At 41.5% G+C, this 144,179-nt stretch overlaps 1 protein-coding gene across 6 annotated transcripts; it reads right to left on the reverse strand.

Moving 5' to 3' along the window:
- Window positions 1-2,150: 2,150 nt before the first annotated feature.
- Window positions 2,151-98,504, reverse strand: Armc3 (armadillo repeat containing 3). Of its 6 annotated transcripts, none has more exons than XM_085835146.1 (20): window positions 98,400-98,504; window positions 95,884-95,932; window positions 78,834-78,951; window positions 75,421-75,546; window positions 68,983-69,051; window positions 68,270-68,445; window positions 64,214-64,408; window positions 58,823-59,006; window positions 43,791-43,943; window positions 40,214-40,319; window positions 24,579-24,828; window positions 22,195-22,331; window positions 19,859-20,027; window positions 17,199-17,296; window positions 16,264-16,365; window positions 15,772-15,867; window positions 14,729-14,776; window positions 11,990-12,187; window positions 8,501-8,663; window positions 2,151-2,456 (listed from the first exon to the last, which is right to left on the reverse strand). In XM_085835146.1, exons 1-20 carry the CDS (start codon window positions 98,468-98,470, stop codon window positions 2,247-2,249), a joined length of 2,718 nt encoding a protein of 905 aa, XP_085691272.1. In that variant the 5' UTR covers window positions 98,471-98,504; the 3' UTR covers window positions 2,151-2,246. The 6 variants fall into 6 exon arrangements, with proteins under 6 accessions (XP_085691272.1, XP_021012102.2, XP_021012103.1 ...); XM_021156443.3 differs by having other exon boundaries at window positions 15,772-15,879; XM_021156444.2 differs by having other exon boundaries at window positions 15,772-15,879; window positions 98,358-98,434.
- Between the last annotated feature and the right edge of the window lie 45,675 nt (window positions 98,505-144,179).

Genomic DNA, 144,179 nt, shown 5'->3' on the forward strand with positions numbered 1-144,179 from the left:
GCTCCCCCTGAACTGCCATCACGTTCTTCTCATGCTAGATCTACTGATGGCTGGCCATGGGCCCAGGAAATTATTATTTCACAATATAATGCACTGGTCTCTTCCTGTTATGTTTGATTATTTCAGTGAAGCTCCAGAAGGAGAAATCCCCATCTCTGTCCCTTCTAAGAAGGTCCTCTGTGCTGTTAGCTGGGGGACTTGGTCTAATCACTTAGCAGACAGCATTGTCTCTTCAGCCGCTGTCTGGAGTGGAGTCATTTATGGTCTTCATGGACACATTTTGCATGCTCAGCTCATTCCTGGCTGTGAGCTCTCTCTCTCTCTCTCTCTCTCTCTCTCTCTCTCTCTCATCTTCTGTGCTCCTGTTTGTCATTCATTTTCATCTTGTTACACTTTATAAATCTTTGTAATCCATCATGAGTGTTTGCCGGGTCAAAAAAGGCTTGAAAAATGCTGAGATGGGCTTGTGCCCTATAATCCACACTCTGATTCATTAAACCGCATGATAAATATAATTTACCATGCCACTGGAAAAATAAAGAAGCTTATTCTGAAAGAAAAAATTATATGCTCTATAATTACAGATCTGTGTCTTTGTGTGAATGTGTGTGCTCAGATGTATGCTGTGTTGTATGTCCACAAGTGTGTAGGGGCAATCTATGCCCACTTGTGTCCATCCAGAGGACAGAACGGGATGCTTGGTGTCTCCTTAGTGCTATGAAACGGGGCTTCTCACTGAACCAGAGGCTAGCAGCTGTCCTGGGCATGCTGCCCACCAGCGGAGTTGGCATTTACACAGCTCCAGGCTCCCTGCCTCTTATCTGAGTGTTAAAAGATTCAAACTCACCTTCTCACTCTTGCAAAGCTCGTATTTCATGAACCATGTTTTCATTCCCACAGGCTGTGGTTTTTGGAAAACAATTTTAGCCATAGTTCTTTAAAAAAATCAATCTCAAAAAAAAAACAATGAATTAATGAAAAAATTTTAAAATCAGTCTTATTATAAAATACTCTAGGATAATGATTATATAGATAAACTTCAGACTTTAGTGTTCATCTGTGTTACCATTTGAAATGGCTATTTATCTCTCCCCTTTGGTAAGAAACGAGTTCTCATCAAGGATCTGTCCTGTTTGCTTCTATGTAACTGTTTCTTGCTTGGAATCACATAATTTTCAAATTATATTAATGAGAAATAATTTTTGGGTGACCCAGTATTAAATTAAACATGCTGGGGTTTGTGTGTGTGTGTGTGTGTCTGTGTACACATAGGTGTAGAGGTCAGACATTAATCACGACGTCGTGCTTAGCAGCAGTGTGGATAGCTTTTTAGGTGTGTACCAGAGATGTGAGCTCTGGTCTTCATGTTTGTGGCAAGTGGTTTCCACAGTGAGCCACTGTCTTAATCAGTGTCTTATTGCTGTGAAGAGACATGAGGACCATGGCAAATTCTATAAAGGAAAACATTTAACTGGGCCTGACTTTCAGCTCAACAACCGTCTTTTATCATCAGGGTGAGAGGCATGGCAGCGTGCAGGTAGACATAGTTCGTGATGGAGAAGGAGCTGAGAGTTCTACATCAGCACGCAGAGGCAGCAAGAAGAGAAAGACAAGCGCCTAGCTTGAGCTTTTGAAACTCCAAAGCCCACACCCAGTACGTACTTCCTCTAACAAGGCCACACCTCGTAATCCTTGTCAAGTAGCCTGACTCCCTAATGGCCAACCTGCCAAGTATATGAGCCCGTGGGGGCCATTCTTACTCAAACCACCACAGTTATCTCCTCAGTCAATAATCAGTGTTAAAAATAAACAAATAAACATGAACAATTAAGTTAGAAAGTACTTTGAGATTCCAGAGTCTCTTAAATCCTAAATCCAGAGGAGGTGACTGAGACTCAATTGGACTGAGTTTATTTAAACTAAGTGTTCTGAATACCAAAGCGGAACAGGGATAAGCCTGTCCCATCATAGGAAGCAGTTGCTGCGCACCTTCATAAAAGATGTTAAGCTCCAAGAGGGCTGAGTTGGTCTTACCCATGATAACCTTGAGTGGGGATGGAGACCCCGACAGACCCGGAACGCTACAGCCTGAACCTGGAGCACCGCATAGCCACATCCACATCCACAGTTTATTTCTACACAGAGCCATTTCTAATACTTTTATTTGAAATTATCCAATCGGCTAAAGCCCCTCTTAGAAAACATGTAAAGACAATTTCTGGCTTGGGTGCTCTTGTCTCTGGCGACTACAGAAAGCGGTAGAGGTCAGCCTCTTTGCTGCGCAGCTTCAGCAGGTTCCCCGGGTGGAACATGAGATCCACGATGTATTCTTCGGGTGGGGGCAGGTTCCCGATCATGCCTTTCCGAGCCTCATTCACCAGCTTCACTTCGTTCCACCCTCGGCTGTACTCACCACGCACCAGGCTGCAGCCTACCCCGATTTTATCAGCCAGTGCCTGCAGGAGGAATAAGACACCAGGGGCTCAGGGTCATTTGCTAGCTGATGGAGAGAGAGCCTTAGGGGGAGAGTTAAACACGGGCATGCAACTATGTTTGACCTTAAGCAAGAAAATGGAGAGTAGAGAGGTAGGAGCCATATATGGGCTGTCCCTGAGGGCAGAATAGACTCAGTGTGTGCCGGAGTGCCCTGGGAAAGAACAGTTTTCAGGAGGTTAATGTAATGGAATACAAGTTGGACAGGGTGATTGGAGGGGTGCTACCCCAGGGCTCCAGCCCATGTATCCATCTGCCTTTCCACAGCCCAGGGTGCTCTTTGGCCATGGTAGGCAGTGAGGTTGAAGCAAGTTCTATTTCCAGCCAGTCTGCTTTGTGGTGTAGAGAGAACCATGGGGCAGGAGACAGCAAACTGCAGCTAGCTCTCTAGCGTCAGACTGCTACCCCACTGCACTTGGTTCCTCCCTCTGATTTCCTCTGATTTAGAGGGGGTTGTTGTTGCTTTGTTTGTTTAAATGAAAGAGAAAGTGGTACAACTTAGAAGCCCCAAGACCAAGTTCTCAACACAAAGGAGATTTATTTGACCCAGACGGACAGGGGGCAAGACATAAGAGACAAAGGCTGGAGAGGGAGGACAAGGGAGAAAGGGGAGAGAACAGAGTGAAGAAGAAGGGGTATTTGTCCCTGGGACAAAGGACTGTCTCCGGATAGAAAGGAGACAGGCATGGTCCATAGAAAATGGCTGTTTATAAAGGTCAAAGGAGAAAACCCATGTTAGGATGAGGTATTTAATTTTAACTGGACATGTTCATTAGGTGAGCCTAAGGGAGCTTTTGCTTGCTGGACTTCAGTACTTCATAGCTGGACCTTGATAGTCAGCTTCTAAAGGAGGAAGTAGGCAAACAAGGGAGCTAACCGTGGGGACAGTTTTGGGAATGTGTTCTTACAGTGTTTAGCAAGTCAGAGGGAGAGGGGGAGAAGGGTAGGGACCGCCAGAGCTATGTTTGCCACGCTTGAGGTAGCTAAAGTCCATTCCTTAAGAATCCTTAAAATAATTTAAGGATTATTTTAATTTTCTGCCATGCCATAATGAATAAAAGCGCTTGTTTAAACTGCCCGGGTTCAAATTTCAACTGGGCCCTGATGCTTACCAACTAGTGTGACCATAAGCCAAGGGCGGGCTTTGCAAGGCCAGGCTTCCATTTCTTCCTCTGTGAGCTGGGAAGAAGCATGGGACCTGGATGCTTGTGTGAGGAAGTAATGAGTGCCAAGCCCCATCCAACAAGGCTAAGTGTTAGAAGCACCGGGGGAAGAGAAGTCCTGTTTTAACAGAGTGTATTTGTTACTATGTGTGACTTTTCCAAACTGCATAGTTCAGGATAGGCCAAAATGATAAAGACTTGGTGGTCATTCTCAGGACTCTTAGGTTTTGATTTTGATACTGTTTGTCCTATAGCTGAAGACAGCCTAGAAAGCAGTGACCTGACTGCAGAGCACAAAGTATCAAAATCTGTCTCCCTCAACGATACAAAGACTTTGTGTGTATGTGTATGTGTGTGCATGAGAGAGAGAGAGAGAGAGAGAGAGAGAGAGAGAGAGAGAGAGAGAAAGATTCTCCAAAGAAACATTTACTGGTGTGTCTCTTATTTCCTACTGAAGAACTACAATAGATAACCATCCCCTATTTGCTAGAGCGTGCCCTATTTGTAAGGTACTTTAAGGTTGTGACCTGGCTTCACATCTGCCTCCAGTGTGCAGCCTAAGGCAATCTTCTGAGTTGCTGAGTAAGTGAACTAGCTTGTGTCTAAAAAGCTATTTTCCTTGTAATGTGGAACACCCAAAAGTCCCCTGCTCAGAGGGAAGGGGAGCAGGGGTGGGGCTTAGATCCTGGAAAGCATTAAGAAAATGCAAGTGATAGGCTGGAAATGGATTGACATACACCTCCACCTAAACATGGACAGCCCTGTCACCTTCTGCAGCCTGTGCATCCGAGTGGACAGGACTGACAACTGGTCCCAGTTGGTTGGCAAGCTATGAAAGATGGAGGAGAGAAGAGGAAGGGAAACGAGGGAGTTTGTGCAGGGATAATCTCTTGTGGAAGCATCACCTGTCAATAAAAAGCTGATGGGCTATTAGCAAAAGGCAAGAAGTAGAAGGTGGGAGATCCAATACAGAGATTGGAACTCTGGGAGATAATCAGAGGCTCAAGATTCTCCACGTGAACTCTGAGGAAAGCTAACCAGCCGTGTGGCAGACATAGAATAGGTTCAATGGGTTAAATAAGGTACATGCTATTTGGGAAACAAGCCTAGCAGAAGACCATAAGCATCGTTAGTAGATAATAACCCTCTGAGCCATTACTCTGGAACTACCGTGCCGGTGGAAGAGCTGAGGTTACCAGTGAGTGACTTGTTGGTTGCGGACTGGCAGGGAGTAAAGCCAAACTAGGGCCATCGGTCTGGAAGAAAATGATCTAAAGAGGATGTTTGGAGAGGATAAAGAGTAAGAGATTCAGAGAGCACCTTGCTTAGCATTCAGTGGTGGAATGCTAAGTAATTGCATGACCCAGGTAGCCTATAAGCGGGATCAGAGTTAGGTATTGAAGATCCGTGCACCCTTTCAAATCTATATCCTGACACCGTAACTCTAATAATGTATTTGGAGGTGAGACTTTTGGGAGGTGGCTAGGCTTAGCAGAGATCATGAGGGTGAGACCTCCCTCTCTAGGAATTAGAAAAACAGGAAGATCTGCCTGGCCTGTAATGGCACACACCTTTAATCCCAGCAATCCTGGAAGCAAATAGATCTCTGTGAGTTTAAGGCCAGTCTGGTCTACAGATTGAGTTCTAGGACAGACAGGGCTATGCAGAGACCCTGTCTCAAACAAACAAACAGGAAGAAATAAGATCTTCTACCCTGTGAAGATGCCTCAGTAATGCAGCTAACTGCAAACCAGGAAGAAGTCCCTACCCAGATACAAATCCTTCGGTTTACCTTGGATTTCACTGCCTCTAGAACTGTGAGAAATATTTGCTGCTTAGACCCCTTGCCACACCAGCCTGTGGTGCTTTGTAATATTAAAAGGTACTTTGATGATGAGTAGGATTAAGGTAAAACTAGAGTGAGATGCAAACTGGAGTGTGATGGGATTAGGATGGTCATGCCAGCTACATTTATGCCAACTTGACAGAAGGTATAGAGTCCTCAGAGAGGAGGAAGCTTCAGTGGAGAAAATGCCTCCCATAAGCTCAGGCTGTAGGCAGGCCTGTAGGGCATTTGTTAAATAGTGATTGACAGGGGGAGGGCCCAGTCCATTGTGGGTGAGGCCATCAATAGGCCCTGAGGCCCTGGGCATATGAAAGCAGTCTGAGTCAGCCTTAGGGAGCAAACTGGTAAGCAGCACTTGTCCATGATCTCTGCATCAGCTCCTGCCTTCCGGTTCCTGAGCTGCTTTGAGTTCCTGACCTTACTTCCTTCAGTGATGGATAAACCCTTTCACAGCTAGTAGTCATGCCTCAGGGTATCTGTAAGAACTGGAGAAGGAGGAGAGAAGAGCCACTCTGAATGTGGCCAGCAGCATCCCATGGGCTAAGGGTGGGGATTGGGGATTGCATAAAGGGGAGAAAAAAGAAAAAAAGTGTCATACCTCTGTCTCTTCCCCTGCTTCCTCACTGTGTGTGCAGTGTTATCAGCTGCAGCTGCCATACCTCCCCATGTCCTTGGTATTGAACAAACCCCCTTTTTCCCTTAAATTGCTTCTTGCTAGGTGGTTGGTCACAGAAAGGAGAAAAGTCAGTGATACAGAAGTTTCTAGCTCTTGGTAGATAGAAGAAATGTAATTTTTCAGTCTGTATGTTCAGGAAATGTTTCCTAAGTTCTTACACAGTGGATAAAAAAGAAACATGCTCTCTTAAGCTTCACTATGCTCCGTCTTCCTGTGCCCAGGCTTGGTGAGTGGTGCTGTCTTCTCTGCTTGCCTTGCCCAGGGCCTGGGGATCATTCTTCTCTTCCCAGGCATTCTCCCAATGACATACAGGCAGCTACCAAGTCCTCTTGGTGCTTATATCTGAGTCTTCTCAGCCTTATCCTCCTTCCACCTTATAATTTGTCACCTGTACTTGTCTGCCCACAATCTAGTGGGTTGTCCTGTCTCTAGGTGTGTGTCTGTTCTAATTCATTCCTCTGTCTCCAACGTGAATGGCCTTTCAAAATCACACACACACACACACACACACACACACACACACACACACACACATTCCTGACCAAAAAACATTTGAGCGTTGACTCAAATTTTAGGGTGAAGGGCAGATTCATCTGATGCTTCATCTCAGGCCTTCAAATACGCCCACTCTCTCTTTCCATCCTCCTGCTTTCTATCCACATGATAGCCTCTGCAGGAGGAATTAAATGGACAACTGCTTCTCATACCAATGTTATTTTAAGTGTAGCTGTTTATATGGTTTAGAAAGTTTTTTTTTCTACCTAGTGATATTTTTTTTTCTGTGTGTGTGTGTATCTTTGTCTTTCTCTCTCTCCTCTCTCTCCTTCTCCCTCTCACCTACCTCTTTCTCTGTGTGTGTGTGTGTGTGTGTATTTCTCTCTGTGTGTTTCTTTCTCTGTATGTGTTTGTGTGTTTATCTCTCTGTGTGCTTGTGTTTGTCTCTCTGGGTGTTTGTGTGTTTACCTCTCTGGTGTTTATATATTTATCTCTCTGCGTGTATTTGTGTGTTTATATCTATATGTTTGTGTGTTTATCTCTCTGTGTGTTTGTATGTTTATCTGTGTGTTTATATGTTTATCTCTCTGTGTGTTTATCTCCCTGTATGAGTTTGTATGTTTATCTCTCTGTGTCTGTGTTTATCTCCCTGTGTGTGTTTGTGTGTTTATCTCTCTGTGTGTTTATCTCCCTGTATGAATTTGTATGTTTATCTCTCTGTGTCTGTGTTTATCTCCCTGTGTGTGTGTTTATCTCTGTGTGTGTGTTTATCTCCCTGTGTATATTTGTATGTTTATCTCTCTGTGTGTTTGTGTGTTTATCTGTGTGTGTGTTTATCTCCCTATGTGTGTTTGTATGTTTATCTCTCAGTGTGTTTATCTCTATGTGTGTGTGTTTATCTTCCTGTGTGTGTTTGTATGTTTATCTCTCTGTGTGTTTATCTTTGTGTGTGTGTTTATCTCCCTGTATGTGTGTTTATCTGTGTGTGTGTTTATCTCCCTGTGTGTGTTTGTGTGTGTTTGCATGTGCACATTCACCTTCTTTGTGGATCCTGAGGAAGAATCTTAGGTCATCTGCTTTGATTAAGAAGTGTCCTTACCTGCTGAGCCACCTTCCTGGCTCAGAGACTTGTTTTTTTCTGTTTTGTTTTGTTTTTAGAATTATTTTATTTATATGAGTACACTGTAGCTGTCTTCAGACACACCAGAAGAGGGCATCAGATCCCAATACAGATGGTTGTGAGCCACAATATGGTTGCTACGTGTTGAACTCAGGACCTTTGGAAGAGCAGTCCATGCTCTTAACCCCTGAGCCATCTCTCCAGCACCAAGACTTGTTTTTAAACGGCAGATTCTTGCTGTGCAGCCTATGGTGGCCTCAAACTAGAAAATCTTCCCTCCTCAGCCTCCCAGGAACCAGGATTGCCGGTGTGTGAGCTCCAGCACACCTGACAGCTGATAGAACCTATGTAGCCTCTAACAGATTGGCCGTGTGTCACTTCTCTCTCTGAGCCCTTCTCTGGCATCACCTCAGAGACTTAGGCACCTCTTAATGGCAGACTCTATCACAGTCCTATCTCTCACCTCCAAACCCTGCAGGAATCCCAAAAGGACAGAGGTAGATGATAAATTTGAATGACAGTACTTCTAGTAGTCTGATGAAATGTATGTGCAGGTGCACATGTGTGTGTGTGTGTGTATGCCTCTGTGTGTGTATAGTCACATGTATTTCAAATTACATAAGTATAAATGCAAAGATTAATATCCTGATAAGATAAAGAAAACACTTTTAACCTAATAAGACAAGAGACAGAAATATCTTAAATACCTTGAAAAGCAACGCTCGATGATAAAAGATTCCCTTCTTGATGTATCCAATTGGTACGACATTGGATTTCAGTTGAAATTTCAACTCACTTATATGAAGTTCCCAGCTGAAATCAGCTAGCTTCTCTTTTGGAATCTTACCGCCCATTTTATCTGCCACATACCTGTGCTCATTACATTGAGATGAAAAACAGTTTTAATCACTTACTTTAGATGATTACATATATAATTGCACATGTAAAAACTACACTTCCTCTGTTTTTTTATTTGTTTTACTTAAAAAAATAAATATACCTGCAGGAAAAAAAATCAGCATGCTTATTGTACTGAGGCAATCACAGACACATATACACACTGGAATCCTGTGATTTGATTCAACACAAAAAAAGAAAATGAATGCTAAGATACCAGTGGACATAACATAGGCCAAATGACTATCACACTGAATATAAATGTAGTTTTAAATTTTTATCTTACTCTTGAACAGTGGGGGGAGTATTTTAGTCTGAAAGTTGAGGCATTTACTAACTGGTGAGCTTTTTCTTTCTATTCTTGTGAGAGAAGGTCTCAGCACGTTGCCAAGGCTGGCTAGCCCTTGTGAGGCTTCTTCAGCCTGACCAGTGTACAGTGCATTGGAGTAGCCCACTATAAATTTCATGACGTTTTTCTTTTAGAATTTATCTTTTGAATTAAGAATGGTATGGCATTATATAACACTGACATCAAAGGAGAGTAGAAGAGGAGGAGGAAGAAAAATGTATTTCAAGGTGTACTGGCTAGTTTTGTGTCAACTTGACATAGCTGGAGTTATCACAGAGAAAGGAGCTTCAGTAGAAGAAATGCCTGCATGAGATACAACTGTAAGGCATTTTCTCAATTAGTGATCAAGGGGAAAGGCCCCTTGTGGGTGGGACCATCTCTGGGCTGGTAGTCTTGGTTCTATAAGAGAGCAGGCTGAGCAAGCCAGGGGAGGCAAGCCAGTAAAGAACATCCCTCCATGGACTCTGTATCAGCTCCTGCTTTCTGACCTGCTTGAGTTCCAGTCCTGACTTCCTTGGTGATGAACAGCAGTATGGAAGTGTAAGTCAAATAAACCCTTTCCTCCCCAACTTGTTTCTTGGTCATGATGTTTGTGCAGGAATAGAAACCCTGACTAAGACACAAGAGTAGCAGGTGTGTGGGAGAGAGAAATTGTGATACTTTGTTTTGTATCCCCACCCCCAAAATACTATCTTCTATGATAATGTCAACAAACATCTCTAAAATTTCTCTATAACTAAGAACATATGGTGGGGAGAAAAATTGAAAAGTTAAAGGAAAGATTGGTTTTTGGCTACACTGTGAAGAATAATGCCTTAAAAACCCAAAACAGAGGATTGGGGGGTGGTGGTACTCAGATGTAGGGAGAACAGGAAGAGAGAAGGAAGATGGCTGGTGGGAGTGGGAGGGACAGGCAATCTCTCTCACCTGCCAGAGAGATCTAGGATAGGAAGAGGCCCCACAGGGTCTATGGGAGTGAGTTTAGCTGAGATTCCTAGCAGTGGGGGATATGGATCCTGAAGTGATCACTTCCTGTAGCCAGGCAGGACTCTCAGTGGAGAGATTAGGACAGCAACTCACCCACAAAACCTTTGACTCAAAATGTGTCCTGCCTACAAGATGTGCAGGGACAAAGATAGAGCAGAGACTGAGGGAATGGCCAACCAATGACTGCTCCAAATTGAAACCCATTCCATGGGCAGGAATCAATCCTTGACACTACTAAGGATATTCTGTTATGCTGGCCAACAGGAACCTAGCATATCTGTCCTCTGAGAGGCTCCACCCAGCAGTCAATGGAAAGAGATGCAGAGACTCACACTGGAACCTTAGACGGAGCTTGGGAGATCTTACTAAGAGTTGAGAGAAGAATTAAGGGACCCAAGAAGACAGGGACTCCATAGAAAGACCAACAGAGTCAACTAACCTGGACCTTTGGGGACTCCCAGAGACTTTATCACCAACCAAAGAGCAAGTCTGGGCTGGACCTAGGTTCCCTGCACTTGTGTAGCAGATGAGCAGCTTGGTCTTCATTCGAGTCCCCTAACTAGAGCAGGGGCTGTCCCTGAACCTGTTGCTGGCCTGCCCGCCTGCCCTGTGGATACCTGGCCCCTAAAAGGACCTTCTTGCCTGGCCTCAGTGGGAGAGGATGCACCTAGTCCTACTCCTGCCCAACTTGATGTGGGGGGTGGGATGTGACACCCAGAGGGGGCTCCTACTTCTCAAAAGTAAAGTGGAATGGGGGAGGATTGTGTGAGAGAGTACTGGGAGGAGAGGAAGGGCTGTTATTGGGTTGTAAAGTGAATAAATAAAAATTAAAAAACACACAAGAAGAAAACAAAACAGTGCAACTAAACCAAAACAAAGGACAATGAGGAAGGGAGGTGGAGGCGAGCAGTCACCCCACCTGTAGTGACAGCCCATCCCGCAGCTGGACAGACCTCTGCCATTGTCTTGCTCCTTATCATTGTTTGAAAGTAAGCTGATTCAAAAGTGACGAGTGGACACAGTGTTGAGAAGTACTGCACAAGTGTTTACAAGACTCTCCAGTCAGAGCCATTAAGCCTCAAGGACACAGGAAATCCTTCTAGAGCCAACCGCACTGAGTCTCCCCCAGTCCTGTCTGACAGAAGTCGGGGATCTGTCAGCTGAGAGGCTTACAGTTGTCACTTCCAGGTTTGAGGACAGCTACTTGGCTCCCACCTGCAGTTGACTGAGCCCCCACTGCAGCTGGTGCTGAAGCCAGCAGCTCACGTGCTGGGTTGTGCCAATCATGGAGCCCGTCCCCATTTTCTGTCCTGCTCCCTTAGAGACCTGCTCAGGGCCTCAGCCTCTGTTTATGGAAGGAGCCCAGTGAAGAAGGGCAACTTCTGAGGCTTACACAGGGCTTGTTCTGCCCAGCAGCAAGCTCTCAGAGTGCCCACAGCCCACTCCAGAGAAATAGCAAATGAATCAGCAGACATCCATCAGAAAAGGAAATGTGTATTAAAACAAAACAAAACAGAAACAAACAAACAGCAGGGGGGTTAGAGAGAACTCACAATAGGATGCCTTTAAATGCTGAGTACCTCATACACCTAAGGAAACACTTGGTTTTTAAACATAGATTCACTCACTACCTCTCTAAGATCATGCCAAAGATGTGTCTTAACAGCTTAGTTAAAAAAAAAAAAAAAAAAAAAAAAAAAAAAAGCAAAAGCAAAAACCAGGTGTTTGTCTCTAAGCGATTTCAACTCTGATTCACACAAAAATGAAGAGCACCCGTGTGTGATTCATCGTGCTTCTGCGGGGAGGCAGAGCACGGGCGCTGTAAACCATTGCAGCTTCTTTTGTTGGTTTTATTTTAAAGTAACTTTAAAGAAAAGCAAACCACTGTAAGTTTTAAAAAAAAAAATCTGAAATTAAAATAGATATACAGAGAGAGAAGGAGAGGGAGAGGGGAGAGACTCACTTGGCAAGGACCTCAATCTGTTCCTTAAGGTTGACAATGGGCAGTATCGACTTGGTCACCTCCAGCACATACACACAGAACTCAGGGTCAGGAGGAGGGTACCACTCTTTCTCAGGGCTGCCTTCCGTGAACTTGGGCACTGCCAGGATCTCTTCTTCCTCTTTCATTTTCTCTTCTTCTTTTTTCCCTTTCCCTTTCCTTTGAAAGTAAGCAATAATAAAACCCCATATCCTGTCGAAATGACCAAATACTAACTATGCTCTGAGTCAATCTGAGAAGCCTCAGGGAAATAAGGAAAGGGTAATCGGGGAGGGAAATTAGTTAGAACAAAATACAATGTGTGTATGTATGTATGTATGTATGCAAATGCTATGACAACTCTCATTATTTTGCATCTATATTAAAAGTTAATTTAAATTAAAAATATAGAGACAATTCAAATGTCCTTTGATAAGAGATAGGTATATAGTGTTAAGACCATACAATAAAATACTGGTTAAGAATAAAAAGGGATAGGCTACTAACGCACAGAACAATTTGGAAGCATCTCAAAGGCATTATGCTGGCTGGAAAACATCAGTATCAGATGTAACACACGAATGATCCCATCAAAGTCATTCTTGGCTGGACCTGGTAGTCCATGCTTTTAATGCCAGCACTCAGGAGGCAAAGATAGGCAGATTACTGTGGATTCAAGGTCAGCCTGGTCTACAAGTGAGTTCGAGGCTAACTAGGGCTACACAGTAAGACCTTGGAAAGGCAAAAACGACAGGAAAACCACCACAAGGTCCCGACATCCAGAGAAAAGAAGGAGTTGCAGTATCAGGGCAGGACTCTGGGATGGCTGAGCTCCTTTCTATTCTGACTGTGGTGTCAATGGTCACACAAATTCCCTCTTTAAAATTCTGTAGCATTTTAAACAGAAAGAGATTTTGTGGCATGTTAATTTAAAACTTTGTTGCTTGTATAGTTTTCTTTTTCTTTTTTTCTTTTTTTCAAATTTTCCTCTGTGTAGCCCAGGCCATCCTGGAACTCACTATTTACTCCAAGCAAGCCATGAACTCAGAAATCTGCCTGCCCCTGCCCCTGCCTCTGCCTCCTAAATGCTGGGATTAAAGGTGTGCACCACCACTGCCCGGCTAATTAAAGACTTTAATTGCTCTGGGCACTCTGCTTACATTTGCGTGAGTTATTATTCACGTTTACACCAATTATCCCTAGCATGGGAGGTGGAAAAGCTTGCTCTTCATACCCTTCCATTGACTAACACTAGGCACTAGCTGCTGAATTCCTTGAATCCATTTTCTGTTGGGCACCCTTCCTGCAAATAGCTTCTCCTAAACCTTTGACCCACCTCCAACCCCATATGTTATAATTACTTTCAGTATCTCCTGCTAATAGATAATGTCTTCTCTGTCACTGGTACTCCTTGGGATTACTTTACCAGCCTTTTTTTCCAGGGATGGCACTAGCTGAAAGGATGGAAGGACTGACAGAAGAGCAAGTGACTCTGCCTTAGGTAGTGCTGACCCAACAGAACTTTGGCTGGGGAGGAAAGGGTTTCAGCTTACATCTCTCAGGTGACACTACATCACAGAGGGAAGAAGTCAGGGCTGGAACTTCAGGCAGGAACTGAAGTGTAAGCCATGTAGGTATAAGGCCTACTGGCTTGCTCCTCATGGCTCTCTCATACACCCCAGGACTCCAGGGATGGTACTACTTACTGTGGGCAGAGTCCTTCAACACCAATCACTAATAAAAAAACATATTCTTCAGACTTGCTTACAGGCTCATCTGCTTGAGGTCATTTTCTCACTTAAGGTTCTGCCTTCCCTGAAGACTCAAGCTGACAGAAAACCAACTAACATATCCTCTAGATTGTCACTACAGCCCCTTTGCAAGGAATTAAAAAAAAAAAAACAAAAACAAAAAACGTAAAGGATGCAAGAGTCTCTGGTGATGCTCAGCCTTCCCACTTCACAGCTGACCCATACTCTAATGGCCCCTCCAATGGTATTTTCAGCTTTAGAAATGTTTCCTCTTAATAATTGTCAAGGGGCAACTGCAGTAAATGAGACTCTTATGGCATACTCGTGTGGGGTAACATCAAGAGGTTTGTTGAAATATGCTTGGGTGGCGTTGGAACAGAGTATTTCAGAGTTAATAAAAAGACCGAGTCTCAGGGATCCAGGTAGGTCAGAACAGGACAGTGTGGGCTATGTAGTGTTCCTCAGCTCAACCCCAGACCTGCTCCCCAGCTTCTAACCCCATAGTGACAAGTCTCAGGACGAGCTGCAGCTTCGGGGGTGTCCTAAGTGCTTCTGTCTCTCCTTCCCTCTTTCTGACTGACCTCAGTTCTACACTTCAAGATTTCTAGATGACTTTGTCACCTCGTCACTAGTGGCATGTAAATAAGAACATTAGTCTTAAGGTGAAGGGACTGTCACTTTAGCTGAACTTGCCACACCCTTCCTTGTATGTACAGATGCCGCTCCTTTGTCCTGTGTTCAGGAGACTAGACTCTCACAATGTTACGATTAAGCAGTAGATCTTCTGAAACAATTAATTGCCTAATGGACAGGAACTTAATTTGTTCCAGATTCAAATAAGCCAAGAATATGGGGCTAGCCTGGGACCAGGCAGGAGCAGCACCTACTTTAAGCAATTCTCAAGTTTGGGGCTTATGTTTCAATGAAGCAAACTGGGGGTGGGAATTATTTATCTTTACCCATTACTTACCACAGAAGGTAAGAGGAACAAATCAACTGAAGTCTACTTTTCTTTTTACTATTTTGAAAAAAAAATCAAAGATTCCTTCAATTGCTATTAGTAAGTACAAATCATTTTTAGTCCCCACCACCACCCTCAACTTTTTTCACACAGGTAGTCCAGGCTGGCCTCCAACTCTCTATGATGCCTAGGGTAAGTTTGAACATCTGATCCCCCTGCTTTCACCTCCTGAGTGCCGGGATAGCAAGTGTGAACTACCAGGCTGTCCTACTGCGGATTAAAGCCAGGTATGTGTGCAGACGAGGCAAGTACTTTGTCAATAGAGCCATCTCCCCAGAGCCAAATAGGATTTTAGAATAGATAAAACCATAGAAGCACAAAGCACACCGCAATTGTTCCAACCATAAGAGCTAGATCTCTTTCTCCCACTTTGTGTTGCTTCTGTCTTGAGGGTAGGGGACACAGCCAGAAAAAGGATGGAGAGAGTACCAACAGGAAAGGACACAGGTTCATGGTCTGCTGCAAGAAGCTAAGCCCCCTCCCTCCCAACCCCCATCACAGGTCGGGTGCAGGGACACCAGTAGCTGAGGACAACTACTGCCTCTATTGTCCTTTTGGAATGAAAGCCACTGTAGTACTTGATGGTAGTAGTTAACAGGGTAACCTGATTTATCCAGAGACAGGAGAAATTCTGGGTAAATTTTTCAAAGACAGCACAGAATAAAAACAAATGCTTAAGTTACGACTTAATGCCTCATTCAATACATATGATTTAAAAGTCAAAGCAGTGTTGGGGCTCAAACCCAGGTAATGAGGCTTGCTGGGCAAACTTTATGACACCAAGCTATGTAATGCCCAAAGGGTGGCAACTAACTAGGAAATTTTAGGTGCTAGGTTGTGGCTCAATGTGAGCCCTTGCCCACTATGGAGACCCCAGGGTCCCATGCCCAGCACAGAAGAAACAAAAGCAATCTCTCCCTTCCTGTGCCCTTGCTGCATAATCACAAGTTGTCGAGATTATAACTAGGAGAAGAAAACAATGAGTTTCCTACCTTACTCCCTTCTCTTTGGTGACAGCTCTGCTAAGGACAGTGTTCCGTCCCGATGCTGGCTCTGATTTTTCTTCTGTAGGAGATCCAAATCCAGCACTAAAACGAAAACTATTTTTCTTTTTTGTCATTTGAAAAGAACATGGCTTATTCTAGTCACACTAACAGTGCTGACAGGTGACATTTTAAAGATAACTCTCATTAGAAGGTCCTTTCTCTTCCAGCATGATTGGATTCAGTCACCACTGCAGTCAGGGCCTATCCCATCCACAGTTTAGGGAAACTCAACCTCTACCGCTGCTCCTCCATGTCTCATTTCCCCCAGACAACTTTGCCACACCAGCTTACAAAACAGTTATGCAGCTAAATCATCATCATAAGAAGAATTGATTTACCAAAATCTAAAACTCTAAAAACAAAACACCCCCTTCACACACACACAAATTTCCAACCACCTGGGCAGGTTGGTTGAGTGTTGACACAAAGTGTCCTTACTTGGCCTTCTCCTTGCTTGCCCTTCTTAAGGAAGATGAAGAAGAAATGCTTCGTCCATAGCCAACGTCAGATGATTTATCCTCCATAGATGGAGGTGGAGAGCTAAAATGTTACACGTTTGAAGTTAGGTACAAGCTAAAATTTGTCAGTGCTAACTTTGTCCTGAGAAACAGATTTCTTGGAAAAGTCATATTTGCAGAGCCGTGCCATATTATTTTTAAAGGCATAAAGAAGAACTTAAGACAAAGCTTTCACCAAGCCTGAAATGGATTAGCTCAGCTGGCAGAGGGCTGGCCTCAAAAAAGCCTTCACAAAGCCTTCAGCTTGATCCTCTTCGCCACATAAATTATGACTGGTGGTGTGCACCTATAATCTACCCACTGCTGGAGGCGGAAGTTCAAGGCCATCCTCAACTACGAGAAGGGTTTGAGGCCAGCTTGTGCTATAAGAAATCCAATTTAAAAAGCCAAAACTTGGGGAGCCAGCGTGGTGATGAGCACCTTTAATCCCAGCACTTTAGAGACAGAGGCAGGTGGCTATCGGTGACTTCAAGGCCAACCTAGACTACACAGTGAGTTCCAGGCCAGCGAGAACTGCATAGTGAGACCCTGCATTTATTTTAATGCTGCTTTAATTTTTAGAGTTACCATTTATTTATTCTAAATAAAGATGATGGGTACACATTTCTGGAGGTGTGTCAATATTTTCTATACATTATTTGCTATTTCTATAATACTGGATTTTTTCCAAATCCACTAACATGGAGTCAAAGGAAAATCTGAATTGCTTCATATCAGGCTGAGTTTATGGACCAGCTCTTATTATAGTGCTGGATACAGCTGGGAAGATCCCCACTGGAAACTTTTTCTACTTGCATGTTGACAAACACAAACTGCATACTTCCCTCCCTGCAGCACCCCCCTCCCAGGACTCACATGTCAGATTTATTGTTGACTAATAGAATAGCGCGTTGATCATTCAGCTCCTGTAAGCACAGTTCTTTCAGTGATAAAAGTTTGGTGCCAGGATTTATCTGTAAGATAATGTGAGCACAAAAGCATGATCTCTGCATGTGTTAGAGTTTAAACATGAACCCTGATAGAAGAAATTCTTGACAGTTTGAAGGATCTAATTCATTCATGTGCACACATACTGTAGATAGAGATACAGACCAGATATGAAGTGAGTAAACGCATATATATATATATATATATATATATATATGTAGATGGATAGATAGATGCATAGATAGACAGACAGACAGATAGAAGGTTTAATAGATGAATAGATGAGAGATAGATAGATGATGGATAGATGGATAAATGGATAGATAGATAGATAGATAGATAGATAGATAGATAGATAGATAATCTCTATACATAATTAGATATGGAAGCCAGAGCTTGTAGACATACATCTTTTATACCCACATTCTTTGCTATTCTATATCATAGCTGTTATCGCCCTTTCTGGAAGTATTTGTTTCCAAAATCTAATTATACACTCTAGGGAGGACTTTGCCTGTAAAAAATACCTATGAGCTGAAACTGATTTCACAGTGTCATGGTCCTGTCCAAAGAGAAGTTGGGGCTGGAAAGATGGCTTAGCAGTTAAGAACACTTGACTTTCTTGACCCAGGTTCAGTTCTGGGAACCCATGTAGCATTTTACAACTGTCTATAACTCTTGTTCCAGGAGATCTGATGCTCTCTTCTGTCTTTCCCAGGTACTATATATATATATATATATATATATATATATATATATATATACTCCTTTACCCATCTGACACATGGGTAATATCATCTTTTATTCTTCCATTTTTATCAGCTCAGCTTTCATGCTGCCCCATATGTATATATATATATTCCTTTACCCATCTGACACATGGGTAATACCATCTTTTATTCTTCCATTTTTATCAGCTCAGCTTTCATGCTGCCCCATATATATATATATATATATATATATATATATATATATATATATATATGGTGCACATGAATACATGCAGGCAAAATACTCATGAACATGTTAACAGAGAGGGAAGAAAACATCATAGGGTCCCACTTCTAGAGAAAGAACCACAGGAAACTAATCACTGCTGGGAGAAGGGTAATTCGTATTTCCCAGGGATGAGCCCCTTACTGGTTTCCAATGTAAATGGTGTTCTCTCTCTCTCTTCTCCCCCTCTCTCTGTGTCTCTCTCCTATCTCTCTCTCTCCTTTTTCTCTCTCTCCTCTCTCTCTCCCTCTCTCTCTCCTTTTTCTCTCTCTACTCTCTCTATGACTCCTTCCCTCCTTACCCCCTCCCCTCTGTCCATCTGCCAATCTGTCATCCATCCATCCATCCATCATCCATCCATCTTTCTATCTATGCATACATACACACATATATATTTTTATATAACAATACTAATCAAAGATAAAGAGGTTATAAAATTAAGAGTGAAGAGATACAAAAGTGGGATAATTTTGTCAGTCTGAAAGAAAAGGCCAGACTAAATCAACTTCTTGGTCTCCTTATGATCAAGTAACAGGTTTCATTCTTATATAAGATACTTTTCATGATCTTTTTAAAACAATGCAAAGCAGTTCTCCAAAACAAAGACAGATCCTATCATTATGCATTTCCCATTTCAGACTGAGACCTTTTAGTAGTCTTCAAGAATCCAATGATCTGAACTCCTTTACCCATCTGACACATGGGTAATACCATCTTTTATTCTTCCATTTTTATCAGCTCAGCTTTCATGCTGCCCCCGATCCTGATATTCCTCAAACATGCCAAGCACAAAGAAACATTTACCCTTGTTCCTCTGCCCAGAAGTTTCTTTCCCAAAGAATCCCCATGCTAACTTTCCCGATTCTCTCCACAGTTTTGTTCAGTTACTCTGTTCAATGAGGGTTACCTAACTACCCTTTCGAAAAAGACAGCCTGCAGTCCTATTTTCTCCTAGTTTCATAGACACCCTCATCCAGACTCTGCTCTGATCTCTCTCACTCCCTTCTCAACTCTAGCACATTGCTGTGGTGTCCTCCATCTCCTCTAATGGGAGCAGACATCTTATATCCTTTTCATTCAGCGTTGTCGTCGTCAGAGCCTGTAACACCAGAAGCTTAGTGTTTGCAGAATGAATGAATCAGAATTCTCCTTTGTATAGAATATTATCTTATTGAACATTTTAAAGACTCAAGCCATCATTTGTCTCTGTGTTAGTGTTCTCTGGTTTGTTGCTCTTGTCCTTAGCTCTCCCGAAGCATCTGATGTTACAGTAGTTCTTTCAAAATTACTTGCCGTTGAATAAAATGAGCTTTTGTGGAGGAGCAATTTCTTGGTGGTTTGTGTGTGTGGCGGGATGTTACTGAGACTGTGATTAATAAGCTGACTTAAACAGCAAGTAAAACAGAATCTAATTAAAACTCTATGAAGACTCAAAAATCTTATAGTCAGATGTAGCCCAGGCTAAAGTGCTGATTTTCACATTTCTATCTGCAAAAATATAGAGTACGTTTGGTGCTTATAAAATAGTAAAGTAATGGCATCATGATTAAAGGGAAAATCATAGTAAAACACAAATAAATGCTACCACTTACCCGACCGTAATCATAGAATCCATCGCTAATTATATTGCTTGATGACAAATAGCCAGTCTGGCTGTATTTCAGGGAAAGATTGTTGTTTAGCAATTTGTTATAGGCTGCCTCACTGAATTTATTTTTCCGACTTAATGATCGATTAATTTCTTCAAGGATATCTAGGGCCCTGTCAATAAAATAAAAAATAAAATAAAATAAAATAAAATAAAGCCTGTGTTGTTTGCTTTCTCCAAGCCAACAGACATTGAGTTCCCATTTATATCCTTAGGCTCCTGAGCAAAGAATTGAGTTGGAAAGCGGAGAGCCTCCTCTGCCTTTTTAAATGAGGTGAAACTGACAGAATTATGAAGACGAATCAGCACTTTCTGAGAACATAAATGCCATGCAATCACTCATATTTAAACAGTTGGTGGGACACGTCCTGGATAAATGTCTGTGTTAAAAGCTTGGTCATCTGCCTGCCGCACTGCTGGGAGGTGGTGGAAGCATTCGGGTGGGTTCTAGAAGGAGAGATGGGTGGGGTCTAGCAGGAGAGATGGGTGGGGTCTAGCAGGAGAGATGGGTGGGGTCTAGCAGGAGGGAGGTCATTGGAGCAACTTGTGAAAGGGTTACTGGGAGCCTTTCCCTTTTCCTTTTGATCTCTAACAGCCAAGAAGGGAGGAGCTCGGCTTGGGTCCATGCTCCCACTGTGATGTGATGCTTCACCCAGGTCTAAAGGCAACAAAACCAAGAAACCATGAACTAAAATATCTGAAGTCAGGAGCCCAAATAAACCTTTGTTTTTTGTAAGTTTCTTTCTGAGGCATTATTACAGCAACAGAAAACTGACAAATGGGTAAAAGGAAAAAAATCCCTTGTTGGTGTTTTGTCACTTTCTTTGGTGTAGTTTGAGATCAGCTATTGAGATTGCTCCAGCTTGGCTCTTTCTGATTAGTGCTGCTTTGCTTCTGCCGAGTTTCTTAAGCTTTCACGTGAATTTCAGGATTGTCTTCTCTAGACTTGCAAAGAATGTCATTGGGATTTTGATGGGTACTGTGCTCAATATACGGGTTGCTTTTGAAATACGGATGTTTCACTATTATTGATCATGATTCAAGGGTGTTCACGTAGCTCGTTTCTCCATCTTCTAGTGCCTTCTTCAACTTCCTTCTTCAGTGTCTTAAAGTTTTTGTGTTAGAGGCCTTTTATGTCACAGGTTATATTTATTCCTAGTTTTTTAAAAAAATATATATTTTAAATGGAATTCATTTCTCTTCCATTTCCTTCTTAGCAAGTTTAATATTGGCACACAGAAAAGCTACTGATTTCTAGATGTTATCTTTAGATCCTGCTAAGTTTCTGAGAGTGCTTGTCATATCTAGGAGTCAGTTCTAAGAGTGCTTCACAGGTTTTCTGTGAAATATTTAGGATCTTTTGAGTTAAAGATTAAACTGTCTGCAAAAAAGGGACAGTTTGACTTTTCCTATCCACTCATTTCTTTCTCTTGTTGCTCTGGCTAAGACTCTGTGCACTGTTGAATCTGAGCAGCCTCTATAGCTACTTGCATCTTATTCCCTATTTCAGAGCAAATTATTTTAGTTTTTCTACACTTAGAAATGTTGGCTAAAGATTTGCTCTATGTACCCTTAACTCTGTTGAGGCATGATCCTCCCCTCCCCCCCCCAATTTCTCCAGGGCTTTTATCATGGAGGGATGGTGAACCTTGTCAGATGCCTTTTCTCCAGCAATAGGCACCGTGGTGTGACTTATGTTTGTCGGCCTGCTTATTTATTGTTACACTATACGGTAGGCAGAATTCTCCAGTGAGTTGCTATGGCCCTGGCTTCCCTATCATTGTTCATCATTGGAGTACAAGACCCCAGATTTAGCCACAAAATTATATAATAAGAAAAATGCTTGGGAATGCATGGGAACCTTCACGCTCCATTTGCTGCTACTATGCTCAGAGAGCAAAGTTCACCTGAATCTTGTGGGGACCATGAACTGGGGGAAGGATGCTAACTAACTACAGGTATCAGGTGAAGGGTTTGGTGGAGAGAGCTAAGAAGAGATGGTAGCTGTGGTTCACCCAGGTGATTTTAGCCTTGAGGCTGTGCTTGGCAAAGCTGAAAGAGAACCATTTTTCAAGATGAACTGGAAAATGAACACGGAGTATGCATGGCTCAAGGTGGGTGTCTTGGGTGGACAGACTAGGGAAGGATGTCCTGCCCCAGGGTGGCCCTTTCTGAGTGCTAGGCTTTTTGACAGTACAGGCTCTATTGGGTGCTCCTTCGACCTAAAAGGCTTGTTGCTTTCTTTTGGTTTTGAACTAGATGCAAGGAACATCCACTCACCCGAGCCTGCATAACTCAACTGCCATCAGCTCATCGCCGGCACAGACCATCACAGCCCAGCTGGCATGCCTTCGTACCTCGTCATTCTTGGAGTGCAGGAGCCCAACCAGGGGCACCAGACCACCGCAGTTCCTCAACTACAAGCAAAAAACAAAATTGACACATTGAGAGTATATCAGTGGGCATGGCAGCCCACATCTGTAATCTCAGTATTCAGTGGCTGGGACAGGAGGCTCCAAGTTCAAGTCCATCCTGTATTACAGAGCAAGACCCAGTTGCAAAACCCCAAGGCTGTCCTGTCGATATGGTTCATGGGTGGTGAACTGCCTGACATACATAGAATCCTGGGTTCCATCCTCAGCAGGGCATGGGAAATAGAAAAAAAAAATCAACATTCATACATTAGAAAAATCTCATTGAATATGCAAAGATTTTAACTGTTTTCGAATGTGCCAATTTAGAGTTATTAAATTCACAGGGAAGTCTGACAGTCTTCTTTACAAGAGCCCAGTTTTCCATTTCAAACTAAGAAACCCAAGGAAAGTCATTATAGAGTTCCTCAGAATTCCCCTGGGATACTGCTGGAGGCCCATGTCCTGCTTAGTTACCCTGTACCTGAACACTGAAGGTTCATTTGGTCATGACAGACATAAATGTGTCCCCTTACTGCTGAAAGTGACTTTATATAGGTAATAAAAGTGACATTGTTGTCACTAGGGGATGATGCTATACCCTCAAGCAGTCCCAGTGTTGTTGCAAAGATTGTAACAAAAGGAAGACAGAAACAGAGGACATGGTGGGATGTGCTGATGCTGTGACCATCTTGAAGGAGGAAGAAGGGACTATAAGCCAAAGAATGTAAGTGTCTATAGTCCAGAAGCTGCAATGGCCAATGGAACCCACATACACACACACACACACACACACACACACACACACACACACACACACACCATGCTCGCTCGTGTATGCTGGGACTACAGCTCACTGTTTCTCTGAGCGGGCAAATACTCCTCACAGCACACCATGGTCCAGGTTAGCAGCAAAGTCAAAGCCTTGCTGGAACAGTTGTGTAGAAAGGGGCTCATGTTTTGGTATCTTCACCATAAAAAGGTTGATTCGGTGGGGAACAGAGAAGAAAAGACAGCAAGAAAGAAGCTGAATGGAGCTATGTTAGTTACATCATTAAATAATTTCTGGGGATGGAATTCCAACAAGAAAGGAATGATCTGAAAGTTTGCATGCTGGTTTTGTGTTTGAGATGCGATATTACATTCTCTATGTCTAGAGAATGAAAAGAACATTCCAGAAGATAGTGTCAAAGGCAGTATTCAAAGTCAAGAGGCCATGTTGTCAATGATCCACTCTCAAGCATTTTCAAGCCAAACATAGGAGCTCTGGCTTAGCCACAGTGTCAGCAAATAGAACTCACTGGTTCCTTTGAGACATGGCATGCTTAGGAAGCCAAATTTCTGACCACATTTATTTCTGGGTATAACACAAAATAGAGATCTAATGCTGTGTGATCTATTGGCAGAGAGCTAACTTATTAATTTCTCCATCTATTCATTTTCTCATTCATGTAACAGCTACATGCTAAACAGGCATTATTAAAGTCAGGTATGGAGGCACATCTGCAATCCCATCTCTCAGAGGGTGAACAAAGGGGGAATGGTGAGTCCCAGGCTAGAGGCCAGAGACCTGCCTGGGTTCTGCAGTGAGAACCTGTAGAAAATAATATATAAATGGACATTATGTACCAGGTATATAGTACTAGCAAGAACAAAGGGCAGAAAACGCTGTTCCTTTCCCAAAAACTTGAAGGCATTTATAATTTTTCCTTCCTGAACCGCAAGGTGTGGAGTAGAAAGACAGGGCGAGACTTGATGAATAACGGGAGCATAGAGAGGGCTCCAGCTAGGCTGGAGGGGTGGAGAAAGGCCCCTAGAAGATGAAATGGCGTTGGATGGGAACAGCAATTTACTAGGTAGATAAAAAAGGGACGCTTCCTTTGCTTTTAGAGAAAAGGAGGCCTTAAAGAAAGAGCGGGCATTCACATGAACTTAGGGAGCAATGGTGTGCGGAGGGTTAGGTGCTGGAAGGTCAGTGTGGACAGGAAGGCAGTAAACAGTTTCCTGCTGGGTCCCAGGCTAGGCAGACCCCTCTGCAAGTGCGGGATAGCATGGCCACGGCACTGTCGCTTGGCATCATGGTACCAACACCCAGCACAGTGCCTGGCACGGAGTAGTAAACACCCAGGGGCTAGCTGAATACCGCAGGAGATGGGTAGAAAGGTACCGTGTCAACAGGAATGAGGACAGTTAGTGAAGATTAGGTAGTAGTCTGAACAGATGGCAGGACTCCGAACCCCGTAACAGCCTCACCTCGGTGCGGGCTTCCACGTCGCAGGCAGTGGCAGCCACGGTGAGCGCTGCAGTGCTCTGCACCAAGGTGTTGGTGGAGTGCAGGGGGCCCAGCAGTGCGTGCATTATTTCATGGTTCTGGATGATAGCTCGCAGAGGCTCTTGCGTGGCCATGTTCGTCAGCACTGTGGCAGCATTGGCAACGGCTCCATCCCGCTTGCTCGACAGGATGTTAATCAGCGGGTCAATGGCATCTGCTTCTGCAGCAGCACTGTGTACAACAGGGAGAAAGGAATGCCATTCTCTCAATTTCAAGGCTGAGAAGTTTGCAACCCACTTAGAAACAGGGAGGTCTGTCATGCAATGAACCCAGAACCTATTGATCTAAGTGCAGTCTGAGGGAAATAAGTGACAGCATGTAATCCTTTTGGGTTATAGAAAATGCATGACCAAAACGTTTTAGGACTCTTGAGTGCTGGGTGTTTGTTCAGTTATTATCCTCAGTGAAGATGAATTTTAATTGTCAAAGTGACACAATTTGGAGTCACGTGGGAAGAGTCTCAGCGAGGCATTGTCTAGATTTGGTTGTGTTGTCTTTGGGGGAATTATGTTGACCCTGGTCGTTGAGATGGGAAAACCTGACCACTGTGGGTGGCAACATTCCCTGGGTGTGGGATTCTGAATTATATGAGTGGTGAAAGCCAGCTGAGCATTAGCATTCATGTATAAGTTCATAGCTGTCTCCCCTTGACTGTGGGTGTGATATGACTGGCCACTTCAGGTTTCTGCTGCCCTGGCTTCCTGAGAGAGTTGTACTTGACAAAAGGAGTCATGTATGCATTTTGGCCAAGACAGGCTTATTATAATGGGTAAAGATGTAAAGCATTTGATGCAAGGGGCTGTATTGTTAAGAGTGAAAAATAACCCTGTGTAATAAGATATATGGAACACACTGGCTCTGAAGGACCTACAGGAGCCAGATCTGCCGGAGCTATCAACTCACCATAGCAAGGGGTTGAAGATCTATCTGGACTATGGAGTAAGCTCAAGTTTGGCCTGGGCTACTTGGTAAGACAGTCTCAAAAGAAAAGGCAAAAAAGACAAAGGGGCCTGGAAACATGTCTCAGTATTAGAGCACTTGCCTAGCACATGCGTGGCTCTAGGCTCAATCCCCAACAATACTAAACCACACTAATAATAATAATATCAACCATTTACCTTAGTCATCACGTTAGTATAAGTCATCAAGACAGCAAATATTATTGATACTTTAATAACATGGCTGTCTCAAATTTGAACATCTCAAATTTATATTGGATGGATTCTTTTTCATGTAGGATTATGTTATAAAACCAGAAAGGGGCTTTATACACACTGTACCATGGAGCTACTTGCCAGCCCTGGAAATGTATTTTTCTAATCAACACACATTGGAATCTTTTCAAAATTTCTCTTCTTTTGAGTTACTTTTTGCAACTCAGACCTTGATGCCAAATGCTTCAAATCCTTAACCACCACAAGCACACCTTGCTCAAGATGTGCAACTCCTTTGTCAAGTAAGAGAAATTCTTCTCTTCTTCTCTTTTCTCTTCTCTTTTCTCTTTTCTCTTCTCTTTTCTCTTCTTCTCTTCTCTTCTCTTCTTCTCTTCTCTTCTCTTCTCCTCTTCTCTCTTCTCTTCTCTTCTTCTTTTCTCTTCTCTCTCTCTCTCTCTCTCTCTCTCAAAAAAAAAAGCGTACCTCACTTTTTTTCATTTTCTCATGAAGAGAAGAAACAAAGTAATAGGGAGCTGGAGAAATGGCTGCTACCTAGTTAGAATGACGTATTAATTTTGCAAAGGACCTGGTTTCAATGGCTCTAAGCTACCTGCAACTTCAGCTCTAGGGAAGTTCTAGTCTAGTCTCCCTGGGAACCAGGTATTCAAGTGGTGCACAGATGCACGCAAAACGCACATAAAATAAAATGAAATAATTTTTTATAAAAAGAGCCTTTATTTAAGGAGGAGGAGGAGGAAGAGGAAGAGGAGAAAGAGAAGAAGAGGAGGAGGAAGAGAAGAGGAGGAAGAGGAGGGGAAGGAGGAGGAGGAGGACAGCAATGGAACTGAGAAATAGTGTGTCGAGGCTCGGGATTCCTCTAAGGAACTCCCGAGCTCTGGCTCTTCTGCTCTGTGTTAGCATTCTCTCATAATGTGTGCCTTGCCTTGGTTTGTCAGAAGCTACCTTCTGCTTTGTCCTTTGCTCTTTACAAAGACAATAAAAGAAGTGCATAGAGACCTAGCTGTTAAAAAGCCCAGATTGCTGGTACACAATGCAGGACAGCTTTTACTGAGCTAAACAGCAACACAGTGATAAACCAACCTTTCAGCCCTGAACCTCTGCTTTCTGCCTCTAGTTTGTGTTATGCATGATTCTAAAAAAAATTACTAAAATGAGCTTTGGCGGAAAGGGTATCATCACAAAGCTTTTTGCCTAAAAAACAAGCTAATTACAAGACATGAATATAATATAAAATTTATATATTAAAACAATCTTTGCCTTAATTTTCTTTCTTTCAAACCCACAATATTCTGTTTTATTTTTTCCTGTCTCTAATGGGGACATCCTGAAACTGAAGGCTGTCATATTTTAAAAACATGTTTCAGTTTCCTTAACAGTACAGCATTATCCTAGCAAATGAGACAGAAGTCAAACTGCTGTATTATAAAATCCATAATTATAGGGCCATATGTCACCACAATAGTTAGAAAATATTTTCTGATATTTACCATCATCCATCGCTATCCAGTTGGAGTTTACTCAAATGAGTCTAAAGTGTAAAATTTAAAAATGAGCTGAACAAGAAACATAGAGATGGATAAGAACATGTGTGTTGGGGGGGGGGAGATGATCGCTTGTGGACTCGCACGTGTGTATGCTCGAGCGTGCATGTATGCATTGCACGCTCTGTGTGCCTCTGTGTGTGTGTGTGTGTGTGTGTGTGTGTGTGTGTGTGTGAGGAATGGAGGTGAGGGCTAGCAGTCTGCTGAATCCTAACCAGGCCCCGGCTACACACCCCCTTCTGCTTCTTCTCATCCCTCCGCACTCCATCTAAATCCAACCTGACCCTTTCTCTTGTGGATTAACACTGAAGCAGAGGGCCCACACATGCACATAATTCTTGACTTTTAATTTGAATTAGGATTTTTCAGAAGCGACAGACGTTCAATAGAAACCATGCTGCAGGTTTTCAATTCAGATCTTTTCCCAGGTTGGCAATATATTGGTGTTTGCCATAATCCATTCCTTCTTATGACCCATACTCCCTAAAGTTTCCTGAAAACACCACTATTGATTGAAAATTCTGCAGTTACAGGTTCCCTTCCCTCCATTCCATCTCCCTCCAACACCAGGGCCTTGGTAGCAGGGCAAGCATTCAGACTCATTACAAACTGTTTGAAGTGTTATTCTGTGAAAAAATAAAATTTGAAAGGTCCAAAAAGTTTGAGTGTCCATGAAGCCATATTCATGGGAACCACCCCATAGACAGCATCCCTGGTCACCTGGAAGTATGGAGATCAAATGACTTTCAACCTGAAAACCTTCAACAAAAGGGTCTGGGTGGCCTGGGTATTTGCTTGTGCTGCTAAGAAAGTCTCCCATCTACACATTATTGTTACAGAGAGGGGAATATGTTGTTAGTGAGAGCAAGATGCATGCTGGCCCAAGAGCAGATGTATTAGATGAGAAACTGATTTATAGAAAGGTTATACAATTTCATTTTTAGATAACAAAAATTGGAACGAAAAAGCATTTGTCCCTTTGCAAAAATAAAGTAAAGTATGCCCTGTTCTCTTCCCTCCCTGCTTCTACCTGGTCCCTCCCTGGGACCGTACTATCATGAGGCTATGACTACATTCGGACTTAATTTATCTTCTTAATGGATTTGTGGGATTATAAACCCATCTTAAAGTAGAGAACATCAATCAGTAAGTCCTAATATGTCTCGTGCTACAGCTCACACAGTATTTTAAAATTATAATCATACTGCTTACTCCAAACTCTCACAGATTCCTACTGCCAGGATAAAGCCCAGATTATCCACACCGCTCCCAAAGTCTGGCCTGCCTGCTCCTGCCTCCCTCTTTACCCCACACCCACTCCTCCCCTGTCCCTGTTGCTGTGTCTCACCCCAGGACATTTAAACAAGCTCTTCTTACTCCCCTGTCCCTTCCCCTGGATAATTCCCTTTCACAGTTTGGCATAAATGGCTTTTCCTCAAGAAAGTGGCTCTGGATCCCCAAACTCAGTTCTTTTTTTTTTAAACCTGAACTTAAGCCTTTGTAAAATATACATTACTGTCACGGTTCAGAAAACAATGTTTTGGCACAGACATTCACAGTCAAACATAGCAAAATGTGACTATTTCACAATATTTGTCATGGGATTCAGCAGTTTTCACTGGCGTTCCTAAACAAACAACAAAACAAGACACCCCCTCCCCAAACCCACCAAAACAAAACAAAACTACAGCAAAAACCTAAATGGATACTAAATTTCACCAAGGAAAAATTCAAGTATACATATAGCATCGACTGATGGCGTATGGTGCTAGTTCACATTTGTGTGTTTTCCTTTGCCACAGTCACTCTTCCCCACCCGTCCTGTGTTTTCTCCTGAAGAACAATATGTCATTCAATATCTGTTCAACCCTCTGCACTTTGTGCTGTCCTGGTGTGACTCACTGGTCGATCACTGCCCCCTCTGAAGTGCCTTCTGCCTGCTATATGCTTCTTAAAGCCAAAGTTTGCCCTTTATTTGGTTTCTCTCCAAGTTTAAAGGAGACCAAAATATTTTACTGCCTTGGATTAACTCAAGGTAGTAAAGAAAATCTGGGGGGACTTGACAAAGTATGACAAAGGACCCAACAAACTGGGTGTCCACTTTCTTTGTTCAGGCCATCCTCTCCTCAGGGCAATGTTTTTGCTATATTGAGGCAACTTTTGGATGAAGTTAAGTAATGAAATTTTGCACCTTAAATAAAAGACATTTTAGGAATCTGCTCGCTTCTCATATGGAGGGAATCGCAGCCTTTGCACGCAAAGATTCTGAATGTGCCACCAAGCCTCAGCATTCGGTCCTGGAATTGGATCTTTCTGCAGGTTTAAGAGCCATGTTCAACAGATCTGTAATGACTGGTTACATGAATCAAGGGTGACCTTGGGCATTCTGGAAATCTGTTTAACAGAGCCCACATACAGGGTAATACGTGAAACCCAGCAGAACAGATGGGATTGTTGGCAATAAGAACCTTGTTTGTTTACAGCGACTACAGCCATTCCCACCAGCATGACATTTCATATGTCTCTGAGTTTTGTCACACCGAGAAAGACATATTGGCACAGCCAGGCTACAGTGGTTGAAACGGGCACGCTCAGCACAGCGCAGGACGGCACCGCACCTGTAGCCGTGCCAGCTGACAGGAGACCTGCACGGGTGAAGCGTGGAGGCAGACCCTGGCAAGCAGGTGATGGGTCTTCTGCTGGTTACCAGAGCCAGAGCGAGACTGCATAGAGCAAGAGTCTGTGCTTGCTCTTCCTGTTTCTGCACCCCCCCCCCTTTTTTGACAGAGCTAATAATCCCAAAAGCACTGCATTGGGCTGAAGAAATGGCTCAGATACTACAGGCGAGGCTCGAAACCCTGAAGACAAAGAGTGGGATGTGTTTGCTCAAGTGCTTGGTTCCAGAGTTGAAAGCAGGGATCACCTGGGAATAACTCTCGGCTTCAGAATGCTGTGACAATACTGGGCAAGAAGACTTCTTTTAAATAACATTTAAAGAACATCTGGCTCTAACGGGAGAAATCACAACTGTAGGCACATCCTTAAAATAAAAGATCTTAAGGTAGCAAGATGACTGTTACAAAGTAAAGGTTTGCCGTAGGTGTTATTCTGAGGCTTCCAGAGTGTTTTTGCTAACCATCTCTCTGTCGTGGTTTCTGTAGAAGAACTCTACAATCAGAGGCTCAAGCATGCTGCCCGGGCACTTCCGCAGACAGCACAAGTGTTTTTGTTACAGAACTCCGTGTGAATCAAATGTAATTTTCTTACAGAATGTTGAGGAATCTTTATTGACTTATCCTTTTGATCACAATTCTTCATTTCCTCACGTGTCTGCCACCCTCTGTTTCCAAAGCCAGCCTGCTCCGCCATGGGTAATTAGTGGGTAGTAATGAACTACCCTGCGAGGGGAGAGAATAGCTCTCCCCAGTTCACGTGGTCGACTTGTCTCCGAATAAAATAGGGATGCTCCTCAAAGTGTTTGGATGCTCAGAATAAATGATTCTGCAGTTAGCAAATGCTCCTGGATAGCCTGGAAAGCGGTCTGTAATATCTATAAATGACATGGAATAGGATTCCACAGTAATTAAAGATATAATTTTATGTTACTAAGGACACTGAATGCTCTAGTGTGACTAAAACATTTCAATCCCCAGCTATGTCCCCATTCCTCAATCAGCTCCAGCGCAGGTCCCTGGGGCCCCTCCTAAGACCGACCCTAAGGTCATGATCCTCTTTATGACCCGGTGATACTTTGTTTCACTTATGTATCTGTCCCGTTTGAAAATTACCTTTTGAGATGACTGACGGGTGCTCACTTGTAAAACTGATACGTGGGAGGCTGACACAGGAGGACTGGGATAGCCTGGGCTACTGGCCATACCCTGTCTCAAAGCTAAAATAGAATAGTTTTGTGTTGCTCAGGCTGGAGGAATGCATGTCCTCAGGGCCTTTGCCCCTGCTCCATCTCTACAGCTGGGGCCGCGCCTTACACAGAATCAACACAGAAGGAATTGAGGGAAGTAGTTACAAGATAACCAAAGGACCCTAAGCTTCAAGATGAATTCATAGATAAATAACAGAATGTCAAAATGGGGGGAGCCCCTAGATCCCCTGTCAGATGTCATTTCCAGAGAGAAGAGGTTACTGGAAGGGCCAGAATTCTGCTTGCCATTCTTAGCGGCTCAGAGGTACAAACGGAGGGGTCAATCTGCATCCATCTGTTGTTTCCTAGTTGTCAAAGACACAATTCAGACGTAAGGAAAGCAATCATGAAGGTGTTGACTACCTGCACAGGATTAAAATCCTGACCATGTGACCTTTAATCCATTCTATTTATTTTGTTTTGCCTCTTTGCTTGCTTGAAGCCTGGTTTCCCATAGCCCAGGTAAGCCTGCAACTCACTACATAGTCAAAGATGATCTTACACTCCTGAAACCTGTCTCCCAGGGGCTGGGATCACAGCCACACCCCTTCATGCCCTGAGGTCTTTTTTTTAAGCATTCCAATGTTTTCAGAGAACAATGTTTTCAGAGTCCATCTTTCCCTTCCAAGGAGAGCAAACCGTAGAGTCTGTTTGCTTCGCTTGCTTTGTTGTTCAAGAAATGTAAAAAGAGGAGAGGCTGAGAAGATTGGAGGAAAGGAGAGATGACAGAGAGAGAGGACTCTGGGATTAAAGACACAGATTAATTTCTTTGGAGAGAGCAAGAGCCTCAGCACTTGCTGAGCAACTGGTAAGTGGGAGGGTGAGTGGCCAGGGTAGAGAGAAGGAACTCTCAGAGACTCAGTATCTCTGATACGGGCTGCACAGAGATACAGGGACATAAGACAGGCTGTTGTCCCAAGGTGCCTCAGTGTCCTGCCTACCTCTGGTAATCTGGGGAAGTAACATGCATCTACTTGCTCACGTGTAAAGGAACAAATGCACACAACAATGACAAGGACATTCCTTCACACACAAGACTGCTGTAAGGATTCGAAGCTACACTCTACAGGGGTACTTGGCTAAGTGCTTACCCATAACTGCCAGCTACCAGAAACGGCAGAATCTACCACGGGGAAATAGGACCGTATTCCGCCATTTGTATGTGTGTGGGAAATCATCCTTTACAGACCACCTTCCAGCCAAACAGCTGATATAAACTTGCAGGGTTAGAGTGGAGGCAGCTTCTTCAGAGATTGGATCTGAGCCTTTCCGTGTAGCTACAAATAATGAGCAATAAGGGCCTATTCCCAAGTGAAGGGAAAAAAAATGTAAGGGATGATTAATAATGTGAAAAGTCAAGGGTGGATACAAAATAATGTATAGGTTTAAATAGGCTTCAAATTAAAAGAGAAATAATGTGAGGCTATCCAATCTGTTCGATAATTTCCTATGAAAATCAGTAGTGCCGGAAAGCGGGCAGTTCTAGCAACTTTAAAATGTTATGCAAATATCAGCCCCGCTCTGTAGGTAATAAAGGCAGCACAGATAATTTTCTAATTGAACATTTTATGAGATTCCCTGAGCCTCAGAAAACTGGTAGTTAATCAAATTCAAAGTGTTTGTCGAGGTCTGGCGAGCATCAGCTGACACAGTGTAGGGTGGGGAATCAGGTGGTTTTATTGAAAACTCAGTTTTTCATTCTGAGTGCTTTTTAACTTCAGTATGACTCCCACTCCACCCCACCCCAGCCCACCCCCAGCCCAATAAAAGCAAAGTCAGGACAAGATTCTTCTACGCAGACAGGAAGAGAGGCACTATGGGTGGGTATAACAAACGGCCACTCAGTAAATTTGGATGGAAGGGATGAGGTGTCCTCATAAGGATACCACGAGGACTCTTTTCTTTTGTCATTGTAATACAAAGCACTTTTATCACTTTGTCCATTGCAAATGTGTGTGTGCACCATGGCTTGTGTGTGCAGCTCAGGACAACCTCTGACAGTCAGATCTTTCCACTGTGTGGGAAAGGACTTGAGAATCGAACTCAGGACATCAGGCTTAGGGACAAGGGCCATTACCCACTGTCCAATCTCAGAGGCTCTCAAAGGATTTTTAAAGTCCCAAGCACTTTGAAATATTATCCTTAGTTTTTTTTTTTTTTTAATAACGATCCTTTAAACAAAAGCAGCCTTCCTAAGGCAGCAATGCTATGTTGCCTCTCACTTTTATTGGGAGACTTCCAAGCTTCTAAAATTTTACAATGAATTTAAACAAAAATTAAATAATCTTTTCTATTGCCATGGGATTCATCTATTGCTCAAACGTGCTGCGTTTGTCCCTGTGATAACACAGCGAAGCAAATATTCAGCCACTGGTGGAGGAAAAAAAAAAGAGGTGTCAAAACATTTTGAAATGACTGCACCTCAGAAAGGGACAAAGACAGACACAAACATCTGCTAAACGTGTATTTAGCAGTAGAATACTATCACAGTGAAATGCTTTCCAGATCACAATCTTTTAATAATGTTCCAAAAATATTATTTTAGGCTCACCAGAGTGTTTCAAATTAAATTAGTGTGTGTTTCATTAAAACACAGAGCGCTCGGTCCATTTTTACCCCTCCCCCAACTCTCTCCTGAGCCGCCACTAGGGGGCAGTATGAAGACGCGGTTCTTGCCGCTGTGGGTGAAGGGAAATCGCTCAGAAAACCATTTTCTTAAGAAAAACCCGACGCGACAAAGACAATAACTGCGTGGCTTAGGCTTTAGGTCCGACCCATACATCAAGCCTATGTGCTGAGTTTGCGTCTTTCGTGGGTCGTTTCTCAGTCCAATGTTTCTTTAAGGGTTTTGAGTCCCGAGATTACTTATCCTAAGTGAATCTGAGTGCTGGGGAGCCCTGGGTCTAGACAGAGTGGTAATTTTTCCTTAAAGGACTGTAGTAAACAACTGCAGCCATCTCGGAGGGTGTGTGGCGTCCCTTCCTGCAAGATATGACGGGGAGAAAGGAAGAATTGGCGTTTGGCCACTTTTTAACAGATGTGTTTTGTTGTGTTCTTGTCTTCAAAATAAGTGGACATCACTCACTCTGTTACAGCCAGCATTCTACAAGAAAATATGGCGACTCTACAGATAACCAGTCCCACATCTACAAGTTAAAAGGTATACAAAGAAGTGGTAAAATAAATAAACACAGCATATTATGTTACCAGCCCCACGCCCAGCTTTATTTATTCCGGTGGTGATTTTTTTTAAAGCCTGAACACACACACACACACACACACACACACTTTCTTCACTGGCATAGATAATACCCACTTCCTTCAGCTCAGACCATTCCTGGCTATGTGACAGGACCTGAGTCCTGGTTTTTCTCAAGGCATGCTATATACTCTTTCAATAGTATATAAAAATCTATCCTGAAGATGTATTTAAAATTTCCCCCACATATTATATATGGTTTTCTTAGACATGATAATCAACAAATAAATTTTGTAGGCATTAAAGTGATAGTATCTGTCTTCCTTCAGCTTTATTTAAAGGGGAGAAATTTTCTTTGTCTCTAGAGAAATTTTAATACCAATACTACTAAATGATCAGTCATTCATATTGACAGAGATATACAGTCAAAGATAGTCAAAAGTTAACAAAGCACTCAGGTACATCCGTGTAAGGCTCTCTGTCTCTGCACAGAGCCCCTTAATCATCATCAGCGTTTGTGCTCCTGGCCACAGGTCGCACAAAAGTAGAGAAGTCTCTTAGAGACTTGTCTCTGCTATTTCGAAGGCTTAAGGTGGCCCAACAATTAATCAATGTATTTTTAAGTGGCCAGTTAATATATGTTACAATTCAGAACTTTCATGGGTTGCTGCTTTTGTGGGAGGTGAGAAGCTATACAAAAGAACTACAAATTCCACAGGAGAATGAGGAGAAGGGGTCTTTAAAACTATCTTCATGGAGCTAAGGTAAGATGGCTATGAAGAGTCAGGGTCCATATAGTTGAACACCGTTGTTTGTGAAGAGTTTAACCTTAGTTACAAGTTTCCACTTTCTTGTAAGTATTAAAATGATTATAGTTGTTGTTTTCAATATTTATTCATTGGTAATTACTAAAATTATATCTTTAAAAGATATCCTTTTTAAAAAGCCCAGTCTGCATCTATATTCATCTTCAAATCTTGTCATGGTTTTTCAGTGGGTAAATTTAGTTATTAGTGCAAAGGATTACTGAATTCTTTCCATTTTGGGGGCAACTTTGAATCTAATTCTGGTCAGATCCAACAGATGGCAGTGATGTTGTAAATTGTTTAAAATACTCTCATTACATGTAGGATTGACTACTCAGAAGGATGTCAACCACAAATCATGGGCTCCACACTTGTATAAATTATTTAAGAATTTGGGATGATTAATTGGGCAGAAAAGTACACAGTAAATAAAACCTGAAATTCAACTGGAGATATTTCCTACATTCACAAATTAAATGGCTTCTCATTTCCAAAAAGCACTATACACAGAGAACTGTCCAGTAGATTACCAGCATGCTAAGGAAGGAGGGCTGCCCCAAATTACCCAAGGGGGCTACCTACTCATGCCTGCCTATTTTACTGCTTCATCTCATTTTCATCTTCCATACAGGCTTGTCTTTACTGTCTCCTACTGTATTTACCCACGTAGAACAATTTCTTTCTCCTTTCATTTCTAACAAGAGACCCTGGCAGTTCTTGTCTCTCATTCAGATAAGTACTTTGATTCCTGTAAGTTGTTCCTTATTCTTCAACCTTTATTCTGCAAGAAACAAAAGACCAAAAGTAAGAATGGAAGGCTTCTGGAGGGAAGCCACTGTTGACTTCTGTGGTCCAAATTATGTGGACACAAACATTAGTAGGCACTTCCTGTTTGAAGATAACGGCCACTGGTAGGCACATTTTGTATGTTTTTTCTGTTTGTTTCAGTTTGATAAAATTCATTGATATTTTAGCAAAGGCACTTATCTCTTCCTATATTGACCTCTGGATATAGTGGATATTTTATCAAACAGTAAAATGGACACTTTGCTTACATGAATATAAGTTGTTTGTGTATCTTAAGGTAACAAAATTATATAGGATCTAATTATGCTATCTACAGGAGAAAGCACCTGTTCTTGGTTTTTGTTTTCATACAATACTATATTCTCTTTCTTCCCTCCTCCATACACACACACACGCACACGCACACACACACACACACACACACACACACACACACATGCACTTCCCCACCAAATGTTATGTTCAGTATTGAGTATCTGAAATAGACCACTTTGCGTGAATGGGCTCTGCCTACCTTCATGAGCCTTCTGAGAACACCATTTGTCACCAAGGAAGGTCAGCATTTTGAATGTGCTTCTTCTGGTTTTTATTCATGTATATATGTTTCTCTATTTGTGTGTATGTGTTTTAATCTAAACCTTTCTAAAGTGAAAACTAACCAAACACTTAAAGCTGTATGCACATTTAGATTTTAGGTAGTAGCTTATATTTTAAATATAAGTATTCTTTATATTTAATTTTAAAAACGAGAGATTTGCCTCAGGTTTTGGTGGAATCAGAGGAACTCGCTTTCCCAAGGTAATACTTTAACAGTGACGTGGCTTTCTAGAAAAACTTTCTAGGCAAGAGGATTCTCGGCTCAAAACACCTTGGGCAAAATCCTTCTGGAACCGGAAAGTACTTCTAGAACATATCGTATAACCTGTTTTACCCTTGGTTGTTTTTCCCCAACAATATTAATTTGTCTGTTAATGAAGTAAGCTACAACTCATCTAGAGAACTTAATAGGCGGGCTGGAAACGGCCTCTGAGAAACTAGATCATGACCTCGAGCAGCATCCCCTCCATCGTGGCTTTTATATAAAGTTGGATATGGCTTAGTTACCTGGCACCGGGGCTTCTGAGTCACAGAAAGGCATGGATTTCGAGGGAATTTTGGCAGGGAAAGTTATGGAGCCAGCCAGCCAGCCAGGTCCATGCAGAGTGAAAGTGAGTGAATTCAACCTGCCAATCAAAGGTCCAGAGAATCCGTGGAACCCCAGGAGACTGCCCCTCAAGAATCTGCATTCACAGGGGTTGAGTGGACCCATACTCCCTAAAGTTTCCCGAAAACACCACTATTGATTGAAAACTCTGCAGTCACAGGTTCAACCCTGTCTGATGCCTTCCCTTCCCTCCATTCCATCTCCTTCCAACACCACAGCCTTGGTAGCAGGGCAAGCATTCAGACTCATTACAAACTGAAGTGTTATTCTGTGAAGAAATAAAATTTGAAAGGTCCAAAAAGTTTGAGTGTCCATGAAACCATATTCACGGGAACCACCCCATAGACAGCACCCCTGGTCACCTGGAAAGATGGAGATCAAATGACTTTCAACCTGAAAACCTTCAACAAAAGGATCTGGATGGCCTGGGTATTTGCTTGTGCTGCTGAGAAAGTCTCCCATCTACACATTATTGTTACAGAGAGGGGAATATGTTGTTAGTGAGAGCAAGATGCATGCTGGCCCAAGAGCAGATGTATTAGATGAGAAACTGATTTATAGAAAGGTTATACAATTTCATTTTTAGATAACAAAAATTGGAATGAAAAAGCATTTGTCCCTTTGCAAAAATAAAGTATGGTGACTGTGTGGTCTTCCTCCTCCTCTTCTTCTTTTTCTCCTTCTTCTTGTTCTTTTTGTTCTTCTTGTTATTATTCTTCATCATCTTCTTCTTTTCTTTTTTCTGTTTGACTTGGTTTAGTTGAGTTGATTATCCATACACTACTCAGGTTACAAAATAAGCATCTAACTCCAGAAAATGTGCCAAATATGAGAACAAAAAGACTGTGAGTGCTTAGCCGTGGACGAGATATCTGCTTCGCTCTACCCCATCCTCCCTTCACCTGGGACTCAGGAAACATTTCGGGGGGGGGGGGGGCAGAAAGGATGTAAGAGCTGGGGGATAGGACAGAGGGATGGGAAACACTGCCCTCTAGACACCATGTAGCTGCTGCACATGGAAGCCCACAGTAGCTGCGGTGATGTGCACAAAATCACACTGATGAAGAGGTCTAGCATGGAGGGAGAGGGGGCTTCAGAGGCCCTAGCTGCAGAGCTATTGGCCATTCAGGGTGGGTTGATAAGGAAGGGAGAACCAATCGCTTTTCTTTGGAGAAGGGTGGTCTTTGGTAGGCTGCTAATGACCCAGGGGATGACCCTACATCCATTCCCATATAGGCAGTACTAATGTGACTCGGTAGATGGATGGACAGGTGGATGGACAGACAGACAGACCAAGGCAGATAGTTGAAGAAGGGAAGGATATGAATGAGGACGCTGTCTTGGAAGGGATGGGTGGGCGGAGAGGAGGTGGATACCATCAAGATACATTGAATCTATTCTATGAAAACATTTCAAGAATAAGTAAATACTATTATTTAAAAAAAAGAACTAGAAATTAATTTTAGGCACATCCTGGTGTGAATATAGTGGTCAGGTCACCACCGCAAGACCCACCCACAGTACTTAAAGAAGGTTACAGCTCACTGTTACAAATTAGTTTAGAAATGAGTAGGTGTTCAATCAGCTCTCAAATGCCCCTGGACTCAGGTCTGGCTTTGTCCCCCTCCCTCACACAGAAAGCAATTAGGAAAACAAACTCAGCTCCCAGCAGTACCATGCTCCTGCTGGGAGAGTATTAGTGAAATAGCTCCCTTCCAAAAAGGGATTCTGTGGACCTCAGGAAAGCCAGGTTTATGCTAACTGATAGTCAAAGGAGAAAATGTTGTCTCTTAAAACGTTCTGTTGGATTTGACTTTGTAATTAATACATTAAGTGATTAACACACACACGCGCGCGCATGCATGCACATGCACACGCACACATGTACACTTGCAAAGAAAGATAAGAAGCAAATTTAGTTTGCATACCAAGTAAGGTGCAGGGAGGGCAAAAGCCAAGTTCAGGAAATTCCTGTCTTGCAAAGCTATGCTACCTTCTGTGGAGGAAGGAGCTTGCCTTTTGGAGTCTGACAGACCTGCATTCAGTCTCCCCCGCTCAGCTATTTACACATACTTGCACCCTGGAAAGTTAGCTAAGCATGCAGAGTCTTGGTCTCATTAGTGATGGACCGTGGTAAGGATCATGCTTGCTGCACAAGTATGAGGTCCTGTGTCAGGATCCTAGCATCCATGCAAAACACCTGGCATGGTAGCACATGCTTATCGTTCTCGGGCTGGGGAACAGGAGCCAGGAGGAGCCCTAGGGCTCTCGGGCTTGCTGGGCTTCCTGGGCTTGCTGGGCTTGCTGGGCTTGCTGACTTAGAGAGTTTCAGGTACAGTAGGAGACTTCCTCAAAAAGTAATGAGAATTGGGGCTTGAGACACAGTTTAGTAGGCTACTCTTCCAGAAGACCCAGGCTTGAATCTCCAACCCCTACAGAGCTGCTCATAAGTGTCTGTAGTTACTTTTCTAGGGGATCCAACACCTGGTCTGGCATTTGTGGGTACCAGGCAGTCACATGGTGCATGGACAGAGGCAGACAAAACACCAAGACACATAAAATAGTAAAAGTTGAGTTAAAAAGCGTAGACAATGACAGATCATGATGCCTGGAATCTATATGTATATGGTGTGTAAACACACACGCATATATGCAGAGGAACCCGCACATACACACACACAAAGACTTGACTTGACATCTGGGTATGAGGGTTTTGCACAGTTTCCCAACAAAATTCAATACTCAATTTTTTTTTGTGGGGAACAAGCCAATCAGATAACTACTTTCATACGGGACCCCAAAGAACCACAAAAGTCAGATTACCTAAGAAAATATGGAATCATCTTAAAAGCCAAATGTCACAGTCAGGGTGTGCTGGACCCAGCGAGGTTAGTGTACTTACTTGGCATTTGCAGGGCTGCTGGTCGTCAGGTTTGCCAGGGCCAGTGCGGCAGCTTCCCTCACCTCCTCATTGTCACTTCTGAGCAACTGAACTATCTGTGGGATCCCTGCAGAGAATTGAGTGTGAGCCGTGACTCCACACTCATCCATACAGCCTGAGTGTGGCGTCTACACAGTTTGAACAAATATTCAGCCTGAGTGCAGCATCCACACAGCCTCAGCATGGTCACCACACACACAGCCTGAGCATGGCCACTACACACACAGCCTGAGCATGGTCACCACACAGCCTGAGCATGGTCACCACACGCACAGCCTGAGCATGGTCACCACACAGCCTGAGCATGGTCACCATACACACAGACTGAGCATGGTCTCCACACACACAGCCTGAGCATGGTCACCACACACACAGCCTGAGCATGGTCACCACACAGCCTGAGCATGGTCACCACACACACAGCCTGAGCATGGTCACCACACAGCCTGAGCATGGTCACCACACACACAGCCTGAGCATGGTCACCACACACACAGCCTGAGCATGGTCACCACACACACAGCCTGAGCATGGTCACCACACACACAGTCTGAGCATGGTCACCACACACAGCCTGAGCATGGCCACCACACACACAGCCTGAGCATGGTCACCACACAGTCTGAGCATGGTCACCACACACACAGCCTGAGCATGGCCACTACACAGCCTGAGCATGGTCACCACACACACAGCCTGAGCATGGTCACCACACAGTCTGAGCATGGTCACCACACAGTCTGAGCATGGTCACCACACAGCCTGAGCATGGTCACCACACAGTCTGAGCATGGTCACCACACAGCCTGAGCATGGTCACCACACAGCCTGAGCATGGTCACCACACAGTCTGAGCATGGTCACTACACACACAGCCTGAGCATGGTCACCACACACACAGCCTGAGCATGGTCACCACACACACAGCCTGAGCATGGTCACTACACAGCCTGAGCATGGCCACCACACAGTCTGAGCATGGCCACCACACACACAGCCCGAGCATGGTCACCACACAGTCTGAGCATGGTCACCACACACACAGCCCGAGCATGGTCACCACACAGTCTGAGCATGGTCACCACACACACAGCCTGAGCATGGTCACCACACAGCCTGAGCATGGTCACCACACACACAGCCTGAGCATGGTCACTACACAGTCTGAGCAGGGCTACCACATACACAACCTGAGCATGGCCACTACACACACAGCCTGAGCATGGTCACCACACAGTCTGAGCATGGTCACCATACACACAGCCTGAGCATGGTCACTACACAGTCTGAGCAGGGCTACCACATACACAACCTGAGCATGGCCACTACACACACAGCCTGAGCATGGTCACCACACAGCCTGAGCATGGTCACCACACACACAGCCTGAGCATGGTCACCACACACACAGCCTGAGCATGGTCTCCACACACACAACCTGAGCATGGTCACCACACACACAGCCTGAGCATGGTCACCACACACACAGCCTGAGCATGGTCACCACACACACAGCCTGAGCATGGTCTCCACACACACAACCTGAGCATGGTCACCACACACACAGCCTGAGCATGGTCACCACACACACAGCCTGAGCATGGTCTCCACACACACAACCTGAGCATGGTCACCACACACACAGCCTGAGCATTGTCATCACACAGCCTGAGCATGGTCACCACACACACAGCCTGAGCATGGTCACCACACAGCCTGAGCATGGTCACCACACACACAGTCTGAGCATGGTCACCACACACATAGCCTGAGCATGGTCACCACACACACAGCCTGAGCATGGTCACCTCACAGTCTGAGCATGGTCACCATACACACAGCCTGAGCATGGTCACCACACACACAGCCTGAGCATGGTCACCACACACACAGCCTGAGCATGGTCACCACACACACAGCCTGAGCATGGTCACCACACACACAGCCTGAGCATGGTCACCACACAGTCTGAGCATGGTCACCACACAGTCTGAGCATGGTCACCACACAGTCTGAGCATGGTCACCACACACACAGCCTGAGCATGGTCACTACACACACAGCCTGAGCATGGTCACCACACACACAGCCTGAGCATGGTCACTACACAGTCTGAGCATGGTCACCACACACACAGCCTGAGCATGGTCACCACACACACAGCCTGAGCATGGTCACCACACAGCCTGAGCATGGTCACCACACACACAGCCTGAGCATGGTCACCACACACACAGCCTGAGCATGGTCACCACACAGCCTGAGCATGGTCACCACACACACAGCCTGAGCATGGTCACCACACAGTCTGAGCATGGTCACCACACGCACAGCCTGAGCATGGTCACCATACACACAGCCTGAGCATGGTCACTACACAGCCTGAGCATGGTCACCATACACACAGCCTGAGCATGGTCACCACACAGTCTGAGCATGGCCACCACACAGTCTGAGCATGGCCACCACACACACAGCCTGAGCATGGTCACTACACAGTCTGAGCAGGGCTACCACATACACAACCTGAGCATGGCCACAACACACACAGCCTGAGCATGGTCACCACACACACAGCCTGAGCATGGTCACTACACAGTCTGAGCATGGCCACCACACACACAGCCTGAGCATGGTCACTACACAGTCTGAGCAGGGCCACCACATACACAACCTGAGCATGGTCACCACACACACAGCCTGAGCATGGTCACCACACAGTCTGAGCATGGTCACTACACACACAGCCTGAGCATGGTCACCACACACACAGCCTGAGCATGGTCACCACACAGCCTGAGCATGGTCACCACACACACAGCCTGAGCATGGTCACCACACAGTCTGAGCATGGTCACTACACACACAGCCTGAGCATGGTCACCACACAGACAGCCTGAGCATGGCCACTACACACACAGCCTGAGCATGGTCACCACACAGCCTGAGCATGGTCACCACACACACAGCCTGAGCATGGTCACTACACAGTCTGAGCATGGTCACCACACAGTCTGAGCATGGTCACCACACACACAGCCTGAGCATGGTCACCACACAGTCTGAGCATGGTCACCACACACACAGCCTGAGCATGGTCACCACACACACAGTCTGAGCATGGTCACCACACACACAGCCTGAGCATGGTCACCACACAGTCTGAGCATGGTCACCACACACACAGCCTGAGCATGGTCACCACACACACAGTCTGAGCATGGTCACCACACACACAGTCTGAGCATGGTCACCACACACACAGCCTGAGCATGGTCACCACACACACAGCCTGAGCATGGTCACCACACACACAGCCTGAGCATGGTCACCACACAGCCTGAGCATGGTCACCACACACACAGCCTGAGCATGGTCACTACACAGTCTGAGCATGGTCACCACACACACAGCCTGAGCATGGTCACTACACAGTCTGAGCATGGTCACCACACACACAGCCTGAGAACAGCATTCACACAGCCTCGGCGCAGCAACCCAGAAGCCTTCAAAAACTGGCGGTCTCTGGCTTGCTTACCCTGGGTGTTGAAAAATTCTTTGCAGCTCAAGTTCTCACACATGGCTGAAATAGCCTGGGAAGCAGCAATCTTGGTTCCATCGCTGTCAGATCCCAGGAGAGTCACCAGGCATTTTTCAACCTCTTGTTCGTGAAAAACTTTTCTATTTTCAGCTTTCATAAACAGAAATTAAAAATAAATCAGAGTTTGCCTGGCCAAAGTGTACTTACTACCTGACAGAAATACAAGCCATTTGCTAACTTTAATGTCTAAATCTAAACTAAGCAAAATGTGTACCTAGTTCACCTTCAGACCACAGCCAAGACACAAAAGGGATGGTGGGTGTCAAATGTATTCGTCGTTCCCCCTTCTGCCGTGCATTAGATGTGGTAGGGAGCCTTGTGTGGTGAGATGCACAGACACTCAGATGTCATAAACACTTAAGATGTGCTCAAGCTGGCTCGGCTCTCTGTGTTCACGGGGCTCTCTCCTCACTAAGCATAAAAGCACAAGTACCTTCTATTACTTGAACTATAAAACACAATACTAAGGCGTGCCTACCATGTTCCAGTTGGAGAACTGGAAACTTAAGACTTCCAGAGAACAGCAGAAAGGAGTAGGAGGGAGAAATGAGGGCTGAAGTCCAGTCCAACTCTTCAAGCTTCCATTAAAACCTTCAAGTGTCTTTCCCCCAAATGATTGTACGTGCTCACGCAGCATAGACTAGAGATGTCACGTTAGTTACCACAGTCACAATATAAGACCACATTAGAATAATTTTGCTTTCTGAAAACACTTACCAATCTAAGTCCACATCATGGTATTTGCTCTGTTATAAAATATTAAATTTCAAACCAACTTTGTGTGTGTGTGTGTGTGTGTGTGTGTGTGTGTGTGTGATGCTGAAGGCAGAACCTCAGGACCCTGGATAGACTAAGCAAGCATTTAAACATTTTTCTCTTGTCCTAGGTTTTTCTAGGTTGTTTGTTTGTTTTTAATAAATGCCAATTTCATAGTATACTGAAGGAAATATCTGTGTCAAAGCAGAACATTCAATTAGAGTATTAAGATTATTTTTGCATTTCGTTAATTTAAAATTTTTCATTCTATTTCATTCTAAATCTTCTACTATTTAAGGAGTCTGAAAATCTCAGTGTTAAGAACTGGGGTTGTTGGCTCTGGAGGCTGCTGAGGGAAGAAACGGCTGAAAAATAATTCCTTTTCAAGTTACTTTTGGTTTCTTTAAAATTTTTGGCTGTGTATCTGAGTCTCTATTCATTATCGTTGTGAAATCTGACAGCATAATCTTGACAAAGTAAGGTTTCATGGCCAGTGAACAAGACTGACTTTGGGGTCTAAGGACATTAATATATAGGAAGGATCTTCGGCCTCCTAACACTGATAGCATTTTCTATTACAATCTGCATGTGGGACTAATTAATTACTTAGACATATTTTAATTAAATTATTTTTTCCCAAAAATGCTTTCAGAAACAAACACTAAGGGGGTCTCCACTGGTAAGTTAAGATCTTCTTTCTCCAGCAATGATCCCCAAAATTCTCTTCATAACAGCCATGTTCAGTCATGTTTGCAAAGACTTTCTGGCCTGGGCTCATCCATCTTCAGATGAGTCCCAAGAGATCTGGCTCAGAATGCGTGGAGCTAGGTAACCAATCAGGAGCCTCTTCCTGGGAGCCTTATGACTCCTGTGCTTGGACAGGCTTCAGCTGGTCAGAATGGGTGTTTCAAAAACAAACAAACAAAAAACAAAAAACAAAAAACAAAAGCTGCAGTTAATACATCACTTTGGCCTCTAAGATATTTTTAAATTCAGGAAGTCTTTATTAGTTTAAAAAAATGCTGGAGACTTTTCCAGAGGCACTGACGAAAGAAGGAGGAGGAAGAAGAGGAAGGAAGGAAGGAAGGAAGGAAGGAAGGAAGGAAGGAAGGAAGGAAGGAAGGAAGGAAGGAAGGAAGATTGGTGTAGTTGTATCATTAAGCTTTCCCTGATGTCTCTGAATCAAATCCTAAACAGATCACTCAGCATGGATTCTATCAGGAAAATCTGACAAGATACAGTAGCAATTAATGTGAAACGATCAATTTTTGAGCACATAATTGTTACATTAAAAAACAGTATATATGTAAAGACTGGAACGATTTAAAAAATAACTTAAGTAAATACTGAAGGCAATTAGATTTTTATAAAATAATTTAAATAAATACTGTGGGCAATTAGTTTCTCAGCCCTGCTGGGAATGTTCTCAAAATCCAGCTGTGTTCACCAAACCTCAAAAGTGCTGACTGATTGCAGTGTGGCTATAATAGATTTAAAAAATGAATTAACATATTAACCAAGTACTTTCACCGAACCACTATGCCAAGAAGTATTTATACCTTAATTATGTTGATAATAAAGACGGCTAGCTGGTTACTTTAATAGAGTAATGCCCTTTGAAAATAGTACCCAGTGTGCTAACATAAGGAAGGTAGAGGCTTCAGGGCTAAAAGCAAATGTTGAAATGCTAGTCCTTGCCTGTTCTCTGGACTGGCCATTGTCCCACCTTTGTCCCTGCTGAGTAGTTAACACCAACTCATAAAACTCTCAGCAACTAGGTCATTAACACCTCCCCACCCTCCAGTGATGCCAGGTCAAATTCCTGCTGACCCTGCTTCCCATGCAAGTCACAACTTCAAGAACCAATATCATTTGTTTACATGTCTCAGCTGTTTTTGACAGACAATGAAAACATACTCACTTGTCTAAAATATTATTGGGATGATGGAAAGGAAAGCTACATTAAAAATTATTGCTAATAGGAGCATTGTTCTTCTGATGGAATGGGGACTAATAATAGCTGTCCAAACTTATGGCACTTTCTAACTGGGGAAGAAAAATTAAACTTGTTTCTAATTGTTCACTTTCAACACAGAAATAATAGAAGACAACTTTGTTAATCCTTAAGTTAGGGGTTTCACTAGTATAACTAATATAATGAGGCATGTCTAGTGAATCTGGCAGATGGACATCAAGACTGTCTACAAATTGATAGGAAAAACAGGTCTGAACGTAGGAAGGGTATGGAAAGAGTGTTGTACAGTCAGACACACAAGGAGAGGTGATTTGAGATTGTGGCCAGGTAGATAAGAAAGGAGTGACCCAGCAGGGAGAAAGGGGCCACCTCTACCAGTGGCCCAGGAAGACTGGCCCAGCCCACTACTGCTCAGTTAAACAGTCTGTCAACAAATGTGGCCAAGCAGGAAGTCGTAAGCAGAATGACTTGTAAGAGCACGTGGCTCCCATCAGAAGTAGGTCCATGGTTAAGGATTTATTAAGATAGATGGATGGGTGAGTTTCTTTTTCTTTTTCTTTTTAAGAAAAACAAATTTAAGAGTTGAAACCAGAAAGAAAAATGTCAACAGAGCTGTACACAGGCATACCCCAATGAGTGGTGTTAGCATAGAGAGAAACTCCACCCACCTAGAAATGGGCATTCTGCTGGGCAGGAAGTTGATTCTCATCCCATTGCTTACCTAGTGTCCCACAATAGCAGTGTCAGATTATTTGACACAGGTTTTCTAAATTTATCATAATAGCAATCTATAAAGGTCACACGCAGGAAACTAGAAATATGTATAAAGCAGAATGGGCTCTAATAGCTTAAAGCATGTTTGTAAAAAGGCTCATGGTTAGGAAGGTGGCTCAGGGGGTAAAGTGCTTGCCAGGCAAGCCTGACAACCTGAGTACATATGCCCAGAACACACATAAAGGCCAGATGCTATAACACAGGTCTCTGTAACCCAGCATGCCTCTTTGAGGTGATGGGCAGAGAAGATGAGAGAATCCTTAGAGGTTCACAGGACAGCTAGTCTGATAATGCAACCCCAAAGAGCAGGAGAAGCCTTTACTTAAACAAGGGAGAAGGCAAGCCCAATACCTGAAGCTGAGCTTTTACTGTCACAGGCTCTGTGATACACATGTGCTGTCACACATATGTGTACAAATATGCATACATACATGTGCATATGTACACAAATATGTACACATACATGTACATAGGCATGTGGGCACATACATACACATAGGTATATGGACATGCACATGTACACATGCACATAAGTATGCACACACAGATACACACAAAGGCACACATATATGTGTACACACACATGTGTGTGCACATACACACAATCTTATAGGTCCAGAAAGAAAAAAACAGCTATTTCATCGACACCTTGAAAAGCAATAGAAATAGACATTTTGATTTTCCCGCTGAGTTTAACCATTTGATCAACATGGATAGCAATAAGTCAAAATGATAACTCCCCAAATCCAAAGCAAGGACCAAAACAAGAAGCAATAAATACAAAATCATAGCCTAGCACAAATCTTGTATGTCAGAATGTAACTCAACAGAGACAGGGAAAGTTCCAATCTAAACAAAGGGTGTGTGACTCCACCAGATGAATAGCTAACACCGAGTGAGGTTGTCTCAACTTGGCCCTGCTCATCCTTGCTTTCCTCATTTGGACACTATCATCTGGGAGACAGAGATGGCTTCAGACAGCCCACAGTGTCTTTGAGAGTACATGCAGAAAAATGCCCGTAGAAATGCTGGCAAAGGAAGTCAAGACTCTCCTAAAGCTTGAGCTTGGGCACAGAAGTTGCATGTGCTGGGAAGCCATCAGAAGCAACAGCCAGAGATTCAGAAGTCATGAGAGGGTTAGAAACAGATTTAAGAATCCATAAGCAGAGAAGGAAGCGGTGCAGGCATTAGTCACAAGTGAGATTTCTCTGGAAGATTTTACAAAGATCAGTATTGAAATGATGGATGCATGTGAAGGGTTTGGGTTTGACAGTTGGGAAAAGAGCTGAACAAGAGACTATTCTAGAAATGGAGATGAAGACAAGTGTGAGAAGGAGGTGACAGCCGACAATGGGCACACCCTGAGTTAGAGTTCAACAAGAAGGGACATATTTGTCTAAAGGATTCACTGAACATGTTGACGTCAAATTCTGCACAGCTGTTTTGGAGTCAGTGGGTTTAGCGACAGAGAGACGCTGAAGGAAGTGAAGTTACTAAAAAACCAGCTGGTCTGTCAGAGCCGTTGACTAAGAAGAAAGGCAGGACCACAGGCAAAAGAGAGAGAGAGAAAAAAAACCTATTTCTGGTCAAAAATACTGCACTTCACGTGTTACCTTGACAAATGAGAAGTATTTCTTGTCCACACCCTTTGGCTTAAATACATTTAGCAGAATGGGAATAGATGGTGCCTCAGTTTGACAGGTAGTCTTTGTATGCATGCAGTACCCCAGACCTGCCTCACAGGTGAGATGTTACGTCTATACTGTACATAATTAGATCTGGAATACTTCTGTCAGCTCTACTTTAATACAGAGCTATTTGTTGTTTATAAATCAAGAAAAAATTGTACACATATGATTTTTTTACTCTAATATCCCTTAATTAAATTGCCAAAAATTAAAGTGCAATATTTTATTTTTAAGAAAAAATTTTAGATTTTTGATGTTTCTTGGATCACAAGAAATACACATCTGTATAGTATAACAAAATTAGCAAAAGATTAAAAAAACTACTGCACCTCTCAGTATGTGCCCCACTCCTATTAGCCCCCACCTGTCTATAAGTGGCACCAGATGACAGAACAGTGAGGGTGTGACATCTCAGTACAAGAACACCCCTGCTAATATCCAAATGTGGACCAAAGGCTTCCACCAACATATCAGCTGATGAGAAACACAGCCAAAGGGTCCGTGAGAGCCCCATCTGCTGGTTATACCCAGTCTGGGACAGAGCAGCCTGCGGACCACAGCTACACTGCAGCTCTACCATGGCATAACAAGAACAGAAGAAGGACAAAGACGCTTTAAAGACATTACATAGTAATAAGTATTCTGGGGGAAGTAAGACTAAATAAAGCCAAGGCAAGAACATAAAGTACAATGGAATAAAAGTTTGCTGCATGGCGAGGAGTGGGGGGTGGAACAAAAATACATTTGGGTAACTTTTAAAATTTACTATATTTTTTTCTAATTAAAAAAAAATATTTTTACCCTGCACTGGTGGTGAATGCCTTTAATCCCAGCACTCAAGAGTCAGAGGTATATGGAGCTCACGAGTTTGAGGTCAACCTGGTCTATAGCATCACTGCCAGCCAGGACTACAGAGAAGCCCTGCCTCAAAAGAGAGAGAGAGGCTAGAGAGTGTTCTAACTGCATGTAAATGCACCATTTGCCTGCCTGGTGCCTTTGGCAGCCAGAAGGCAACACTGGTTCTCTGGGAGTAGAATTACAGACTAATTTGAGCTACCATATGTGTGCTGCAAATTGACCCTGTGTCTTCTGCAAGAGCAGCAAGAGCTTTTGACTGCTGAGCTACATCTCTAGCCCCAGATACTTTGAATTTAATGAAAAGATTTTACCCAAATATGAAAAAATATATACAGAAAAGTAAAATTCAGCAGGGCTCAGACTGGGAAGCCACAAAAGCAAGATTCAACGAGTTAAGGAGAAACTTTCTCCAACACTTCCACACCCAGCTAAACTGTCAAACACATTCAAAGACAGCAAACACGCCCAGAGGTGAGGACTCACAAACATAGCACACCTGTTTGTGAGACAGCCTGGTGGGTCCCACATGATAGGAGAGAACTGGCTCTAACCAGTTGAACTCACATAGGACTACACATCTCCAATATACTGTAATAACAATTAAAAAAATAGCACTCAGTTTTCTGCAGAACAATTTTTAACTGAAAAATATAGCCTGATTAACTTGAGAAACAAATAAAAAACAAAATAGAATGTTAAGAAGGCCAGGATTAGCCCGGGAAATGATAGTATAGACTGAGAGACTTTATTTGTCTAGAAATTTAGATTAGAAATGAAAAATGTAGATAAAATAAAATGTCATAGTAAGGAGATACTTAAAAAAAAGAGAGGCTCATAACTATTTAATGACAAGACTCATATAACTAACTATACCTTCATATATATATATATATATATATATATATATATATATATGTATATATACATATATATATGTGTGTGTGTGTGTGTGTATACACACACATATGCATATTTACCTCTAGTTACATTGCTATAATTTTAACTCTAAAAAATTTAAACATCTACTCTCAAAACACATAGAAAAGCAAAGTATGGAAAACAAAGAAGTCATAATTAAATTCAAATACAGTAGTTGTATAAATAAATCTCACCTGTACCTTTGCATTGCCCTTGGCGGCTATCAGGGGCTGCAGCTTTTCAGCATCTCTCAGCCATAAGGCTGCTAATGGTTTCTGCTTCTTCCCTTAATCCAACTATATTATATCTAAACTGTCATACATTTACATAATGTTTGACTTTCCAAAATCATTTTTGGTAATATTTAATGATCTTACTATCAAATTAGAATTTAAAGTTGGAGTGCATAATTTAGAGATTTAATGAATGTGACTAGAAGTGAATGTAAGACAGTTTTAAGTAAATTAAAGTATTTAACATCGCAACAGATACCATGCGGCAAGAAGCACCTAACCTGGACTTCCTCTGTGATGAGCCAACTTGCTTTAACAGAACGTGGCAGTGTAAGCGCCCAGTCTGACGTCCTATGGGAAGTGCATCTGATTCCAGTCATGCTTACTTTCAGGACTGGCGCCTCTCATGCAGCAGGCATGCAATAAATTCTTCCTCATTCATAAACAGAGTAGCCTTTTTAGGGTTTGCAACTGTGTGTACCCATTGATTTCATTCTAGAAAACGCCATGCTAATCTCAAAGTAAAACTGACATTTTAAAAACTGGAAACCTGAGCCGGGCGTGGTGGCACTCGCCTTTAATCCTAGCACTCGGGAGGCAGAAGCAGGCGGATTTCTGAGTTCGAGGCCAGCCTGGTCGGTCTACAAAGTGAGTTCCAGGACAGCCAGAGCTATACAGAGAAACCCTGTCTCGGAAAAAAAAAAATCACAAAAACAAAACAAAACAAAAACCCTGGAAACAAAAACAATTAATTTTTAAAGACCCACCAAAAAAAAAACAAACAAACAAACAAACAAAAAACAACTTTGCAATTTAAGAGGAGAGATTTTGATCTCTTGTCCTGACTCAGAAAGGGGCCTGGGTCACTGTAATTTATTCTCTTAGGGTCAGATCCATGAGTCCATGTGGGTAAGAGATTGACTAAATGATTGTTTCCTAAGACAGAAATTTAAAATCACCCCAAATCAGACTATCTTCATACTATAGAAAGTGCCAGTGCCTTTTAAAAGATAATCTGCATACTACTAATTTGCACACTTTAAGGGAGGAGGGGTCTTTAGGACAAGAAAGTCCGAAAGCGGCAGGAGAATGAGCACAGGCTGGCCAGAGACATGACCCAGCAGGAGAATCTGAGCTGCAGGAAAGTCCTGGTTCCGGCAATGACACAGTGACAACCCAGAGGCAGAGTCAACACAGATTTAGTCATTAGATCCTAAAATTAAGACTGAGGAGACACGACTTGAAGCTGAAATGTAGCTATTTTAGAACTGACATAAGGAAGAACCAGAAAACATTAAAGGCTACAAAGAGCTCAAAGACTGTGTGCATGAATATAATGTATTATAAAGGGGAGAAAATGGATTCCAACAAATGGAGCTAGAAACACTGTCTATATGCATACAGAAGTGAGAAGTTGGAAACATCCTTAAATTAATTGCAAAAATTAGCTCAAGGCAGGCCAGCAGTCAGACGGTGAGAGCAGGACAGGAGTCCGACGGTAAGCGCTTACAGCATGAACCCCTTCAATAGGAAAAAGCCTTCATTTCAATGGATTTGGTGAAAACCACTTAACCATGAGGCTGAGAATAGATGAATGTGGCTGTATAAAAATGAAAGACACACATGCTTCAAAACCCACAATCAACAGTAAAAAGGCAACTGCAGGATGGGAGAAAGGACCAGCTAATCACTGACAAGGGGTTGGGACCCATGACACATGAAGAATCCCTACAACTCTATGCCACAGCAATGCTGGGCCTGAAACCCCACCCACTTGGGAGGCTGAGATAAAAAAAAAAAAAAAAAAAGATCACACGTTCAAGGCCTGATTCGTCTACAGGGTGAGTTCAAGTTCAGCCTGGGCACTTAGTGTGACCTTATTTCAAAACAGAAAGTAAAAAATGGGTCCCAGAAGAGAATTCATTCAGTAAAATTACTAAGCACAAAGACCTGAGTTTGATCCTCAGAACACATGTTAAAAATAAATCGAGCAGTGTTGACTCATGTCTGTAGCCCCAGCATTGGGAAGAGGGAGGCACAGAACGAGCTAGTCAGTCAGCCTAGGCTACTTGACAGGTTCCAGGCTGATGAGAGATCTTTCCTAACAACAACAACAACAACAACAACCAACAACTAAAGGTGCATAGTGCCTGAGGAAGGATACTGGAAGTTGTTCTATGGCTCCCACACACATGCATGTGTATGTGTTCACATACATAAAAGACTGAGACATTTCTCTGATAATGATTTACACGTGGTTAATAAACAGGTGAAGAAGTTTGGTAACATTGCTAATTACTAGGGAAATATAAAGAAAAGCAAGAATGAGATGTCATTGTGTGCCTAGTAGGACATTTACTATCACCAAACAAAGTAACAAATGTTGGCCAGCATGTGGAGAGACTGGAACCCTGAGCACTGTCCCTGGGGATAAAGAAACAGTGTCGCTGTTAGAGAGAAGAACACAGAAATTCCTTAAAATATTAAAGATAGAATTAGCATCTGAGTTAGAAAGTCTCCCTGATACGCACCACAAGAAGTGAGAGCAGAGAGTCCAAGACCTATGTGTTTATACTCACTCAATAGAGGCTGCGGTCACAGTCGCTAAGAGGGAAAAGGCAACTCAACTGTCCATCAGTGGCTGAATCGAAGATCAACATGTGGTGTCAACTAAAGTAGTGTCCAGCCGTAAGAACAAGGAAATCTTGACACACACTATTACATGAATGGGCGTTATGGGGGTAGCATGCTGGGTGCCACACAGTCACCAGGGGACAAATACAGTGTGATCCTAAGGGCACAAAGAGACCGAAGCAGCCAGATCTGTAAGGACAAAGTAGAAACAATGAGCAGAGTCACCTTCTGTGTCATTCTGGGTGATGCTCTGCAGATGGGAAGGGCCAGAGAATGTTGAACGTGTCTAATGCTGCTGAACTGTGTGCCTAGCAATGGCTGCAAGGGTGAAGTTTATACTGCTAATATTTTAATCAGAGTTTTACAGAGGGCACTCATTTCTCTTTCTTCAAATAAAACTCACACCTTTTCTAGGTTCCCATTTCTTGGTGTTGCATTGTAGTATTCTCAGTTGTAAAACATCAGACATTTGGCCTCATCCTGAGTACCACCTCCCACCCACCTCAGCCCATGTCACCATTCCACAAGGGCTAACAGAGCCTCTCTGCGGGCCAAGGCAGGCTGGGGCTTCTGCTTGTATAGCGCCTTGAGCTTACTGGATCAGTGCTATGGCACCAAGTATCGGTGTGTGTGTGTGTGTGCTCGAGTGCTTGAGCACTTGTGTGTGTGTGTGTGTGTGTATGTGTGTGTGTCTGTCTGTCTGTTGGCCTTCCTGCTTGCCTACCTACTCTCTATATAACCAACTTCACATCATGTTGAAATCATACACGAGACTTGTGTAAATGTGCATTTGTGGTATATGCATATGTGTGCCTACACATATTTATAGAAGCCAGAGGTCAACAGTGGATATCTTTCTCTATTGCTCCCTACATTGTTTTTGAGACTGTGTCTCTCACTGAGCATGGAGCTCACCAGTTGGCTAGACTGGCTGGCTAGCAAGTCTCATTATCTCTGTTTTCCTGTGTTGAGACTGCAGGTATATGTAACCGATGTTGGGGATCTAAACTCAGGCCCTCGTTCTTGTACAATAGCCATGTCACTCACAGATCCCTCACCAAGCCCTCAGACTTTTAATGATTTGATTTTATGCATACATATTTGTCAAAGTGGGAGGGTGGAATACGATCTTTGATGTATATTTTATTTTTAATTGGAATACAGTGATTATATAGTAATTATACATGGAGTCCCATGTGGTGTTTTAGTACATATATACATGTGTAGTAACTAGTCAGGTTAACTGAAATCCATCACCTCAAATATTTATCATTGAGTTTGGAACACTCAAAGTGTTCTCTGGAGACTGCTTTGGAATGATTATGTCAGTTATTCATTTATTGTCAAGCCTTTTATCCCGCTGTGCTGTAGAACATTACCGACCCCCCCCCTTACTCTTCTCTCCCAGACTTATCCCAGACTCTGGTAATGCTATTCCAGTCTCTACTCTTGTCACAGCTTCTACATGTGAGGAGACATGTTATTTGTATTTTTTTTCAGTTTACTTTCTGGACACATACCTGTGTGCATGTGCGTATTTGCAGGCATGCATGTGTCTGTCTTTGTGTCTGTGTGTGTATCTGTGTGTGTACATGCATCTGTGTGTCTGGGTATGTGTGAAAGCATACATAAATGTGTGTCTCTGTGTGACTACATACATGTGTGTGCCTCTGTGTGTGTGAGTACATGCATGTATGTGTGTGTGTGTGTGTGTGTGTGTGTGTGTGTGTGTGTAATGGCATGCATGCATGTGTGGGCCTCTGTATGTGTGTGTGTTTTGCTGGCTCTCATGCATGCTAAGTCAGCATTCTTCTCTCAGCTATACCCCCAAGTCCTTTCAGGTAAGCTTCGTACTTCACCTAGATCACCATAGCAACCTCCTCTTGGTCCTCTGTGTTAGGCAATACATGCTTCCAATCTTTTAACCTTATAGCAAGAGTGCTATTCTTTACAGAATGAAAAGTACAATGTCCCCTCTTCACTCTGTCTTCAGTGCCTCTTCCTTGATGCGAAATATTGTTGTTGTGTTTTATAAAAATAAAGAGAGAAGAAATATGTTCAGTGGCTGGGTAATCAGGTGTGAAGGAAGCAGGTGCCTCTGTGGGCCCATGCTGAGGCATTCCTTTCCACATCCCCCCACCCCCACCCCAGGGACCAGCCATATGGCCATGTAGTATAGAATAGAGTTTATTCAGGGCATGGGTAGGGGAGTTGAAGGAGTAGACACACACACACACACACACACACACACACGGGGGGTGGGTAAGTAGAAGAGTAATGGCTGGCCATGAGAATGGGGAGAGAGGGGTAAGGAGGAAGAGGACAGAGCAAGAGCAAGAGGACAGAGCGAGAGGGGAGAGGGGAGAGGGGAAGAGGGAGAGAGGGAGAGGGAGAGGGCAAGCAGCCCCTTTTATAGTGAGTCAGGCACACCTGGGGAGCGGAGCCTAGACTAAATGCCAACAATTATGGCTTATAATGATTCCCTACCACTTCTATAGCCTCAACCAACATGCTCAATGCTCTGTTGTATTCCATTCACCAGACATCCTACAAATGTCCAGATCTGGAACCTTATGTATCCCTTGAGCCTTCACATGTCTTTCCTTTCAGTGAGCATCCTGTCCAGACTTTCTCACCCAGGAAATTTCCACAGTTGATTCCACATCTGGTTTGTAAGTACTCATTGGAACCTAGCCCTTGTCTACCCGGAGTTTTCATGCAGTGGTCTTCTTCCCGAGTAGATCCTGTGTTTCCACAAGCATGGTTGACACATCTTTGTGAGTAGTCTCAGTTTATGGAAAGAAGATCACAAATGGATGGATGGACAGGTTTGTAGAGACTGCTGTTCCCTCACAGCCATGGATAATACTATCAAAACTTGTCCTAGCTAGTCCTCCAGGTGCTCTGCCTGGAGTCCCCACTCATTCTCCGTCACATGATTGATCATTGTCTAAGAGAAATGTGGGGCAAATGACTACCCCTGGTGTCCATTAACATACCAAAGCACATGCTGGCCTCCAGGCTCCCTGCATCACCAATACCTCTTACAGAGTCCTTGCTCTTCACTTAGATCACCATAGCAACCTCTTCTTGGTCCTCTGTGTTAGATGATACATGTTGATACATCCTGGCTCTTCTCACCCTGTCCTCTATCCTAAGCTTCTGGAGCCCATAGAATGCCCTTCCTCCAGGGTCTCACTCCTACATAGCCCTGCTACTTCAGCCACATGCTCTCTTGGAGCTCTCTCTCTCTCTCTCTCTCTCTCTCTCTGCCCCTCTTCCCCTCACCTGATCCCCCCTCCCCCCATCTCTTCTTTCATGGCCAAGACCACTTTGCTGGCTACATTCAGTATACTACTTTCTCTCCCTGCTAGATGTCTCTGGCTATACTCTCCCTCATACCTACAATAAAAACCTTCCTTTCAACTATATCTTGGAGTAAGTGTGTCTGTCCTCCCTCTCTGTATACAATCACCATGAAATGTATACAATCACTACACTAGCAGGAGCTGAACAAACTGGAAAGACTGGGTCATACCAAATCTCAGAGAGGGATATGTTAAGCAATGTGGGGTGTGACAGTGTTTTTGGTATCCTATTTTACCTCCTTAGGTGTAATCAGGTCTCAGTTCACCAAGAATAGTGGAAGAGAGAGAAAACAGAACTGGCCCAGTGTGATAACATCTAAGCTCCAATGGTTAGAACTGGGATAAGCCATTATTTACCTGTTAGGACTCAAGCAGCCCACATACATAGACATAAACTTGAGTTAAACTATAGAGGATTCCTGGTTGCCAGATAAAAGCCAGCATCCCTGAGAAACTTGTGAAACAGGTTTTCTTCCCCCTACCTCATGCCCTTGCCCCAACCAGGAGTCCTTTGCCCTGCCTCTGGCAGAAAGGACATGTGACTCCACTGACAATGTGTACCTGTGGTTTCACGCAAAGTCCATGCTGGTCTCCAGGCTCCTATGTTCCTACTCACAAGTTCTTACGCATCTCAAAGCCTCCATGCCAGCATGCCATCCTTCCTTCTCCCGCCAGCCAGCTGAGCTCACCACTCTCACATTCTCTCTTGCTATCTCCTTGTCTTACATCTCTGCTGTTCTCTCTTCTCTTGCCTCTCACAGATAGCCCTGGCCATGTCCGGTATATGCTTCTTTCTCTCTGCTCTGGACTCTTCCAGATGCCTTTGGGTGTTCTCTCTCTCTTATTCACAATAAAAATCTTTCCCATAAAGAGAGCCTATTTCGGCAGTTTCCTTATTGTACCCCTTTGCAAACATTTCCGATGTTAAATAATTCATAATTTTACAGCCTGTCTTTAGATTTGGTGTCGATAGTGTAAGTCATGAAGCCCCACTATGTTAACTCTACTCTACACAGAGATCTTCTCTTTGCTACATTAAAGTTGAATCTTTAGGAAATCCACTATGGGCTGAAAAAAATGTTCTCCACAACATATACACAGACATATATTCAGATGTGAGTACACATGTTTAGAATGTAAATCACAGAAGCCCTCAAAGCTGCCGTCACATTTCGAAGAGTAGTGACGGAAAGGGAGGAACCTAAGTCCCTGTCTTTTACTAATACCCCCCCCCCCACACACACACATATATTGAAGCTATCATTGCATCTTCAGTGATTGGGATGTAATTAATCACTCTTGTTTTACAGACTTGTAACAACACAGCTTGTCTCAGAAATGAAAACTTACTGTGCACACAGAACAAGCACACTGCTTTCTGATACGGCACTGCTGGCTTCCAGCTGACACTTGAGAGTCCTCAGATGCCATTCTGAGCGTAGTCTCTCAAAACCACTCTCTCAGAGACTCAAATACCACGTGCATTCTGTGCTATTCTGATTTGGGGAGAAATAAAAGCTTAAAGCTTAAATTCATAATGAACTGCTTTTCAAAAAACGGGATTATAATTAAGTGGTGTTAAGTTTGTAACACCCTACTCCTGACAAAGCAATCTGTATTTTAACTTATTGGCAGTGAGATGTTTGGGGCCTGCTTTTTATCTGAGATGTATCTTTACATCAGGGAGGTGCTCTAGTGTTTATAGATATAGATCAAGAATGCAAAGGGAAGATGTGTGCTGAGATTATGTTACGGGGATACATACGGTCATAAGCTGCTTTGGCAATAGCTTTGGCAGCGTTCTTCTGAATGTCAGGAATTGTGGAGTTCTCTGCAAATGACAGGACTTTTTTGAGGCTCCCTGTCTGCTGCATCAGCGCCATGGTGTCCATATCCTCCAGGCAGTTGGCTATCACTGAGAGTGCTTCTACATGAAGGTCATTCAATTCCTAGTCATCAAAAAACAGACACAGCTTGAAAACTGTCCTTTCAGTTGCTCCACAGGCTGCTGTGACAAAATACTTGACTAAGGCAACTTAGAGGGAAAAGGCTTTACTCCATATTACAGTTCCAAGGGGACACAGTCCATCATGGCCCGGAACATAAAAGGCAGGAGTGGTCAAGAGTCAGAGTGAGAACAGGAAATGGGGCAAGGCTATAAGCCCTCAAAGCTCACCCCCCCAGTGATGTATTTCCTCCCTTGAGATTCCACTCCTAAAGCTTCCATGACCTTGCAAAACAGCAGCACCATCTGGGGACCAAGTGTATAAACACATGAGCCTATGAGGGACATTTCACATCCAAACCACCACAGTTGTGCTAATGAATCAGATCATAGTGTGCTTAATTTTGTGCTGAGAGAGCCAGAGGGGAGGCAGAAGTCCTTATCGATGATGCATCCCACGCCACTTGCGTCATCTTTTCTCATTTCTCTTACTTTAAAATGTTTCATGGATAAAATAATGAAGAAAACAGCCAGTAATTACAGTGAATTGAAATTGCTTATATTATCTTCCATTAAATATAAATTCTTCAGGAAAAAGTATAAAGTTTTTAGGCAATACTCAGTAGGAAGCCAGGGCCTTGCCCATGCTAGGCCCACACTTTCTACCCCTGAGCTGTAACCTACAGTTCAGGAAGGTAGTTTTGGGATAGGACAGAAGCTGAAGGTAAATATGTTCTCTAAAGTCTTGAAAGTAATGGGGGGAAGCAATGGAGCGTGGCCTTCTTGGTGGAAGAGTCACATGGGTTCCCAAAGCAGTGTGAACCTATAGCCTTCCTTAAACTGAAAATGAGAGGTGTGGCAGAGATCATCCATACTGCATTCCAATCTCATTGCTTCTGGCCAAGGACTTGACTTTAGAAAAGTGCAGCAGGGGCCTGTGCTCACAGAGCATCCTGGTCCTACTATCTTTGCTACCACCTTCAAGCAAGGGACATGATAGAATTTTGGAATGGCCTTTGGAAGACTATTACATCAAAGACTATTAAATCACCTATAAGGTGGTCATACTTTGTGAGGCTGCAACGATGTCCTACACAAGGCTGAATATGCTTGGAATCAGTGCCTTGACATACAGTGCTATTTCTCCCTTAGCTAAGATTCACAGGTCCTAGAAACAAGGCATGGGTATTGGGTATTGGGGTGGCCCTTCTTGTCATCACTGTTAATGGCTCTCTGGAGAAACTTTTGATTCTTGTGCCTGTAACTTATGCTTTCCTGGCCCAGAGATCTTATTTCCACCAGGACATACAAGAAATGATTCTAATGAATTAGAAGTTAAGGCTGCCCCAGGACAGCTTGGGTTCTCCATGCCACAAATCAATAATCAAAGAAGACAGTTGCTATAGATGGGGAAGTTGGGTTGTCAATCAAAGGGAAGGAGGTCTAGAAAATACAATGTCTCTTAGTGTGTCTCTTGGTATTACCATATTTGTGATTAAAGCCACTGGAAAGAACAATTACCCAGTCTGTTCCAAATGTATAATGAGCAGCCAAGCATGGTGGCGTATGGTATAATCTCAGCAATTAGGAGGACGAAATAAATGATTAATGCAAGTTCCAGGCCAGCCGAGGCTACACAGTGAGACCCTCTCTTCCTCCCTCCCTCCCTCTCTCTCTCTCTCTCTCTCTCTCTCTCTCTCTCTCTCTCTCTCTCCCTCCCTCCCCCCCTCTTTCTCTCTCTCTCTCTCTCTCTCTCTCTCTCTCTCTCTCACACACACACACACACACACACACACACACACACCAAAACCAAATAGGCAAACAAACTTACAATGACTCAGTCCATTCTAGTCTTCATCAATGAAGATGAGTCATGATTTAAAAGCTCTCCCTGATCAGGAGATGCTCTTGCTGAGGGCAGAAGGAACCTGGACTAATAAAAGGAGGTAGTGATGGACATCAGTCAGACCCTGTCACTGCTTTTAGCTGCAAAAGCTGGAATTGCCCAGTGTTTCTTCTTCATTTACGTAGGATGCTTATGCACATGTCTGTATCCATGCATCTAAACATAAAACTCTGTTTTGTACTCTCTTGTCCTCTTGTCATACAACTCGAGATGGTTAGTTATAATTTAGTATTTCATTTTCATTATTTTTATATCATAGAATCTAAGGTTCTAAGGTTAAGAATAATAATAAATGTCACCTATTAACTTTGCACTCATTCTAGGGTAAGGTGTGCTAATGCCAGTGTGCAGGTAGCACAGGCAGGTAGATCTCTGTGAATTAGAGGCCAGGTTGGTGAACGTAGTTAGCTAGTCGGGCTAGTCAGCATTAAAAGAGAGATTCTGTCTTTATTCAGAAGACAGAAGTGAGGAATAGGGGAGGGGGGCAAATCAAAATAGTAGCCCAGAAAAATTGAAAACAAATAATTAATTCAGTGCCTAACTAAAACCAAGTCAACAAATCAGAGGACTGGTAAAATATTCCTATTGAAATCATGCTATAACCCACAGACATGGAAGAGCTCTCCATCAAAGTGTTCCTTAGTGCTGTTTTGCACTTCTTCCAAGAATATATTTGACACAAATTTTGATAATTTAATTCTTTGCAGTTCATGCATTAAGAATATACTGTAGTAGTCTAGGGAACTCACTCAGTCCTTGAAGTGCTTTTCAGGCAACCCCGTTGGCCTGAGCACACATGGGTGTGTGATCTCAGTGCTGGGGATGCTGAGACAGGAGGATGCCTGGGGCTTGCTGGCCTTCCAGTCTAGCTGAATTGGTCAGCTCCAGGTTCAATCAGACACACTATCTCAGGAAGTAAAGAGAAAGCAATTGAGGAAGACACCTGATTTTGATCACTGGCCTCCACAAACATGTGCCCACTGACACCATATGCAAACATACACACAAAACCAGTAAACATACATCCACACAGAAAGTATTGTAACTTGAGTTATGTTTATATTGCTTTATGAATGCTCATTACTAGATACAGAAACACAGTTTTTTAATGAATTGACTTATTCTGTGACCTTGAGAAATCGACTTAATAGTTCCAGTAGATTTTCCTGTTCTCTTTGGGCTTTCTGTCTTTCAGGTCTGCTTTCAAGTTTGTTAGGATTTTGTAGCCTTCTTTTGTGTTGGCCTCGCTACCCTGCTGAGGAGTTTCAGTGCATAGAAAACATAACGAACATCACTTTGAGCCTTGTGCTCCAGCCCTAGATAGGAAACTTTTATATTTCATTCTATGTATTTTAGTATAATTTAATTTCCAAATAAAATATCCATAGTAGACTGAAAATACTTCATATTTTTTCACTTTCTGTGTATAGTTGCACTTTCTGTGACTTCATACAGGTATTTAACCTGTCAGCCTCATTTTTTCACATCTGTTAAATGAGATTAATGATGCAATAATTGCATATGATATGTATAATATATCTGATATATACAATGATATAAACATGTGATAATTATATGATGTATGTTATGCAGAATAATACAAATATAAACAGATATATCTAATAAATAGATATGTTATATATATATCATGTTTAGTGATATAATTATTGTTATTTTATAGTTTGTCATACTTTGAAAGAGATGGGAAGGTAATAAAGTCACATACATATAATACCTGTGTCTACCACACAGAACAGATCTTTCTATGCTTTTTATTTTAATTCCAAGAAGACAGGAGATAGAACTGTGACACAATCATTTATTTTGTGGTTAATCCCTTTATACCTATGGTTCACTGAACAGAGTAACCTCTCTGATTTACATCTTTCATTTGAAATTATAGGACAAATTGATAGGACAAAATAATAGTACCATTAGATTCTATATAGTTCTAACAGTATATATAGCATATATATATATATAGTACAGTTATAGTTCTACCCCATAAATGTAAAGTCTCGACACAGAGCTGATGCACAAGGTAACAGGGTGTCATGGAATCAGACATAGATGTATATGGCAAGGGAATAGGCTTGTGTCAGAACAGCTTTTGAAATTGTGCTTTATTTTCTCAGCTTTGTATAATCTCGGAGGTCTCTAATGTTTTAGGAGAAAACCTGATGGATGGTGCGGGAAGCGGGTGCTGCATGGGCCAATATGTTTACTGCCTCATCCGAGCATGCGCAATGAAGCTGCATGCGTGGGCTGCCTGCCAGGCTGAACCGTTCCTCGTGATCCGGACCTGTCAGCCTATCAGTGACCGACCTGAGCTCGTGCCTGAAGCTTTTGTGTGTGTGTGTGTGTGTGTGTGTGTGTGTGTGTGTGTGTGTGTGTGTGTGTGTGAATTCTGATTGGATGAGGTGGGGTGGAGCTAGATGAGGTCAGTCAGCTCGAGTATAGGAGTATAGTTGTTTAGCCATTGCCCTAAGTAGAAGCTAGTTGTAGTAAGAGAAGCTGTTGTAAGTGAAGTTGTAAGAAAAGCTGCAAGAAAGAGTAGGGGAAGAAGCCTAAGGGAAGAGAGCTGTAGGGGGAAAAGCCACAAGTAAAAGAAGTTGCTGCGTGAACCCGCCTTGGTGTCCTTGTCGTTCCTGTTGCTGCCGGAGTGAGGACTGGGACAATTGGTTAATCTGAAGCTTAATGTTAATATTAATATTCAAGGAGCCTTTAACCTCCTAGACTGTCTCACTTTCTTTACTTTCTAAAAGGAGCTAAGTAGGTTGTTTAATATAGTGTATTGGAGTAGAAGCAGTGGATCTGAAATCTACACATCAACATCTGGATCTAGAATTAAGCCTGGGGATTCTTTCAGCATGGATCTGAGTCAAGTCTGTGCAGCTACATGGTCTGAAGCATCCTGCTAGACTGGTGTTTGTAACCAGGAGATGTAAGACACACAGAAACTCTTCAAGTGGGAGATACAGTCCTTGCAAACCCTTTGGGAACTGTCCAGCATCACCTCCGATGTTTCACAATGTATTTGGAAGGTAGATCACTCTGCTTGCCTCATTTCACAGAAAATCATGATGGGCAGAGAGATCAAAAGACTGATTCTAGGTGTTCCAGAAAAATCTTAGACCTTCAAAGCTAGAAGACTTTTTTCCTATCAGTTCTAGATGGTCTCTCTAACTAGGCCTTTAAACAGCCTAATAGACTTTACACAGCAATTAATGACTTGCTCCTGTAAACTCTGCTTATTAGAATTAAAACCATCCAGGCCTGAGGACATCTTGGAACGACATGAGTACCTTGGTCTCCAGGATCTTGGTGAGGTGGTCCAGCCCTTGATTTTCCTTCAGCATCGTCCGAGTCTCCTTATCGCACGTGATGACACTCAAGGTTTTGAGAGCCAGCAGCTGGATAATGGGGTACTCTGACCTCAAAAGTTCTAATATTGGAGGGATTGCATTTAGCTCTTGAAGTGTAGTCCGACACTGAAAATCCTGAGGTGGGATACAAGTGAGAACACGAGTCATATCATTTGTACAACAAAACACAATCTCCAGAATGGGGAGCATCTATTATTACATTATAACTTCTCCATCTTTGTTTCCAGATTCCAAAATAACTCACAGACAAAAGAAAACTCTTAATGGAAAGTAACACAATATTTATTTGTGCAGACATTGTCAAAGGAACTCAACAACATCTATGACCCGCAGGGTTCATATTGCTGCAAACTTCTATAAACAGTCATACATTGAAATGTATCCATAATGCAATTCCTTTCACACTGATAGACTGTTTCAAATAGTATTTGATAAATAATGGCATGGGTTCTTTATCTTCAGGGGGTTGTTTGTGAAACACCTGTACCATTCACCTGTATGCAAATTTATAGCAGGATTTTCTCAAATTCATGACCTTGACTTAAGACACACATGACCTCAGAGAATCAGCTACATGTGAAGAATCAATCCTGGTAGCAATTATGGGGCAAAAGATGTTGTATGGAACAGTGGAGAAAACTCCCAAACTCTCACTACTACTGTATCATGACTTTTAAAAAAGCAAAAATGTAATTAAAATAGCATTAAGGGTAAAAAGGAGATCTGGGGATGTGCCTCAGTCAGCTGAGCGTTTGCCACTTAAGCCTGAGAAGGTGGATCTGGATATCCAGGACCCATGTAAAGAAGCCAGGCTTGCAGCAAGCCTGCATTCTAGCTCCAGGGAGACAGAATAGGTGGATTCCTGGAACTTAGTGGGCAGCCAGCTGATCTTCTTCATCATCATGTTAGTGAGATTCCCCAAAAGGTAAGGTAGAGAATAGTCAAAAAAGACTGGACATTGATCTCTGGCCTCCACATTCACATGCACAGATGTGCACACACCCACATAAACATGTATGCACAACACTCAGATACATTCACACACATATATACACATAGACATACATATGCACACACACACACACAGTCACACTCATACACACATGGATATACACACAGTCACACACACACATACACACACACACACACACACACACACACACACACAAAGGGAAAGCCTCCACATTCACCTTAGCCTTTCTTCCTCTTTCACCTAACCTCTAAATATTCAGCTTCCTTCAGGCATAAAAGTTATAGATGGCTTTAAAATGAGTGGAGTAATTTCCTCCAGGGGCTCAGAATTGACCAGAATGTGGAGAGAGAGAGTCACTGTGGATCTAATTTGGGAGGATGGGGTCATCCTGGAGTATAGTGGGTCCTTAGCGGTGTCCATATAAGATAGGAAACGTGTCCCCACGAGGATGGAGACAATAGAGGCCGTCTAGAGTGCTGGCTACCAGAAATAACTGGGCAATGAGGAACAGTTCTGTCCAGTGTCTGGAGGATAAGTCATGATAACATTGAAACTTTGAACCTCTTGACCCAGAACTGACTGTTATGTTGAGCCACCCAGCTTGTGGCCCGAGTATCTCCTTAGTCCCCAGTGATTCTGTTAGGAAGAACTGTAGAGGGCATGCTTCTTATTTCCACTCGGAAGAAAAAGAACCACAAGGAGTCATGAGATTAAAATCAGAAATCCATAGATAGAAAGTTTGGAGTCTGCTGAGTGAGTTGGACTGACAGTGTTAATGGACTACTACGGACAACACAAAAATCACCCTAGAGACAAGCCTGTAAGCACACCTGCAAGAGGCTCTCTGGGCTGAGGAGAGCTTCGGGGATTATCTTGATTACAGTAACTGATATGAGAACACACATCTTAATTGTCTGTGGGACCACTCCCTGGGTGGCAGATCCTGTGCTGTGTGAAATGGAAGATGTTAGTTGAGCACAGGAATTCATTGTTCTCTGCTCTCTGACTGTGGATGTGATGTGACCCGAAGCTGCAAGCTCCTTGCGTCATTAATTTCCTGCCACGATGGAGTACATACTTTGAATTATGAGCCAGAAACAACATGTTCTCCCTTAAATTGGTTTTGTGAGGGTATTTTATCACAGCAACAGTAAGCTGGGATGGTGAGGGATGGGAGGTTAGAGGATCAGGGACAGCAGACAGCAGAAAGCAGTTGAACTTCCCCCAGATGATGATGCCTGTTTCAGGAGCACGAGGACACCATGTGGCCAGGACCCGCTGAGAACGTTTCTGAGCCACTTCCCATCTTCCTACCTAGAAACTGTCTCTCAGTCACCTCCCTTTCCCCTCATGCTGCGCCTTAGGATTTCAGCTGACCCAAAGCTTACCAAGCAAACTTGGTTGTTGTTATGAAGCCTGAGCAGAAAAAGCAGCAGGGACGGCTGGTAAAGCTCTCTAAACAAGAGGTTACCAACCTGTGGGTCACGCCCCTCTATGGGTCAAAAGATCCTATCATATTGCATATCAGATATTTATGTTATGATTCATAACAGTAGCAAAATTACAGTTATGAAGGAGCAATGAAAATAATTTTAGGATTGAAGGTTGAGAATCACTACTCTAAACTGACCGGTTCTAGGTGAGGACAGGATACAGGGAACAGCACAGTGGGGAGGGGCACGGCAGCTATGTTCTACAGGAAAGCATCCTGAAGAGAGGGCACCTTGTTGCTGGGAATAATAAATTACACTGAGCAGACTCGGATGCCAGGTTTTCCCAATGAACAGTCCGAAGCTTTGGCCATTGGCCACCTAATTCTCTGAGCCCACCAGGACTGCCCCAGCGGCTTGCTTTCATGAATGAGAATTTCTGGCAAGAAGCTGTGTCTGCACAGCCTGATGTCAAGGCATTGGTGATGTGAGAGGTTAGGACACTGCGGGCTCACAGCCTGATTACCTTACCTTGTGTTAGTTCTGGCCCCGTGGACAGTTGATCCTTGCTCATCCATGTCAGAACTAACAGGCTAATAGATACAAATCTTTTGGAATTTATTACTCTAGCCTACTATAAGCTCCTACCAACCCAAAGCTAAGACTGCCCTAGATATCCTCTGAGGCCCACAGGGCAGATTCCCCTATCTTGCTGTAACTGCATCTACGGTGCCTTGGCTTGCGACTTTCTTTATTCTGCTTCCTGTAAAACCTCATGGACCTGCTTCCACCTGGGGACATGGAGCCCTCTACTTTCCAGGCCAAGATTACTCAAGTTTGGCTTTAGAATGAGCTTTCTCGTGTGATTTGAGGTGAGAGCGGTGGGTTGTGTGTGTGTGTGTGTGTGTGTTGTCCCTTCCCAGATTTGACATGAATTGTACATTTCCCATTTCAAAGCAAGCCCAGTGCATTCAGATGAACTGAATGCACTGTCATTTTGTTCTTTTAAAACTGAAATTCATTTCTTTTCTTGCGATAGATAATTACTTATAAAAAGGGAAAACTGAAAGACTTGAAGTTTCCATTATTTTTTTTTCTGAGTGATTAATACTAAGTGTGCTGAGAACAACCATGTGCAACTGTTGAGTCTTAAAATATTTCCCTTTTTAAAGGAGAAGAAAAATGCCATGATGGGCTTCTGAAAATACCTTACGTGTACGGCTGTCTTGCCTACATGCCTGTGTAGCCTGTGCATACATGTGCCTACATGCCTGTGTAGCCTGTGCATACAGTACCTACAGAGACCAAAGAGGTCATCAGATCTCCCTGAACTGGAGCTGCAGATGGCTGTAAACCACCATGTGGGTGCTGGGAACTGCAACCTGTGTCCACGAAGAGAAGCCAGTGCTCCTGATCCCTGATCCATCTCTCCAGCCCCATCCCTTATAACTGGCTTTTGCCCAAACATTGTTTTTTTTAACAGTGTTCAGGCTAAATCTCAGAGCTTCCTGTATTTAGCCTTTAGCACTGAGTTGTAGTAACATCAAAACACTGTTTAGAAGTTAGCCTTACCTGTACCAAGTTGTAGATGCACTCAATAGAATTCTTCTTCACGTCCGGGTCTGAGCTGCTCAGCAGTCTGATGAGCGGCTCCAGTCCACCATGCTCAAATATCTGGACTTTCCCTGTGTACTCTACGGACATGTTCGCAAGACAAAGACTAGCAAACTCATGGATGACAACTTCTTCTGTACATCACAAATAAATGAGACAGCCTGTTAGCTATTTACAAACGCTCTTCTTCACAATCTATTTGAGCAGTGTGTGATCCTAACACTTGTGATCCTAATGATTTGGCAGGCAAGGGCAGGAGGTGCTACTGATCCAGTGCTGTGGGATATAGTGCAGTGGTGAAGTACTCTCTGAACATAAGCAAATGCCTGGACTCAATTTTAGTAACATGCACACACACACACACACACACACACACACAGAGAGAGAGAGAAAGAGAGAGAGAGAGAGAGAGAGAGAGAGAGAGAGAGAGAGAGAGAGAGATGGAGACAGAGACAGGGACAGAGAGACAGAGGCTTTGGACAACAAACTCTACAAACCTTGCTCACATCACACTTTCTGGAAATTGAAAATGGAGCTGTGGTTTGGTGGTTTGTAAGATTATAATGACAATTCATAGCTGATGGCTCCTAAGTTCTTTTTGATGTGTAGTTTAATAAAATGTAAAAAAAAATCAGTTTCATTTTGGAAATAAAAGTAGGACGCAAAGTTACCTTCTGGGGAGAGCTGAGCAATCACAGAATTCATAACTTCTAACTCCCTCAAGAGCTTCTTAACATCGCCTACAAAGGAAGAGACAAAATACGAATGTTTATTAAAATACTAATGGCGATGTCTTTAAGTATTTCCTTAGGAGACAGGTGCTTCTACCGAATCTCACAGATAAAATACTGAGGTCTAAGCATGGAACAAGGAGGTAGCAGGTTTCATGCTCGGGTCAGTTTACTCCACTAGCCTCTGCCTCTTTATCAACACTAAGCATGGTAACAGCAACATGCCAGATAGACCTGGAACACACCAGCCAAGCTAGCTTACAGTGTCCTTACTTGTTTATTATATTAATTTTGTTTTGAAATGTTTATACCTGAGTGCCATATTACATCATTTCCACCCTTCCCCCCACTCCAGTTCCTTCCATATCCCCCTTCCCCCTGCCTCTGTGTGTGTGTGTGTGTATGTACAACCTACCATCACTCACATGTACATGTGTTTAGAGCCAACTTCTAGGAATTATATGCCTTTCAAGCTTGTCCCTAATTCATCTTCTCTCTGTAGCTCTTCATCTAAGGATGGAGCACTGTGGATTCCCCCATTCACACTGGCAAGTTGACTGTCGTCATTTTGCAAGGTCTTTTTTAGGAAACCATATTGTTGAGATTTCTTTGGAGCCGCTTCCCCGTCATGTCTAAAAGACCATATTTTGTCGTAGGTGTCCTGGTCCTCTGGCTCTTCCTCAGTTTTCCTAGAGGCTTAGCTGATGTTGTAGGGATATCAGAAGGAGACGGGAACCTGCAGTCACTTAGTTTCTCCATTTAAAGGTTGGTTTTAAGTTTAATTTTCATAAGCTTGTGCAGAATGCAAACAATTATTTTAATGTATTTTAACTGATATATTCTGATTGGTTACATTCCACTTATAGGAGATGTCAAAAGTACTTAGAAAGGTATTGGTGTTTGAAGTTCACTTCTATGTGGTCTGCTCGGCTAAGGCTCAACAGGTACCTCCCTGCCCCCTGCTCCTTGATGACTTAACTCCAGCTTTTTGAGGAAAAAGAAAGATGTTGCTGTTTTTCAGTTTTGCAACTTCTCTGTTTGGTCCCTTTATCCTCCCGTCCTCTGTCACTCACTGAGCACCTTTTCCTGTGGGATGTGGAGGTGGCTTTTCTTCAATGTGTCAGAACTTCGGATTTCTCTGTTTCTGCTGCAAGTGGGTGAAGGTCCAACAAATAAAGCAGCCTTTGTCTGTAGCTAGACAAGTGCAATGTTCCGAGGTGGTGGGCAGTGGGAAGCAGAGGAAATCCTGAATGTGTGTTATTGATAAGGACCCAGTGCCTTGTGGGAATTGACAAAGCCTCCCCTGGGTCAGGCTTGGGGAACTGGCAAAGCCTGCCTCTCAGTCCATGTGTGAATGTTGACGGGTTTACCGAAAGCATTAGCAACAGCTTCCTAGAGATTACATCCCTACAAAGACCTCCTATGAAACTGGCTTGCCTTTCTCCCTGAGCTGTACCTAATAAGCCCACAGTGGTTCTGGATTCCTTACGAGAATTTGCTGCCCTCCATAAGGACACCTGCCTGACCCCAGACTTTCTGTCTGTATGTGTGTCTTAGTTAGGATTTTATTTTTGTGAAGAGACACAGTGACCATGGTGACTCTTTAAAAGGAAAGCATTTAATTGGGGCTGGCTTACAGTTCAGAGCTTTAGTCCATTATCATCATAACAGGAAGCATGGTAGCATGCAAGCAGACAAGGTATTAGGGAAGTAGCTGAGTTCTATACTTGGATCCGAAGGCATCAGGAAGAGACAGTTAGCCACTAGGTTTGGCTTGAATATCTGAGACCTCAAAACCTGCCCCTGGTGACATACTTCCTCTAATAAGGCCACACTTACTCCAACAAGCCACACCTTCTAAAGTGCCACTCCCTATGGGCATATGGGGGACATTTTTATTCAAACCATGACATCTGTCATTTCTTCATCCCTACATGGACTCAGTCAGGTTTCCAGGCCCAACCTGTGATCAATACAGCAGGAGATGACATTTACGGTCCAACAGCAGGTTTTAACAGTGCATTTTCTGCACTTAATGATAGGTACCATCCTCAGCATTCTACTTGGAGCCTTGCAAGGCTCTGGGAGGCAAACCCCATGCACCCTTAGCAAGTGCTGTACTGGTGCCAGCCTGCATACTTCAGAACAATTTTTGTGACAACTGTACCAAAAGTTCCTTATTTTTCTATGCTTTAAAAAAGCATATTTATGCCGTAAGATCAAGAGTTGACAAATGGGATCTCATAAAATTGCAAAGCTTCTGTAAGGCAAAAGACACTGTCAATAAGACAAAAAGACCACCAACAGATTGGGAAAGGATTTTTACCAATCCTAAATCAGGGGACTAATATCCAATATATACAAAGAGCTCAAGAAGCTAGACTCCAGAAATTTAAATAACCCCATTAAAATGGGGTACAGAGCTAAACAAAGAATTCTCAACTGAGGAATACCGAAGGGCTGAGAAGCACCTGAAAAAATGTTCAGCATCCTTAATCATCAGGGAAATGCAAATCAAAACAACCCTGAGATTCCACCTCACACCAGTCAGAATGGCTAAGATCAAAAATTCAGGTGACAGCAGATGCTGGCGAGGATGGGGAGAAAGAGGAACACTCCTCCATTGCTGGTGGGATTGCAAGCTTATACAGCCACTCTGGAAGTCAGTCTGGTGGTTCCTCAGAAAATTGGGCATAGTACTACCAGAGGATCCTGAAATACCTCTCCTGGGCATATACCCAGAAGATGTTCTAACTGGTAACAAGGACACATGCACCACTATGTTCATAGCAGCCCTATTTATAATAGTCAGAAGCTGGAAAGAACCCAGATGCCCCTCAACAGAGGAATGAATACAAAAAAATGTGGTACATTTACACAATGGAGTACTACTCAGCTATTAAAAAGAATGAATTTATGAAATTCTTAGGCAAATGGATGGACCTGGAGGGCATCATCCTGAGTGAGGTAACCCAATCACAAAAGAACTCACATGATATGCACTCACTGATAAGTGGATTTTAGCCCAGAAACTGAGAATATCCAAGATACAATTTGCAAAACGCCATGCCCCAGTACAGGGGAACTCCAGGGCCAAGAAGTGGGAGTGAGTGTTTATTGGGACCGGGGGGGGGGGGGAGGGGGGCGGGGAGGGTATAGGGAACATTCACGATCACATTTGAAATGTAAATAAAGAAAATATCTAATAAAAAAAGCCTATTTATGATTTCTGGGATTGTAGATATCCAAGCACTTTCCCCTGTGTATATATAAAAGGCAGCTTTATGCATTTCTGCACTTCAGAACTTCTTGAGGTGCTCCTGACCATAAGGTGAGCCATGGTGGTGCATGTGCGCTCTCCAATTGCTTTCTTCCTGTGTGATCGGCAGTCACAGGAAAAGCCCGTAGATGCATGTTCCTTGTGGCCTCAGGTTGATGCCACACCTTATTTTGTCTAACCAAGCTAACAGTCTTCATCGGATAGTCTCATGCCAAAAGATATAGACTGAGTGACCGGAGGTGCGCAGGAACCACTCTGTGGGTCCATCCATTCCACTGCCCCACTCCTCCCTGCTTGATGAATGCTTCTTGTTCAATGCAACTCTGTGCACTGGTGACCTAATTGATGGATTTATCATTCTGCTTTGACACTGGATTGTTCAAAGAGTCCTCCCTGCCTCTTCTTGAGGTTAAATCAGCAAAAAATAACAGGCAAGCTGCTCAGAACGCAGTGTTAGTCTTGGTTCCTTCTTTTACAACTGTGCATTTTACTCCATTATGGCAGCTGGATAGAAATTCTGACCCAAGCCAGGGCCGGGTGAAGCAGGATGCTACCTATGATTTCTGGTTGAGGCAGATCTGTCAGTGACTTTAATACCTGCTCTAACTTCATCAGACCTGTTTCGATTGTATTAACTTTTGGACAGGGCCTCACTTTGTAGTCCCAGCTGGGCTAGAATTCATTATGTTAGCCAGGCCAAAGTCACTGCAATTCCTCTGCCTCCACCTCCCCTGTACTGACAGTACAAGTGGGCACTGCTCTGTCAGGCTTGACTGCTTTCTCAACTACATATGCTGGTTTTACCATTTAATTCATTCTTGACCTTCCACCTCTTTACAGCACCATCTACCTGGGGTGGCTCTGATTGACCCAAGGTGCTGCTTTCTGAGGTTGCCTGACACCTGGCACAGGGTCTCTGGTGGATGTTCTGGGGCTGACAACAGTCACTGCGTCTGCTATGTGTTCTCAACGAATTAAATATAAACTGGCAGGAGACAGAGGGGGCGGCAGCTGTGTTTTGACTGAAAAAAGGAGGTCCAGTAAAGTAATTTCAATGTCTATTTGAATCACCTTAGCTTGGCACAGACACACAGCTCAGTAACTTCCAGAAGAGGAGGAAGGGGAAGGAGGAGGAAGTGGAAAAGAAGAAGCAGGGAAAGAAAAAGCAGGAAAGGGGAAAAGGGAAACAGGGAAGGGAGAGGGGGAGGAGAAGGAGAAGGAGAAACAGAAAAAGGAGGAGGAGAAGGAGGTTGTGGAAGGGAGCTCTGTCTCCCACAGCAAGTTTCCGCAGCCAGAATTCTGGTGACCCCATCAATTCATCTGCTGTGAGCACAGTGGTTCCAGGGGTGTGAAAGTCACAGGAAGACATGCATTCCAAGGAGCATCCATTGTTGCTGTTAGACATGCCAAGGATGCTGTAACTGGGCAGTGTGGAGGTGCGATTGTTTACAGATTAGCCTGGAGGCAAGACTCCTTAGGGTCCAGAGGCTACTTGCTCATCTCTATCCACATTTTCTAGGACACGTGTGGGAAGCGGAGTTATAGCTGTGAAAGATGTTGATTCTTCCAAGAAAATGAGATTTTGCCAAGCAGCCAGGGATGCCATGTGTTAGCTCCATCATCAAATAACAAAGCAATTAATTCAAATAATGGCTTTTAAAAAATCCAATGCATGGAATCATTATACCATCATAGGTCGTCACACCAGATATGCATTCTGGATTTGTCATCCTTAATCATTACAGCAGAGAGCCAGGTATTTTCTAGAACCCTGAGGGCAGCAGCACTCTCCTCACTGGGCAAGCAAATGGCCTGTGTCCTCCTAGCACCAACCACACCCAGGCTATAGGGAGGTCCCAGAGAACCTCTCAATTAACACACACACTTGAAAATATTCCTTTAAAAATTTTATTTGTTTTCTAATTTTGTGTGTGTCTCCCTGTGCAGGAGGTGGCCATAGGCCATAGACCTTCCTTAATCTGGAGTTATAGGCAGTATGAACCACCTAGTGTAGGTACCGGAAATGAAATTCTGGTCCTCTGCAAGAGCAGTATGTACTCTTAACTACTGAGTCATCCCTCCATCTTCTAATACTTAGTAATTTAGAGTCACAAAATCCTCAACCCATAAAATGCCATTTCTATTTCCTGAGCTGAGAATTTTCACCAACAATTAGGAGAGTTTCTCAAGAAATAAATGTTAGATTATAGATGAATGGGCAAAAAGAGAAATAAAGAAAAAAAACAAATAGAAAAACAGTCATTGAAAATCTAAATATCTGTGCATATCATTCAATTATCTAGAAAAACTGTTGGTTGGGGACAGGAAAAGAAGAATCCATGCTGTACCCAGGAGAGGCCTCGGCAAGGGACAAAGTGATAAACTCGACCACATTCTGTAACTTGGAGACTCCGGTTTGTGTCTGGTTGGATTCATTCTCCATTAAGGGTATCATTGATTTTTTTTTTTTTGTAGTTACAAAGTTGTTGGCTCCATATATTTTTTGAAGCTTTTTCCTAAGTTACAAAGTTTGTGATTAAAAAACTACCCTGAAACACAGAGTTGTGCCTTGTGCCTGAACAGATACCTCCTGTTCACAGCCATAGACTGCCTCTGTTGGCCTGAGTCTGACAAACTGCTGTTCTAAAAGCCACAAGACCATTTTTGCTGGTACTATAATGCCACATTTCTAAATATATAAAAATATTTGAATCTGATTCAAAGGTAAATACAACTTTTTTTTAATACAATCAATAGTCAGTTTTTTAAAAGACAGTTTATCAAAACACTACTGTGAGTTTCATCCACTAGGGAATTGATATCGAAGCCTTAACTGACATGTGTGCAGGCACACACCACCACTAATTCCAGCTCCAGGAGCTCCATCGCCCTCTTCTGGCCGTCACAGACTATTGCACTCACATGCAGGTGCAACATTCAACAAACACATCTTTAAAAAAATATGAAATCACTAGTTACACTGTACTCCCCCCTTTTTTTGCTAATATTAAAGTTGGCTTAAATAAAACTTAGACAAATCCCTTAAAATTAAACTTGAAAGATGGAGAGTTTGTTCATTTTGAAGCATTGTTACTCACTGTTAGAAGCCAGAATACCAAAGATCATCATAGCATTTCTTCTTACAATTTTGTCTTCGTGGGTGAGCAGTTTGGTCAAAGGCTCCACAGCTCCAAGTTCAAGGAGGGTTGCTTTATTCTCCTCACCTGACACCATGGGTAAAACAAGACCATGCATGAATATGAATACCTTTGGTGCAGGGAGCTTTGACCTGTGCCACTTCACTCTCGTTTGCCCTTTATATCCCTCTTCAATTTCAGAAAAACCTGCAGGCTCCGGCCCCCAGTGTATTCACTGCTCTTTCGTCCCTTGACGTTCATAGGCTCATCCTCAGCTCTGAACTCACAACAGGCCAGCTCAGAGCGGTGTCCTAATATTGTCACAGCATCCCAGACATCCTTATGCTTCTCTGTATATAAAATTTGTGGGTTTTAAAAATGTTTTATTTGTATAAGTGTTTTGCTGCATATATGTCTGTGCTCTCTCTCTCTCTCTCTCTCTCTCTCTCTCTCTCTCTCTGTGTGTGTGTGTGTGTGTGTGTGTGTGTGTGTGTGTGTACAGTGCCTGCAGAAGTCATAAGAGGGCACAAACCCTGGAATTAGAGTTATAGGCAGTGGTGAACCACCAGATGTGTGTTCTGGGAACTGGGTCCAAGTCCTCTATAACTGCAGCAAGTGCTCTTGACTGCTGAACTAGCCCTTTGATCATGCTTTTATTCATTAAAAAAGGTGTATTATTTTCCTGTGGATACTTTAATCGACTCCACAAAGTCTGTGTCTGAAAACAGTGAAGTTTTTATCTTTGGGTCAGAAAGGTAGAAATCTGAAATAGACTTCCACAGGTAAAAGCCAAGTGGATGTCAAAGTGATCTATGTTTCTCCCGAAAGCTCCATGAGAGGCCATTTCTCTCCATGGTCTTTCTTGGGGTGGGGTGAGAATGGAACCCAGGACCTCATGAAAGCTGAGCAAATGCTAAACCACTGGACTGTACTCCAGTCTGTGTCCTGTTTCTTCTCAGCATCTCTCGGCTTGAGGGCACCTTCCTCCCTCACAGTCACCAACCACGCATTTCTGGCCTGTTTGCCCACCACATCTCTGGCTCTGAGCCTCCTGCCCACTCCTTTCAGCAGTCAGGATCTCAGAGACTGTGTTGCCCTCACCTGGAAATCATCTCATCTCAAAGTCGGTTAATTGGCAACTTTTATGCCTGGAACCTTATTTTTCCTAGCCAGGTAACAGCCTATATCTACAGCTTCTGAAGGTCTAGTGTTGATATTTTTGATGTATTTTTCTGCCTATTTCATAGAATAGGATTCCTTGACTAATTTTTTTCAGAGTTAAACAAATTGTGGGATCTTGGCATGAAACTCAGTTGTTGGATTTAAGTTGCTGGGGTTTGGTTTTTGTTTTTGTTTTTGTTTTTTTTGTTTTTTAAACAAATTCCATACATCCAAGAGGCATACATTCCTCGTTTTCTCTTTTTACCAGGTCATGGCTTCGGCTTGCTCTTTATAATAGTTTTCTGTTCCTTTCATTTCTTCTTAGATACCTATTATGTTTATTACTGACTTGGGGTTAATCCTTCCTTTATCATTGCCCTTTCTTTAAAAGAAAGCTGAAGCTACTGGTTTGGAACTTTTAAAAAAGTGTGTCTGTGTGTGTGTGTGTGTGTGTGTGTGTGTGTGTGTGTGTTATATGTGTGGTGTGTGTGTATGTGTGTGTGTGGTATATGTGTGGTGTGTGTGTATGTGTGTGTATGTGTATGTGTGTGCGTGCGTGTGGTATGTGTGTGTGGTGTGTGTGTGTGTGTGGTGTGTGTGTGTGGTGTGTGTGTGTGTACAAGTGTGTGTGAGTGTGTGTGTGTGTGGTGTGTGTGAGTGTGTGTGTATGTATGTGTGTGTGGTGTGTGAGTGGTGTGTGTGCTGTGTGTGTGTCTGTGTGTGTATATGTGTGTGTGGTATGTGTAGGTGTGTATGTGTGTGCATGTGTGTGGTGTGTGTGTACATGTGTGTGTGAGTGTGTGTGCATGTGGTGTGTGTGTGTATGGACGTGTGTGTGTGCATATATGCAAGTATGTGTGCGGTGTATGGTGTGTGTGTGTGTGTGTGTGTGTTTAGCATTTGAGGGCATGCACTTGAATAGAAGAGAGAGACACATGGCTTTTACATGGGCTCCAGGGATTTGAACTCAGTCAGCATTTTAGCCACCCTGACCCTAAACCTTGCTTTCTAACATGGTGTGATACATTTTTATCTAAACACTCATTTAACAGCATTCTACAAAGTTTTATAGATTATTTTGTACTTTTATCCCTCGTTTTCTTTCACTCACGAGCTGCACAGAAGGGTGTTACTTGCTAGAATATTGATTTTATTGATTTCTGATGTAATTTCTCCATGGTATGGAGATACATTTTGAATAGTTTAGAATCCCTCGTTCAGTCTTGATTTGCGCCTCAGAACACAGTTTACTGAGGTGAGTGTGCTGTAAGTTATTCCTGAGAAATAATGCTCACTCCAGACTTCTGTCAATACAGATTAAATTCATAAATACTGATGGTCAAATCTTCCATTTTTTTTTAGACTTACTGTCTATTTATTCTTTCTTTTATCGAGAGAAAGGTCTTGAATCCTCTCTCTGGGGCCATCTGTGGATGCTTGTCTTCCCTTGAATACCAGCGGTATGCATTTGGAGTATTCTCTTATATTTTTGGTTGTGAGCCTAGCCTTTAACAGCTGAGCCATCTCTCCAGCCCTGTTCTCTATTCAGTCCATGGAAGATTTTCTGCAGCCTTTAAATTTTTGACCTCTTTATCATAATGAAATGACCTCTGGCTCCTTTTACTATTTATTTTTCTTATATTAATATAATCACTCCATGTTTATATTGATTAGTCCTTTCATGAGATATCTTTTTACCTTTTATTTGCGCCTTAATATTCTAAGGATCTTTCTTCAAGGCAGCATACAGTTTGGGTTTGGTTTTTAATTGAATACAACTATCTGTCCCTGTTGATCATTTAAATTTTATTTGAATGGAATTTTATTCAGCTGTAAAGGAAGATGAAATTACAAAATTAGCATGAAAATGGGCGGTAAAGCTGAGGAAATTAGGAAGGGCCAATGAGCCTGGGCAAAGGAGGCTGGGAGGGAAAAGGAGGGGGGTAGAAGAACAAAGTGGAAATGGAGAATACCCGGGGTGAAAGGGTCCAGTGGGGAAGGGAGCAGGGAGGTAGGGGTGGGGCCGCCTTCAGTTTAACTCTTATATCAACATTGTACATGTGGATATTTGTCTTATACTTTGGGTATGATCCAACGCAAGTTTATCTAACTGCTCTTTTTGCTTCTATGGCATTTCAGAGCACCTGGTATGTATATTATATATATGGTACTATACAGAAACGAGATAGAAAGATAACACCAAAAGAACAAACCTTTCAGAGCAAACTTATAGATGGCTTCGCAGGCTTTGGCTAAGATGTCTTCCTCTGGAGACTTGAGCATCAGCACCACAGTGGCTGCCTTTTTGCTTTCAATTGTGAGTGGGTCGAACTGAAGAAGAAAAAGGAAAAGTAATTAGGTTCATGTAACTGTCACATCAAAATTAACAGTGGCTTAAAATTTAAAGACGCTGCAGCCTTACAAAAGGATGTGGCCACTGCCCTGTAGGTATGCTGCAAAGTTCCTGTTCAAAAAGGAAATCACTGGGGCTGGAGAGAGGGCTCAGTGGTTAAGGGCACTGGCTGCTCTTCCGGAGGACCCAGGCTCAGTTTCCAGCACCCTCATAGTGACTTACAACTTCTGTAACTCCAGTTTCCAGGGGATCTGATGTTTTTTTTCTGGCCTTTGGGGGTGTTGCATGTATGTGATATACCAACATCCATGTAGGAGAAACACATGTACACATAAAGTAAAACTGAAGGAAAAGTCTTAAAAACTACTGACAGAGAAACAACTTTCAGCACTGACAGCCCTCTAATTCCTAGAGAGCAGTGGAAGGGAAAGAAAGACTTTTCATCTACAGATCCAGTTTCTCAGTTTGTCTCAGACAAGTTGCTGAAGCATTTAGAATGCCAGTTCCTTGTTCTGCATTCTAGTGATAATAGTATTTATCTGAATAGTATTTATCTGAAAGCAAGGATTGGAGAGGTTATGATGAAGCACTTGGCCCATTATCTAGGACATCACAGATGCTCACTAAAATAAACATATATTATTATCATTCTAAGTCAATACACAAGAATCCTTGAGTATATTGGGTGCCCTGTCCAAGAGTGAATATGTCCATTCCAACGATGGACTCTTAATGGAAAAGTCTGAATTACGTATGCTAAACAAGAACAAAGATGAAAGAACAGAAAGAGAAATATAACAAGTACAAACTCGAGTAAGTTCCAGAAAAGGACAATAGTGGCATAGTGTGGAGGAAATGTGTAGGACTCTGAGACCCGTGTCATGCTGAATCTGGACAAGTTTTGTGTGGCTAAAACAAGCTAGACCAAACTCACAGCTCTGGGGTTTTCTGTGGGCCAAGACTAAACAAATCGTGACACTGTTTTCTTTCATTTCCAGAGCTCAGATTCCACAGTGTTGTCCAGATTGGCCTTGAACTCCCAAACTGAAGCAACCCTTCTGCCTCAGTCTCCAAAGAAGCTAAGTCAGACTGTACAGCACTCAATCTAAATTAGTATTTGAATACTTTAAAAATCGCATCTTATAAACAGGTGACTAACTTGTGAGAACGTCTTTGTAACTGTGGTCTTTGAAGAAGGAGAGTACATCAAGACCCGCTGGAACAGAGTGATAAGAAAACATTGCTTACTCACTCCTGCAGGTTTAGTCAACACTCTGATATGTTACTGTGCCTTCCAGTCATCATTAGGAACAAGGTGGGATAGATTATAAGAAGCATAAAGGAAGATGGGGACCAGAGAACTACACTAGACAGAGCAGTTCTGCCGTAGAAACGCCAGTGCTTGGCAGACAGCAGAGGCACTTGGTGTGGTATTTGTTTCTCCTGCAGGGCCTACAGCATTAGAGTAATTTTTTTTTATTATTATTTAAAAAGGTGCTGAGAATAAAACGGTGGCTGTAAAAGAATGCCACACTATTGAATAAATAATGCCGAGTTATAATCACACAGCTCATCTGCTTCCCCACAAGGTCGTCAGTCAGCAGCAAGCTTGTTGTGAAATTACAATGTCACGCTCTATATAAAATGATTGGTGCACCAAGACTACAGACAGAAAGAATGAAAGCAAGGAGAAGGATTCTGGCTAAGCTCTGCTTTGAAAGGCCAGTCTGCTGAGAAATCAGAGGCATACAGAGACAGTCTCCAATCTCTGAAGGGAACACAACCAAGAGAAACCACTCTCTGAAAGAACCTCAGAGGTAGCGATGTTCCTGCTTCCGCCTTTCCAACATGGCACTCCCAGGCCAAGCTTGCGCTCTTGGCTTTGCTTTCCCTTCTTCCTTTTCGAGACAGAATCTCACAGTGTAGCTCCGGTTGGCCTTAAGGTAATGAGGCTCTTTCTGCAGGCTCTGGAGTGCTGATGTTGTAGGAATACACTAGTCTATCTGATTCACATGTGGCTCTGGGAGCACTCGGAGTGGAGCCTAGAGCTCGACACCTCTCTAAGTACCTGAGGTTATCTAATGCTTATTGTTGGGAATGAGTATTCCCCGAGAGTCCTGGTGTCATCACATTCTCCTTGTGCCAGGTAGTGGTCTGGGAAGGTACCCAACGCACAAATGCGCATAAGTAGATGCTGCAGTGGGAATTCAAATCCAGGCAATGTGGCTCTACAGCCTATAGCTTCGGTCACTGCGTATCTGTTTTATACTTAGAAATGTCTTGGAGAGTACTTCCTGTTAGACATTCATTCACCCAACATTTCACAAGAACTCAGCATTTTCTTAAAGCACCACAAGCAACCATTTAGCCACATTTGAGGAGGGAGAAGACAGATCAGTGATTCAAGACATAACTTTCTCTGATTCTGTCTCTTTCATGAGAAAATAGTGTAGATCTACAAACTATGTCTGCACATATCAATACATCCCTGACCAATGAGAAGTTAGGAAAACTTCTGTTTTAACCATATTAATACTTTTGCTGCCTCTATTAGCCCATTTTAATTAATAGATCAACCATGAATGGAAACAAAAGTCATTACCAGCTGTTTCTAGGGAATATATGCCAAGCAAATTACCATTAGTACACTGAGAAAAGCCTGATTCCATCAGCCATTATCTAGTTCTCTTTGACACTTGGTTATCACTTGCAACATATAGGAAAAACTTTAAAAATATTTTTACTGCATTTAATTATTGCATTTTTGGGGGGGTACATGGGACAGCGTGTATGTGTAGGTCAGATGGCAATTTGAGGGAGTCAGTGAATAATATCCATTCTCTCCTTTCACCTTGTGGTTCTTCGGTATCAACCCTGAGACTTGGAGGCAAGCCTCTTTACCTGCCAAGCTATCTTGAGCCCCAGAACAAAGGTGTTTTGTTTTGTTTTGTTTTGTTTTGATATTTTCTTTATTTACATTTCAAAAGCTATCCCCTTTCCTGGTTTCCCACACCCCCGGACGCTCCCTATCCCATCCTCCCTCCTCTGGCTTCTATGAGGGTGTTCCTCCACCCACCCATTCCCACCTCCCCACCCTCAGTTCCCCTACATTGGGGCATCTATCGAGCCTTCATAAGACCAAGGACCTCTCTTCCCATTGATGCATGACAAGGCCATCCTCTGCTACATATGTACCTGGAGCCATGTGTACCTGGAGCCTTTGTTGATGGCTTAGTCCCTGGGAGCTCTTGGGGGCCTGGTTGGTTGATATTGTTGTTCTTTCTGTGTGGTTGCAATTCCCTTCAGCTCCTTTGGTTCTTTCTCTAATTCCTGTATTGGGGACCCCAAGCTCAGTCCAATGGTTGGCTGCAAGCATCCACCTCTGTAATTGAAAGGCTCTGGCAGGGCCTCTCAGGAGACAGCCTTATCAGGCTCCTTTCCACACGCACTTCTTGGCATCCACAATAGTGTCTGGGTTTGGTAACTGTATGTGGATGAATCCCCAGGTGGAACAGTCTCTGCATGGCCTTTCCTTCAGTCTTTGCTCTACATTTTATCTCCATATTTGCTCCTGTGAGTATTTTGTTCTCTTTCTAAGAAGGACTAAAGCATCCACACTTTGGTCTTCCTTCTTCTTGAGCTTCATGTGGTCTGTGAATTGTATTCTGGTTATTTGGAGCTTTTGGGCTAATATCCACTGATCAGTGAGTGTGTACCATGTATGTTCTTTTGCTATTGGGTACCTCACTGAGGATGATATTTTCTAGTTCTATCCATTTGCCTAAGAATTCATCATTTTTAATAGCTGAGTGTGAATGTACCATTGTGTAAATGTATCACATTTTCTGTATATATTCCTCTGTTGAAGGACATCTGGGTTCTTTCCAACTCCTGGATATTATAAATAAGGCTGCTATGAACATAGTGGAACATGTGTCCTCATTACATGTTGGAGCATCTTCTGGGTATATGCCCAGGAGTGATATACCTGGGTCCTCAGGTAGTACTATGTCCAATTTCTGACAACCCGCCAAACTGATTTCCAGAGTGGTTGTACGAGCTGGCAATCCCACCAGCAATGGAGGAGTGTTCCTCTTCTCAGCAGCATCTGCTGTCACCTGAGTTTTTTATCTTAGCCATTCTGACTGGTGTGAGGTGGAATCTCAGGGTTGTTTTGATTTGCATTTCCCTGACTAAGGATATTGAACATTTCTTTAAGTGCTTCTCAACCATTCGATATGTCTCAGATGAAAATAATTTGTTTAGCTCTGTACCCCATTTTTAATAGGGTTATTTGATTTTCTGGAGTTTAAATTCTTGAGTTCTTTATATACATTGGATACTAGTCATCTATCTGAAGTAGGATTGGTAAAGATCTTTTCCCAATCTCTTGGTTGCCTTTTTGTCCTATTGACACTGTCCTTTGCCTTACAAAAGCTTTGCAATTTTATCAGGTCCCATTTGTTTATTGTTGATCTTAGATCATTGGGGTTCTGTTCAGAAAGTTTCCCACTATGCCCATATGTTCTTCCCCACTTTTTCCACTATAAGTTTCAGTGTATCTGGTTTTATGTGGAGGTCCTTGATCCACTTGTACTTGAACTTTGTACAAGGAGAGAGCCGGGCGTGGTGGCGCATGCCTTTAATCCCAGCACTCGGGAGGCAGAGGCAGGTGGATTTCTGAGTCGAGGCCAGCCTGGTCTACAAAGTGAGTGCCAGGACAGCCAGGGCTACACAGAGAAACCCTGTCTTGAGTAACCAAAAAAAAAAAAAAAAAAAAAGAATGAGTCGATTTCCATTTTTCTACATGTTACCAGTTGAGCCAGCACCATTTGTTTAAAATGCTATCTTTTCTCCACTGGATAGTTGTAGCACTTTTGTAACCATATCAAGTAACAATATGTGTGTGGGTTTATTTCTGGGTCTTCAGTTCTATTCCATTGATCTTCCTGCTTGTCTCTGTACCAATACCATACAGTTTTATCACTATTGGTCTGTAGTACAGCTTGAGGTTAGGATACTGATTACCCCAGAAGTTCTTTTACTGTTGAGAATAGTTTTCGCTATTCTGGGTTTTTTGTTATTCCAAACGAATCTGCAAATTGCTCTTTCTAACTTTATGAAGAACTGAGTTGGAATCTTGATGGGGATTGCATTGTAGATTGCTTTCAGCAGTATAGCCATTTTTACTATATTAATCCTACCAATCCATGAGCATGGGAGATCTTTCCATCTTCTGAGATCTTGGATTTCTTTCTTCAGAGACTTGAAGTTTTTGTCATACAGATCTTTCACTTGCTTGGTTAGAGTCACACCAAGGTATTTTATATTATTTGTGACTATTGTCAAGGGTGTTGTTTCGTAATTTCTTTTTCAGTTTGTTTATCCTTTCAGTAGAGGAAGGCTACTGAATCGTGTGAGTTAATTTTATATACAGCCACTTTGCTGAAGTTGTTTATCAGCTACAGAAGTTCTCTAGTGGAATTTTGGGGTCACTTACGTATATGACAATATCATCTGCAAATTGAGATATTTTGACTTATTCCTTTCCAATTTGTATCCCTTTTACCTCTTTTTGTTGTCTAATTGGTCTAGCTACAACTTCAAGCACTATATTTAATAGAAAGGGAGAGAGTGGGAAGCCTTGTCTAGTCCCTGATTTTAGTGGGATTGCTTCAAGTTTCTCTCCATTTAGTTTGATGTTGGCTACTGGTTTGCTGTATATTGCTTTTACTGTGTTCCAGTATAGGCCTTGAATTCCTGATCTTTCCAAGACTTTTAACATGAAGGGATGCTGAATTTTGTCAAATTCTTTTTCAGCATCTAATGAAATGATCATTTTTTTTTCCTTTGTGTAACCTCCCTACCCTCAGCCTGAAACCTGTTTGCTCAGGTTTCACTGTTAGCAAGAAGAAAGCATGGGGTGGAGCCTGCCGCCCTATTGTTCTGCCACTCCCACTGCTGCTACCTGCTACCTGCCACCTAGCTGTTCTGGAGCCAAACAGGTGGTCACCTGCAATTGGAATCCAGGATTATTTGGCAGGAATGGGCCCCTTCCCCCTTCTTCATAACCCAGTGCACTGAATAGTAAAATTGAGCTTTGATCAGAAGCAGGTTGTCTTAGCTCCGTTCTTTCTCTCGTCCATCTAGTTCCTTTTCTTTCAGCTCGAGTCTGCCATCTCAACCATACCCGTTCCCTGCAAGCCGCTGGACAGCATGCAACACCTTTGAGTTTGTTTATGTAGTAGATTACACTGGTGGATTTTCGTATATTGAATGAAGCCTACTTGATCACGGTGAATGATCATTTTGATGTGTTCTTGGATTCAGTTGGCAAGATTTTTATTGAGTGTTTTTGCACATCAATGTTCATAAGGGAGTTTGGTCTGAAGTTCTCTTTCTTTGTTGGATCTTTGTGTGGTTTAGGTATAAGCATAATTGTGTCTTCATAGAATGAATTGGGTAGAGTTCCTTCTGTTTCTATTTTGTGGAATAGTTTGAAGAGTATTGATATTAGGTCTTCTTTAAAAGTCTGATAAAATTCTCCACTAAACCCTGGGATTTTCTTGTTTGGGACTATTAATGTCTGCTTCTATTTCTTTATAGGTTATGGGATTATTTAGATGGTTTACCTGATCTTGTTTTAACTTTGGCACCTGGTATATCTCTGGAAACTTGTTCATTTTATCCAGGGTTTTCAATTTAGTTGAGTATAAACTTTTGTAATAAGATCTGATGATTTTTTGGATTTCCATGGTTTCCATTGTGTCTCCCTTTTCATTTCTGATTTTATTAATTTGGATACTGTCTCTGTACCCTCTGGTTAGTCTGGCCAAGGGTTTATCTATCTTGTTGATTTTCTCAAAGAACCAGCTCTTGGTTTTGTTGATTCTTGGTATAGTTTTTTTGTTTGTTTGTTTGTTTGTTTCTATTTGGTTGATTTCAGCTCCAAGTTTGATTATTTCCTGCTGTCTATTCCTCTTGGGTGTATTTGCTTCTTTTTGTTCTAGAGCTTTCAGGTGTGTTGTCAAGCTGCTAGTGTAAGCTCTCTCCAGTTTCTTTTTTTATTATTATTAGATATTTTCTTTATTTACATTTCAAATGCTATCCTGAAAGTTCCCTATACCCTCCCCCTGCCCTGCTCCCCTACTCACCCACTCTCACTTCTTGACCCTGGAGTTCTCCTGTACTGGGACATATAAACTTTGCAAGACCTAGGGGCCTTTCTTCCCAATGATGGCTGACTAGACCATCTTGTGCTAAATATACAGCTAGAAACACAAGCTCTGGGAGTACTGGTTAATTCACATTGTTGTTCTACCTATAGGGTTGCAGACCCCTTCAGCTCCTTGGGTACTTTCTCTAGCTCCTCCATTGGGGGCCCTGTGTTCCATCCTATAGATGCCTGTGAGCATCCACTTCTGCATTTGCCAGGCACTGGCATAGCCTCATACGAGACAGCTATATCAGGGTCCTTTCAGCAAAATCTTGCTGGCATATGTAATAGTGTCTGGGTTTGGTGGCTGACTATGGGATGGATCCCCTGGTAGGGTAGTCTCTAGATGGTCCATCCTTTCGTCTTAGCTCCAAACTTGGTCTCTGTAACTCCTTCCATGGTTATTTTGTTCCCTATTCTAATGAGGAATGAAGTATCCACACATTGGTCTTCTTTCTTCTTGATTTTCTTGTGTTTTGCAAATTGTATCTTGGGTATTCTAAGTTTCTGGGCTAATATCCACTCATCAGTGAGTGCTTATCAAGTGACTTCTTTTGTGATTGGGTTATCTCACTAAGAATGATATCCTCCAGATCCATCCATTTGCCTAAGAATTTCATAAATTTACTGTTTTTAATAGCTGAGTAGTACTCCATTGTGTAAATGTACCACATTTTCTGTATCCATTCCTCTGTTGAGGGACATCTGGGTTCTTTCCAGCTTCTGGCTATTATAAATAAGGCTGCTATGAACATAGTGGAGCATGTGTCCTTACTACCAGTTGGAACATCTTCTGGGTATATGCCCAGGAGAGGTATTGCTAGATCCTCTGGTACTACTATGTCCAGTTTTCTGAGGAACCCCCAGACTGATTTCCAGAGTGGTTGTACAAGCTTGAAATCCAACCAGCAATAGAGGGGTGTTCCTCTTTCTCCACATTCTCAGCAGCAACTGAACTTTTTATCTTAGACATTCTGACTGGTGTGAGGTGGAATCTCAGGGTTGTTTTGATTTGCATTTCCCTGATGATTAAGGATGTTGAGCATTTTTTTCAGGTACTTCTCAGCCCTTCGGTATTCCTCAGTTGAGAATTCTTTCTTTAGCTCTGTATCCCATTTTTTAATGGGGTTATTTGAATTTCTGGAGTCCAGCTTCTTGAGCTCTTTGTATATATTGGATATTAGTCCCCTGTCAGATTTGGGATTGGTAAAAATCCTTTCCCAATCTGTTGGTGGCTTTTCTTATTGATAGTGTCTTTTTCCTTACCCAAGCTTTGCAATTTTATGAGGTCCCATTTGTCAGTTCTTGATCTTACAGCACAAGCCATTGCTGTTCTGTTTAGGAATTTTTCCCCTGTGCCCATATCTTTGAGGGTTTTCCCCCACTTTCTCCTCTAAAAATTTCAGCGTCTCTGGTTTTATGTGGAGTTGCTTAATCCACTTAGACTTTAGCTTTGTACAAGGAAATACGAATGGATCAATTCACATTCTTCTACATGATACCCACCAGTTGTGCTAGCACCATTTGTTGAAAATGCTGCCCCTCCGCCCCCACTGGATGGATTTAGCTCCTTTGTCAAAGATCAAGTGACCATAGGTGTGTGGGTTCATTTCTGGGTCTTCAAATCTATTCCATTGATCTACCTGTCTGTCACTGTACCAGTACCATGCAGTTTTTATCACAATTGCTCTGTAGTACAGCTTGAGGTCAGGCATGGTGATTCCACCAGGGGCTCTTTTATTGTTGAGAATAGTTTTTGCTATCCTAGGTTTATTATTATTCCAGATGAATTTGCAAATTGCCCTTTTTAACTCAGTGAAGAATTGAGTTGGAATTTTGATGGGGATTGCATTGAATTTGTAGATTGCTTTCAGCGGGATAGCCATTTTGACTATATTAATCCTGCCAATCCATGAGCATGGGAAATCTTTCCATCTTCTGAAATGTTCTTCAATTTCTTTCTTCAGAGACTTGAAGTTCTTATTATACAGATCTTTTACTTGCTTGGTTAGAGTCACACCAAGGTATTTTATATTATTTGTGACTATTGTGAAGGGTGTTGTTTCAATAATTTCTTTCTCAGCCCATTTATCCTTTTTGTAGAGAAAGGCCATTGATGTGTTTGAGTTAATTTTATATCCAGCTACTGCACTGAAGCTATTTATCAGATTTAGGAGTTCTCTGGTGCAATATTTAGGGTCACTTATATGTACTATCATATCATCTGCAAATAGTGATATATTGACTTCTTCCTTTCCAATTTGTATCCCCTTGATCTCCTTTTGTTGTCCAATTGCTCTGGCTAGGACTTCAAGTACTATATTGAATAAGCAGGGAGAAAGTGGGCAGCTTTGTCTAGTCCCTGATTTTAGTGAGATTGCTTCAAGTTTCTCTCCATTTAGTTTAACGATGGCTACTGGTTTGCTGTATATTGCTTTTATTATGTTTAGGTATGGGCCTTGAATTACTGATCTTTCCAAGACTTTTATCATGAACTGTTGTTAGATTTTTCAAATGCTTTCTCAGCATTTAATGAGATGATCATGTGGTTTTTGTCTTTGAGTTTGTTTATATAGTGTACTACGTTGATGGATTTCCATATATTAAACCATCCCTGCATCCCTGGGATGAAGCCTACTTGGTCATGATGGATGATTATTTTGATGTGTTCTTGGATTCGGTTTTGGGGGATTGTATTGAGTAATTTTGCATCGATATTCATAAGGGAAATTGGTCTGAAGTTCTCTTTCTTTGTTGGATCTTTGTGTGGTTTACGTATAAGAGTAATTGTAGCTTCGTAGAATGAAATGGGTAGAGTACCTTCTGTTTCTATTTTGTGGAATAGTTTGAGGAGAATTCAAATTAGGTCTTCTTTGAAGGTCTGATAGAACTCTGCACTAAACTCATCTGGTCCTGGGCTTTTTTTGGTTGGGAGACTATTGATGACTGCTTCTATTTCTTTGGCAGAAATGGGACTGTTTAGATCATTAATCCGATCCTGATTTAACTTTGGTACCTGGTATCTGTCTAGGAAGTTGTCCATTTTCATCCAGGTCTTCCAGTTTTGTTGAGTATAAACTTTTGTAGTAGGATCTGATGATGTTTTGGATTTCCTCAGGTTCTGTTGTTATGTCTCCTTTTTTCATTTCTGATTTTGTTAATTAGAATACTGTCCCTGTGTCTTCTAGTTAGTCTGGCTAAGGGTTTATCTATCTTTTTGATTTTCTCAAAGTACCAGCTCCTGGTTTGGTTGATTCTTTGAATAGTTCTTTTTGTTTCCACTTTGTTGATTTCAGGCCTGAGTGTGATTATTTCCTGTTGTCTACTCTTCTTTGGTGAATTTGCTTCCTTTTGTTCTAGAGCATCTAGGTATGCTGTCAGGCTGCTAGTGTATGCTCTTTCTAGTTTCTTTATGGAGGCACTCACAGCTATGAGTTTCCTCTTAGGACTGCCTTTATTGTGTACCATATGTTTGGGTATGTTGTGGGTTCATTTTCATTAAACTCTAAAAAGTCTTTAATTTCTTTCTTTATTTCATCCTTGACCAAGGTATCATTGAGTAAAGTGTTGTTCAGTTTCCACATGAATATTGGCTTTATATTATTTTTGCTGTTATTGAAGATCAGCCTTAGTCCATGGTGATCTGATAGGATGCATGGTATAATTTTAATATTTTTGTATCTATTGAGACCTGTTTTGTGACCGATTATATGGTCAATTTTGGAGGAGGTACCATGTGGTGCTGAGAAGATGGTATATCCTTTTGCTGTACATATCTATTAAATCCATTTGTTTCATAACTTCTGTTAGTGTATGTGTGTCTTTGTTTAGTTTCTGTTTTCAGGTTTCTGTCCATTGGTGAGAGTGGGGTGTTGAAGTCTCCCACTATTATTGTGTCAGGTGCAATGTGTGCTTTGAGCTTTACTAAAGTTTCTTTAGTGAATGTGGCTGCCCTTGCATTTGGAACATATATATTCAGAATTGAGAGTTCATCTTGGTAGATTTTACCTTTGATGAGTATGAAGTACCCCTCCTTGTCTTTTTTGATAACTTTGGGTTGGAAGTCAATTTTATTCCATATTAGAATGGCTACTCCAACTTGTTTCTTCGGACCATTTGCTTGCAAAATTGTTTTCCAGCCTTTCACTCTGAGGTAGTGTCTGTCTTTTTCCCTGAGGTGAATTTCCTGTAAGCAGAGAAATGTTGGGTCCTGTTTGTGTAGCCAGTCTATTAGTCTATGTCTTTTTATTGGGGAATTGAGTCCATTGATGTTAAGAGAAATTAAGGAAAAGTAATTGTTGGTTTCTGTTATTTTTGTTGTTAAATTTGGGATTTTGTTCTTGTGGCTGTCTTCTTTTAGGTTTGTTGAAGGATTACTTTCTTGCTTTTTATAGGGTGTAGTTGTTTTGGTGTTTTCCCTTTATTATCCCTTGAAGGGCGGGATTCCTGGAAAGATATTGTGTGAATTTGGTTTTATCATGGAATACTTTGGTTTCTCCATCTATGGTAATTGAGAGTTTTACTGGGTATAGTAGCCTGGGCTGGCATTTGTGTTCTCTTGGGGTCTGTTTAACATTTATCCAAGTGCTTCTGGCTTTCATAGTTTCTGGTGAAAAGTCTGGTGTAATTCTGATAGGCCTGCCTTTATAAGTTACTTGACCTTTTCCCCTTACTGCTTTTAATATACTATCTTTATTTAGTGCATTTGTTGTTCTGGTTACTATGTGTCAGGACGAATTTCTTTTCTTGTCCCGCCTATTTGGAGTTCTGTAGGTTTCTTGTATGTTCCTGGGCATCTTTTTCTTTAGGTTTAGGGAGTTTTCTCCTATAATTTTGTTGAAGATATTTGCTGGCCCTTTAAGTTGAAAATCTTCATTCTTATCTATTCCTATTATCCGTAGGTTTGGTCTTCTCATTGGGTCCTGGATTTCTTGGATGTTTTGAGTTAGGATCTTTTTGCATTTTGCATTTACTTTGATTGTTGTGCCCATGTTCTCTATGGACTCTTCTGCACCTGAGATTCTCTCTTCCATCTCTTGTATTCTGTTGCTGATGCTCACATCTATGGTTCCTGATTTCTTTCCTAGGGTTTCTATCTCCAGAGTTGTCTCACTTTGGGTTTTCTTTATTGTTTCTACTTCCCTTTTTAAGTCTTGGATGGTTTTGTTCAATTCCATCACCTGTTTGGTTGTGTTTTCCTATAATTCTTTAAACGATTTTTGTGTTTCCTCTTTAAGGACATCTACCTGGTTAGCAGTGTTCTCCTGTATTTCTTTAAGTGAGTTATTAATGTCCTTCTTAAAGTCCTCTACCAGCATCATGAGAAATGATTTTAAATCTGAATCTTGCTTTTTGGGGTATCCTGGACTGGCTGAGATGAGAGTGCTGGGTTCTGATGATGGTGAGCGGTCTTGGTTTCTGTTAGTAAGATTTGCATTTTGCTATCTGATAATCTCTGGCGTTAGTTTGTATAGTTGTCTCTGGCTGGAGCTTGTTCCTCTTGTGATTCTGTTAGCCTCTGTCAGCAGTCCTGGGAGTTCAGCTCTCTCTTGAGTCTCATTGGTCAGAGTACTCTCTGCAGGCAAGGTGTACTGAGGTCTGGCACTCAGACCTGCCTCCTGGCTGAAGATGAAGGCCCGAAACAGGGCCTGTCCCAGAAGCTGTGTTGCTTCTGCAGTCTGTACTCTCACCTGTGCAGACTGGTCTCTGACAGACCCGGGACACAAGATGGCTCCCTTACCTGCCTTGGCAGTCAGAGCCCTCCTAGGCAGCCACCTCTCCTCTGGCTGGGAAGGTGCCCAGATGTGTGGAGCCCAAAATGGTGTCTGTCCCAGAAGCTGTGTTGCTTCTGCAGTCTGCTTGCTCACCTTCCACAGTCTGCAAGCTGGCCTGCACAGACTGGTGTCTGAGGGACCCCTCTTTTCAGTTTCTTTTTGGAGGCACTTAAAGCTATGAGTTTTCTTCTTATCACTGCTTTCATTGTGTCCCATAGGTTTTGGTATGAAGTGTCTTCATTTTCATTAAACTCTAAAAAGTCTTTAATTTATTTCTTCCTTGACCAAGGTACTATTGAATTGTTCATTGTTCAGCTTCCATGTGTATATGTGTGTCTTCCGTTGTTTTTGTTAGAGTTTAAGACCAGTCTTAGCCCATGGAGATCTGATAGGGTGCATGGGGTTATTTCAATCTTCTTGTATCTGTTGAGGCCTGTTTTGTGAGGTCAATTTAGGAGAAGGTACCATGAAGTGCTGAGAAGAAGGTATATTCTTTTCCTTTAGGATGAAATGTTCTATATATATCTGTTTGATACATTTGGTTCATAACTTCTGTTAGTTTCACTGTGACTCTGTTTAGTTTTTGTTTCCATGATCTGTCCATTGCTGAGAGTAGGGTGTTGAAGTCTCCCATTATTATTGTGTAGGGTGCAATTTGTGCTTTGAACTTTAGTAAAGTTTCTTTTATGAATGTGGGTGGCCTTGCAATTGGAGTGTAGATGTTCAGAATTGAGAGGTCATCTTGGTAGATTTTTTCTTTGACCAGTATGAGGTGTTCTTCCTTATCTTTTTTGATATCTTTTGGTTGAAAGTCAATTTTATCCCATATTAGAATGGCTACTCCAGCTTGTTTCTTGGGACCATTTGCTTGGAAAATTGTTTTCCAGCCTTTTACTCTGAGATAATGCCTGCCTTTGTCACTGAGGTATGTTTCCAGTATGCAGCAAAATGTTGGGACTGTTTATGTAACCAGTCTGTTAGTTTATGTCTTTTTATTGGAGAATTGAGTCCATTGATATTAAGAGCTATTAAGAAAAACATGGTTGTTACTTCCTGTTATTTTTGTTGTTAGAGTTGGAATTCTGTTCATGTGGCTATCTTCTTTAGGTCTGTTGAAAGATTACTTTCTTGCTTTTTCTAGGGTGTAATTTCCTTCCTTGTGTTTGTGTTTTCCATCTATTCTTAGGTTTGGTCTGCTCATTGTGTCCTGGATTTCCTGGATGTTTTGGGTTAGGAGCTTTTTGCATTTTGTATTTTCTCTGACCATTGTGTCAATGTTTTCTATAGTATCTCCTTCACCTGAGAGTCTCTCTTCTATCTCTTGTATTCCATTAGTGATGCTTGCATCTATGAATCTTGATCTCTTTTGTAGATTTTCTAACTCCAGCATTGTCTCCCTTTGTGATTTCTTTATTGTTTCTATTCCCATTTTTAGATCTTGGGTGGTTTTGTTCATTTCCTTCACCTGTTTCGATTGTGTTTTCCTGTAATTCTTTGAGGGATTTTGTGTTTCTTCTTTAAGGACTTCTACCTGTTTACCTGTGTTCTGCTGTATTTCTTTAAGGGGTTTATTTATATTCTTCTTAAAGTCCTCTGTCATCATCATGAGAGGTGATTTTAGATCCGAGTCTTGCTTTTCCAGTGTGATGGTGTATCTAGGACTTGTTATGGTGGGAGAATTGGGTTCTGATGATGCCAAGTAAACTTGGTTTCTGTGCTTATGTTCTTATGCTTGCCTCCTGCCATTTGAATATCTCTAGTGCTACCTGCCCTCGATATCTGACTGGAGCCTGTCCTTATTGTAATCCTTGTTGTGTCACAACTCCTTATAGTCCAGCAGTCTCTATGATCCTGTGATCCTGAGATTCTGTGATCCTGAGATCCTGTGATCCTGTGATTCTGCCTCTGGAATCCTGATACTCTCATTTGACCAAACTCCTGGGATCCTGAGATGTTAGAGCACCTGAGAGTGGAGCCTCTTCTGGCTGCTGTGGGACTAGCTGCAGAATTTGTGCCCAAGGTAAACCTGTGCAGATTGGAAGGAGCCCGAGAGCCACTGGTCAGGGGTGAGGATGGGGTGGGGGGTTCCTGCCTCCCTGGATTCTGCTGGTCCCAGTTTCTCCTGGTGATATTGGGACAGATGTTGTGTCCTGCTTACCCTTGATCCTAAGATCCTGGGCATGCTAGAGCATCTGGGAGTGGAGCCCCATATGGGTGCTGTGGGCCTGGCTGCGGAGTTTGTGCCTCCAGAACAAATGTTTTATAGGCTTTGAAGAGATAAACCTTGAAATCAGCCCATAATCACACACATAAGTGAAAATAATAAGCCCTTTAGGAGGATTGGGTCTCTTAATATGGACAGTTTTATTGACATGAAGTCCCAGGGAAAATGGTAATAGATAAGGACCATTGGTGAATGTCTTATGTGTCTTCAGTGGACTTCAAACTTAGTGTGAACTGAGAAAGGAAGACCTAAATGCATATGATTTTAACCCTGGGCTGCATTTCTTAAGTCCTCCATGTATCTACAAAACTTGGCGCACAGTATCAGCCAGACATTATAACATTGTAGGACATGTATTAGACTGACCCATTGTTTATTAACATTGTAGGAATTGTGCCAAACAGATACCTCTATTGATTGTTAGTCTTTTGATTCTGATTTTAATTATATTACTGCTAAGTATTGTTCCTATAAATTTCCTTAAAGGTACCAACAGTGATATATGGGGGTAAGAAGAGCCTTTTGATCCAAAGAGTTAAGAGGGTCTGCCACATGCTAGAGTATGTCCAAAGGAAACAGCCAGAATGAGAAAAATGAGGGAACTCTGTCACAAATGCACAATGACTGCCTCTGCCGAGGTTTTCTGGATTAAGATGGACAGAAACTTCTATAGCTTTTGCCATAACTGTATCATAATGTATCAAATACCTTGGTAGTCACATGTGGTGTGGGGAGAGAAGAGTCTTGGCACTAACAGATATTTACTGAATCTATGTCAAACACTGAGAATGTCATGTAATTTATTTTGGCTTAATAATATTGCAATCCAAATGAGTTGGTGAGTGTTATTCTTAATCTAAAGATAAAGAAACCTGAAATAGTTTGGCCAAATTTGGCAACTTGGTCAAAGTGATTAATACAGTTCACCAGGAACCATGCTGAGATAAAGCTTCTGACCTTGACTGTAACACTCCAATCAGGAAGGTAATTTTCTGCAGTACTTTCTGATTTCTGCAAATTTGGAAATCTCTCATTTCTATGTGTATTCTCTTTGAAGACAAACTCACCAAATGTGTGTTTTGAAATGAGACTTCAAAGTCAGAATCATCAACAATTGTTTTCCACTGTAATACAGTCTTTCAGTAATTGATTAAAGTCAACTGATAAACCATGCATTTAGGAGCAAAGGGGCATTCAGTAAGAGGCTCTGTTTATGCTCAGTATTTGAAAGATAAGGAGTTGGTGACCCCAGATTATTTTCCAACTGGAAAATACAATATGGGAGATCTCATGTCCAAGACTATCAGGAAATACCATACACAATATATATGAGCTGTAGCATAACTTCTCATTATTTTTGAAAATTCCATTGATAATTCCTATCAACCAGTGAATAGAAATTTGCAGTATTTAAAAGAGCACAATGAAACTATGTATCCATTAACTAGACTGTAAACATGCTATCTACATACTAGAAGATTTAGTAATTGTTGTCTAATTGTGCTAATTATGTAATGACAATGTTATAAATGCTTGTTTACATACTGTTAGGTTTCTCTGACTAATATCATTAGTCAGACTTTGGACGTCTGCCACCCTGCACTCATGTATACTGTGGGACATGGTAAACTGTTGGAACAATGTATTTTTAAAACTAGTGATTAAAGTTTTGCTGGTATTTGCACCAGAAACTTACCACATCCTTAGGGGGAGGTTCAACTTCCTTCTTTATTTTTTTACCCATCCTAGAAAAAAAAAAGCAAAAATATGATCTGTACATCATAAATTGGTACACCTTCCATGATCTCAGCTATCTATGCTCTCAGGAGGAGCGTCGTTTCTTCTTCACATTTTACCAACTAAAGCATGCAGTTGATGTTGGAATTACAGCATATGCACAAAATATTATGGACGTCCCTGTTGGAAGCATTGATTTTTCAAGGAACTTTTTGGTAAGATTGCTGAACACTGGTGTTATTAAACAAGAAAAATCACAGCACAACTCACCAACTCTGTGGGTTTGTTTGTTTGTTTGTTTTATGCAAATATGTCGTGCACTTGCGGTATCTAGTCCATGATATGAATTCAGTATTATGAAAATCATTAGCTCTATTTTCCTGTGAATAACGCTTTGGTGAAAAGAAGAGTAAGTTACCAGAGTCCCATGAGAAACCTTAGGATGGGATAGGATAGGGCCTTCAGAGTCAGGATTAGTTCAAATTGCTTGTCAGAGCTCCAAAGCAATATCTGGTTATATAGACCCTGGGCAGAATGCAATGTACACATTCAAAGGCCAAGTGATCACAATAACTCAAACACTTCTAAAAGGCACCTCTTCCATGCGACTGACTTTAAGCCTTTGAGTCCTAAGGTCTGTGAGGAACTGGTCAGGCTTACTCTATACTGGGCTACCTTATGCCTTATACACTATACTAAAATGTTGAAAACAAAACATCCATAGCCTCCTCTAAATATAAGTTTGTATAAATAATATTTAGATGTATTAATTTTATGTGTACTGTGTTTTGCCTTCATATATGTGCACCATGTGCATGTTGGGTGCTTGAGGCTAGAAAAGGGTGTTGGACCCCCTGAAACTGAAGTTATAGACTTGTGAGCGGCAATGTGGGTGGTGGGAACCAAACAAAGTCCTCTTAATCGCTGACCCATCTCTCTAGTTCCCAAATTTTCATCAGGATTGCTTTAGAACTCACTCAGCAACTAGTGGATACATGAAAATTCTTACAAAATGAGAAAACTATCTTAAAATGTACGGAAATGTACCATTAGTAAAACATTAAAATACCAATTTCCAATTTTCTTTTTATATATTAGCACCAACATTTCTTCTAAAATTTCAAATACTCATACATGCTTGAAAAGTACATAGGCCCTTGGTTTTGAGCTTGTTTCATTCAGGAAGACACACAGAAACTATTCCAGAACAGCGAGAAGCTATCGTAGGCACAGGGGTAAGTTCATAGGTCAAAATAAGTTCATAAGTTACTGAAAGACATACCAGCAACTGATTTATAACAATTCCTGCTAAAGGACATTCCGGAGACAAGCTACACCCACACAAAACTGTGTGCAGTTATCTCAGTTGTCCTCTGACTAATGTCTTCTATTCCTGGATGATGTTTTGAACAGTTGAATAATGAACAGTGCAGAGAATAAATACACACAGCGATGCAAACGTGGATGGGTCCTGGGCAATGCTCCGAGGTTACAGGCGGCTGGATTTTACCACTATATTGGGTGTAGGATGGCTGTTCAGGGGCTTAGATGTAATCCTCTGGTATAAGTGGGAGCAATTTGCCATAGACACAATGAACAAAGTAAAATTTATCAAAGATAAGTGGGTTTTTGTTGTTGTTTTGTTTTGTTTTGTTTTTTTGTTTGTTTTGTTTTTGTTTTTGTTTTACCATCTTGCCTGAATTGTATTGCTTATTGTCAATTTCCTTACCTGGGACCATTTTCCTAAGAAATTATTAAAGGGCAAGTTCAAAACATTTCCATTTATTCTCCATTGGTCAGCATGTCATTTGTCATTTAAATAATGTTTTTCAAATTCATTACTCATCTAGCATCCATTACCAGTTTTCTGGAATTATGGCCAAGGCTGCAACGAACGTCTTTGGATATACAAAAATTCACCCACCTACCTTTTTTTTTTTTTTTTTTTTTTTGGAAGCAGCTAAAAGATAGCGGGATGAATAGGTACCAGGTTCATTGTACTGATTATGACAATGGGTGTGGCTTAAATTAATACTTTTCATAGCCACATTACTGCCCTATTTGTTATTTGTTTCCCCATTCTCTCCTGCAGCCCTCTCAGTCTCTGAGCTTTAGGTATTCGCTAAGGCAGAAGCTGCCTTTAAGCAGAACTAAAGCTGCAGTGGAGGGCTGAAGCAGGTAAGGTCCTACTTCAAGAATCGCTTACAGTCAAGTGACTGGATCTTAGCCCCTCAAGTCGCTCTTAGAGCCCCAGGTTTGCTCCGTTAAATGCGCTCATAACTGTGGGTGCAGGTCTGGGATAGTTTGTCGGGTGTACTGTCCCTTTGTCCCAACGGTCCCCACCTGTGCACTGAATGCTACAGTTTGCCCTGTCTTCTAGTCCTTGGCCTCTCCAACCCTCGGGACAGGTGTGCATCCGTGCCTGTCCCTTACCTGCGCGGAGTCAAGTCTCAAGAAGCAGTGGCTCCTCCTTACCTGTGGCAAACTCCACTGGCCTCTGAGGGTCTGTGTTGATGCTTGTTGCTAGGCGACGCTAGGCTGCGCATGCGTGCTCTGCCCGGAATTAGTTCTTCGCTCCAAGGCTCCCTTTGTCCAGCTCCAAAGTGATCGATCAATCAATCCTGCAGGAACCACAATCGTGCATGGCAAGTCTAACAAGGCTCAAAATCTCCTCCTCTCCCTCCCTTCCTCTTATTCAGATATTCTTTCCAACGGCCCAAATAAAGACGATCCTGTTTGCTCTCTCGCCCTCTGCCCCCTAGCCATCCTCAGTAAAGAAGCCATCAGTTAATTGGCTCCTTCCCTTCCTAGATCTTTCTCAAGTTCTTATTGCCACCACATTCCAGGTCATCGCGGCTAATGACTCTAGTTTCTCCTCCCGGTTTTTCCTCTACACCATAGATGTACAGCCCCCATCCCTCTCCCGCTTCCCCCTTCCCCTTCCCCCGGAAATCATTGTTCTGGTCTTGTCCCTCTATTGCTCAAATGTCTGTAATTTTCTTAGGAAAAGGCATTGTCCCCAAACTGTTTGCCTGTTTGATGCCATCCCCGTTGCCTTATTTCCAGTCTCTTCTACCTCACCCCCTCCCCCAGCTTCTCATTCCAAATCCCCATTTCCTTTCCCAGCAGTGCTCTCCTGGGCACTGTTTATCTTCCAGGCCAACTATACCTTCATTTCTACTTATCAAGCTGGGCCAGTGCAGTCACCAGAAAGGGCCCGTCAGTTTCCTTTAGGGGTCCATCTCTCCACCCCTTACATTTTGCAGACTCCGTGTCCCACCTGCTCTCTGTTCTCTCCGCCCTAACAGGGCCGAATGCATCTCACAGTTGCGACCTTTCCTACTTCTGTACCCTCTTCCTGCCATCTTAATCACCTAACAAGCAGATTTTTACATGTTTAACAACTATTTCTATCAAAGTCTTTGTGGGCAAATATTTCACGTGATTTCTATATTTTGGTTAAACTTTGACTCATATCTTAACTAACGCAATTCATTATCTTCCTTTCTTCCAGCCCCCTATATGTATATAAATATAATAATTTCTCAAGTACACAGTGACATTTTCTGCCCTTTGCTCCCTTAATTGGTCCAAAAACCATTGCTCATTTTTCATATCTATCGTCAAGATTTCCTCCAGAAAGTCTCGCTCCTCCAGGCCCACAAAGCATTCCTTATTTTATACCAGTGCTCTAACTTACATGTGTGCTAGTCCCAGTGTTTTCCTATGACATTATAAACTGTGTGTGCGCATGTGTGCGTGTGGGTGTATGTTTGACTGTGTACTAGTATGCATGCTCTCTCACCTAGGCCATTTCTAAATGGACATTTGGTGAACACTTATTCTAAGCCAGAGAGTTATGAGCTTTTAACGCGAGTCATATAAGCCCCACCCTAATCTTATGAGGTATGAGCTAAATAGTTGGCATAAAGCCACTTTTCTAGTAAATGGCAAAGACAGATGTGAAGTGAGATCGGTTTGACTTTTATAGGCATGTCCTGCGCTAGTACATCATACACATATGTCTTAAAAATACAATATTACAAGTCATAAAGAGATTTTTTATGAAATAATTTAAATCAGTGTTTTGATCTTTGTATAGACTTTTCTTGACTCAATACGTCTTGTATTCAGTTTTGGGGGGAGGGGTTCATGCTTATTTAAAACACGCAGTTGGTGAGCTTTGACCAGGGTTTACAGTTGTGGGAGCAACTGCCACCATGAACACAGGACATTTCTGTCATCCCAAGTGTCCTCCATCTTTCTTTGACGTCAAGCCTCTCTCCCCTACTTTCCTTGAGACACTGCTCTCTCTTCTTTCTCTATAATCTTGCGTTTTCTGGAATGTCTTGTAAATGAAACCAAACAGCATGCAGCCTTTTCTGCCTGGCCCCTTTAATCTGCCACCATGTCCCTGAGACTTGTCCCCGGTTCTCTTTCTTACTGAGCTGCACAGACAGCTGCTGATGTTGATCCAAGCACATTCTAATTTGTGGATGGCATAAATCCATCTTCTCTGACCATTCAGACATTGGTTTGGGGAGAACATGTTTCCTTCTCCCTGGGAAAATATCAGGAGTAGAATTCCACTTCTAGTTTTTGAGGCAAGGGTGTGGTTAGTGTCATGAGAACCTGCTAGTTGCTTTCCACACTAACAATGCAACTGCAAATAGGCGAGAACTCCAGTTGGGAAGTGCACTCTACAGGACTTGATACTGTAAGTCCTTTCGTTCACAGTCATTCCAGAGGGTGAATGTGCTATCTCTTCTAGGTTTTATTTAGTTTCATTTCTTCATTTTGTGAGGAGATGGAATGTGTGCTGTGGTGTTCTTGTGGGACACCAAAGGGACAGTATGTGGGAGTCAGTTCTCTCCTTTCCCACGTGGGTTCTAAAGATTGAACTCGGGTCTCCAGGCTTGTGCAACACGCTCATTTACCGGTTGAGCCCTCTTGTTGGCCCTCTTTTGCTGGTTTTTAATTTATATTTCTCTCTTGTGATGTTGATCTCCTATGCTCTTGTGTTCCTCTGTCTTCTTCAGTGAAGTATCAGCTTAAATATGTTTTTCTACTTTTATAAGTGAGTTGTCAAAAAAAATAAGTGAGTTGTCTTTCTAAGTTGTAAGAATTGTTTTATATATCAGTAATTTATCAGAAATGTAATTTAGATATATTTCTCACCAATATATGGTCTATTCTTCTCATGTCCTTTTTAAATTTTAATTTTTTATGTGCATAGGTGTTTTGCCTGCTTGTATGTCTATGCACCATGTGTGTGCAGTGCCTGATGTGTCCAGAAGACATCAGATCTTCTGAAGCTGGAGTTATAGCCATCTATAAACTGCTATGTAATGGTGGTAATCCAACCTGGGGCATCTGGAAGTGCTCTTAACCACAGAATCATCTCTCCAGCCTTCTATCTCTCATTTCTTAAATCTACCTTTCAAAGGCTAGATGTTTTAAAGGTAGATAGAGTTCTATTCATACATTTTAGGTTACTCTAAAAAAGTTTCTTTGTTACTTAAAAAAAAAAAAAAGGATTTTGTTTCTACTTTATATGTAGGATGATTGCTGGCATGTCTGTGCACCACATTCTTTGCAGTGCCTGTAGAGGCCAGAAGAGAGCACTGGATTCCCCAGGACTTGAGTTACAGTGGAGTCACCATGTAGTGGCCATGTCCTCTTCAAGATGAACAAGTTCTCCTGGCCACTGAGCCATCTCTTGAGCTCTCCTGTGCTCTTATTGTTGTGGTTGTTGTTGTTGTTGTGGTGGTGGTGGTGGTGGTGGTGGTGGTGTTAGTTGTGGTTGTTTGGGTTTGGTTATAAGGCTCATAGTTTTAATCTTACATTAGGGTTATGCCCTTTTAACTTTTGTAGATGTTGTGGGTAATTAAGCATCACAATCTGCTTATGAATGTCCAAATATACCAGGACCATCTAAAGAAAATTTTCTGCTTTATGTGTTCAATTACTTTGGCACCTTTCTCAAAAAAAAAAATCCATCCTTTTTCTGGGCCTTCTTCTTCTTCTTCTTCTTCTTCTTCTTCTTCTTCTTCTTCTTCTTCTTCTTCTTCTTCTTCTTGTATAGAATAGTTTATTCAGGGTATGGGGAAAGAAGTCAAGAGGGTAGTAGAGGCATAGAAAGGCAGAAAGAGAGAGAGAGAGAGAGAGAGAGAGAGAGAGAGAGAGAGAGAGAGAGAGAGAGAGAGAGAGAGAGAGAGAGAGAAGAGGCCGGCCATGAACATGTGGAGAGAGGGGGGAAGGGAATAGGAAAGGTAGGGAGGAAGGGAAGAGGGCAAGAGAGAAGCAGGAGAACAAGACATCAAGAGGCAAGAGCTATTCTATTTTTGATCAATATTTCTAACCACTCAGTAATAACTAAGGTGTCTTCATTATTTTAGCTTTCCAGTAAGTCATATAAGCCTTTTCAAGTGGCTTTGGCCACCCCACATCTTTTTACATTTCCTACACATTTTGAAAGTAGCTTGTCAATTTCTATAAGTATCCTGCTGGGATATTGATAACTTAATGATACTGACACAGTCTCTCTTTCTCTCTCTCCCTCTCTCCATCTGAGCATTAACACTTGGCTCTGAATGGACAGGTCTCATACTTTTATTGTTACCATCTGTGTACTTTTTAATGCAATTACAAAAACAAAAAAGGAAAACACTCTTTGCAGTGTAGAAATTTTCTAGTAGAAAAACAAATCTGAGTCTTGTATATTGATCTTATAAGATGTGACCTTGTTAAAGTCTCTCCTTAGTTCTGATAACTTGTGTGTGGATTTATTAGAATTTTTTTAATCTGAAAAGTGCCTTACTTCCTCTGCTCCAATATAGATTTATTCATCTATTTATATCCTCTTTTCTTTCCTTTTCCATTTCTCTTTCTAAATTTGTTAGCTACAATTCTAAGAAGTACTCCTGTGGAGTACACCTCAGACAGTAAATACTATGGAATATAACTCAAACAAAAAATACAGTGGCATATGCCTCAGACAGGAAATAGAGAGAGTACAACTCAAAGGAAAGAGTTTGTTTTTTTTCAGAACAAATAGTTGTCTCTGGACCTCCAAAGATAATGAATGCCTTCTGGCTGTGTTTCCTTTTTAAATAAACACATGGGCTCCTAACATGTTAGATGGAGCTAAGTCTATTGCACTCTCTATTGATGGGAGCCCCTTTAAGTTGGGTACAATGTCCTCTGGATAGGATTCATGTTGTGTTTTATAGCTTGCATGTTTTCTATATGCTTTCTGTTCCCACACTTGAACCCAAGGAGTCCAAACTTGATAACAGGAGAAATCTGTCAGAACATGGTCAAAAGAATGATGCACAAGGAGCAGTGCCCTGGGAAACTGAGAGGAAAAGAAGGGTTTTTCCTGCAAGTGCAGTTTCTTCCCTGGGTTGTTCTTGGAGGTGATTTCATGCCTCCTCTGTTAAACATTTTCATTTAACTTATAAGACATGTGAATTCTTGTCAGATATTGGAACATAGCTATAAAACCCAATCTGAATATATAGATCCCATATCTGAAAGGACATGCTGAGTCTACATTGTACCCTGAACCTGGATACAGCTTTCTGTCTTGCTTTCATACCTTCCCAGGTATAATCTATAGTATGTGCCTGGCAATTGTGTTAAAATTGGTCTGCCTGAGAACAGTCTGGGAAAGAGCTGCTCTGTCACTATTTAATATGTGCTTACTGGTGTTTACTGACATGTTTTTCTGATCTTATATTTTTTTTAAACTCAAACAACCTTGCTTGGATCACTGCTTTCTTGTTTTCATTTGTGTATTAAACTAAAATTGTCTACAGCATTAGATTGTAGTCTGCACCATTCTTTAAGGTCCCTAAATTCCAGGTCTTAAAGACAGATCTGTGTAGGTTGGCGAAACTTGACAGAGGATAACTAGAAACCGTTATCTAGACTCTGGGATTCCCATGACTGTTGACTCTGCTGTGTTCTCGAACACTGTAAACCAGAAACTCAGATATAGATCCAAGAGGCATGAGGGTATTGGTGTGACATTCTGAAAAACTTCCTACTTTCTGCCACTGAAAGGGATTTAAAACTCTAAGCTAGCCTGTTGTTTTCTATACCAGGTGTAATTAGAGGTCACTTGCCCTGTCCCCCACCCCATACCTTTGTACTGTTTTTTATTCACCACACTGTGCTTGGGTGGTAGCCATGGGGTCTGTCAAAATGGTCTCCAACAGATATTTCTTCCCCTCAGGCTAGAAAGAAAGGAAGCAACTTTTAAAACAGTGACTCTCAACCTGTGGTTACACTACCCCTTAGGGAGTTGCATAATCAGATATCCTACATGTCAGATATTTAGATTATGATTCATAATAGTAGCAAAATTACAGTTATGGAGTAGCAACAAAATAATTTTCTGGTTAGGGGTCACCATAACATGAAGTGTACTAAAGGGCTGCAGACTTAGGAAGGGTAAATTAAACAGATCCTCACCAAATCCATCCAAGCTAAACAGAGAGCCCCAGATTTATACCTTTGAACTTCCAAGGGCAAAAATTGAGCAAAGAATTGCTTGAAATTCCAAGCTTGGAACATAGCCCCATGTTAGCTAGAGGGAACACAGAGACTAGCACAGCGATACGAACCGACTCTTCCTTCAAGCTTCTCCCCATCCATTGAATCAATCAATATTTTTTTCATAGAGAAATTATGAATCAGAACCACGAGTCCAGGACATAAGGCTGGCTATCTGCACTCCATATAACACATATCTTGATGAGGTTAAAAAAAAAAGACTTGAATTTCAAGCTCAAGATATACAAGACTATTTTGTGAAATCTGTTAAACTAGTACTAAATTAAGCTCAGATTCATAGCCCAAAGCCAGTTCTATGAATAATTGTTGGAACACTCAATTTAACAACCTGTGTGCAAAATTAGCCATACTTGAGACATCAACAAAAGGCATAACTCTTATGAATAGTACTATTAGCAGATACATTTAAAGCAGGGGAATTGACAGAATTATCTAGAACAATGGTTCTCAACCTGTGGGTTGTGACCCTTCTCCTTTTTTGTATTAATTAATTATTTTATTTATTTACATCCCAAATGCTGCCTCCCTCCTGGTTCCCCCTCACAGAGTTCCTCTCCCTTATCACCTCCTCTTCACCTCTGAGTAGGTGCCCCCCACCCCCAGGTATCCCCCAACTCTAGGGCATCAAGTCTCCACGGGATTAGGCACATCCTCTCCCACTGAGGACATAAAAGGCAGCACTCTGCCAAGAGTCTCAGACCAGCCCATGTATTCTCTTTGGTTGGTGGTTCAGTCTCTCAGAGTTCCCAGGGATTCAGGTTAGTTGACACTGTTAGTCTTCCTATGGGGTTGCCATCCCCTTCAGCTCCTTCAATCCTTGCCCTAACTCTTCCATAGAGGTTCCCGACCTCAGTCCAATGCATGGCTGTGGGTATTTGCATCTGTCACGGTCAGCTGCTGTGTAAAGCCTCTCAGAGGACAGCCATGCTAGGCTCCTGTCTCCCAGCACAGTATAGATCAGTAATAGTGTCACAGATTGGTGCCTGCCCATAGGATGGATCCCAAGTTGGGCCGGTTACTGGTCGATCATTCTTCAGTCTCTGTTCTATTTTTGTTCCTGCATTTCTTTTAGACAGTTTGTGGTGCAAAGTTTTGTAGGTGGGTTGATGTTCACATCCCTCCACTAGGGGTCCTGTCTGACTACTGGAGGTGGTCTATTAAGATTCCATATTCCCACTATGAGGCATTTTGGCTAAGGTTACCCACATTGAGTCCTCGCAGTCTCCCACATCCTAGGTCTCTTAGACTTCCTAGAGACTCCCCCATGCCTCTCCCCCAACAGCATCCATTATCTTGGCCCTCTGGACTCTCTCCTGTCTCTCCCCATACCTGACCATGCACCCTATTCCCCTCCCCCCTCTCCTCTCCCACCTACACCCCTCCTTCCCTATGCCTTCCATGACTATTTTGTTCTCCCTTCTAAGTGGGATTTAAGCATCTTCCCTTGGGCCTTCCCTCTTGCTTAACTTCACTGGGTCTGTGGAACATATGGGCACTGTATACTTTTTTGGCTAATAGTCACTTACTAGTGTGTACATACCATGCATGTCCTTTGGGTCTGGGTTACCTCCCTCAGAATAATATTTTCTAGTTCCACCCATTTACTTGCAAATTTCATGATGTCCTTGTTTTTAATAGCTGAATAGTGAATTGTGTAAATGAACCACATTTTCTTAATCCACTCTTCAGTTGACAGACATCTCGGTTGCTTCTAGGATCTAGCCTTTACTAATAAGGCTGCTATGAACATAGTGGAGCACATGTCCTTGTGGTATGATTGAGCATCTTTTGGGGTATATGCCCAGGAGTGGTATAGATGAGTCTTCAGGTAAAACTATTTCCAGTTTTCTGAGAAACCACCAGATTGATTTCCAGATTGAATGTACAAGTTTGCAATCCCACTAGCAACGGAGGAGTGTTCTCCTATCTCCACATCCTCAACAGCATCTGCTGTCTCTTGAGCTTTTTATCTTAGCCATTCTGATTTGTGTAAAGTGGACTCTCAGAGTCATTTTGATTTACATTTCCCTGATAATTAAGGATGTTGAACATTTCTTTAAGTGTTTATCAGCCATTCAAGATTCTTCTGTTGAGACTCTCTGTTTAGCTCTGTACCCCATTTTTATTATTTGGATTTTTGGCATCTAACTTCTTCAGTTCTTTATGTATTTTGGATATTAGCCCTCTTTCAGATGCAGGGTTAGTGAAGATCTTTTCCAAATCTGTAGGCTGCCATTTTGTCCTATTGACAGTGCCTTTTGCCTTATAGAAGCTTCAATATCAAGAAGTCCTATTTATCAATTATTGATCTTAGAGCCTGGGCCATTGGAGTTCTGTTCAGGAAAATTTCTCCTGTCCCAATGTCTTCAAGGCTATTTCTCACTTTCTCTTCTATAAGATTCAGTGTATCTGGTTTTATTTGGAGGTCCTTGATCCACTTGGACTTGAGCTGTGTGCTGGGTGATAATTTTGGATCAATTTGCATTCTTCTATATGCAGACTGCCAGTTGAATCAGCACCATTTGTTTAAAATGCTGTCTTTTTTCCACTGGATGATTTTAGCTTTGTCAAAGATCAAGTGACCATAGGTGTATGGATTCATTTCTGGGTCTTCAGTTCTATTCCATTGATCTACTTGTCTGTCTCTGTACCAATGCCATGAAGTTTTGTTTTGTTTTTTATCACTATTGCTCTGTAGTATAGCTTGAGGTCAGGGATTGTGATTCCTCCAGAAGTTCTTTTGTTGTTAAGAATTGTTTTTGCTATCTTGGGTTTTTTGTTTTTTGTTTTTTGTTTTTTGTTTTTTGTTTTTGTATATAAAGTAGAGAATTGCTCTTTAAAGGTCTGTAAAAAATTGTGTTGGAATTTTAATGGCAATTGCATTGAATCTGTTGATTGCTTTAGGTAAGAAGGCCATTTACACTATGTTAATCTTACCAAACCATGAGCATGGGAGATCTTTCCATCTTATGAGGTCTTCTTTGATTTCTTTCTTCAAGGACTTAAAGTTCTTGTCATACAGATCGTTCACTTGCTTAGTTATAGTTACACCAAGATATTTTATATTATTTGTAGCTATTGTGAAGGGTATTGTTTCCCTATTTTCTTTATCGTTTGTATAAAGGAGGGATACTAATTTGCTTGAGTTAATTTTATATTCAGCCACTTCACTGAAGTTTTTATTATCAGCTATAGGAGTTCTCTGGTGGAATTTTTGGGGTCACTTAAATATACTATCATATCATCAGCAAAGTGATATCTTGACTTCTTTCTTTCCAATTTGTATCCCATTGATCTTCTTTTGTTGTCTTATTGCTCTAGCTAGAACTTTGAGTACTATATTGGAAAGAGTGAGCAGCCTTGTCCCTGATTTTAGCTGAATTGCTTCAAGTTTCTCTCCATTTAATTTGATGGTGGCTATTGGCTTGCTGTACATTGTTTTTTTTTATTATATTTAGCTATGTGCCTTAAATTCCTGATCTCTCCAAGACTTTTAAATAAAGTATTTTATCAAAGGCTTTTCAGCATCTAATAAGATAATCATGTGAATGTTTTCTTTGAGTTTCTTTATCTAGTATATTACATTAATAGATTTTCATATATTGAACTACCCCTGTATTCCTGAGATAAAGTCAACTTAATCGTGGTGGATGATGTTTTTGATATGCTCTTGGATTCAGTTTGTGACAATTTTATTGAGCATTTTTGCATTGAGGTGCATAAGTGAAATTAGTCTGAAGTTCTCTTTCATTGTGTGGTTTAGGTATCAGGGTAACCGAATTAATTAAATTGAATTAGGTAGTTAGTTTTCCTTCTGTTTCTATAATGTGGAATATTTTGAGGAATATTGGTATTAGCTCTTCTTTGAAAGTACAGTAGAATTCTGCATTAAAGTCATCTGGCCCTGGGCTTTGGGGGGGGGGCGTTTTTAATGACTATTTCTATTTCCTTAGGGGTTATGTTTAGTTTATCTGATCTTGATTTAACTTTTTTACATGGTAACTGTCTAGAAAATCATCTGATTTGTTTAGATTTTCCAGTTTTGTCAAGTATAGGTTTTTGAAGTAAGACCTGATGATTTTTTGAATTTTCTCAGTTTCTGTTGTTATATCTCCCTTTCATTTCTGATTTTGTTAATGTGATACTGTCTCTGTGCCCTTTAGTTAATTTGGCTAATGGTTTGTATATCTTGTTGATGTTCTCAAAGAACCAGATCTTGGTTTTGTTGATTCATTGTATTCTCTTTATTTCTAATTGGTTGATTCCAGCCCTGAGTTCGACTATTTCCTGCCTTCTACTTCTCTTGGGTCTGCTTCTTTTTATTCTAGAGATTTCAAGTGTGTTGTTAAGTTGCTCGTATGAGACCTCTCCAATTTCTTTATGAAAGTACTTAGTGCTATGAATTTTTCCTTTTTATACTGCTTCCATTGTGTCCTATAAGTTTGGATATGTTCTGCCTTCATTTTCATTGAATTCTAGAAAGTCTTTCATTTCTTTCCTTATTTCTTTCCTTCCAAGTTATCATTGAGTAGAGAGTTGTTCAGTTTCCATGAGTATGTGGGCTTTCTGTTGTTTCAGGTGTTGAAGTCCAGCCTTAGTCCATGGTGATCTGATAGAATGCAAAGTGTTATTTAATCTTCTTGTATCTGTTGAGGATTGTTTTGTGTCCAATTTATATTCAGTTTTGGGGAAGGTAGTACCATGAGGTGCTGAGAAGAAGGTATATTCTTTTGTTTTAGGGTGAAATGTCCTGTATATATCTATTCAATCCAATTGGTTCATAACTTCTGTTAGTTTCACTGAGCCTCTCTCTAGTTTGTTTCAATGACCTGTCCGTTGATGAGAATGGGGTGTTAAAATCTCCCACTATTATTATGTGATGTTCAATGTGTGTTTTGAGCTGTAGCTCCTGTTTTCTTTCCTAGGTTTTCTATCTCCAGGTTTGCCTCCACTTGTGATTTCTTTATTGCTTTTATTTCCATATTTAGGCCTTGGACCATTTTGTTCATTTCTTTTACCTTTTGATTTTATTTTCCTGTATTTCTTTCAGGGGTTTGTTTCCTTCTTAAGGGCTTCTACCTGTTTGAATAGGTTTTCTTGTATTTCATTGTAATGAAATGGGATTTAAGTTCAGAATCTTGCTCTTTCGGTGTGTTAAGATATCCAGGGCTTGCTGTAGCAGGGAAGCTGGGTTCTGAGAGTGCCATATTGCATTGGATTCTGTTGATCATGTTCTTGTGCTTGCATTTCACCATCTGGTTGTCTCTGGTATTAGCTGGCAGGGCTCTGTAGGGTCCCAGCTGGCATGCAGACTGCGGGGGGGGGGTGTCTCACCTCTGGTTAGAGCAGTCGTCCTGAGAGACAGGCATGGCTGTGGAGGAGGTGGAGAGGCATGCCAATCCACCAGGAGTGCAGGTGGAGGTTCAGACCAGAGGGGGATGGGGTATGATCCCTTTGACAGGTGTCACATATTTACCTTAGGGTTCAGAACAGTAAGATATAACAGTTATAAAGTAGCAATGAAGATAATTTTGTTTAGGGGTCAGCACAACATGGAGAACTATATAAAAGGGTCACAACATTAAGAAGCTTGAGAACCACTGCTCTAAAAGGTATATGTGGCTGGAGAGATGGCTCTGTCCATGAAGTGCTTAATGCTAAAGCCTGAGAAACCAAGTTCAGATCCCCACCATCCATGGAAAAAGCCAAATGCCTTGCCTTGTGGAAGGTGGATCAGGAAGATCCTTGGGGTTCACTGGACAGCTAACATAACCAAAGAAGTAAGACCCAGGTACCACTGACAGACCTGTCTCGAAGGAAAACTGAGAACTCCTGAGGAATGACAGCTGAGGCTCACCTCTGGCCTCTACACATGTGCATGAGTACCCAGCTACATATACATGTACTGCACACACATGACCATTCAAGTACCCCATTGCCCCCAAACAAGATACACACACAAACATACACACACAAATGGAGGAGGTAGACCTTTTTTTTAGCAAAGGATTACCAAAACAAAGTCCCTGAAACAAAATATGTAAAGTACAACATGAACAAGTCAAAATAAGATAGATAACCCTGCTGATGCTTTAGTTGTAAATCCTTTGATTTAGACCAAAAAATGTTATTTCAAAGCCCTACTATCAAAAGAAATCATTGTTTAAAAGCAGAAAAATAAGAATATGAAACATTTTTGTGGATCTATACTTTGCATGAAATCCTCTCAGAAGAGTGACTCTGACCACTGTTGATGCATTCAAATAAGTAAGATCATAAAAACAGGATTTTTATAGAAAGTGACCACTGAAGAGTTTCAGAGTGAAAGGCATGGATTTGAGTCAAGGCTAGTGAGACAGGAAGTTCATTTTCTAAGTTCTGTCTGGGCTACAGAGTGAGTTCAAAGCTAGCCTAGGCAACTCCGTTAGATGTCTTTCTCAAAATAAATATACGTAATATGAGGACTGGAAATATTTATTACTCAGTGGTAGAGTGACTACCCAGCATCTATGAAGCCTCAGGGCCACTCCTCCACACTGAGGCAAGGAGTGGAATTAAAGTGTGCATTTGTAAGGCTAGTTGTCAGCTGCGGATTGTTAAGGTTTGCTACTACTCCATAGTAGAAAAGATGGCAGGAAATATAATAAACGGGCCCAACATTAACAGACTCGAATAAAATAATTATGGATGTTAGCTAAATTAAAAAATTTTTTTATTAGGAATTGGAAGAGGCAGTAGTGTTGTAGTTATGTACAAAAATGTTAATAAAATATGTTTTATTTAACATTTTCTCAATACTTAATATGAAAATATTATGAAGGATTCAGAAGCCATCTGTTCCCATAAAACATTTCAATGCTGCATAAAAAAATGATTTGACTCTGTGAGATACAATTTTAACAAGATTAGAGATCATCTCACAGGACAACAAAAAGCAGTTTTAATTCATTGAAGAAAAACATAACCTTCCACTGGTTGTCTCTCTTTCTGATCAAAGTGAATAGCAAGAATATGAAGGTTTTGAGCAAGATCAACACGTAAAATTTTTGAACTGTAAATCAGGAGTGTGTGCACATGCCTAAGTATGTGCACGAGTGTGTATGTGCTATAACAAATTCAACTCTTTCTCATTTAAAATATGAGGCTATTTTATTTATAAACATTTTCTAAAATCAATAGTTGGTAAATTTGTATTAATTCTTTCCTTTTTGCACATGTACATGGTATGTGCACCTGTGCATACATGTGCTCTGTGTGTGTGTGTGTGTGCGCAGGCAGAGAGGCCTGGGGTTGTCCAGTTTCTTCTTCGATCACACTCTATCTTATTCACTGGTGCAGGGTCTCTCAGTGGAACCAGTAACTCACCTATACAGGTAGTCTAGTTATCCAGCGTTCTCTGAGGAGCCCCTGTTTCTGCTTCCTTAGGCCAGAGTTACAGGGAGGGTCCCATGCCCATTAACGTTTATGTGGGAGCTGGAGAGCTGTACTCTAACATTTGCATGGCGACTTCATTGTCTGCTGAGCCATCTTTCCAGTTCCTCTGCATTTAAGTTTTGTTAAGTTTCTATTTTTAAATGATAAATAACAACCATGTTTATTATAGGGTACAATGTGATACTTGGGTTTGTGTGTGCATTGTGGAATAATAAAGTCAGGCTAAATAACATATCAGCTATTGCAGATACTTCTTGTGTCTTGATGGGGAGAGTGTTTACAGTGAACCTTGCACTTATTCTAAAATATTAGTCACTCTGTTGGCAGTACATCATCTGATTGTATTTGTCCCCACCGCCTTTCTCTCCACATCCACACTCCTCCCCCAGACTATGGTAACTCACTTCTGTGAGTTCTAGCAGTGTGGTTGGTCCCCATGCACATGAAGTTATACACTGTTAGTCTTTATCTATCTAGACAATTTAGCTGGATAACATTTAGGTCCATCCATGCTGTCTCAGAAGAGAGAGGTTGATACTTTTAAAAACTATCAACATTCAAAATGTTGAGTATTATGTCGTTATATATACCTCATTTCTATCTGCCCATTCACCGAGAGTTCTTAAGTTGATTCTGTATCCCAACTATTATGAGTAGGATCACAATGAACATGAGAACATGGTTATATCTGCAACGTATGGTTTTCAGTTCATTTGGATATGTACACTGAAGTAGAACTAATGGACAACATGTTGATTGCATTTTTCCTTTTCCAAGGTACCTCTACTTTATTTTCAAAATCAGCTATAATCATTTGTAATGCCACCAATAGTACACAGGTGTTTTTTCTTCATTTCTTTGCCGACACCTGTTTTTCATCACTATCTTGATTGTTTGAGACAGGACTCTCTGTGTAGTTCAGGGTGGCCTTGAACTCTCTCTTCCTGCCCTGGCCTCCCAAGTGTTTGGATGATAGCTGTGTGCAACCACACCTAGCTTCTTTCATTATTTTACTCATAGCCATCTTCATAGGTAAAGGTGATATGTTATTGGGGTCCTAAACTATGTTTCTCTGTTAATAACGTTGAGCATTTTTTTTCATGTATCATTTGTATGACTGCCTTTGAGAACCATCTCCTCAGGTCCTCTGCCTGTTTTCTCAATGGCATTTGTTTTCTAGAATACTTTGAGTCCTGTGTTTGTTATGGATGTTACTTCCTACCTGGTGTGTGGCTTTGGGATATTGTCTCCTGTTCTGGCTACCTTCACACTCTATTAATGATGTCTTGCTCTGCAGGGATTTTCAGCTTGGTACAATTTGTCCATATTAATTTCTTCTTGTTTCAAGGGTCACATTCTGCTACAAGATATGTAATCATGCTATGACTCCTGAGATTATGTTATTTACTTGAAAAATCTGTTTTTAGTTATAGTGTGGCTCAGTCTTAGCACACACCTTTAACCTAAGAGCTTTCTGCTTGAACAGTGAAAACAAGGTGAAATAAAGACAACCATAGGCCAAGAGGCAGAGCAAGTAACCAGTTGGCAGGAAGTGAACCTAAGATTATTTTTTAAAGACACCATAGAGAGTAAGAGGGAGTTGGGAGGATGGACACACAGGAAGTAGAAGGGAGAGATATTCAGTATGAAGGAGGTTTTTTGAAATGGCAGAAAAGAGGGCAATTTGTTCTGGGATATTGGCTGAGAAGGAAGGTCAGCTGGGTGCTTTGTCTGCCTGTTTGAGCTAGCAGGCTTTCACCCCAGCATCTGAACCTAGTCTTTATTGGGAAAAAAAATCAAATGAGTGAGACTTTATTAAAAAAGCAATATTCTGATAATCACTGTCAGACAAATGTCATGAAGGGTTTATTCTGTGTATTTTTTCTTGTAGTTTAAAATTTTTAAGTCTTACACTCAAGTCTTCAACTCAACTTAAACGATTTTTTTATATTTAAATAATAAAATTTATTTTAAAATATATAACTCAGTATTGACATTTTAAGTCATCAAAATAATTTATAATAGTTAGATGCCTCTTTAATGTACATGATATCTTCTGAAGCTAAAAGTAATATGCACTCAACCAACTTTTAAAATCTATTTGGAACATTAAACATGATAGAAGTAGAAAAATATCTCTTATGAAGTCCTCTATGAAAGGAAATTGTGACAGGTTCCTGATTAGACAGAAACCATTCCATCTCCAAGGGAGAATACGCAGTGCAACTGTAGCTTCATAGAATGATTTGGGTAGTGTTTCTTCTGTTTCTATTTTGTGGAATAGTTTGAAGAGTATTGGCATTAGGTCTTCTTTGAAGGTCTGATAGAATTCTGCACTGAACTCATCTAGTCCTGAGCTTTTTTTGGTTGGGAGACTTTAATGACTGCTTCTATTTCTTTAGGGGTTATGGGACTGTTTAGATGGTTTATTTGATCCTGTTTTAACTTAGGTATTTGGTATATGTCTAAAAAATTGTCATCCAGATTTTCCAGTTTTGTTGAATATAGACTTTTGTAGTAGGATCTGATTTTTTTTTAATTTCTTCAGTTTCTGTTTTCATATCTCCCTTTTCATTTCTGATTTTGTTAATTTGGATACTGTCTCTGTACCCTCTGGTTAGTCTGACTAAGGCTTTGTCTATCTTGTTGATGTTCTCCAAGAACCAGCTCCTGGTTTTGTTGATTCTTGGTATAGTTCTTTTTGTTTCTACTTGGTTGATTTCAGCCCCAAGTTTGATTATTTCCTGCCATCTGTTCCTATTGGGTGTATTTGCTTCTTTTTGTTCACAATTTCTCATGTGTGCTCTTAAACTGCTAGTGTAAGCTCTCTTCAGTTTCTTTGTGGAGACACTCAGAGCTGAGTTTTCCTCTTAGCTTGCTTTCCTTGTGTTCCATACTTTTGGGTATGTTGTGCCTTCATTTTTCATTAAATTATAAAACGTCTTTAATTTCTTTCTTTCTTTTTTCCTTGACCAAGTTATCATTGAGTAGGGTGTTGTTCAGCTTCCATGTATATGTGGGCTTTCTGTCATTTTTGTTGCTATTGAAGACCAGCCTTAGTCAGTGGTGATCTGATAGGATGCATGAAATTAATTCAATCTTCTTGTATCTGTTGAGGTCTCTTTAGTGACCAATTATATGGTCAATTTTGGAGAAGGTAACATGAGGTGCTGAGAAAAAGCACCTTTTCCTTTAGGATGAAATGTTCTATAGATATCTGTTAAATCCATTTGGTGCATTACTTCTGTTAGTTCCTATGTGTCTCTGTTTAGTTTGTATCCATGATCTGTCCATTGCTGAGAGTAGGGTGTTGAAATCTCCCAATATTATTGGGTGTGGTGCAATGTGTGCTTTGAGCTTTAGCAAAGTTTCTTTTATGAATGTGGGTGCACTTGAATTTGGAGTATAGATGTTCAGAATTGAGAGTTCATCTTGGTAAAATTTTCCTTTGACTGGTATGACGTGTCCATCCTTATCCTTTTTGATAACTTTTGGTTGAAAGTTGATTTTTATTTGATGTTAGAATTGCTAGTCCAGCTTGTTTCTTGGGACCATTTGCTTAGAAAATTGTTTTCCAGCTCTTAACTCTGAGGTAGTGTTTATCTTTGACACTGAGGTGCATTTCCTGTATGCAACAAAATGTGGGGCCCTGTTTACATGTCCAGTCTGTTTTTCTTTGTCTTTTTGGGGGGAATTGAGGCCATTGATGTTAAGAGATATTAAGGAATAGTGATTGTTGGCTTCCTATTATTTTTATGTTATTTTTATGTTTGTGTGGCTATCTTCTTTTGGGTTTATTGAAAGAAGAATACTTTCTTGCTTTTTCTAGGATGTAGTTTCCCTCCTTGTGTTGGCATTTTCCATCTATTAGCCTTTTTAGGCTGGATTTGTGAGAAGATATTGTGTAAATTTGGTTTTGTCATGGAGTATCTTGGTTTCTCCATCTATGGTAACTGAGAGTTTTGCTATAGTAGCCTGAGCTGGCATTTGTGTTCTCTTAGGGTCTGTATAACATCTGCCCAGGATCTTCTGGCTTTCATAGTCTCTGGTAAGAAGTCTGGTATAATTTTGATAGGTCTGCCTTTATATGTTACTTGACCTTTTTCCCTTACTGCTTTTAATATTCTTTCTTTGTTTTGTGCATTTGGTGTCTTGACTATTATGTGATAGGAGGAATTTATTTTCTAGTTCAATCTATTTGGAGTCCTGTAAGCCTCTTGTATGTTCAAAGGCATCTCTTACTTTAGGTTGGGGAAGTTTTCTTCTATAATTTTGTTAAAGATATTTACTGGCCCTTTAAGTTGGGAAACTTCGCTCTCTTCTATACCTAGTATCCTTAGGTTTGGTCTTCTCATTGTATCTTGAATTTCCTGGGTGTTTGGGTTAGTAGCTTTTTGCATTTTGCATTTTCTTTGACTGTTGTGTCATTATTTTCTTTGTTATTTTCTGCACCTGAGATTCTCTCTTCTATCTCTTGTATTCTGCTGGTGATGCTTGCATCTGTGGCTTCTGATCTCTTTCCTAGGTTGTCTATCTCCAGGGTTGTCTCCCTTTGTGATTTTTTTATTGTTTCTATTTACATTTTTAGATCCTGGGAGGTTTTGTTAATTCCTTTACCTGTTTGTGTTTTCCTGTAATTCTTTAAGGGATTTTTATGTTTCCTCTTTAAGGACATCTAGCTGTTTACATGTGTTCTCCTGTATTTCTTTAAGAGAGTTATTTATATCCTTCTTAAAGTTCCCTATCATCATCATGACATGTGATTTTAAACCAGAGTCTTGCTTTTTTGGTGTGTTGGAGTATCCAGGGCTCACTGCGGTGAGAGAAATGGTTTCTGATGATGCCAAGTAGCCTTGGTTTCTGTTGCTTATGTTCTTGCCCTTGCCTCTCACCATCTGATTATCTCTGGTGTTAGCTGGTCTTTCTGTCTCTAACTGTGGCTTGTCCCTCCTGCAAGCCTGTATGTCAATACTCCTGGGAGACCAGTTATCTCCAAGAGGAATTTGGGTATGGAGAGCTGTGGCACAGGGTCATTTCCAGGGTGCAGACAGAAACCAGAAGGATCCTGTCCCCAGATTTTCCTTGACTCCCGAGTCCTAATGGCTCTAGGCAGGTCCCTCTTGGCTAGGAATTTGAGCAGAAATGGTGATCTTACTTTACAGGTGTGCCGGCATTCCTGGGAATCCCCCTTTTTCCCAGCGGTATTTGGGTATGGAGCACTGTGACACAGGATCAGCTCTGGGTGCTATGGCCAAACTGATTCTTATATAAGGGATCAGATAAAGGTCCTTATTTATTTTTTTCTTCTTCAATTGGATATTCTGCTTTTCTAACCCTATTTAATCTGTTGATGCAGATGTGACTTCATATCTAGGCTTTCCATCCCTCCCAGTGATCAATTTACCACTCTGGTTTCTATGGCAGCAACATGCTTATTTTGATGATTATAGCTTTATAAGAAATTTTAAAATGTGTTAGTGTGGTACCTCCAGTTTTATTCTTTTTTTTTCCTTAATTCCTTGTATCCTCTTTCTTCTTTTCTTTGTTAAGATTACTTTTTGTAGTCAAGGTTCAATGCAAAATTTAAGGTTTTTTTTTTTCCAGTTCCATTGGAAAATAAATTTGAATTGACTTGGATTGAATCTATATATTGGTTTGGATAGCATGAACACTAACAAATTATTCCTTCCAGGCCACAGACAAAGGGTAACATCCCATTTCTTTCATTAGGTTTTGTTTTGTTGTTATTGTTGTTTTGTTTTTCTGTTTTTCTTTGTAGTGTCTAGTGTACATCTAGTGTACATAGTTTTCACACCTGTCGTAGTTTGGGGTTCATTGCTGTGAAGACCATGGCAACTCTTACAAAGGACAACATTTAACTGGGGCTGGCTTACAGTTTCAGAGGCTTAGTCCATTATCATCATGGCAGGAGCATGGCAGCATGCAGGCCGACATGGTGCTGGAGAAGGATCTGAGAGTTCTACATCTAGATCCACAGGCAGCAGAAGGGGACCATCTGCCTCACTGGAGTACCTTGATTATATATGACCTCAAAGCTCTGCCTCCACAATGACACACTTCCTCTCACAAGGCCACACCTACTGCATTAAGGCCACTCCTCTTCCATTAAGGCCTACCTCTCTATGAAGGCCACACCTCCTTCATTAAGGCCACACCTCCTCGTAGTACCATTCCCTATGACCAAGCATTCAAACAAATGAATCTATGAGGCCATTCCTACTCGAATCAATACACCTCCCTTAGCTAAATTTTCTTTTAAGTATTTTATTGATTTTTGATGCTATTATAAGTAGGATTCTCTTATTGTTATAGTATTATTAATATAAAGAAAGGCTGCTAATTTCTGTATTTGGCTTTATAACCTATAACTGTACTGAATGTAATGTGTTTATTGATTCCAACAGACTTTTTCTGTTATTGTTATTACTTCAGTGTGTGTGTGTGTGTGTGTGTGTGTGTGTGTAAAACTTTAGAGTTTTCTTCTTGAATCTAAGATCATATCAATGGAGATAATTTATTACTTCCCTGTCTGGATTTGCATTATTTATTTTTCCTACTTAGTTGCAGTAGCTAAGGCTTATGGTTTATGTTGAACAGAAATAGTAAGTGTGAGCCTATCTAGATCTTGAAGAGAAAGATTTCCATTTCCACCATAGAGTATCACATTAGCTGTAAGCTTATTATATCTTTATTGTGTTTAAGAATAATTCTTTTATGATTAAATTGTTGATAGTTTTTATTACTAAAGAGTATTGCTCATTGTGAAATAATTTTATCTACACAGCCATATAGTTTAACCTCTGTTGCATAACATGGAGAATCAAATTAATCTCTTTTTTATATATTGAATGATTTTTTTTAGATCTTCATTTAATGTATATGAGTATTTTTCCTGTACTATATGCTACCTAGGAAGTCAAAAGAAGATATTGGCGTCCCTGGGACTACTGAATGATTCTTACATTACAGAAATAAGGCCCAGTTAGCCATAATAAATGTCTTGTTAATGCACCACTTAGTAGGATTTACCATCCTAAATTCTCATTGACTTACCATAGGCATATACCCTAACTAACCCATCATAAGTTGTGAATGATTAAAAGGTACAATTTATATGCATAACTACTGAGCTGAACTTAGCCACACAACACATTGTGGAATTTTTTTTTAATCTGTGTGATTATATAGGTGACAAACGGCAGCAATGAGCTGTCAACTGTCTAATATTATGACAGCACATTGAAACACATCACCAATCCAAGAAAACTGGAATTCACACTTCACAGTTCAGCTTCTCCTAAATGTACATGATTTTCTTTCACACTATCATTAAATTGCAACATCTGAAGTCAGAGAATGGTAATTTGGGAACTGCCCATATTTTGGCAGTTTGGTGAATATATTCATGAGTGATTCAGGCCAGTTGTTCTCTTTGTTGTCTGGCCTTGGTATTTGGGTAGTGCTGCCCTTTTTCAAATGAGTTTAGCTGTTTTCTCTGCACTTATATTTCTTGGGAGAGTTTAAGAATCAGTATTAATTTTCTTTATATTTTTGATAGATTTCAACTGCCATGCCATCCAATCCTTTGTTTTTATGGGAAACTTAAAGGAATGATTTAATGTCTTGCTTGACTGTATATGCCCATGAATTTAACCATTTCTTCGAGAGCATCAATCTGTTGCCCTATAATTGCTCTTGGCGGCTCTTTATGATGCTTATTTTGCTGTTATTAATTGTAATATCTTCTCTTCTCTCTTCTTAATCTAGCAAAGTGTGTGTGTGTGTGTGTGTGTGTGTGTGTGTGTGTGTGTGTGTGTGTGTGTGTGTGTCTTTTGGGCCTGGAACAATGTACCAGCATTTTAGAACACTCGCTATTCTTCCAGAAGTCATAGGTTCAATCCCCAGCATCCACATGACATCTCACAACTGTCTGTAACTCTTGAACCAGGGGAATTGACACTCTCTTTTGGCCTCCATGGGCACTGAATGTATGTGATGTACAAACATATGCAGGCAGAACACTCACACTTAGAGAATAATAAAATAATTTTCAATATTATCTTTCCGTTTCAGGCATCTTTTCTTCTGTATCTGGATCTATTTTCTCCATCTCTATTCTGATCTTTCTTTCTCTCCTTTGCTCATCTAGGTCTTTGTTCTGGTTCTAGCTCCATGAGGTAATGCTCTACCCCTTACGTAGGATGCTTTTTAACTCAAGAATCTCATCTGTAAACAGTTCCATGCAATTGTTGATAGGTTTAGGAGTGTGTAAGGTTACTTTACTAATTGTCTTCCAATTGTAGATCCTTTGTTCCTCTCTTGATGCCTGATTTTTTTCCCTTTGTGATTTGTGTTTTCTGCTATAGTGTCACTGGATTCGTTTCTTGTGGTTACTCTGAGCCCTACATAAAATACCCAATCCAGGCTATTTGCACCTAACAGGCAACGTACTTCTAATCTTCTTTCCCTCATATTTATATTCTTCCAGGACTTATAGACCTTCATAATATGCTGCCATGACCTTATCATGGTAGCCATATGTTCTTTTACTAGTCTCAGTACTAGACCTTAGTAGTAGAGATTAAGTCCATTTCCCTGAGGATGTGGGAAATGGGGGCGGGAGTGTTGAGAATGTGCCTAATCTCACCAGGAACTTTTTATGCCTCCATATTGCTAACTAGCATTCTCTTCCTTCAGTTTGGAGACAATTTTTGTTGTGTTTTAGTTAATGTTAGTCTAATAGTGATAAATTCTCTCCACTCCTGATAAGAAGGTCTTTATGTTTTCCTCCATTGTTCAGAAATAGAATTGTTAAATATAATAGTCTCAACTCATATTACTTTTCTCAGGGTTTTGAATATATTACCCCACTCCCATTTGCTGTAAAAAGAAATTCTCATACAGGAAATGCTAGGTTTTCATTCTCCTTGTTATAAATATGTAATATAAAAACATTTAACCATTGTTTTACACCAAGACAACTGTTGACTCCACCAAGTCCCTTTCAGGTCACTGAGTGTGATGACAAGACCCCAAATCTATCAAAAAGTCTGACTTTTTGCATTCATACTCCAAGACTGTGAAAACAAAGTGTTCTCTTTACTGCATCCATTCTATTATATTTGTTAGAGCAACTTAAATTCAGAATTAATCTTCAGTAAAGAAAAAAATTTTCTATTTTATTCTATTGGTATATGTAAATCTGATTCCAGTAAAGGAGTACATTTGTATTTTAGATAATTCAACCAGAATAAGTTCCTTTGCAGTATACTGAATTAAAGTCCATTCAGATTGAACTCGTCACATAGTTAATTGCTGTATATCAGTTGAAATTGGTCAAAGATCAATGATAAAACTAGAAGACTTGTGGGTTTTTGTTTTTTTTTTTTTGTATCATCCAGTTTAGTGTAAGGATACCCATAGGCTCTAGGGCAGCCCTTAGTTCTGTCCAGAATTTATGCATACAGTTTGCCCACACACTCTACGAGAAGCTCCTTCCTCCCATAGCAGTAGCTTTGCCACAAGCATTTTCTGCTACCACATTGTGTTATTTTAAAGTTATCTGCTTTTTTGGCAGCCATTCAAGAGAGTTCTTTGCTTGTAAATCCTCTTTATCTCATGCTAGGGTTGAAGTGAAATCTTGGCACAATTTCAGCTCATTTGTCTTGTATCAGGGAAGAAGAAAAAAAAATTAAAAGCTCCAGAGAGTAACACTGTGTGCAGGTCCTGAAACAGTGGGAAGTCTTGTTGGCTATTCAAAAGGGTCATGCAACTAAATATGCATCCAGGGGGTAAAATGAGACCTCACCACAAGAGAGGCAGCCATCTCAGCAGAAAGACTATTTGAAAGTCTGAATAGTAGAACTTGAAAGTAAATAATGTCCATTGTGTACTTGACTCTAAGCCTTTATGATCAGCTTAATGTAGTCCAGAAGTCCATAAGGACCAATTGCTTGGTGCTTAAGCTGGACTTTACATTCTTTTGGCTTTGAATTTAGCTTCTAGGATTTGAACCATGAGCTTATCAGCTTGTTTACTGGGGTTGCTGAAATTTAAAAGGAAAATGGGTGATCACATGTCTGAGTCAACTCATCTTCTTGGAGATGACATCTCATTCTGTGTAAAAGGACAGACAATGAATTCTCTACCCACCTTCTCTCTGCATGGATAAACAACAGGAAATGTTAGCATTCTGTCTAACCTCCACCCCACAGTTACCTGGCAACAGCCAGGTAAGCCTGACCCTATAAAAGGGGCTGCTTGCCCCCTCCTCCCTCTCTTGCCCTCTTGTTCTTCCCTTCTTGCTCCTGCTCTGTCACCTTGCCTCTTCCCCATTCCCTTCTCCCATCTCTCTCCACATGCTCATGGATGGCCTCTACTACTCTTCTCCTCTACTTATCTTTCTCTGCCTTTCTCTGCCTCTACTACCCTCTTAACTCCCCTCCACATACCCTGAATAAACTCTATTCTATACTATACCTTCATGTGGCTGGTCCTTCAGGGAGAAGGTATGCCTTGTCATGGGCCTGCTGAGGCCCTTCCCCTATTCCTCACCACACCCCATAGAGCATATCTCCCTTTTCTTTATCTTTTTATAAACACATCAGGAAGAGCCTCTTGATGAGAAACAATTCCTTTAGTTTGTCTCTGCACATTGGACTTGTCTTTAGACAGAAACTGTACACTGTGCCTGTTTAAGGAAAGAGTCTGTGTACCTGGGCAGTCCAGACCAGAATCACCAGACGTGTGATGGGTGAGAGATAGTGGGGCTGTACCAAGACAGAAGGTAAATAGTAGATGAAGGATTTGGTAACTCCTTCCCTTAGCCTGCTATTTAGGCAAGAGTGTCAACTTGTCAAGACCATGACTACTGGAAAACTGCTTTATGGCTGAAACTATATGGTGGAGCCCTATTGTGTTGTACCATAATGTCAATTGAAAACCCCAAAATTCAAATTCAATAAGACATTGATACTTTAATTGTGTAGGCATTCCTATACCTCAAGACCAACAGAAGAACTTTTGTTTTTTGTATTTGAAGATTTTATACGAATATAAGAAAATAACCAGTATAAGTATTTCTAGCTGTCAAATAAGAATCCATTGAAATAAAAGTTTGAGTGACTGAGTAAAACTAGACTCCAATAACCCTTGTATTATTAGCATCACTGGTAGGAATGAAGGTGGAGAATAAACCTGTTGAGCCATATCAAAGTAAAGGCTATCTGTTGCCATGGTGTATAAAGAACCTGGAGACAAACAAGTGACTCACTGTGGAATGGCACATAGTGCTGGTAATACATGAGCTAAAATTTTCTTGAGTAAGAATTTTGTGTCCCTATTAGTTTTCCTAGCTTATTGGATGTAATTTAAGAAATATGGGTTGCTGGCCTCTTCATCTATCCCAGAATACTGATATTACTGAAATCATAAACAGGAAGTAACTTAAGACAGAGAGAAAAGCAATAAAAACACCATATCATATCCCCAATCCTTTCTCTTTATCCAGAAACATCTTTGTCCATAAAATCAGATAGCCTGCTGTTTTCTTTGCTGGGAACCTACATCTTTCATTTGAAGATTTCTACATTGTGTTTCTGTTGTCTATATTTTGAACAGGCACTGTCTTTACTTCTGCTTTATTGTTGTTTTAATGAAGGCTTGCCGTCATAGTTCTTTTGTAGGGGCAAGAATTAGATTTACTTATTTAATAAGTTGAGTATATCATTTTTTTAAAAAAACAATTGTTTTGGTAGATGAAGAAGGAGAACAGATATTAAAGTCATTACTTACTTCTATTTTAAAATCGCATTCAATATAATCCTTGGACTTGGTTACAAGATACCAGCTTCACTTCTGAACCATTTTGTATTTGAGACATTTACTGTTTTGGGCAACCCAATTCAGGCAAAAATTCTATGTCTCAAGACCACTGATCAGAAAGTGGGAAATTGCCAGGTAGGAAATGTTTTTTTATCAAGAAAAAGAGTATCTGGGTGTTGTCTAGACTATCTTGTTATTTACTTGCCCTTTGAAAGGAAGGAATGCAAATATAGAAGAGATGGCATAGTCTTCACCCCTAAAAATTTGAATACTATTATCATGGAGACTACAGCCTTGGTTGCTAATGATTCAGGCCCAGGGTATAACTGAACCCCAGGTCCACTGCAAAAATACTAAGAGGGCAGACTGGGCATGAAGAAAGAAGCAGAGGTTATGAAAAATTCAAGCTGGGCATAGATTCCTCCTAGACTAGATGAGATCTTCTTCAAATGGGGAGAAGTTGAGGAGTGACTGACCTGGGGTTATTAGAATTGCAGATGATTCTGTGGTTTGAATGAGAAATACACCTCCATAATCTCAGTCATTTGAATACTTAGTCCTCAATTGGGGCTCTATTTGGGTAGACTTAGATGGTGCAGCCTTGCTGGAGGAAATATGTCCTGGGACAAGTTTTAGAAATAGGTCAAGTACTCATGGCACTATATATCACAATAAAGATGAGTCCCTGTAATATATTAGTTAGAAAGAATCACACAAGAGATTTCTGTCGTCCAAATATTTTCCTGTGTCTTTATTTGGCTGGTTGGCAGAATTGTATAGATATACATTCTCAACAAAGTTGCAAGATACAAAGTCAACATATAAAACCCAGTGGCTTTTCTAGAAATCAATAGGGAATGTGAGGAGAAAGAAATTAGGGAGATACGCCCATTTATAATATCTTTAAAAACAAACCTAGGAGCAAACATAACAAAAGACATAAAAGACTATTAAAATAAAAGCTATGAAATAGTGAAGAAATAAATTGAAGACATGGAAAGATAGAAAGACCACCCATGTGCTCATGGATCAACAGAATTAGCAAATTAGTATTGAGAAAATGACCATATTACCCAACATAATTTACAAATTCAACAGCATCTCCATCATATATGAGAGAAGGAGGAGGGGCGAGGAGGAGGAGGAGGAGATGAAGAAGAAAGAGGAGGAAGAAGAGGAGATGATGATGATGTTGGAGGAGGAGGAGGTGAAGGAGGAGGAGGAGAAAAAGAAGAAAGACTACTTTGGAGGGGAGAGACACCCATGGGAACAGGAATGAAGGGGTGCTTGGGAAGGAAAACAAGTAAAGTATAAGGGTGTACATATAGGAAAGGGTGATTATTGACTTATGACAAAAGGAAAATTCCAGGTCGTATGTGTAAGGGGAGGTTCTGATACTAAGGTCTGGTTCCCTAATTGGTTCTTGATTTGTCAATAAAGAAGACCAGGAGCCAATTGCTGGGAGGAAGGTACAGGTGGGACTTCCTGGTGCCAAGAGGAGAAGATGTAGGGAAAGAGAGAGGGGTGTTTTGCTTTGGAGGAAAGAGTACACTGCAATCATATAAAGCCCCGGAAAGCTAGGATCTGCAGTCTCCCCTTCAGGTTGAGGCCAAAGATGTTTGGCAGGGACTCATTGGAACAAGCCATTAAGCTTAGGGCAGAAGGAGAGATGGGGATAATAAATTGGTAAGGGCACACATTTCCAGGCAGGAGATATTTATGACAAGCAATTGTGCTAGCAGGCAAATTAAGGTAACAAAGCTGTCTGTGTGGTTTGTATCCACGTATTCAAAAGAAAGCCAGGTTAGACCTGGTTGCAGCCAATTCAGGAGCTAAGCCAGGGTGGAACAAAAGGGAGCAGGAGGGGCCAGAGTGTGGGCAGCAGCTACCAGGCATAGGTGGTAGCATAATTTTAAAACTACAGGCAACATATATTATATAATATCTGAAAATCACTACAAACTAAGCAAACAAACAATAAACAATAAAAATAAAAGCAAACAACGTGTAGGAGATAAAAGTGAAGCATGTCAATGGAAAATGGGCAATATGTGGCTCTTGGGTTTATGAAGTCGTGGTTAAGCTCCAGCCTAACATGGAGCAGGGCCAGCACTTAGCTGTGCCAACCTGCATTACAGAGTTCAAGGAAGTATTAATTATATCAAACTGAATATGAGATGCTGCCAAACTCATTCAGTGTACAACATGCACAGTCATATAGCAGTCCTGCATGTAAAACAACCAGAATGCATTATCAAAATACCGTAGGATTTTTTTTTTGTTGGACTATCAAAAGTCCAATAACACCCCCTGTTAATAAGAGTCTGGGTAAGCAGGCAAGCTGAAGGAGTTTTAAGTACACTTAAAACTCTATGAAATAAATATCTATTAGCAAATATCAAATATACCTATTTACACATGTGAAATTAAACATGTTCAAGAATATTTACTAAAGCATTATCTATAATTTCAAGGGAATGAAATCAAAATAAATATCTATCAGAAAGGGACTAATTCAATAAATAATGGTTTACTCACTGGATAATGTTCTGATGTTTAAAAAATGACATATACATATTGATTTTGGATAATCTATAATTGATATCAAGTGAAAAGAGCAAATTGAGCACCCAGTGAGGTACCATGCTGCTGCCTGTGGAGATCAATTTCTAGAAGGCACATTAGCAGGTATACCAGTTGTCTCACCTGAGAAGAGATGTTTAATGGCTAATGAACAAGGGCAGGAAGGTGTCTTTAAGGTCACCGTCATGATAAAGAATGCTCTTAGTTGACTAAAAATGTCATTTGCCACTCTTTTGGGAGAGGGAAGCTAAAGAAAATTTTACTTTGGGAGTTGTCTTTTCTGTCATGGAAAAGCTCAGACAATGACTGGTGATCAGGAATGGAAATGCCCCCACTTTTGATATTGCTACATGAAAATCCTGTTAGATAAAGCCATAATGAACTGGGACAGAGCTTTTAGTTTTGCAAAAACGATCTTTGTGAGAATAAAAAGGAAAGACAGTCCTCCCTGGATGTTCTAGTAAGCATTCTAAAGCACCTGGACACCAGAAACCCACTGTGAAGACTATGCTGTCATTACCTCCTCACCAAAGTCACTTGGGGGAACCATGCTTATTCTTCAACATGAGAGAGTCTGAGCTCTCTGTCCTTCCAGATTTTGCAAAATCTGCAAACACAGATCCTTTGGGGATGGTGATGAGTGCTCCCCTACCTTAGCATGGCTCTGGGAGAATGCAAATAGGCTCTGGTTCTCCATGTGTTCAGCAAGACTGTTGGGCTTTGGATATGGAAGTATCCAACAGGCTCATGAGTGAAGGCTTGGTCTCAAGCTGGTGGTACTATGTAAAAGAAGTGGAAAGTAGGATATTAATGAGAGCAAATGTGTCACTGGGGGAGGGTCCTGAAAAGATAGACCTTATCCCCAGTTCCTTTTTTGTCTCTGTTTTTCTGGTTTGCTACCTCCATGGGATGATGAGCCTTCTCTTCTACCACATATACCCTGTTGCTATGGTGGCCTGTTTCACTTCAATTGAAGGCAATGGATCCTGCCAATCTTGTACTGAAACCTCTAAAATCCACAGATAAAAGAATATTTTCTCCTTTAAGTTGCTTCTCTAATATTTTCATCATTGTGAAAATACCTGCACAAGAACAAAGACCAAGAGAAGTCTGTCTCCTCAGAGATAGGTTGCAGTTCATGTCTCTCAGCCTACAGAGAATTCTTCTTCTTCTGAAAACCATGAATACTGAATTCCTTCTGTGATTATGGTTTAGTCTTTGCAGTTTATAAAATTATACCTATTACTGTATTGAATGATCACTGGCCTTCACCTAGACTGGTCTACATTAAAATATGTTCTCAATTCAAATGACAGATTTCTCAATTGATTTCACTTTGTTTTTTAAATTCTTTTTGTGATGTGAGAAAGAAAAAGTCACAGATTCAATCCTCCAGGAAGCAGTTGAGTAGACAGAATTAAAAACAGAAAAATATTTATTATGAACCAAGTTATGGAGTTGGCCTAGGTGTCTACCAAAAAAAATGAGTGAATTTTAAAAAGCAGTAAACATACACAACAGATCTTTATTCTGTCATAAAGAATAAAATTATGATTTTTATAGGGAAATCGATATACCTGGTGCTCATCACCGAAAGTGAGTTAGATGCAGAAAGACAAACATTGGATGTTTTCTCTCATACATGGAATCTGACTTCTCAAAAAGCATGAGAGTAGAAGGGAGACTGGTTGGAAATAAGAAGGAGGCAGCTAGAGGGCATGCTTAAAGATCCATACTTATGAGAAGGTCATAATGAAATCTATTTATTTTGTAAATGAATAAATATGTGCTAATAAAATAAATAAAATTAATTTTTCTTATGAAAGAAATGTTATAAAATGAAAAGGGAAATGGAGAAGGATCAGCAGGGGAGCCAGCAGACCAATAAAAACAGGGCTGTGTCTGCCATCAAGAGAGAGCTCTGGAGTGAAGATGACATATGATAAGTGTTTTATACTAAGGCCATGCTGAAGACTGGGGTGGGAAGAATACTGGCTTGCAAACTGAAGCAGATCCTGTTGACCTGTCACCCACATGACAGCTGTTCTGGAGGTCACCCAGAATTGCAGTGGGCTTGGTGTACATGAGAAATACATCTTCCTGTTTTCAAAACCAGATATGCAGAACCTTTCCTTCAATTTTTGAAACCTTTTGGCTATATTTCTTGTAATCTTTTGCTGCCACCCTCCCTCTCTGGCTTTTCCTGAGTGACACAAAGTTCCTAGATTGGAAGCTGGAGAGTGGATCCTCCACTCAGTCGCAACAGATGCTCCACAGACTGGTGCTCTGTGAGCTCTCTGGAGCTACTTCTTCACTGTGTACTTCCGCTGTCACTGAGTATTCATTTGGTAAGGTTGCCAGAACAAGATGGCTAGACCACTGCCCAGACACAGGAGGATTCTTACAGTCATGAGAGCTAGAGGCCCAAACTCAAATTGAGTATCCTGCCCTCTTGAAGGTTCTAGAGGAAGGTCCTTTCTGTGCTAACATCCAGTGGTTGCTGACAGTCTGTGGCACCCCCTGTCTAAGGCACCCCATTCTCTGCCTCTATCTTCCTATGCTACCCCTCAGCTCCACTGTCTCTGCCTTCATATAGAATTATTTACATTATTTATGTTCATAATTTCCTCTTATAGAGGTATCAGCCATTGGATTAGGACTTACCCTAATTTAGCATGGTTTTAACTTAACTTTATTACCTCTGTAAAAACTCCATTTTCAAACACAATCACCTCTATGGGTACCAGAAATGAGAACTTGGTCATATAGTCAAGGGAACACAACTCAACACACAATCAACGGTAGTGGTTTTGCTTGTTTGTAAGCAAAATTTCCCCTAGCAAACAATTAGTTGCCCGAGAGAAGGAAGTACTCATAGACCCTCATGGCATACACATCTGCATCATACATAGGTGCTCCCCTATGACTAGACAACAACTGACCTGAATTAAAGCAATGCTTGCATCACTGAGATCAATTTAGAAATAGAGAGCAGGATAATAAATATACATCTTCACTTTGAGCCATGGAGTTGGTCTATGTATGGTGCATATTTGTGGTATGCATTTTGTTGAACAGTTTTAGCAGAAAAAACCTAATTCATAATGTCTTAAAATGGCTCATGCATCCAAGTTCTCATGTTGTTCATTTTTTCATGCAGATGGAGCAATAATGCAACCTAGAGAAACATAGACTTCTGTCAGCAATGATCAAATACCTGGAACTGGCAGAACCATGAATAACCAGAAGTCTGGACAATATTAGAAACTGGAGGGTTTGTGCAGTGAAAAATCAGTAAGGACTGTGATATCAGAGAAAAATGAAATACAATGAGATTAACTGATATTAAACTGATAGCCACCACTGTTTCTGTAGGAAGCATTTTATACACTGAAATAAAACCCAAGGGACCCAGTAGAGTGCTGGAAACAGGAACTGGAGTTTGGAAATGGCAGGAAGTAGGCCCTGAAGGTTAGAAGACGAAGGAAGTAGAAACTTCATAGAGCTAGCTAGTATAGAGCTAGTTAGCTAGCCAACAGATTGCATGAGGGTCTTATAGTAATCCATTTTCTGTGGCTACTACAAAATACTCGATATAGTAATTTATAACAAATAAAGCTTATTTAGTTCCTAGTTCTAGAGGCTAAGAAGTCCAAGAACAAGGTGCCAGCCACTGCTCCAGCATCAGGTGTGGTCCTTGGTCTGTACCACAGTGTGACAGAGGGCCTCCTTGAAGAGACAGAGCAAGCATGAAGCAGCTCTTAGATCTTTCATCCTACTATAATTTGTTTTATCATGGTGTAGTGGCTGGTTTTGTGTGTCAACTTGACACCACTGGAGTTATCACAGAGAAAGGAGCTTCAGTTGAAGAAATGCCTCCATGATCCAACTGTAAGGCATTTTCTCAATTAGTGATCAAGGGGGAAAGGCCCCTTGTGGGTGGGACCATCTCTGGGCTGGTAGTCTCGGTTCTATAAGAGAGCAGGCTGAGCAAGCCAGGGGAAGCAAGCCAATAAAGAACATCCCTCCATGGCCTCTGCATCAGCTCCTGCTTCCTGACCTGCTTGAGTTCCAGTCCTGACTTCCTTTGGTAATGAACAGCAATGTCGAAGTGTAAGCTGAATAAACCCTTTCCTCCCCAACTTGTTTCTTGGTCATGATGTTTGTGCAGGAATAGAAACCCTAACTAAGACACATGGTGAGCCCTCACACTAATTATCTGCAAAACCCCAACCTTTTTAGCATGTCTTTAGCATGTAGGAAACAAACTAACCATATGAGATCCTGAGGGGACATTTGAGCCATGGCTGCTCTGTCAAGTTTTTGACTGTATGCTGAATACTGTGCAGAGCTATATATGGGTGCTGTAAACAAAGAAATCACCAAACTTCCTACAGGGCTGGGAGATATTTGCTTCTGCTTTTTTTTTTTTTTTTTTTTTTTAAGCTACCTCGTATGGAAGGACCATCCTAAAACACTGCAACACTCAATAGAGATCACCAAAGCCTCCAGGTTAACAGCAGTGCTGAAGTAGCAAGGATCAGAGGCAGTTAGAGACCTTCCATCCTAAATCTTGCAAAGAAGCATCAGACAGGCCATGCTGAGCCGCAAAGAGCTTGCCTATTAGTCACAACTAAATCCACACTCATCAAAAGAAGTTTTAGGAAAAATTCAGTTACATCTTAAGACTTACAGGGGAAAATGATACTTCAAAGACTGGATGTAAAACCTCAGGGCTAGAGTACTTACTTAGCATGCATGTGAGAAAGGGAGGAAGGAAGGAAGGAAGGAAGGAAGGAAGGAAGGAAGGAAGGAAGGAAGGAAGGAAGGAAGGAAGGAAGGAAGGAAGGAAGGAAGAGAGGGAGGGAAGGAGGGAGGGAGGGAGGGAGGGAGGGAGGGAGGGAGGGAGGGAGGGAGGGAGGGAGAGAGGAAATAGGCGAGGGGGAGCACCCTCACTACTATCTCATCAAACAGGACCATCTAGCTCACAGGAAAGATGACTAAAATTAACACTACATCCAGAAACCAGATGAACTCTTCCCTGGGTTACCATCTTTTCCATAGGCTCATTCACACACACACACACACACACACACACACACACACACACACAAATAATTTATTCTTTCCATTAAAAATAATTACATATCCACTTCATTTCTTCTCTAGAAATGACCCAGAAACCTCTACACATAGTTGAATCCTTGTGTACTCATCTTCTCATTACTTTTTCTTCCTACTTGTCTACTGTTCCTTTATTGCAGCAGATTCAACTATCAAACTTTCAGAGGCCAAGGCAGAAATTCCATTAGCCAACAACCAACAATGTAATGTTGATAGCAGCCATTCCCCTATAGACAGCTACCAGATGTGCTAGAAAGTGCATAATGAGATGCAGAGAATCGTCTGTCAATCTGAAATGGGCTCAAATGAGAGTGGTAATAAAGTTAGCAGAAAGGGGCTGTAAAAATTGCTGTTAAAACATCTCAAGGAAAAAATCTCAAGAATGCATTAGCAGTGAGGGAAGAAACAAAACTGCAGAATTCTTCTTGCCAAAACAATAAAAAATCTGAAAAAAAAAATGTTAGGTGGAATTAAGAGCCATTTTGACTTTGCTGAGGAAAAAATCAGGGAAGCTAAGGTACAGGAAATAGAAATTCTGCCATGAAACAGAGAAAGACAGCTGGACAAAGAATGGATGGTCATGGTAGATCGCTTAGATACCGCATGAGGCACCTGCATATACAACTGGAGTTCCCAGGGGACAGGGCCATATTTGGAGAGAAAATAGCTTCTCGTGAAGACTATAAATCTATAGAATTGTAACAAATCAATGAGTATTGGAAATAAAGAAAAAAATACACCAAGACACACTGTAGTTAAACCAAAAGCCAAAAGAAAAATTTTTTTAAAGGAACCAGAATAACAAAAGCAATTTGTTCATAAGAACCAACATAAACCACATAGAACATGCGTAGGAAAACTTGTATGCATGTAGGTCGGAAGACAACTCACAGGAGTATGTTCTCTGCTTCCGCTGTATAATTGTGGGGGTTAAGTCTAGGTCATCCAGGTCAACAGTAAACACTCTCAGCATCCTAGCTACTTCACTGGCCCCTACTCAAGTAACCTCAAGTAAGAGGTTTAATAGGCTCATGATTTTGGAAGTTTGAAATCTGAGCAGTATAGCACAGACCCTATGAAGGCCCTTTGGCACAAGCAGTCATAATACAAGCAAGGCAGCAACCATATCTCAAACCAGGAAGTCCAGAGAAAAGTGGGGCAGTTTGCTCCTTTTATAACTATGTTGGGTTTTATCAAGGGCATGTATAGCAGTTTGAATGAAAATCACCTATGTGTTTGAATATGGTTCCCAGTTGATAGAACTGTTTGGGAAGGATTAGAGGTAGAGATTTGTTGGAGGAGGTGTATCACTGGGGACAGCCTTTGGGGTTTCAAAAAAACTCACAGTATTCCCTGTGTGTTCCCTACGTCACACATGTGGTTTGTAATGTGAGTTCTCATCTGTTCCTGCTTCCATACCTTTACTCTGCCATCATGGACTCTCAGACTCTGAAAATATAAACACAATGAAATGCTCTCTTCTATAAGTTGCCTTGGTCATGGTGTCTCATCATAGCAATAGAAAAATAACCAATACAGCTTCCCTGGGAAAATGCCTGAATCCTTTCCGGGGTCAGAGATTCAGTGATCTCAGGACTTCCAGCTAAGCCCTAGCTCTTCAGAGTCTTATAGCATCACCATTGTAAGGACCTACCTCACAACACGTGGACCCACCAGAGGAGACCAGTAGCCAAACCACAGTGATGGATAAACATTATGTTTAACTAGAAAGCAGCTCCTTCCGAGGAGACAAATTTTGCACCCCATACTGTTTGATTTTTTTTTTAAGAAGGAAAATCAAGAGGAAAAATATACTACCTAATTGTGAACTTTCAAATTCAGCAAATACCATGAACAGAAATATCTATTTATTAACAGAGTGTTGTCACAGCAGAGTTCCAAGATTAATCTTAATTAGCATATCAATCTTATGTAAATTATGTCTCTGCTGTGCTAGAAAAAATTAATTCCAGCATAATTTAATTCTTAAATAAAACCAGTTGAATAATCTTTTTGGCTCTGTTAATTGCCACTCAGTTCTGAATTATTTATACATTTTTAGTACTAGGGGTTGATTGAAGGGGTGGGGCATCTAGAACACTTTGGAAACTACAAACCTTCAGAATAGGTAGGATGTCTATTGTATTCGTTGATGGAGTTAAATTCTCATTGTAGCATGGCCTTCTTTTTTCATAATTGGTAACAATGGCTCTTGCCCCCTCTATGCCTTTTATATTATTGGTAGGAAATTATAACACAAGATTCACAGAAAGCAAAACAAACAAAAATAAATAAGTATGTTGATAGAACAATAAATAAATAAATAAATAATAAAACAAAATAAACATACATGTGTGCATACATGTGTGTGCATGCCTGTGGTATGTGTGTGTGAGTGTGTGTATGTGTTGTGTGGACATAGATACACCCATGAACATGAGGCAGGTGAGATGACATGTCCCTAAAGATCCAAGTCCCATGGATCTCAGTTTGTAAGGTCCTCCCAGCCCCAGGTTTTATCTTATGGGCTTTTTTCATTAACTGGTTCTGATCTGTGTCTATTGCCAAAATAGACCTGTAACCATAATTACAGTGCCTTCATAAGTTCCCTATTTGTCGCCTCGGCAAATGAACAACTCTAAAAGAGTTTGTGAAGCCCCTTATATTTGTAGCTTATCTAAAGTGAGGGTAGCCCTAGAGACCCTCCCCCTTAGAAACAAACACACAAACAAACCCTTGCATTTAGTGTCAGAGGTATTAAGCAGAGGTGGCATTTTAGAAACCTGTGTCTATAATTTCAGGTTTTCCTAAGCCCAAGTTGATGCCTGAATCCCTGTTTTTTATTATGTCTTTGCTTTGGGGACTCTTCCAGTTCTTCTAGGATGGCTGGTTTTCCACACATTGGCATTTGTTCATTCATTCTTCAGCAAACTTTCACTCACTGGGTATCTATGTCATACCCACCCATATACTATAGAGCTAGAGGACATACCTTTTCTCAGCTATCAACAAGATAGTCGGCCATCGGGTGCTGACTCTTGTCTAGGGAATTCCTGAGTTCATTCCCTGGCATAAACAAATCATAAGGCTTAGGAAGGTAATAGAAAAAGCCAGAGGAAATTAAAAGTGACTGTATTATTCATTCAGGATGGCAAAGTTCGGACATCTGGAATGAGCTACACAGAGTCTGGCTAGGGTGTCTTATGGGGCTGGGTCCTCCCCTCTGCCCTATTGGTCCTATTTAGATACCCATCTGTGCCTTCTAGCTATTCCCCTCTCAATGTCCTGGGAACAAGAAGCTGCCATTTCAGGGACCATCTCTTCCTTTCTCTGCCTACCTTCATCATCCAAACCCTGCTTCACGTCATCATGTATAATAAATACAGATTGAATAAAAGGCTATGCTCCAAGACTTGCTAGTTCAGAGTCCTCCTGACTTGTAAGCGCAGCAACGCTTCTTGTCCCTCTGAAATAGGAGACAGGGGCGAATGGAGATAGTGACCTTCCTAGATTATTTACTCTGCTTGGAGGGAGAGCAGTTATAGTCTCTATGGCAGGTGACTGAAATGATGAAGATAAAACTTGAGGGCCCTTGTCCTTCCTTATAGACTTGTAAGGCCTGTGAGTTTCAAATATTTAACACAAAGTACCATCTGGGAAGCCCTTGTTCCCATGACTCCTACCAACCAGAGGAGATATTTGAATAATGACACTCATGCTGGTTACTGCTACCGTAGATCTGGGAATAAGAGATATTTCCCTAGATGAGCCATTAGGCAGATAACTCAATACACACAAAGGCTTATGGCATGAGAGGAGCTTAATGGGGCTACAATGGCCGGGATGAAGGGTGTGGAGTAAATGGAGGAGACATGTAGAATTGGCCACTGATGCACAGCCTGATACAGGCTGCTGAGGGTGTTGGGGTTGATTTTAGAGAAACAGAAATCCTTTAAAGGGTTTCAGGCTGTGACAGATTGTGTTTTTCATAGTTACTTAGTGTGTTAGTAGCTTTCCCATCCCTGTTACAGACAGGCTGACATAAACAAATTACAAGGAAGAAAACACTATTTTGGGTCACAATTTTAGAAGCTTTAGTCCATGGACCTTGACCCCGATGATTCCCCACCCATGGTGAGGCAGAGCATTGTGGCAAGAGCGGCCTGGTACAAACATTGTCTATATCATGGTAGATTGGTAGAGAGAGGGAGAGGAAGGAGCAGTGGGAAGAAAATACACTGAATGGCCTGACTCCAGGAATCTACGCCTCTAGCTAGATCCCTTCTGCTAAAGGGGACCAAGCATTCAACTGACTTGGGCTTGTGAGGGTCACTTCCTATTCAAACTGTAAGTTAGTGTACATGAGGAGGCCCTATATCCTGTTCAGAGATGTGCAAAAGAAATCTTGTTTGGACACAGTATTAGCAGAGGAGAGAGGAGCAGAGAGAAGTAGATGGATCTAGAGATCCGGGACCTTGAACCAATAAGATTGGAGAATGACAGAAACCAGAGACACCAACGTGAGAGAAGCAAAGACAACTAAGGTGTCACACATGGGTAACTGGAGACTAGAAGGTGTTATTCACTGAGATAAAGTCCCTGGAAGAGCTCAGGGTTGCTAAGGAAATATACCAGCTCAAATTGTAACTGATGTTTGTCTACTTGAAGGCCATACTTCATAATGGGCTAGCGCTTGGCACCCCTGAGCGTGACTCTATTTGTAGCTCTAAGAGTGGCTGTTGTGGAGAAGGTTTGGGATTCACAGGAATGAGCTCAGCTAGGGGAGAGTGCACACAAAGCTGAGCCCTGGAGTTTCAGTGCCTTTCCGTTTGCCAGAGTGAAGCGCTCACAAGCGCTCACTAAGTGCAGTGCAGCATAGTATGCTTTCAGTGGGCAACAGTTTATTTTTGGTTAAAGTAAATTCAGCTCTCTCTTGTCTTAAAGTCTCCTTGGCATATAAATATCATGAGTATATTGACTCATTTTATTCTTGGGTATTCTGGTGTCTTTATTCAACTCAGAATTCTCTAGAGGTCTTTAGTTAAGCAACAACTCCCTCCCCCCGCAAGAGTTTTATATAAAATCAGAAAAAAATAATACCCTGAGCTCACTGAAACACCTAGATAATAGGCTCTTTATCACATCCAGACATGGCAATCATAGTCTATGAAGGACACAGAAAACTTGGCCTCAGTTTTTCATCACTAATATTGTAGGACCCTTTCACTTTTCCAGACTTGGGTGTGGCAAAGTGGTCACAGACTGGGCTTCAGCTGTTCTATCTTTAACCACTAAAATAGCTATGTGGCAGAGCCGCCGCCATCATTATGCCTTTTACCCTTCAGGTGCTTGCAAATGGCTAGGATGCTTTTAGCTCCCAAGAAAGCCACTCCAGTAGGAAGGATGAGCCAGAAAGAGATGGGAGCCACACCCTTCACAGCGGGAATGAAGGTTTCTATTGTGTTGAAATGTGACTCTCCCGGGAGGAAGGTCTTGAGGCACACCCCCACAGCAGGCTCCAGGAGGAAACAGCAGAGCCTGTATAATTTGATCTCTAGCTTGGCAGTGTTTGCTTCCCTACTTTCCTGCTTACTCATCCCAGTGCCCACCCTCCGCTAAGGGGAAGCACTGCATCTATCACACTCTAGAACGATATTGCATCCATAAACCTCAGGCGCAGTCACTCTTGCAAACTTACACAAACACTTGGACACTTTCTCTCCTTCTTGCCCTCCCACCTTTGAAAAATATTCATTGGGCATAAATTGTATACCCCGTTCTTATTACAAGAAGAAACTCATCCGATTAAACCACTTACAGTGTTCACAGCATCCCGTGAAAGCTGATATAACTGAGAACTTTCTCAGCCATAGATTAATGACTGGAAAGAAAGAAAGCAGATTAAGAAGCTATCCAAGCCCATATTATCATGTACTTAAAAATCAAATGAGAGCCAGGAAAATATAGACAGTGTATGCTCTCTCTCTCTCTCTCTCTCTCTCTCTCTCTCTCTCTCTCTCTCACACACACACACACACACACACAAACACACACACACAATCATGTTTCATGATTGATTGCAGACTGTTAGTTTCCTGTCATTTTGACAAAATGCCTGAAATGATTTATTTTATGAAAGAAAGGCTTAGTTTACTTCTTGGGTTTGAGTTTTTGATTCTTGCTGTCTTAGACCTGCTGTGTTGTAACTGCAGCATAGGCTGCCATGATGGGAATTCATAGAGAAAAATTGTTCGTTTAAGATTTCTAGGAAACAAAAAGAGAAACAAGAAGGTCCTATGTGTCCTTCAAGTGTATATGGCCAGTGACCTATCTTCCTAAATGTTCCTCTTCCTGCCAACAGTAACACGGTTTGTGAACCAAACCTCTAACAATTGAACCTTCAGAGGACATTAACACCCAAGCGATATCAAGCACTGCAGTGCATTATGAATTAATAACACTGAACAACATAAATGGTTTTCAGGTTAAAAATAGCAAAAAGAACAGCAGCCAAATAATTTGATTTGAAAAGTTTCAATTCAATTATAATCCATCCTTTCTTGTGCTTTCCTCCTTATCTAGTATTTCTGCTTTCAGTGGGATCGCTTTTCAAGATGGATAGTCAGGCTGTGGCAAACATTCTTCTATGAGCTGGCACTGCAGCCAGCCCTGTGTGCAGCAAGCTGGCTCTGCTAAACCCTGAGCATGGTAAGTGGTCGGCAGCTGAGCAGTGGCAAGCACTGATGTCCTACCGAGTGCATTTGGAAAACACTCATAGGCAAGCATTTCCTCGAAAATTACAATATTCTGTGGGTCGTATAATTAGTCCATTATAAAATATATGCTCTCTTGTATATTATAGTAATTTAAAATTTGATAATTATATAATAACACACTAACACAAACATAATTACAGAAAAGCACTATTTGATGCACATTCCAGTTATTGGCAAACCTAGAAATGAGTTATAAATTATTTCTGGAAAAATAAAAGTGTGTCCCCAAAGTGTTCAGCTCAGTCAAGGCTAGAAGTGCTTAAGTAGGCTTAGAAAAATTACAATTTTCTTCCATGACAGTCACCAGGGAAACATCTATCTCTGGGAATTTGAGAAACTAGTATGCCAGAATGAGTCAGGAGTCACAGCAGTTCCAAGTCTTCTGTTTGCAGGAGCTTCTAATTCTTCCTCTCTTAGACAGGTTCTTTCACAGTGACAGAATTTCAATAAGTATTCAAAACTTGAATGGCCTTTACATTGAATAGTCATTGGAAAATACAGAAGACACAGCATTGCTACAAACAACTTATGTGTGCAGTGTGTGTGTGTGTGCACATGCATGCCGTGTGTGTGTGTGTGTGTGTGTGTGTGTGTGTGTGTGCCAGAGGTTCATACTGAGTGATTTCTCAATCATTTTCCACCTTATTTTGTGAGACAGAGTCTTCTCACAAACTTTATGCTTACTGTTTCGGTTGGGTTCACTGGTCAGTGAGCCCTTAGGTTTGCCTACTCCAGGGTGGCATCCCATCTGCTTTTAACATGAGTGCTGGAATCAGAACTCGAGTCATCAGGCTTGTGCAGCAAGCACTTTATCAATGAAGCCACCTCCCCAGCCACAAACTTTTTTTTTTCTTGACAACTGTTTTCATATCACTTCATACAAATGAGTGTGCTAGCTTTATTATTCACAGAAAGTATTCACACACTCCCTGACCAGCGGTACTTTTCCATAGAGAACCTCCATATTAAAATCATTTTTCATAGATAAATATAAAGAAGATGAGGTTAATGAACTGTGAAAGCAATTTCAGTTTATAAATGTTTTGCCCAACATGGGCACAATCTCCAGCTCAGGAGCTACCTTGAGCTTGAGAGTTTTCCTGTTTGATTTTTAGGACTCTCCTTTCCCATACTTGGTTTCCAGCATCATTCTATAAAGAGCATTCTGTTAGTGGCAGTCTGTCCCAAGCCCTGCTTGCTGTAGTATGCTTGTGTTACAGGGAACTGCAGATGGGAACTTTAATTACTCCATTTTTCTTTTTCTTCCTCTTATTCGAGGACACACTAATCTTTCCAGATCTGATTCCTCTTCGGAGGAAACAGAGATTGTTAATGAGAGTGATCTTTCTCTCCATGTCTCTCGCCTTTATCTTTGCAAGATATGATGGTTTGTCTGTAAAAATCTGTTGCCTCACTATGAAAGTTGAGAAGCTGAGAACTCATCTTGAATATACGGCACTTACTCTCAAGGCTGCTTTTCCTCAAAGACACACATGCACACAAGATAGCTAACCCATGCTCTGGTTAGCTGCAAACCTTTAAATGATCTGTCTTTTTTTTAATTTAAAGGGAGGTGATTTGTCTGAGAGGAATTATCAACAAATAAATGATCACAGGCCACGGGCAGTCAGGTTTCTGGAGAGTCCGAGTAATGTGCTGTCGACGGGCACAGAACTGAAGTGGAAAGAGCTCCTGGTGTGGAATCCACCTCCCCGAACTTAATGAATGTGCTTCTAGCACAGCATCAGTCTCTCTCAGGCAATCCTTAATCTGTGCAAGGCAAGGCTAACATCTAACACGTGTTTGTGAGGAGCAAGTGGAATGTGATTCCTGTACTAATCCACTTTTGTGATTATCTTTTATTATTTATCACTTCAAAAATACTACTTTAAAGAGCAACCTTGCACAAATTCTTGCAGTGATTAATTTTAACCCTTTTGGAAAATTTAGAAATTTAAATTTGATTAAAAATTGAAGAAAAAGCCGGGTGTGGTGGTGCACGCCTTTAATCCCAGCACTTGGGAGGCAGAGGCAGGCGGATTTCTGAGTTCAGGGCCAGCCTGGTCTACAGAGTGAGTTCCAGTACAGCCAGGCCTACACAGAGAAACCCTGTCTCATAAAACCAAAAAAAAAAAAAAAAAAAAAAAATTGAAGTAAAAATGTAAAAATGTTCAATATAGAATTTAAAACTAATTTTACCATTCACATTGAAGTAAATTATCCATGTTGGCCAGATAGATGCTTATAAAATGTTCATTACCTGGATAAACTCATGAGATAACATTGTAAGTAAGTTTTACTACAGATTTGTATATTCATAGTATGAGAAATAAACATGAAAAGAAATCTTCTCTTTCATAAAAGTTTGCCCAGGAAACTTAATGTTTAGACCAACAACAAGGGTTTCTTTCACCTTTGTGTAACATCTTTAGCTTTGACTTCAAGTATAATATCCAGAAAACTATTCGTATATGTTCTTCAGTTCTGTTTCAGATACACTCTAAAGTTCACAACACCTTCTGGCTTAGATTGATTGAGGGTGAATCACTATCAACTACAGAGTGGTTGAAAGATTCTGCCACATACTCACCTCAAATGCCTGGGTCAGAAGTGACTCCTATGTGCTAATGTGGGAGATTCTGACCTGTTTGGCTTTAAAGAAAAAGCAAACCCTTGTATCAGATGAAGCCTTGTTTGTGAGAGGGGCTGTTGGAAATCACAAAAATGCATATTTTCTCCATTTATATAAAATAGTATTGGAGAGCATATGAGGAAAGTCCCTGTTTTTATTATGGAAGAGATTATGGTGGGCAGGCACAAGCATAACATACATAGTTTCATATCATCTTTGCTTTAAAAATATAGATTTAAAGAGTTGTGAGAATGACACATAAAACATTTGGTGGAAAACTAGGTTATTAAAGACAATGTACAGTAAGATGCTGGTTTTGCTTTGTTTTGTTTTGTTTTTAATTTCAAGTGTGTGGCTCAGGTACATAGTGATATAATGTTTTGTGTCATTGTTGTGTGTGTGATGAATGTATTTTTGTTTTCTTATACTGTCCTGAATATTTTTAACATTCATGTTTAGAAAAAAAAACAGTAATTAAAAATACTAATGATTAAAAAATCTGGGTCAAGGCACTGATGAGATGACCCAGTGGTTAACAGCACTGGCTGCTATTCACCCAGATTTGATGCTCAGCATGCACATGGCAGCTCAGGCCCATCTGTAATTCTAGTTCCAAGGGATCCAATGTCCTCTTCTGGCCACCAGGGGCACCAGGCTCATGTGTTACGCACAAACATACATGCAGGTAAAGCTCATACACATAAAATAAAAACTTGTTTTTTAAAAGTCTACAGCATGTGAAAAGAAAACAGGAGAGATGGGGAGAGAGGGAGGGGGAGCACGGAGGAAAAGGAGAAGAGAAGAAAGGTGTAGCTATTAAAATAGCAAATATTTAAGAGGTCCACTTCTTTTTTTTTTTCCTTTTGATTTTTTTTTAATATTTTTATTAGGTATTTTCCTCAATTACATTTCCAATGCTATCCCCACAGTCCCCCATACCTCCCCCCTACTCCCCTACCCACCCACTCCCACTTTTTGGCCCTGGCATTCCCCTGTACTGGGGCATATAAAGTTTGCATGTTCAATGGGCCTCTCTTTCCAGTGATGGCCGATTAGGCCATCTCTTGATACATATGCAGCTAGAGTCAAGAGCTCCGGGGTACTGGTTAGTTCATAATGTTGTTCTACTTATAGGGTTGCACATCCCTTTAGCTCCTTGGATACTTTCTCTAGCTCCTCCATTGGGGCCCCTGTGATCCATCCAATAGCTGACTGTGAGCATACACTTCTGTGTTTGCTAGGCCCCAGCATAGTCTCACAAGAGACAGCTATATCTGGGACCTTTCAGCAAAATCTTGCTAGTGTATGCAATGGTGTCATCGTTTGGAGGCTGATTATGGGATGGATCCCTGGATATGGCAGTCTCTAGATGGTCCATCCTGTTGTCTCAGCTCCAAACTTTGTCTCTGTAACTCCTTCCATGGGTGTTTTGTTCCCAATTCTAAGAAGGGGCAAAGTGTACACACTTTGGTCTTGGTTCTTCTTCAGTTTCATGTGTTTTGCAAATTGTATCTTATATCTCAAGTATACTAAGTTTCTGGGCTAATATCCAATTATCAGTGAGTACATATCCTTTGAGTTCTTTTGTGATTGTGTTACCTCACTCAGGATGATGCCCTCCAGGTCCAACCATTTGCCTAGGAATTTCATAAATTCATTCTTTTTAATAGCTGAGTAGTACTCCATTGTGTAAATGTACCACATTTTTTTTGTATTCATTCCTCTGTTGAGGGGCATCTGGGTTCTTTTCAGCTTCTGCCTATTATAAATAAGGCTGCTATGAACATAGTGGAGTATGTGTCCTTCTTACCAGTTGGAACATCTTCTGGATATATGCCCAGGAGAGGTATTGCTGGATCCTCCGGTAGTACTATGTCCAATTTTCTGAGGAACCGCCAGACTGATTTCCAGAGTGGTTGTACAAGCTTGCAATCCCACCAACAATGGAGGGGTGTTCCTCTTTCTCCACATCCTCGCCAGCATCTGCTGTCACCTGAATTTTTGATCTTAGCCATTCTGACTGGTGTGAGGTGGAATCTCAGGGTTGTTTTGATTTGCATTTCTCTGATGATTAAGGATGTTGAACATTTTTTCAGGTGCTTCTCTGCCATTCAGTATTCCTCAGGTGAGAATTCTTTGTTTAGCTCTGAGCCCCATTTTTAAATGGGGTTATTTGATTTTCTGGAGTCCACCTTCTTGAGTTCTTTATATATATTGGATATTAGTCCCCTATCTGATTTAGGATAGGTAAAGATCCTTTCCCAATCTGTTGGTGGTCTTTTTGTCTTATTGACGGTGTCTTTTGCCTTACTGAAGCTTTGCAGTTTCATGAGGTCCCATTTGTCAATTCTCAATCTTACAGCATGAGCCATCTTGATCCACTTAGATTTGACCTTAGTACAAGGAGATAGGAGTGGATCAATTCGCATTCTTCTACATGATAAACACCAGTTGTGCCAGCACCATTTGTTGAAAATGCTGTCTTTTTTCCACTGGATGGTTTTAAAGAGCTCCACTTCTGATCTCTGTCCCCATTCCACCTTCTCTGCTGACCCCTCTTTTCCTGTGATCTGTGTCCCCCCGAAACGAGGTCATACCTCACAGGTTTATTCTTTGCTCCATTTCTCCACAGCACTATCACCTGCAAGTGCTGTGTTTTTAATCTATTCTTTTAAATACATAGAGAGAAAAAAAGCCTTAGATTGGACAGGTGTTCAATATACATTTGCCAAATGAGTAAATGAGCTAATAATTGTCTGTACAAAAAAAAATCAGTGTACCACAAAACTTTATGACAGAGCTTGCTTAACTGACTAGCTGCATCCATGTGACCAAATACAGTTTTTCTCACTTTCAGTGTTTCATTGTTTTGTAGAAAATCATGGCTTACTCTTTGGAATGGTTCAATGACTGTGATGGTTATTCCTGGTTGTCAGTTTGACTACATCTGGAATGAACCACAATCCAGAAATGGATGGTGTACCTGTGATCCAGATCTTGAGACTGAGAGACACAAGCTCCTGGCCTGGATCTTGACATGGGATGACACAGGCTTCTGATCCAGATTTTGAGGCACAGTGGTCATGGAAAGCTTAGGCCAGGCAAGGTTGTACAGGCTTTTAATCCCGGGACACTGGGGCAAGCAGATCTCTGAGTTCAAGGGCAGCCTGAGACAAAGCAAGTTCAAAATCCAGGTGTGGTGGTACACATCTTTAATCTGGCCCATACCTTTTGATGGAAGCCTACATAAGGACAATGGAAGAAGGGAAATTCACTTACTTT

This window comes from Mus caroli, unplaced genomic scaffold, assembly GCF_978045245.1.
Source record: "Mus caroli unplaced genomic scaffold, Mus_caroli_1 scaffold_2, whole genome shotgun sequence".
NCBI classification, from domain to species: Eukaryota; Metazoa; Chordata; class Mammalia; order Rodentia; family Muridae; genus Mus; species Mus caroli.

Coding starts and splice junctions, on each gene's coding strand:
- Armc3 (XM_021156443.3), bottom strand. CDS start 98,470: ATGCGCAGCCTAGCGTCGCCTAGCAACAAGCATCAACACAGACCCTCA. Junction 78,952..95,883: donor AACCTCCCCCTAAGGATGTG/GTAAGTTTCTGG, acceptor TTTCTTCTTCAG/TTCGACCCACTCACAATTGA. Junction 69,052..75,420: donor TGGTATTCTGGCTTCTAACA/GTGAGTAACAAT, acceptor CTTCCTTTGTAG/GCGATGTTAAGAAGCTCTTG.